Source organism: Nesoenas mayeri (assembly GCF_963082525.1).
Source record: "Nesoenas mayeri genome assembly, chromosome: Z".
NCBI lineage: Eukaryota > Metazoa > Chordata > Aves > Columbiformes > Columbidae > Nesoenas > Nesoenas mayeri.
This window is the reverse complement of record NC_137542.1, coordinates 74,682,074-74,824,353: the sequence shown is the minus strand read 5'-3', so window position 1 is coordinate 74,824,353 and position 142,280 is coordinate 74,682,074. Positions and strand designations below refer to the sequence as shown.

The 142,280-nt window shown below is 45.0% G+C and overlaps 5 protein-coding genes across 5 annotated transcripts in view; 3 read left to right on the top strand and 2 right to left on the bottom strand.

Annotated features, from left to right (window-relative positions):
* HAUS1 (HAUS augmin like complex subunit 1) overlaps positions 1-77 on the bottom strand; it is a gene marked incomplete at its 3' end in the record, with an annotated part of 10,946 nt that extends 10,869 nt beyond the window's left edge. The window contains exon 1 of the mRNA XM_080362564.1: positions 33-77. Coding sequence (XP_080218690.1) covers positions 33-53 — 21 coding nt within the window. The 5' untranslated portion in view covers positions 54-77. The remainder of the gene's footprint in view (positions 1-32) is intronic.
* A 4,162-nt stretch (positions 78-4,239) lies between these two features.
* On the top strand, positions 4,240-11,797 carry ATP5F1A (ATP synthase F1 subunit alpha). Its single transcript, XM_080362146.1, has 12 exons — positions 4,240-4,384; positions 5,533-5,611; positions 6,678-6,847; positions 7,663-7,836; positions 7,916-8,082; positions 8,227-8,375; positions 9,284-9,435; positions 9,567-9,791; positions 9,896-10,003; positions 10,504-10,648; positions 10,764-10,914; positions 11,591-11,797. Exons 1-12 carry the CDS (start codon positions 4,325-4,327, stop codon positions 11,670-11,672), a joined length of 1,662 nt encoding a protein of 553 aa, XP_080218272.1. The 5' UTR covers positions 4,240-4,324; the 3' UTR covers positions 11,673-11,797.
* Positions 11,798-14,428: 2,631 nt separating this feature from the next.
* On the top strand, positions 14,429-39,754 carry PSTPIP2 (proline-serine-threonine phosphatase interacting protein 2; the record flags this gene model as incomplete). Its single annotated transcript, XM_080362619.1, has 14 exons — positions 14,429-14,461; positions 24,650-24,750; positions 31,043-31,120; positions 32,041-32,075; positions 32,613-32,719; positions 33,401-33,463; positions 33,913-34,011; positions 34,612-34,657; positions 35,036-35,115; positions 36,888-36,986; positions 37,503-37,599; positions 37,892-37,973; positions 38,963-38,997; positions 39,705-39,754. 14 exons carry the CDS (start codon positions 14,429-14,431, stop codon positions 39,752-39,754), a joined length of 1,005 nt encoding a protein of 334 aa, XP_080218745.1.
* A 3,899-nt stretch (positions 39,755-43,653) lies between these two features.
* EPG5 (ectopic P-granules 5 autophagy tethering factor) lies at positions 43,654-103,210 on the top strand. The gene is made up of 44 exons (XM_080363177.1): positions 43,654-43,738; positions 48,409-49,350; positions 51,982-52,225; positions 53,187-53,323; positions 53,901-54,008; positions 54,780-54,853; positions 57,155-57,263; positions 57,763-57,877; positions 58,482-58,632; positions 59,573-59,728; positions 60,087-60,244; positions 63,578-63,732; positions 64,813-64,953; positions 65,175-65,339; positions 66,241-66,360; positions 67,900-68,159; positions 69,830-69,970; positions 70,706-70,850; positions 71,651-71,848; positions 72,375-72,485; positions 73,245-73,364; positions 73,536-73,702; positions 73,902-74,129; positions 76,826-76,949; positions 77,841-77,982; positions 78,875-79,046; positions 80,020-80,182; positions 80,749-80,891; positions 82,416-82,572; positions 83,538-83,732; positions 84,575-84,788; positions 85,518-85,678; positions 85,798-86,005; positions 86,674-86,749; positions 87,641-87,744; positions 88,653-88,828; positions 89,561-89,746; positions 92,527-92,736; positions 92,871-93,015; positions 95,641-95,883; positions 96,792-97,011; positions 98,470-98,685; positions 99,611-99,725; positions 101,351-103,210. The coding sequence occupies exons 1-44, from the start codon at positions 43,685-43,687 to the stop codon at positions 101,531-101,533; spliced, it is 7,752 nt and encodes a 2,583-aa protein (XP_080219303.1). The 5' UTR covers positions 43,654-43,684; the 3' UTR covers positions 101,534-103,210.
* Positions 103,211-111,515: 8,305 nt separating this feature from the next.
* On the bottom strand, positions 111,516-123,688 carry SIGLEC15 (sialic acid binding Ig like lectin 15; the record flags this gene model as incomplete). The annotated part of the gene is made up of 3 exons (XM_080362563.1): positions 111,516-111,901; positions 115,753-116,136; positions 123,625-123,688. 3 exons carry the CDS (start codon positions 123,686-123,688, stop codon positions 111,516-111,518), a joined length of 834 nt encoding a protein of 277 aa, XP_080218689.1.
* Positions 123,689-142,280: the final 18,592 nt, after the last annotated feature.

The following is a 142,280-nucleotide window of genomic DNA, read 5'->3' as shown; positions in this document are numbered from 1 at the left end:
ATCGTGAGACCCCGGCCCCGTCCCGCCGTTACCCGCTCCAGCTTCTCCTCCATGGCGGCCACCGCGGCTTCGACCCTCCCGCCTCCGTCCCGGCTGCCCCCGCGGCCGCGGGGCCTCATGGGACTCGTAGTTCCGGGCCCGGCATGTTCCTACGTTTAAATTCATTGAAACACAACGAAAAATACCAAAAATTCGCTTCACTAACCGCACTAAACACTTTTACTGAAATGGATTTAAACGCTCCAAATGTTTTGAAATTATTTACTTTTCCCTGACACCCAACACTTTCAATAAAACAGTATTCAGTGAGTAAAATAATTTGACTTTTTTGATGGAATTGTGTATTTAATGTACATCATAAGGCAACTTACAAATAAAGGCATATAAAGCCCTTCAACAAAAAGGCTTAAAACACATTTTTAAGCTAAAGGGTAAAAATCTAATGGCTGGTATATCACTGCTTACACAAATAAATATAAAAGCTGTAGTCCTTGTTAGAAAACGTGCCATAAAACCACATTTTCTGAGTCAAATCCTTTACATGGTTATCACATAAGCACTTTTCTTTAGCAATGCAGAGAAAGTGCAAATGTGTGAATATTATGGAAGGCTGGCGAGGAAAATTGTGAATATCCTCAAGTGACTGCAGCTGGAGTGCAGAAAAACACAAAACCACACAAATTGTAGTTTAACCTTGAGTGCCTGACAAGAGACTCTGTGTTTCGGTAACACAGGCCTGTGACAGACTTAGGGGCACCTTATGGAACATGTTTGAGGTTCCTACTGTGCTGTGGAGGAGATTAAAGCCTAGCAGAAAACTGCGCCTGTGTGAATCCTTGAAATAGGTGCAAAACCAGCAGTTTTGGTGATTCTCTGGCAAGGACAGAGCTCCTCAGTGCCTGTGTCTTCTCCCGTGTGCCTCTGCCCGAGTGCCTTTTTGGGGATCCCCCAGTTCACAAGGTAAGGAAACTAAATTTACTATTTAAATTTTATCCGTGGATTTGTGGTTGTTCCTGCGACATGTGTCATCTCGAACAATAACACTTAAATGGGTTATTTAAATCAATGTGGTTTTTGTTTGTTTGTTTGCTTGCTTTCGGGCAGTTTAACAGAATTTGAAGTGGTTACTGAAATAACCAGCAAGAGAAACACTGCAGAAGCATCACATTCCACACGTGCCAAAACAGTGGAGGATTTTTCACTCAAACTTCTCAATCTGGGAAGTGGGATCTTCACTATACGAACCTCTCTGGATTTCCAGCGGGACACGATCACACTCTGCCTGCCTGAGCTTTGGCACTTTCTCTCTGGCAGAATAAACCCCATATCTCACATACGGGACTTGTTGCCAAGTGTGTTGTCTTGACAGGATCAGACCTTGGTAGGTGGACCCGGACAAGGCTCTGGTGAGACCTTATTGCGGCCTTTTTGTAGTTAAAAGGGGCCGATAGGAAAGATGTGGACAGACTTTTGAGCAGAGCCTGTTGTGATAGGACAAGAGATGATGGTTTTAAACTAAAGGAGGGGACATTCAGGCTGGACATGAGGAAGGAATTGTTGTCCCTGAGGGTGGTGAGAGCCTGTCCCAGGTTGGGCAGAGAGGTGGTGGCTGAACCATCCCTGGAGACATCCCAGGCCAGGCTGGACGGGGCTCTGAGCAACCTGAGCTGGTGAAGATGTCCCTGCTCATGGCAGGGGGGGCACTGGGGCAGCTGGGAAGGTCTGTTCCAACCAAAACTATTCCATGAATCTATTATATGATTTTAAGAGAGAGACCCCTGTGCACCATAACTACGACCACCTCTGGCAGCGAGGTTCTCCTCAGCTCGTGATGCTGCTGTCCTGTCACCGTCACCTCTGACAGCTCCTGTGGGGTCAAGCTTTTGGGTTTCACACATTATCATCAGCCTATCAAATTCTCTGAAGCTCCTCTGTTGCAGCAGTAAGAAAACCAACAGGGTGCTGGATGCCACGTCCCTTTTACCCCCATTTCCAGAGCACAGGTGAGATGCCAGTACTTCTCTGCCATGTTTTTCTTCTGCCATCATCTGCTGGTACAAGACAAAGCAGCCAGGAACTACAGGCTGGTCAGTCTCACCCCTGTGCTCAGCAATGTCGCAGAGCAGATCCTCCTGGAAACTATGCTATGGCACATGGAAAATAAGGAGATGATTGATAACAACCATCACAGCTTCAGTAGGGGAAGGTCATGCCTTAAAAATTGTGTGGCCTTCTACAATGGGCTTGCAGCACTGGTGGATAAGGGAAGAGCAAGTGATGTCATCTACCTGGACTTGTGCAAAGTGTTTGGTACTGTCCCACACAACACCCTTGTCTCTAAACCGGAGAGATGTGGATCCAATGGATGGACCACCAGGTGGATAAAGAATTGGCTAGATGGTCACGCTCAAAGAGTCAACAGCTTGGTGGCCAAGAGGAAACCAGTGATGAGTGGAGTTCCTCAGGGCTGGTTTTTGGGACTGGCGCTCTTTTAATACCTTTGTCGGCAACATGGACTGTGGGACCAAGTGACTCTCGGCAAGTTTGCGGATGGTATGAAGCTGAGCACTGCGGTCAACACGCAGGAGGAATGGGATGCCAACCAGAGGAACCTTCACAGGCTGGAGAGGTGGGCCCTTGCGAACCTCATGAAGTTCAATAAGTCCAAGTGTAGTGTCCTGCACATGAGGCAGGACAATCCCAACCACAAATACAGGCTGGGTGGAGAAAGGACTGAGAGCAGCCCTGAGGAGAAGGACACGGGGGTGTTGGGTGATGACCCAGCAATGTGAACTTGCAGCCCAGAAAGCCAACAGTGTCCTGGGCTGCATCAAAAGAAGTGAGACCAGCAGCTTGAGGGAGGTGATTCTGCCGCGCTCTGGTGAGACCCCACCTGCAGTGCTAGTCCAGCTCTGGAGCCTTCAATGTAATAAGGAAATGGACTTGTTGGAGCAAGTCCACAGGAGGTCACCATGATGATCCCAGGGCTGGAACCGCTCTCCTGTAAGGACAGGCTGAGAGAGCTTTGGAGTTCAGCCTGGAGAAGGCTCCAGGGAGACCTTACAGCAGCCTTTCCATACCTAAAGGGAACCTACAAGAAAGCCAGAGAGGGACGTTTTACAAGGGCCTGTTGCAATAGGACAAGGGGTAATGGCTTCAAACTTGAAGATTTAGATTAGATATAAGGAAGACATTCTTCCCCATGAGGATGATGAGGTGCTGGAACAGGGTGCCCAGAGAAGCCGTGGATGTCCCGTCTCTGGAAGTGTTCAAGGTCAGGCTGGACGGGGCTCTGAGCAACCTGATCTGGGTGAAGATGTCCCTGCTCATGGCAGGAGTGGCACTGGATGTGTTTTAAGGTCCTTTCCCAACCCAAAACACTCTGAATCTACAAACACCCACAGCTCCCAAAAAAGAGGGGACACCCGCCGGCCACCCTGTCCCCACACCACACCCCATGTCACCCCAAATTGCTAGTGCTTTAATCTAGATTCTGTTTCAAAGATAAATATGCTTTCTTTTCACGGATTTTAAGTCTAATGGAAGTTTGTCACAATGAAGTAATGTTTATATTACTATATTTTGATAAATATAAATGCTGATGAGACTCAAAGCCAAATATAACTGCAGTCAATACAGACCTAGAGAAATTTTCAGGCTCAAGCCAAGAAATTGTGATTAATTTATTTGTTGGGGTGCAAGCTCATTTCTGAACATGTTCCCCATCAGCAATGTGAGCACCCAGTGCAGTCACAGGCACCATGTCCCCAATGTCCTCATGTTCCTTTGTCCCCATGTCCCCTATATCCCCCACGTTCCCCAAGCCCCCATGGTTCACGTCTCCCATGTTCCCATGTCTCCCATATCCCCATGTTCCCATGTCCCCATGTCCTTATGTCCCCCATGCTCCCATGTCCTTATGTCCCCCATGTCCCCATGTCCCCCTCACAGCCGAACCCCTCCCGGGCCCTGCCCACCTCAGGCCCCGCCGCCGCTCTCCGCCCCTTCCGCCCTCCCAAGGCCACTCAAGGACACCTGCCGCAACTGAGGATTTTTCTAAAAGCCCCATTTCTGGCTATTTTTTACATTATTTTACACGTATCTCTATACGTTCCCAGACGGTGGGGGTGGAGTTGAGGGGGGGCTGCTGGGGAACCACTTCCGGCCGCGCGCCCGCCCCGTGGGCGTGCCCTCGCCTCCAAAAGGGGCGGAGCGCGGCGCCGCCATTTTGTGGAGAGAAGGAGCGCGGGGCCGGCAGCGCCTCACGGTCGCTTCGCTCTGGTTCGGAGGAGCCGCCGCCACCATCACCACCACCACCACCACCATGCTCTCCGCCCGCCTGGCTGCCGCCCTCGCCCGCTCCCTGCCGCGGCAGGCCGGCCTGGTGAGCACGGCGACCTGAGGACAAGGGCGGGTGGGGGGGAATGGCGGGCGCCGCCATCTTGGCGCTGAGGTGACATTGAGGGGACGCGGCCTCCGGGCCTGGGGAGCCTGGGCTGTGTGTGTGGGGAGTCACCTCAGCGATGGGCACGACCCGCTGCTGAGGGGCTGGGGTGCCCTCGCCCAGGGGGATTTGGGGCTCTGGGGACGGTGTGTCCTTCCCCGGGGATGCGGGTTTGCCCATTGCTCAGGTTAATGTCTAAAAGCTGCAAGGACCCTGTAACGGGCAGGGGTTTGAGTCAGGGATTTGAGCTGCGAGCTCTTAAGAGGTGGTTTTTTTTTTCTCTTTTTTCCCTCCTCCATTATTTTAATAGTCCCCCATTTTTTCGTATTCCCCCAATTTTTGTATAGTCCCCGATTTTTAGCGAGATTGCAGAGATCTGTCAGGATCTGCTCCCGGCCGGTGTCCCCGGTGAAGGTGAATGGAAAGACCTGCCCAGGCTTTCAGAAAAAGAGCGTTAAATGGGACCGCACTGGCAGCTTTAGCATTATAACAACCATTTAATGCTTTAATATAATAGGCTTTTATTTTCATTTTTCTATCCTATATGTTCTAGCCATGCTGAAGTTACATCTTTCTGAAGAAGGCCAACCCTTAGAACACACGCTCTTCCAACCCATATTCTATGATTCTATGGGTTAGTGACAGGGTTGGGTTGACAGTTGGACTTGATGATCTTAAGAGTTTCTTCCAATCAAAATGATTCTGTGGTTTCTCTCTTGCGTGGTGCAGTAAAAGACATACTGTTTTATTTCTTTGTGCCCTAAGGCTGTGATGTTCAGAGCGAAGGAGGCAGGTGAGGGAGGGTGTTGCAGTGGGAGCTGCTGCAGTGCTGTGGCAGTGACATCAGTGTGGTGCAGAAAAGTGCAGCGAGTAATTCACAGCAATCTCCTTTACCATTTGTCCTTGCTTCGCAATATTTGGCTTGGTTCTGTAGCTACAACTTACAAATGGAGCGCTGTGGGGCTCAGCTCAAAATCAAGACACATTAAATATATAACATCACAATCAGAAATTTCAGTGTGTTATCTCTTAGTATTTTTTTTTTTTTAATCAAGGCAACCTCACTGTTATTGAAACAATTGTTTTAGGTTTCCAGAAACACCTTGGGTGCGGCATTTGTTGCTACAAGAAACCTCCATGCCTCCAAAACATGCTTTCAGAAAACTGGTGAGTCTGGGAAAGGTCTATTTATAAGAATTCGTTTTGTTAGATAAAAAGGGGTTTGAATATGGAGTGTGAGAGGTTTGTGTGTCAGTGGACAGGACACTCAAGGACACATGTACAGACAGCATTTGACAGTGAACATCCAGTGAACTTCACGTCTATAACCGTTTAAATTATGCCCAAACCAAAGGACAGTCGCATCAGCTGGCCTGCACAGCTTACCTGCTTCACAAGGATTTGATTCAGTCTTCAGCTCCTGCAGAATTATTTGAAAAAACACTTCAAAGCCCACTGTCCTGTCTTGTTTGTCACAGGATGAAGGGACAGATGACTTTCCCAGGGTTTGCCTTGTGCCTGGGTTTGACCTTGTGTCCTTGAGTGTAACTTTTGTTGCCAGCGTCTTGGTGTTTAGTGAAGGCAGTGGCACTGCATAGCTGTATTTTTGGTAGTGGTTCATGTGCAATTATTGAAGTGGTTTAGGATGATTAAAGTTATGATTAGGAAATAACATGTTCACCGTGTTACTGTTTCGTAGCTGAGGAAACAAAAAGTTGTTGGAGGTGCACTGCCAAACAAGCTAGAGGAAAATGGAGAATTCATTTTATAGCTTGTATCGAACACCTTCTTTATTAGATGTATAGAGTTTATTTAAATACATTTGGGTCACAAATCGGCTGACAGGGTGTTTTGATGCCTACAGTGCAAGTAAATGCTCTGCAGGCGGAGCAAGTGTGTCTGTTCTTTCTCAGCTAAGGCTGATTATTTAATCTAGTTGCTTTCTAAGGCAGAGATTGCAAATAGTGTGGGACATAATGACAGAAAGTGATTACCAAAGAGCCATCAAGGTTGTGACTGAAGCTGGCTGGTAATGATTAGTTGAAGCTGCTTTATTGACTCTGAACAGAAGCTGTCATTTATCTTACGCATCCTATATAAGGAAAAGTGTTGCTTGCTAGACCTTGCGGCATACCTGAGCAAGGGTACCTTGGCTTGTGAATTCAGGGCAAGCTTACTGAATTCATACTGTGCCTCTAACATGCTATATCTGGTTGGAAATGTCTCTTTCCAGGTACTGCCGAGGTCTCCTCTATTCTTGAGGAGAGAATTTTGGGAGCTGACACCTCTGCTGAACTTGAGGAGACTGGTCGTGTGCTCTCAATTGGTGATGGTATTGCCCGTGTGTACGGCCTGAGAAATGTCCAAGCAGAGGAAATGGTTGAATTCTCCTCTGGACTGAAGGTAAGCTTTCACTGAAGGAGTTTGTTTCGCCTAGAAATATAGAGATGACTTTTTTTAAGGGGTACGTGAGACACTGTTTCAAAGTACCTGTATGGACCTTTTACAGACTTCATTGCAACTTTAATAGGTAGTAACTAGTTGAAATGATACTACAAAAAGCAGATGTTCTTTGAATTTGTAACACTTTGCTTTCACTATTAGTATCTGCTTCTTGGGGAACATTTGAGCTTTGTTTTCATCTAGGAAATATAAGAACTAATTTGGAATTGGATTTTGTTTTCTTTGTTTTAGCCTGGCTTTTCTGTTTATTGCTGAGTAGTAGCCTCTCTGCTCCAATACAGCGTGTGGTTTGCTGATTTCTTGTAGTCCTAAGAGCAGAGTAGAGCTAAAAAGCTGTCTGAATGTTCTTAGAGTACTTTTATCATCTCTTCCAGTATTTTTAATGACCTAGTTTGCTGTAGGCAGAGAAAAAGCCAGTGCTTTTCTCTTGTCCAGTTAATAAGGAAGAGAAAAATGTTATAATTGAAACCTGTTTATCCTTTGTGTTCTTTTTATAGAGGTAAGTGACTTAATGCTATACCGCTGCAATTGTAATTAATTATGTGGTATGACAGCTTGGGCGGGCTCTTTCACCAGTGTGGAAGAGCATGCAGACATTATAATTAAAAGCTGAATATTGACTTTTGTTACAATTAAGATTGAGATAAGACAATGTTAGATATTCTACACTGTAGAATAATCATACTGCTATTAAACTGTCAAAATTTTGTAAATATTGTCTGAGTTTTTTCAGGATGATGTGGTCTTTGTCTTAGGGTATGTCCTTGAATTTGGAGCCCGACAATGTTGGTGTTGTCGTGTTTGGTAACGACAGACTGATCAAGGAAGGGGATGTTGTGAAGAGGACTGGTGCCATTGTGGACGTTCCAGTTGGGGAAGAGCTGCTGGGCCGCGTTGTAGATGCCCTGGGCAATCCAATTGATGGGAAGGTGAGTGTAACGATGTGCTTACCACCTCTACTGTATTTGCGTGATACAGACTGTGACAGGTTGTTTCCTCTCTTTTAAGGGTCCTATTACATCTAAGACACGTAGAAGAGTTGGCTTGAAGGCCCCTGGGATCATTCCCAGAATCTCCGTGCGTGAACCCATGCAAACCGGTATCAAGGCCGTGGACAGCTTGGTGCCAATTGGCCGTGGCCAGCGTGAGCTGATCATTGGTGACAGGCAGACCGGGTAAGTTAAATGGCCGAGCTAAAAATGTTTCCTTAAGCAGAGACTTGAGCACAGCGTGTGCTGATGTACGAAGTTGAACAAAGAACTCCGGAGAGGATGGGAGAACTGCAGGCAGCTTAACTTACCTAGCTCTTTTTTACACAGGAAAACTTCAATTGCAATTGACACAATCATCAACCAGAAACGATTTAATGATGGAACAGATGAGAAAAAGAAGCTGTACTGTATCTATGTTGCAATTGGTCAGAAGAGATCTACTGTTGCTCAGCTGGTGAAGAGGCTCACTGATGCAGGTACAGATTTTTAAGGATGCCTGAGTCTGGCAACTAGTGACATCCTATTGTCATTATACTGCTGAATGACCTCTCTTACCTGCCAGTACAGACAAAATTATTTTTTTATTAGATGAGTGAACTCATCTTTTCTGCAAAACAAATCTGGGGAAAAAAACCCTCTTTTGCTGCATAGCACTAGAAGACTTGTATGAGGCCCCAAAACTGTTCAGTTGCTTCATTACTTCTGGAAAAGTCACCTTCATGTGGTTTGTTGCTTTGTTTTTTTTTATTTATGGAGAGTTTAGAGAGCTTACTCTTGGCAGGCAAGCCTGATGACAAGTTATGTTCCACAAGTATTTATGGACTTGCCATTTGTTTTATGTGTATGCAAGTCAATGCATATAGCAGTTGCATGTTTAGTGGAGAGACTTTACTTCATTTTCAGAAACTTTGATCTTGTTGGCCAAGGCTGCATATGTAGTAGAGCTTGCAAGGATCAGGCACCTTATCTCTTGCATGGTGGTCAAGCAGGATCATACCTAGCAGTAGATCTCCCCAGCATTTTAATGATAATAATTTGGTTGGGACTGTGAAACGGTATACCATCTCCTTGCAGAAGATGGACTTTCAGACTGAATTACTTCTGAAGCCAAAGTGCATGTTAGTGAACATTTAAAGTTCGTTTTAAATGAGAAAGAAGTCAGGAAGTGTTAGACGTTAGCTGCCATGAACTTGCTCTTGAAACATCGGGAGTTAGTTGAGCTAACAGATGCGTTAACCTAGTGTGGTGTTCTTTCCTGTAGCAATGCAGTGATGCTGCTTTGACTTTTCTTCAGCAACTGGTACTGCACATGTATGTTGTATTTGCTGATTACAAGTGTGATGAAGTAATATACTCAGTGGTGTGTGTCTCCAATTCTTTCCAGATGCCATGAAGTACACTATTGTGGTATCTGCCACAGCATCCGATGCAGCACCCCTACAGTATCTGGCTCCCTATTCAGGCTGTTCCATGGGGGAATACTTCAGAGACAATGGAAAACATGCGTTGATCATCTATGATGACTTATCCAAACAGGTCAGGAAACATTGTTTATAAGCGTCATAGTCTAGCATTGCTGTTTGTGGCTGTAAGGTCACCTCAGGTTTAGAAATTCAGAATTTGAAACAAGCTGCTGAAATCTGAGAGCTTTTCTTTGTACCACACAGGCTGTTGCCTATCGTCAGATGTCTCTGCTGCTGCGTCGGCCACCTGGCCGTGAAGCCTACCCAGGTGATGTGTTCTACCTGCACTCCCGCCTGCTGGAGAGAGCAGCCAAAATGAACGATTCCTTTGGAGGTGGCTCTCTGACCGCCTTGCCTGTCATTGAAACACAGGCTGGTGATGTGTCTGCTTACATTCCAACCAATGTCATCTCCATCACTGATGGACAGGTGGGACTTCTTTGCATGCCAGTACTTCTGTGTAGCTTACTGGCAGGTCTCTGAGGAGGTTTCCAGGCTTCTGAGCAAGACACTAAAACAATTTTCTCCTACAGATCTTCTTGGAAACTGAGTTGTTCTACAAAGGTATCCGTCCGGCCATCAATGTGGGTCTCTCTGTGTCCCGTGTAGGTTCTGCTGCTCAGACCAGGGCTATGAAGCAGGTGAGCATGAAACTACTGCTCCTCTTGTCACTATAGATGAGTAGTGTGTAGGCTTTCCAACCCATTTCATTCTAAACAGCTGTGAATAGAGAGCAAATAAAGCGTTCCATTCCTTAGTGTTACAAAATCATAAAAGAACGAACTTCTCCCTTACTTGCTGAGAGAGGAGTGGAGAAAGGAAAATAGTATCTGCATAAAGATGGGGCTGTTGTATTTTCAGTTTATTGAACTGGGGTACTGATCTGACTAGAAATAGACAATGCTTTTAAGACCAAATAACGAATTTGAGAGATTTAACATCATCTCTCCCTGTTTTAGGTAGGAGTAGCGTGCTTATTTTAAAAGGCCAAGCAGATGGTTTGATATTTAGAAATGGGTGTTACCACCTGAGATTCACGTGACTGATATGCGTGGCAAAGCTGCCAGCCTAAGATGACTTACAGACGGCTCGGGATGTTTTGAAGGGGGTCAGACAGGCTGAGCTGTATTTTCTGTTATAGGTGGCAGGTACCATGAAGCTGGAATTGGCTCAGTATCGTGAAGTAGCTGCCTTTGCTCAGTTCGGGTCTGATCTGGATGCTGCCACACAACAGCTGCTGAACCGTGGTGTCCGTCTGACAGAGCTCCTCAAACAAGGACAGTATGGTGAGTCTCCTGGATATAACAAGTCCGTGTTTCCTATTAGTCTCTTGTGCTAACAAGGCTTGTTTTTGTGGCAGCATTAAGACATTCTGTGGATCGAATTCTTTGTTTTATGCAGTTCCCATGGCTATTGAGGAACAGGTTGCAGTCATCTATGCCGGTGTAAGAGGTCACTTGGACAAGTTGGAGCCCAGCAAAATCACTAAATTTGAGAGTGCTTTCCTTGCTCATGTACTGAGTCAGCACCAGGCCCTCCTCTCCACCATCAGGTATGTGATGATTTGTCTTACTTCATACCAAGGGTACTGACCTGACAGCTGGAGCGCAGGTCACGGTCTCTGAACTGTTAATTTACTGTATCATAGAACATCAGGCCTTAACCTGCTTGTACCAGACCTGGAGGTTCAGTCAGCCTTCCTACAGTCCTTGTCCTGCTCTCCAGAGCTCAGCTTCTTGTCCCCAGTCTTTACTTGGGAAATCAGTTGATGCTTAAAATGAATGTATTTGAATTCCCCTCCTGATCTGATACTGCAGTCATTTAATGCAGTCCCCATATTTTTGATAGCTTTAAGCTGTTCCTGTGGGTTGAGGGTTGCTCACTGCTTTCCCTGCTGCTGAGAGCATGGTTGGGGGTTTCCATAGTCCTGTAAACTGGTCCTGGCTTGTTGATTCATGAGTCACATGCCTTCCATCTCTGAGGCATAGCTCTGTGGAAGAGCTACCTACAGCTGTTTTGAAAGTGTTTGTTGGCAAACCTTTGTTCTTAAACAGGACTAACTTTAGGAGAAAGTATGTTATATTTATTTAAGTGGTATAGCTTCATGCACCAGACATAAATGTGTTAATTCATCTGCTCCTTTTGTTAGAAATCGGAAGGTTCATTTCTTGCCTTAGAGAGTGTATATATTTCCTGTGTCAGAAGTTTAACTAAACTCTTTTCAACAGGACCGAAGGGAAGATCTCTGACCAGACAGAAGCTAAGTTGAAGGAAATAGTCACGAATTTCCTGGCTACTTTTGAGGCATAAACTCTTTAGCTGTTCCCACAGACCAGGCTGTTGTTGTGCTCCTGTGCTCCAGCTCCATCAAAGACTTAAAAGTATGTGCGACTTGAATGTACAGATCTCGATAATAAAAGTTTCCATGTAAAAAGGCTTGTATGTTCCATTCTAAATTATTGCTACTTGAACAGCATCTGCTTTCAAAATGACAGCGTGTAGCTTCCTTGGACACATGCTTGCTAAAGGAACTCTGAAAAATCAGGGGGCATCTTAACTGTGGGGTGAATCAATCTCCCTGTACAAGAGCGAGCAGGGGGAGCAGTTGCCTTTGTGACAGAGCTGAGTGTCACTGCCAGTTTTTATCTTTTTCACTAGAAAACTTGTCTCGGGGAAAGGCACAGCTGGGGAAGGAGTTGGCGCTTTCTTGTCATGAGTGGTGACTAACTGGACCTCACGGTGTTCTGTAACAGTCTGATGCTGTGACAGAGTATATAATAGAACTGTGGAGTCAGAGAACAGTTTGGATTGGAAGGGACCTTCCAAGCTCCCCCAGTGCCCCCCCTGGCATGAGCAGGGACATCTTCACCAGCTCAGGGTGCTCAGAGCCCCGTCCAGCCTGGCCTGGGATGTCTCCAGGGATGGTTCAGCCACCACTTCTCTGGCCAACCTGGGACAGGCTCTCACCACCCTCAGGGACAACAATTCCTACCTCATGTCCAGCCTGGATCTCCCTCCTTTAGTTTAAAACCATCACCCCTTGTCCTGTCACAACAGGCCTTGCTCAAAAGTCTGTCCCCATCTTTCTCACAGACCCCTTTTAAGTCCAGAAAGGCCAGAATAAGGTCTTCCCCAGAGCCTCATCTGGGTGGAACACCATATTCTCTTAGAACTGTCTGTCGCATCCCGGTGCCTGGCTCTCAGGTGACTTCTCTCAGAACTGTCTGTCTTAGTGTCACCGGACAACTGCACGTTTGGCTGTTAAAACTGCTAGAGCCCTAAATGCCACCATCCTCTGTAGCTGGCTCCAGTTCGGTCCGTAAACGGCCTGCAATCACCACAGGTTTTTGGGGGAGGTTTTATACCAGCCCATCTCTTTCATTTCCTGACTCTGCATGGTACATCAGGTCCAAGATCCTACTGCTAAATCTGTGACCTGGGGGGTGGGAAAGTTCGGTTTAAAGTCGCTCTGCTTTGTGTGGTGTGTTCAGCTTTATCTGATACCCTAGAACTCGGTCCCTGATCCTCACTTGGCCCCTCCACCACAGTCCCCTGTCATCAGGGCTCCTGTTGTGGCTGCTCACTCTGTCCCAGTTAACTTACTCCATGAGAGCTTCCCACCTCCAAGTTCAAACCTGCAGCGCTGCAAGCAGAAAACTTTTCGTCCAAGCCTTTCACACAGTTCCAGGCTGACAAGCTTCTCTGTGAATGGCTTGAGTGCTTTGAGAGGAAAAAACATTTTTATCCCAGAAATATCTGACACATTGGAATGCTGCTGTAGGAGGTCTTCTGCAGAGCTCCCTGTGTCTTCCACAATCTTGTTTCTCCTACAGGCAGCTCCCAAAGGGGAACTGGGAGGCTTCGGGGTTGTGGGAATGCTGTGGTGGAGCGTTTTTGCTCTGGTTTGTCCTTACCAGGGCAGATTTTATAACTTGCTGCTCTCATTTCTTCCCCAAAGGGCTGTGGGGCATTGGAACAGGCTGCCCAGGGCAGTGCTGGAGTCACCAGCCCTGGAGGGGTTGAACAGACACAGATAGGAGGTTCTTGGAGACATGGGTTAGTGCCAGGGGTGGGGTAACGGTTGGACTTGATGATCTTGACGGTTTCTTCCAACCAGAAAGATTCTATGATTCTACCTGCTTTCATCTTTTTTTAAGAACTGTTCAGAGGTCGCTCACCCAGCGTCCCCCAATCTAAAGATAAGATAGAGAAAGTCTTCCCAAAATACTCCAAAAGCCTCTGGCTGAGCCTGATGGGGAGAGCACTGCAGGTGACAGAGGCTCGCCCCCTGCTCTGTGTTTCCTTCCTCAGACTGTGTGTTTGTCCCTCAAGGGTGGGTTTCTCCCCATCGCTCACATCCCCACCCACCACATCCATCTCCACTGAATCCCAGAATGTCAGGGGTTGAAGGGCCCTGGAAAGCTCATCCAGTGCAATCCCCCCATGGAGCAGGAACACCCAGATGAGGTTACACAGGAAGGTGTCCAGGCGGGTTGGAATGTCTGCACAGAAGGAGACTCCACAACCTCCCTGGGCAGTCTGTTCCAGTGTTCTGTCACCCTCACTGAGAAGTTTTTTCTCAAATTTAAATGGAACCTCATGTGTTCCAGTTTGCACCCATTGCCCCTTGTCCTACCATTGGTTGTCACCGAGAAGAGCCTGGCTCCATTCTCCTGACACTCACCCTTTATATATCTGTAACCATGAATGAGTCCCCCCTCAGTGTCCTCTTGTCCAGCTCCAGAGCCCCAGCTCCCTCAGCCTTTCCTCACACGGGAGATGCTCCACTCCCTCCAGCATCTTGGTGGCTGCGCTGGACTCTCTGCAGCAGTTCCCTGTCCTGCTGGAACTGAGGGGCCACAACTGGACACAAGATTCCAGATGCGGCCTCAGCAGCGTTTCCCGCAGGAGCGCACCGCGGGGCTCCACGCAGCGAGTGGACTGGATGGAGCCGTGTTTGGTGTTTCTTAGGAGAGGGGGCGGGTATGGACACGGCGCCGCGGGGTGGGACCAGCGGGACGGGGCGGACCCGAAGCGGCGGCGGCGGCGGCGGCGGCGGCAGCAACATGCGGGAGTCGCTGTTCAGGGACAACTTTTGGGTGAGCGGGGGGACGGCGGGACCCGGCTGGAGAAGGGGGGGGTCACAGGGATCACAGCTGGATGTGGGGGGGGTCACCATTCCCTGCTCAGAGCTGGCTCCATGGTCCTGCGGGGGCTTTGCTGAAGGCTCTGAGCATCCCCTTGGCTGGTGTCTTCCGTCCACTCGTGTCCCCACAGCTGTGGCTTTATAGCCTGCCCCGTGCAGCCAAAATGTGCCCCGCCGAGCTGCCGATGCCGCGCTGGAGGAATCGGTGATGGCCTGGGGGTTTGCTAATATTAATCGTCCACCAGTGAACTACTTGGAGGTGCCTTGTCCAAAAAAGCATCCTTGGATTTGAGTTAATACTGGACTAGGAGCGAGTGCCTGTGTGTGCTGCTGCCGAGCTGTGGAGGAAAAGCCCCGTTTCGGGGAAAGACACGGTTTATTATTTTGAGTCTGAACTGTGCTTTTGGGGAATGGAGAAGTGCTGAGTACCCACTTAACTGCTGCAGAGCATTGGCACTGCGGCTGCTTAGTTCCTCTTGGTGTGCATGTCTTCATTGCAGGTACTGGAAACCAGGAAACATTACAAAACTTTGGCTTTTGGGGCAGAAAGTCCCCGTTTGTGTATGGTGGCACTCAGGGTTTCACTTGCAGGACAGGGGGAAGGTGCATGGACCTCAGGAGGAGTGGGCATGGCATTTGGGGCTCCTGCATGTTGTGGAATGAGAGGGGGCAGGCGCAGAGCACAGGGTTCACCTGACACGTTAGCGTGTTATCCACCATAGTGTTGTCAAATACGTAAATCCCACATAGATATCGAACCTGGCTTGGAAAATAAAGCCAGCTTTGCATCTGGCAGCAGTTTCTCAGCTATTTGTCGTGCAGAAATTTCCACGGTGCTCCCTTTGCTTTGCAAACATGCATCAGGGGAGGGATGTGAGGGTGGTGTCAGCATCCCCCAAGCTGGGGGAGTAACTGTGATGCCAGGTGAGCTGGGCAGACACGGGTTGTCGGGCTTCATTGTATTGAAGAGGAGGTGCTCACCGCAGCGCTGGCTTTGGGTAGTGCTGCCCAGTTTGTTCCTCTCCTGCTGCGGTGTGATGCTTTTTGAAGGAGGAGGCTCAATGGGAGAAAATCTGGGGCAGGAGCAGCCCCAGTCTCCAATGGCAAGGATAACCCAGGGCATTGCATGGGGCGCTTGCTCCTGCCAGAGCCTCTATTGCAAACGTGTCTATTTACTGAATAATCCCCTGTCCTCACTGGGCCCAAACTACCAGTGCTGCCAGGGATTTTGCCTGGCTTTTTCCTTTCCAAAGCCTGTGTGCTTCACCTCGCACTGACCGAGGAACCACGCCGGGGGCAGGCAGCTGCGGTGGAGGTTGGGTGTGAGCATGATGGATGTGACTCAGTGGAGAGATCAGGCCCTGCTGCTGTGGTTTGGCCCATGGAAAAGGCAGCTACCACCCCAGGCAGCCTCCCTGCCACGTACCGGTGACTGTGCATCAGCTGCAAGGGCTGGGGAGGGGACAAGGGGACAAGAGATGAGCAGAAAAGCCCAAATCTGGACAAGGTGTGGAGTGGAGCTCATCCGGCTTTGGTTTGCTGTTAAGTGCAATGAAATAGTGCAAACTTCCTCCTGCAGTTTTTCCTCTTAGATAACTTTGCTCAAACCAGAAAGGGAAGGTGAACTCTTCTTTGGTAAAGCAAGTGATTTCGCAGTGATCAGGGCAGCCTGATGGGAAAAGGGAGATATTGTGGGGGCTCCAGGGGAGAGATCTTCTAACTGATGGGGCAGGGTGTGAAAAACAACCCAGCTCCCCAGAAGCTGAAACACTTTTGGTGTTGCAGCTTCCAGCATCTTTCTGATGAGGAGAGACTGAGAGAGCTGGGGCTGTTCAGCTGGAGAAGAGAAGCTGAATGGGATCTTATCAATGTGATAAATATCTCCAGGGTGGGTGTCAAGAGGATGGACCAGACTCTGTTCAGTGGTGCCCAATGACAGGATGAGGGGCAACGAGCACAGACTGAAGCACAGGAGGTTCCATCTTAATATGGGGAGAAACGTCTTTCCTTTGAGGTGGCAGAGCCTGGCCCAGGCTGCCCAGAGAGGGTGTGGAGTCTCCTTCTTTGAGACATTCAAACCCGCCTGGACACGATGCTGTGTGACCTGCTCTGGTGACCCTGCTTGAGCTGGTGGGTTGGACTGGATGATCTCCAGAGGTCCCTTCCAACCCCAACCAGCCTGTGATTCTGTGAAATGCAGCTGATCGTGAATGGTGACAGATGAATTTCCTCATGGGGATGAGCTGCAGCCTCCTGCTCTGCCAGGGTGGTGGGGCTGTGCCTCAGACATCACTGGGGACTCATTTAGCTTTAAACCCCGGCAGTTCTGGTTTCTCTGGTGAGGTGTGTGTGTCTCTTTTCCTGCGCTGGAACCTGCTCCTGGTGTAAAGTCCATGATGCACTGTGTTGGGAAAGCACACTGCGACTTCGCTCCTTGCATTCGAGTTTGCTCACGCTCTTAGGTCTCAGTATAAGCTGATAATGTTCTTAAATAAAGAGGTTTGCACTTTCATAGCTCCTGCTCACACAGAGGCCGAAGTCCAGAGATGCTCAAAGCTGCATGTGCATTGCCCTGAATGACCCCACTCGTGTGACGCTTCCTTTTACAAATCATCTTTGTTTCCTCTTGTCCTGCCTGTAGGGATTGCCATGAGTTGAGCAAGTGTGGGGTTTTGTTTTCACTCGCTTTTGCAACCTGCTATTCTTCTTTCACTATAGGAGGTCTCCTCTTTCACTTTAATAATTTTCTTGGTATGTGTCTGGTTCTCCCCAAGCCTGTTCTTGCAGAGTGTTTCGGGTAACCCGACAGCAAAGCTTTGGGTCTCATCAGCGTGCTTTGGTCCGGTGAAACTATGTGGGAAAAATAGGAATGATGATAATGCTAAAACATAACTTGATCTATTGGCTAACAGCTTGCACCGACCTTGGTCTGGTCAAGTCATTTTTGACAATCAGGCTGAGGTATCTAAATCTTGCAGGCACTATCAAATGTTTCTTTGTCACGCCAGGAAAAAGCGATGCTGCTAAAGCCATCCATAGCAAGTTTTCTGCAGTAAAAGCTGCACTGGCATATTTAATTTTCTGACAAAGCATGCAGAAAAGTGTCTGAAAGCACCTGTTTACCTCCCAACACGTAGGAAAGGAGTTGTTGCATCTCTTTTTGCAGATAAATGCTTTGCCCCTCACTGCAGAGCAAGGGAATGCTGGTGTCTGCAAATGCACCCGCTGCCAGGAGTTATGGATGTTATTTTGCCAGGGCTGCGACCAGCTGTATTTCTTTACTTTTAGCCTCACAAGGCTGTCCAGGGATAAACTCTTCCTAATTTTTGCTGCATCCCGGGGGAGCGGGCAGGGGTGCGGGTGGGCAGAGGGGGATCTGCCAGCTCAGGGTTCATGGCCCAGCTGATGGCTCGCGGTGTGACTCTGGTTGGGCTGTTTCACTTCCCCTCAGCTCCTGCTTCTCCTTCTCTAAACAACAGAGCTCACCGGCAGCGTGGTGGAGTCCTCAGGCCATCGTTTGGAAGCGACAAGGTGGGGTTTGTGGGCAGAAGAAATTGCACTGCGGCGGGGTGGCCCATGGCTTTCTGTGTCTTTAGGATGGGCTGGGTAGGCGTAGGTGCGTTGGTACAAAGTGGAGGAAACCACAAGTGGAAAATTATCAAGCAAAAAAGCTTTGTTTTTTTCAGGATGCTGTTCCCAGGTGGGTGAGTTTACAGTGGGTCCTTCTCCTCCCTGTGATGAGTTTTGTCTGTCCTGTCACACCCACCTGGTTATGGGATGGGGAAGAACTGTATCCTCTTGCAGCATCCTCTGCTCTCCTCACCCCGCTCCCTGTGGGCATCAGCACAACCATTTCCCCAGGTCTCACAGAATCACAGAATCGACTGGGCTGGAAAAGACGTCAGAGATCATCGAGTCCAACCCTTTGTCCAACTCTAGTCCGTTTATTAGATCATGGCACTAAGTGCCGTGTCCAATCTGAGTTTAAAAACCTCCAGGGCCGGCGAGTCCAGCACCTCCCTGGGCAGCCATTCCAATGCCTGACCACTCTCTCTGTAAAGAATTTCTTTCTAATATCCAGCCTAAATTTCCCCTGGCAGAGTTGAAGCCCATGGCCCCTTGTCCTATTGCTGACTGCCTGGGAGAAGAGCCCAAGCCCCACCTGGCTAGAACTGCCCTTCAGGTAGTTCTAGAGAGTGCTGAGCTCAGCTCTGAGCCTCCTCTTCTCCAGACTAAACAAGCCCAGCTCCCTCAGCCTCTCCCCATAGGGCTTGTGCTCAAGTCCCTTCACCAGTCGTGTTGCAACCTCTGCAGGACCCTGAGTGATATATGAGCAAGAATAACAGACACATTTATTGTTGCATGGTGTTTCTGACTACTAAAATAGACATCCAGCTTCTGCTGTGTTTCTCTGAGCAGATAAGGCTGAGGAGATATATGAAGAGCTCTGCTTAAATAAGGGATTTTTCAAGAGATGGTCTGTGAGCAGTGCAGTGCCCCAAAACTTTCAGTTTTGGGAAGGCTGGGATGGACTGCTGGAGGGCAGGAAGGATCTACAGAGGGATCTGGACCGGCTGGATCGATAGGCTGAGGCCAATTGTCTGAGATTCAACAAGGCCAAGTGCCGGGTCCTGCACTTGGGTCACAACAACCCCATGAATCCTACAGGGTCAGGGAAGAGCGGCTGAAAAAGGACCTGGGGGTGTTGGTGACAGCAGCTGAACATGAGCCAGTGTGTGCCCAGGTGGCCAAGAGGCCACCAGCATCCTGGCTGGTGCCAGCACTGGTGTGGCCAGCAGGCCCAGGGCAGTGACCGTCCCTGTGCTGGGACCTGGGGAGGCCAAACCGCGAATGCTGGGGGCAGTTTTGGTGCCTTCAGCTCAGGGCTCAAAATGGCGGCCCCAGGGGCAGCAAAATCACCTCAGAACACAAAATGACCGCCCCAGGGGCACCAAGATCTCCTCAGGGCTCAAAATGGCAGGATCACCTCACAAGAAAGGCCTTGAGGTGCTGGAGCGAGTTGAGAGAAGGAAATGGAGCTGAGGAAGGGGCTGGAGCACAAGTGTGATGGGAGCGGCTGAGGGACCTGGGGGGTTCAGCTGGAGAACAGGAGCTGAGGGGACACAGGGACACAAAGAAACGGCCTCAAGTTGCTCCAGGAGAGGTTGAGGTTGGATGTGGGGAACAATTTCTTCCCCAAAGGGCTGTGGGGCATTGGAACAGGCTGCCCAGGGCAGTGGTGGAGTCACCATCCCTGGAGGGTTGAAAATACACAGAGATGAGGTTCTCAGGGACATGGGTTAGAAGTGAACTTGGCAATGTGACATTAATGGTTGGACTGGATGATCTTAAAGTTCTTTTCCAACCTAAACGATTCTACGATTCTCTCATGTCATTGGCTACTTAGTGTGTGTGTCTGGAGGGGGTTTTCCATGTGAATTGGGGTCAAAGACAGAAATGTCAATCTCAGCAGCTTGCCTTTTAGCTGTGACTTACTCAAGGTTATAACATGACTTCAGATCCCCACTAGAGCATTTTAGCTCCTCTGTCATCTAAAAGTGCAAACAAACGCCCAAATCATCGCATCAAACACACAAATTCCTACTCCTCTGTCGGAAGGATGGTACAAACCCCAATGGCGGGTTGTGAGGGGTGGGGGGGCACATCTTGCTGAGCCTGAGAAACATCAGCTGCTGCTTTGTCACCTTGAAATAATCTGTTTGTAGTTTCCATGGGCTGCCTTCTAAATAGCACAGGGGCTCAGAGCTGTTCCCAGTGGGGAGGACCAGGACAGAGGGTGGGGGGAGAGATGCTGGTCCTCCTGCATCCCTCTGGTTGGTGCAACTCCTCATTCTCCATACCTGTCTTTGACTTAGTTTATTGTGTCTTTAAATCTTGTCTTCTGGGCGTATGGCTCTGTGCTCTTCATGTTGTTCTTCCTCTTTCATTGCTTCCCTCTAGCTCTGCCTTTGGGATGCCTCATGGGCAGTCACGCTGGTCCTTTTTATTCTTTCCATGCCAACATCTGCTCAGAAGGTTGCTGCAAAGGCTGGTTTCATGGCATACAACCCTGCCCAGCTCCTTCTGGGCCAGAAGCTCCTCCTGCCTGGAAGCATCACTTATGGAAACCTCCACTATCTCTCTTACCTCCCACATTTCACGTAAAACCTTGCACTGTGAGGCCTGGTCCAGCTTTGGATGCTTAGGAAATAGATATGTGCTGGGTCCTCAGCACAGGACCCACATGGACCTGCTGGAGAGGAGACAGAGGAGCCACAGGAATGATCTGAGGCTGGAACAGCTCTGCTGGGGGACAGGCTGAGAGAGCTGGGGTGTTCAGCTGGAGAAGAGAAGCTCCAGGGAGACATTATTGTGGCCTTTCTGTACTTCAAACGGGCCCATAAGAAAGATGGGACAGACTTTTGAGCAGACCCTGTTGTGACAGGACAAGGGATGATGGGTTTAAACTAAAGGAGGGAGATTCAGCTGGACATGAGGAAGGAATTGTTGTCCCTGAGGGTGGTGAGAGCCTGTCCCAGGTTGGGCAGAGAGGTGGTGGATGAACCATCCCTGGAGACATCCCAGGCCAGGCTGGACGGGGCTCTGAGCACCCTGAGCTGGTGAAGATGTCCCTGCTCATGGCAGGGGGGGCACTGGGGGAGCTGGGAAGTTCGCTTCCAACCCCAGCTATTCTATGATTGTATGAGTCTATGAATTAAATCCTACTGGAAGAGGAAGGCAGATAAAATAAAGAGCTTAGTGCACATTTTTAATGGATGTTCCCAGTTTCTCCTGGTGCACTTCTGGCTGGTGCAGCAAGCCCATGTGTCCCAGGCAGCACAGCAGATGCAGGAGCCCTCGGGTGCCCCCAACACGCAGTGACGTGAGTCTGACCAATCTCTCCTGCAGCCGCTGACAGTTCTTCTCTGACTCAATTTTATTTCCTTTGAAACTGGTTGTAGGAAGCCAAGTTCAGATGTTCCTGTGTTTTGCAACTGTCCTGAACACTGGCTTCTGCGCAAGTGTGTTTCATTTTCCACAGACACGATTAGCAAAGACGCGATGCAAACTGAGAACAGGTTGTGGGTTTATCAATAAAAAGTCGGTTTTGAAGGGATGTTTGCGCTTTGTAAAGCAACAGAAACTGGATTTGGTTTCTGCTTGGGTCCTTCTCACAGTTCCCCTCCTGCATGTCACGGATGGAGCAAAGCTGGTCTGGGATACCCGGGGATTTCCTGCAGGTCTCACTCCGCCCATTCTCCACTTCTTGCTTTCTGGCCACTGACATTCAAGTCCTTGACTTCTTAGGGAAATCCACATGATTAAATCCTTCTTTTATCACTAACAGCAGCCCTGTTCCTCTTCATTTATTGCACCAGGTACAAACACACAAGAAGTCCTCACTTCTGCTGCCCGCATTTTCACTCGAATTCTCTGCGTGCTCTCATGCTGGATTCGAACCATTTCCTGAATATCTCTGCCCTGCATTTATTCCTTTTTGAGCTTCTTAATAACGTTTGTGGCTTCTGCAAGAAGTCTGTGCTGCCATCCAGAGACCTGGACAGGCTGGAGAGCTGGGCGGGGAAAAATTTAATGAAATAGAACAAGGGTAAGTGTAGAGTCTTGATTCTGGGCAGGAACGGCCCCAGGTTCCAGTGTAAGTTGGGGAATGACCTGTTGGAGAGCAGCGTAGGGGAAAGGGACCTGGGGGTCCTGGGGACAGCAGGGTGACCATGAGCCAGCACTGGGCCCTTGTGGCCAGGAAGCCAATGGTACCTGGGGTGGGTTAGAAGGGGGTGGTCAGTAGGTCAGAGAGGTTCTCCTGCCCCTCTGCTCTGCCCTGGGGAGACCACACCTGGAATCTTGTGTCCAGTTGTGGCCCCTCAGCTCCAGCAGGACAGGGAACTGCTGCAGAGAGTCCAGCGCAGCCACCAAGATGCTGAAGGGAGTGGAGCATCTCCCGTGTGAGGAAAGGCTGAGGGAGCTGGGGCTCTGGAGCTGGACAAGAGGACACTGAGGGGGGACTCATTCATGTTTACAGATATATAAAGGGTGAGTGTCAGGAGGATGGAGCCAGGCTCTTCTCAGTGACAACCAGTGATAGGACAAGGGGTGATGGGTTCAAACTGGAAGACAGGAGGTTCCATTTAAATACGAGAAGAAACTTATTCTCAGTAAGGGTAACAGAACACTGGCCCAGGCTGCCCAGGGGGTTGTGGAGTCTCCTTCTGTGCAGACATTCCAACCCGCCTGGACACCTTCCTGTGTAACCTCATCTGGGTGTTCCTGCTCCATGGGGGGATTGCACTGGATGAGCTTTCCAGGGCCCTTCCAATCCCTGACATTCTGTGATTCTGCTTCCTGTCCCTGAGTTTCGTATCTGCAGCCTCTTTCCCAATAATTTTTGCTCCCGTACGTGCTGTTCCATGCAACACTGACTCGTCCTCTTTGCAGAAGACAACAGGCAACACTTTCTGCTCAGCTCCCTGCATCTGCTTCAGGCTTCTTGCAGAGAAGGAGACCTTATGGCCAGGGCATCTCTTTGTATTACCATAGCACTTAGGAGCCCTTCTTGGCCTATGTCTCCTGGGTGGTAAATCCTAAACGGTGTTAGGGCACAAATGCGTTTTTTGTCCTAAGGTGCTTCCAGGCACAGGGATGAAGAAAGAATAGGGTAGAGTTAGCCAGCCTTCATCCTAGCCCACCTACATCATTGCTGCGTGTATATTTCTTTCTTTTTTTAATAACCATTACAGTACAATATATGTTTTTAAGGACTAATTTGAAGAAAAGCAATGATCCTTCAGAAGTCTGTGGGGAGCTTCCCCCAAGTGTGAGTGACATGGTGGGGTTGAGAGCCCTGGGTTGGGAGATGGGACTTATCTCCACAGATGGTGAGGGCAGGACCTCTTTGTGGCTGTGGTGTTTTTTTTTGGGAGTGAAGAAGCTGTCCTTGTGTGATCTGTAGGAGGTCACAGAATCGTTTTGGTTGGAAAAGGCCGTCAAGATCAGCGAGTCCAACTGTCAACGTAACACTGTCACTAAACCATGTCTCTAGGAACCTTATCTAGGCATCTTTCAAACATCTGTAGCGATGGTGATTCAACCACTTCCCTGGGCACACAGCAGTGGTGGGGGGACCTGGTGCTTAGGGAAATGATCTTTGCAGTGGTGTTTTGAATTGATGTGTGAGAAAGGGTTGCTTACTGCAAGACCAAAGAGAAGGCTGTTGCAGAAGCAGTCCTTGGGTACATCCATACATTGCTGAGGGCAGTGAGGGAAGCCCATAACTCAGTGATCCCTTGCAGAAATGCCTGCTAAATTAATCTCCAGCTCAGATGCTGGTTCCTACACCAAGGCCAGACATGAGGGCGATGCCCAGAATAGTGCAAGTCAACACTAACCGAGATCCATCTCTGTGTCTGCAGAAACCGGTAGGAGCAGTAGCAAGATGGGTGACATTTAGAGACTTGGACGGTTTTTAGTGTTTTATTTCATTAAGTTAGAGCTGACAGCCAAGGAGATGCTGTGTGCTGTGGGGACAGCTGTGCTCAGGCCAGGAGGGACCAACAGGATGTGGAAGGACCGAGCTCTTCTGTCTTCTGAAAGTCATGCAAATGCTTTGTCCCAATTTGCCACCACTGATGTAACTTACAAATATGTAAAAGGTGAGCGTCAGGAGGATGGAGCCAGGCTCTTCTGGGCGACAACCAGTGATAGGACAAGGGGTTATGGGTTCAAAATGGAAGACAGGATGTTCCACTTAAATATGAGAAGGAACTTCTTCTCAGTGAGGGTGGCAGAGCCTGGCCCAGGCTGCCCAGGGAGGTTGTGGAGTCTCCTTCTCTGCAGACATTCCAACCCACCTGGACACCTTCCTGTGTAACCTCATCTGGGTGTTCCTGCTCCATGGGGGGATTGCACTGGATGAGCTTTCCAGGTCCCTTCCAACCCGTGACATTCTGGGACTCTGTGATTCTGGAGCCCCTCCCACCCCTAAAAGATCTTATTTCATATAATTTGTAGGCAAACCAGAATGAGGTACTTGCACACCTGCTCCCAGCTGAGCAAGCGCTGCTGGAGGTGGCAGTGGCCGTGGACAGCACTGACGGAGATGTGATCACTGTTCTTGTGTTTCCAGAGCTCGGATCTGACAAGCACGGTGGGCTACGACAGCATCATACAACATCTGAATGACGGCAGGAAGAACTGCAAAGAGTTTGAAGACTTTTTGAAGGAAAGGTACAGAGCCACCTCTGGAAATGGGTTGGGTTGAACCTGGGAAGAGAGGTGGTGGCATTACTTCTACTTGTATTCCCAGTTTAGTTTCTGTTGCGTTTAACTGTCCACTGTGTTAAAACACTTTTGATTTTCGACTGATGAGGAACTTGTTTTCTCCTGGAACAGCTGGTACCATGGTATGACGTGTGTGCCCAGGAATCCGCAGCTGTAAGGCAGGGCTTGATGCTTACATTTTGAAATCTCTGTGAAAAAGAAAGAGGAATCAGAAATTGTTTAGTCATTCAGCCTTACATGTTGCCAGTCATCCGTACTTATGTGTTTGCAGCTCTTGGTGGCCAGCTTAGGTGTGCGAGGTGATGCAGGCAGGTCTCAGGAACAACCACAAAACCACAGATGAAATGCAAAGAGTAAACTTATTTTTGTTACTTCATGAACCAGGGGATCCCCTAAAAAGCACCTGGGCCGAGGCACACAGGTGGGGACACAGGCACTGAGGAGCTCTGTCCTTGCCAGAAGATCACCAAACCTCCTGGTTTTGCATTTATTTCAAGGATTCACACAGGTGCAGTTTTCTGCTGGGCTTTGATCTTCTGCATAGGACCTCAAGATGTTCCATAAGGTGCCCCTAAGTCTGTCACAAGCCCGTGTTACTGAAACACAGATGTTCTACTTGTCAGACACACAAGGCTAAACAACAATTAGGGTGATATATCTATTTTTCTACGCCTTAGGTTCAGCTGCTTGAGCATATTTACAATTCTCCTCCTCGCCAATCTTCTGTTATATTCTCACATTCCACTCTTTCCTCAAGAGACACCTCCACTTGGGCTGGTGAAGCTGCAGACGTTAATTTGGACTTGCAGGGTGTAGCATAGAGCACTTTACAGAGGCGCACAATAAATATAGAGAAAGGAATAAATGTATCTCTACAACAATGCTTTGAATCAGGTGTCCCACTCATCTTGTCAGGGAATTCAATGACTCATTCAGCCAGGCATAATCAGTAGATGGTTTCATTTGATTCACTGAGTCCTGAGGATGTTAAATGTTGTCTTCCACGCTGGCTCATTCATCATTCACATTAAAGCAACGCATGCTTTCAAAATCGAAGCAGCATTTATGGTGTCGAAGGAGGAAACAGTCCACTGTCAATCAATTTTTTAATGTTCATTCGTGTACACCATTACGTACTCATAAAAAACAGCAATAAGAAATGCTAATACCAAAATCTCTTAGAATAGTATAATTCTGTAATACAGCTACCAGGGTTGCCATGCCAACAAAATATGTTGTTAAAAGATCTGTAGCTGCTAATTTTCCCTTAATACCAAAGGCAGATGAGTTAGTTACAGGAGAGGCTAATAAAATCTAAGTATTTACATGTTGATCTTGGGCATGTGCTCCTAGTACACGATTATAAAGCACAACAAGCTAGCCTGTGATAGAGGCAGAAAGCAGTGGTGTCACCACCTTCGAGCAATACATACATGTTGCTCCAGCTCCTTCAGCTAATATTACTCATAGTTTAATAACCTGGTGTGGGTTAATTACCAACACAGTTTGGAGAGCTCTGGCTCATGCTTTTTCAGATTGAACTTCAACTCAATGTTGGGTTTGTGACACCAATAATATGGTGTCTCCTCTAGATAAGGTATGGGTATTCATTGAAGATACCTGACGTACAAGAACTCGAGAATCTGATATCAACAAGGGATGTAAAATAAGAGCAGGAGTTAGGGCACAAAGCCATATAGTGTTCTTAGGAGTTATTATATGAACCTTCACATCCAGACCAACAGGTTGTGGTCCCGTCACACAATCCATCAGTGTAAACAATTTGGTTTCCCCCACGGTTACCATTTTGGGACAGATACCACCTGGAAGAACTTCAGTCCACATCACATTCTGGAGGTGGTGTACCTCCATCAGTAAACCAGGCATGGTTTTGTGCTTTCCTATTAACCTGTCACAAGGTGCGGGCCCTTCACAGGAGATGTAGGGATGAACGTTCTCCAGTGCCCTAAAAATCCCCAAAAAGGTCTGTAGCTGTTTTACTGTGGCTAATACAGAAAATCGCTGGACTGTTTGCTGTACTTATTTTAGTATTTCTCTAATTTGTCTATGCCAAACTCTTCCCAAAAACTCTTCCACACTCAGTAGTACTAGAGCCCTATGTTTTCTTTGGGTTAGTTGCCCAGCCTCAGTCCTGTAAATGGACTTTCAGAAATTTGGCAGCTGCTTCCATTTCTTGTTGTGATGCTGCCGTAATCAATACATCATCAATATAATTGCAAACAGTAGTGGTACCCGACCATAGTGCTACTTCAGCTGCTATCATTTAGTGGCATTTATGTTCATATCCCTAGGGCAATGCTTGGAAATTATATTGCTTTTGTGTCACGGAAATGGATTTGTAACAGTACTTTGATTTAGCAGGAATTTAGGATTTATTGAGGTAGATCACCAGTTTAGTATATGATTTCTAATAACTCTTAATCAACAGGTGATTAATAAAACAGTTGAAAAACAATTCAATGAAACTTGCTATAATCAATACAGTGACTTAATTAAAGATTTGATGATGGCAACATCACACTATACTTAGAAAAGAGATAAATCAAATGGTGTACATATAAAACCACACATAGCTACAGGAATAAACACATACATACAAGGTTATGAATCATACACACGCACTAAGTCACACACACTAATGTGCGTTAACCCATGGTTATCTGAATATATTCGCACCACTAATCTACAACTTTGTGCATATGTATGTGGAATATATGTGGAGATATACCTGTGGCTAAAATGTCCCTCTTGAGTTTAGCAAATTGCTCACTTCTAGTGCAGCATTCTCAATGAGCGCTTGTTGAATCTTGAGAAATCTGTCTTTGCTGTCAGAGTGTCCAGAGTTACATCTTTGGATCCTTGCAGAATCATCAGTAGATCGTTATTGAGTTTTCCTGAAGTCATCCCGAGCAGACATCTGGTCAGGACGAGATGCTGGTGACAACCCGCTGTGATACAGAAGAACTTAAAGGGTCTCGCTTTAGGGTCGCTGTTTATAGGGCAAAGAGATTGTTGATTCTAGTCAGTGAATTTCCGCTTTGGCCACTTTTAGGATGAAGTAATTTCTGGTGTTTTCTGCCATTTATCTATGTCCAGAGCTTTTCAGATCGTACAGTTCTGTACCATGCTGCCTGGCTTCTATCCAGGTATCAGGGAGACACGGGTGTATCAGGTTGTGAAGAATGACTGGTTGTTACTGCCCTTTTCAGGCATTTGATTCCTCATCACCTGTGCTGTAGCTCCTTTTGGTTTTGATGGCTTCCCTTTGTTGACCACCTGAATAGAGTGTCCTGAAATTACAGCACAAATTTCCCTCAAGGAATTTGCAAGGATGCCTACATTATATCCCAAGTAACAAGTGACAGGACAAGAGGAAATGGTCTCAAGTTGTGCCAGGGGAGGTTGGGGTTGGATCTTGGGAACAATTTCTTCCCCAAAGGGCTGTGGGGCATTGGAACAGGCTGCCCAGGGCAGTGCTGGAGTCACCATCTCTGGAGGGGTTGGAAATACACAGAGATGAAGTTCTCAGGGGCATGGTTTGGTGACAAGGTTGGGTGAACGGTTGGACTTGATCATCTTGAGGGTCTCTTCCAACCAAATGATTCTACGATTACCCATAGCATTTGTCACTGCTGGTATAACCAAGGGTTATAGTGAGGCAGATGCTCCTCTCAAAACTGCATTTTGACACTTTTCACTACTGCTACACCAAAAGCAACGCATGAGCCATCCCCATCTGCCGCACCGAATTAATACCTTTTTCCATTGTACACCAGTTTTGTATGAACAACAAGTCTGCATATGCTGTTAAAACTGCTGCACCCAACCATTGATATAATGGAGGTGCAATAATGTCTCACTCATCAGGACCTCTGATGTTTTACAGCTGAGCAAATCCACATTCTATCTGGTCACCATTGGCTATATGGCTCAATATATCTTTTTCACCTTCTAATAAATTGATAGATGCAGCTCCAGTATCCCAAGCTTGCAAAATCCATGTAGTATGCCTTCCCCACTCTTCTGCTGATAGATCTCTAAAAATTCCTTTAAATTTTTTGGTGATCGCACTTGTATTTCAAGGATTCACACAGGTGCAGTTTTCTGCTGGGCTTTGATCTTCTCCATAGCAGAGCAGGAACCTCAAACATGTTCCATAAGGTGCCTGCCCCTAAGTCTGTCACAGGCCTGTGTTACCGAAACACAGACGTTCTACTTGTCAGGCACTCAATGCTAAACAACATTTAGTGTGATATATCTATTTTTCTACAACCCAGCTGCAGTTGAGTGTATTTACAATTCTTCTCACCAGCTTTCATTTATATTCCCATAGCAGGCCACATGCTCTCCAATGAAGTTCACCTTGCAGATCAGCTTTAGAAGATCAGGTGAAGACCTGGACGTATGAGAGGCATGGTTTTGTCCTGAATTTGTCTTTATACATTATGGACATCCCACAGACTTTAAGTTAAAAAGAAGTAGTAACATTAGATAGTGTGTTTATTAATCAAAGAATATGACCTAAGTGGAGGTATTTGTCTTTATACATTATGGACATCCCACAGACTTTAAGTTAAAAAGAAGCAGTAACATTAGATAGTGTGTTTATTAATCAAAGAATATGACCTAAGTGAAGGTTCTGTGGCTACAGCAGCACAACTGAGGTACCCTGGCCATGTGTTTTGACTTCATGGTTCACCTGGTTAGCAATGTCAAAATGTGAAGCCAGGTGCAGAATAACCCTGAATTAATGTAAATTTGGTATGGAGAACTCGAGAAGACAAACCCATGGACAAAAGACTTGGTATAAAGCAGCCTGGGATGGGGATGAGGAACAGGAGAACCTGCAATTAAAAGCACCTGGTGCATTTGTCTACGCTGTAACCCCATGCTCCAGGAAAATCTGGGCTTTCTACCTGCCCCAGGAACCATCTGCTGCACCCTGAGAACTGTGTTCTTGACAATGGAGACTCCTCCACATGCTGTGCCCCATTCCTCTTGAAGGAGGTTTAGGTTTCCAGTGACGTGTTTTGCCAGGAGGAGATTACAGAAGTCCAGGCTGTCTCAGGCATGGTTTTATCCTGGATCTGGACTTGCTACTGGCTCCTGTCTCTGAACATGGACCAGTTCTCCATGTACAGCATGACTGTTACATGGTCCCAGCCACGGGAAAAACGCCTACTGGACTCGAAGCTTTGTCTCAAAAGGAAGTTCATGGGAATGCTGTTAGGCAGAGGAAAAAAAATAATTTATAATATTTATCTTTTCCATTCCTCTACAAAATACTGGAGTTTTTAAAGAGTTCAGTTAGGTGAGCCCCACAGACAAAGTCTAGGAAACAACAACATATGCGTCTACGTTAGAGATACAGGCATTTAGGAAGCTATTTATTTTATCCAGTAGACCTTCTAACGCAAGCCTCTAGCAGTACTTGTTTCTCTCCACTGACTGCAGACAGGTAGGGTGGCTCACCCAGGTAGAGCAAGCCCAGCCCTGGTTGCCTACACAGGTTTCAAAGCAAAAAGCTGGTTGTTCTTAGAATGTAACACGCAGGCTTTCTTTCCCCAATCTCTTTCTCCTGATAGGGGAGGACAATAAGATCTCTCAAGGTGTTATTTATGTTACCTCCACAAGATGTGGGCTCTTCTTCAGATGTTCTCCCTAAGAACCAGAGGTGGGCAGGAAAGAGTACCCTTGCTTCATTTTAAAAAGTTCTGAACAGCTGAAATGGCCTAGCTGCTCTCTGGGGTGTGTCTATGGTGCCTGAGTGGTCTTTGAGATGTCTACTCCCTTCTGTCACGTTGGGCCGAAGTCACCCAGGGGACATTAAAGTACTTTGTGTGGATGGACTGACAGACACTGATGGCCGAGATGTAGAAAACGTACCATCGCACAAGCCTTGTTGCTGCAGGAAACAGAGCCAAAAACTACCCAGGCGACTCACCTGGCTGCATGTGGCCACCAACTGCACTGTCTGCTTAGTCCTCCATCTCCTGCTGCGGTGGTCCTGGCACACATGGGCTGTGGGGAGATGTGGGGAGCTGAGAGGCCATCAGGTAATTGCGAACAAGAGCCTTCCTTCATCCAGCCATGCACTGTTGGTTTGCAGCAGGTCAGAAGATAGGAAGGGTGTTAAGAGTAGGTGTTGGCCTCTGCTGTAACCAAGTACCAGCATCTGAAATTAGAACTTCCTCTCATTTATCTCTTTCCTGCACAGGGCAATTATAGAAGAAAAATATGGCAAAGAGCTCATTAACTTGTCGAAGAAGAAGCCCTGCGGGCAGACGGAGCTGAAGTAAGTTCACAGTCCTGTGTGTGTTTTGCTTTCATGGGTATCCTTACTTGGATCAATGAAGGAGGACGAGGAGGAAAGAGGTTATGAGAGACAGAACAGCATTGAAATGTGATTACAACACTAACAGAAGGTGATCTGAAATCAAACTTGTGAATGAACAGTGCACAGTTGGGTTGCCCTTTGCCAATAAACATGTTGGACTCCACCAGGTTCCCACCAGCCGTAGACTAACCGAAGCATCAGATAGGTGAGATGTGGGCTGGTGGTTCAGCAGAGGGAGGAGAATCATGAGACCTTGAGTTTGGTCCTGGCTGTTTTTGTGGCCAGAGGGAAGTAAAGGTACTTTCTTGCCTCAAACCATGCAAATCTTTAAAGCCCAGCATGTTGCCCTGGTGCTGCAGTTGGTTCCGTGACTGGGTCTCCATTTCCCCAGTGACCCTTGGCACCTTCTGCTTCCTGTGCTTTATACATGCCTGGTCTGATATTCTCCTTGTCATTTATTTACAGCTTTATATTGAGATGTCACGTATAATGTTTCTGAAATCTTAACTGTACAATACTAACAGGGGGAAAAGTTCCCCATGTTTCCCAACACTGGCCAATGAACCATGTAGAGGGTGTTCATACCTCCCAAATGATACTCTTAGGAGGTTGCCTGAAACATTTTTCATGAAAGTCAGGATTTTTGACAGCATCCAATGTTCAGAAAGACAAAAAGTAGCTCCCAGACGAAGGGAGGTGTGTTATAGTCGCCAAGAGGGAAAAAGCCAGAGGTGTAGAAAGGGTAAATAAACCTGCTTGGGTAGGAGCTGCTTTGGCTTGTGTTGAGTGAAGGACTTGCCACCTGGTTTGGGAGAGATGCTGGTGCCTGCACCTGGCTGTGCTCTGCCACTCTTTCTAATGCTCTGCCTGTTTTTCAGCACGCTGAAGAGATCCCTCGACGTTTTCAAACAACGTGAGTAATTCTTCTTCTTCGTGTTTGTCAGGACACTTGGCAGCACCAAAGTCTGAAGGCAACAACTTGGGAAGAAAACAGCAGAGAAGCCTCCAAAGCTGTGTGAAGCTGGGGTCAGGCATAGGCTATCCTCCTGGGATTTATTTTTTTAGCATTATTTTCTCTGTGCCCCAAGCTGGTTGTCTGGGACAATGCTCCCTTCAGACATCTCCTTAAGGCCGTGGTGCATTGAAATGTGCCTGGATTCATCTGGATGAGGGGCAGATGTGACTCTGCTCCTTTGAATAACTTCTCCTGATAGGAGTTTTCTTAAACTAAAGGGCAGGCTCCAGCAGCAGGATGGATCCTGAAGAGATCCTTTTGTAGGCAAGCACTGCTTGGAGGCTTCTTCAAAAGCTCTGCTGCTTTTATGTGTTTCTGCAAGGGGATGTATGATGTGAGGGTCTCTGGGTCAGTTTGATATCAGCTGCAACAGCTGACTTGAGCAACAGAGTCATTTTAGGAATATATACATATATTTTTAATTTTTCTTTGCAGAGGTAGACAAAGAGGGGCAAGGTCACATCCAGCTGGCGCAAACCCTTCGGGAGGAAGCGAGGAAAATGGAGGACTTCAGGGAAAAGCAAAAACTGCATCGGAAAAAGGTCAAGCCTTGTGGGACCGCTGTCCTTGGCCGCAGGGGGTTGGTCCTGCCCCAGCGATGGGCTGTTCCTGGCCGTTATCTCCTGCTGTGCCCCAGCCCTCGCCGTGTCCTCGGTTCCTGTGGCTGCCGGGAAGTCCCGAGTTCCTTCCTACGTGTGGCAACCACGCTTGTGAAGTGTGCAGCAACCTCCAGCTTCCTTCTTCTCGCTGCTGTGTCTTCTCCTTTGGGTGGCTTTTGGGGTCAGTGATAGCAGAGGCTTAGCTCCAGGGGTGCCAGCCTCAACCAGGAAATGTTTTTAAAGCATGTATGTAGTGCTGTATGGTCTGCATAGGGTCTGCTAAACTTGGCTTGGTCTGGAGAATGAGGGAAAGCAGCTAGAACTAGGGGCTGGTTTGGACAAAGCAGAGGTGAGTGGGCTTCCCAGTTTTGCCAGACCCTATGGAGAAAATACCATACTATATCTTGCTAGGATTTCATTCCTTCGCATACACAAGTGGAGGCTTAGATAGATGCATAGAAGATTAATGTCTTAGATAGGTTTTGGGAAGATGCTTTGGGTAGACGAAGGTCCTTAAACCTGTCTCAATTTGGTCCAGGCTTTTTCCTTTTCCTAAGCCTCATAGCTCATCCTGGAGCTCCGACGGTCAGGAATGTGCTGACCCCATGTCTGTTGTCTTCACAGATAGAACTGATAATGGATGCGATTCACAAAAACAGGAATTTGCAGTACAAGAAGACCATGGAGGTAAAGCAAATGTGCTGCTGTTTCATGTCGTGTGGGTTAACGCTGCTCAGATGCATGGCCATGGGGCATTTAGATGTGAGGGTCTTTCTCCTCTGCTGCAAGTCGATATGTTGTGTCCGCATGAGTGGTGTGCAGGCTGTGCCCAGCACAGCTGAGAAGTACACAAGGCTGGTGGTGGCCTTGCAGGGCTGGAGATGGGTGTTTTAGATGCCATGGACTCGATTGCCACAAGCTTTTCATCTTGAGACAAGAGCAGCTTCGCTTGCGAGGTTGGTTTGGCCAAAGCAGTAGGACTCCTGAGACTCTGTGTGCCATCCCCTGCTCTACTGGCAGGCTGTGCCTGGCTCTTCACTCCTAGGCTGGGCTTTCCTCCAAAGCCTCCCGTGTGAGCTGTATTTGCACGTCCTTGCTTGCTGACACGTTCCTGCCCTGTTTGGTGGCTTTCCCAGGCCAAGCGGCTCTACGAGCAGCGCTGCAGGGACAAGGACGAGGCGGAACAGGCTGTGCACCGCAACGCAAACCTGGTGACACAGAAGCAGCAGGAGAAGGTATGGAGAGAGGGTTGGCCATGGGGAAGGGGGATAAAGGGATGTCTCTTCTCACAGCTCTCCTGCCCCACAGCTCTTCTCCCGGCTCTGGTAGTTGAGGTGAGATGATGGGGCTGGTGATTCATCAGAGTTCTCCTCTACCTTTCTTAGAATCATAGAATCACTTTGGGTGGAAGAGACCCTCAAGATCATAGAGTCCAACCGTTAACCACCCCTAGCACTGGCCCGTGTTCCTGGGAACCTCATCTCTGTGTATTTTCAACCCTCCAGGGATGGTGACTCCACCACTGCCCTGGGCAGCCTGTTCCAATGCCCCACAGCCCTTTGGGGAAGAAATTGTTCCCCACATCCAACCTCAACCTCCCCTGGTGCAACTTGAGGCCGTTTCTTTGTGTCCCTGTGTCCCCTCAGCTCCTGTTCTCCAGCTGAACCCCCCAGGTCCCTCAGCCGCTCCCATCACACTTGTGCTCCAGCCCCTTCCCCAGCTCTGTTCCCTTCTCTCCACTCGCTCCAGCACCTCTTTCTTGGTGTGAAGGACCCAAAACTGAACACGGTATTTGAGGTGTAGCCTCACCAGTGCTTCTCTCTCATTTTTGGCAGCTGTTCCTGAAGCTGGCTCAGACGAAATCGGCTCTGGAGGACTCTGGTGAGCATGGAAATGGCAACGTTTGTAGGGCGAGGGGTGCATTTCCCAGAGCAGGGTGTTGTGAAGCCATGGCATGGCTCTTGGGCAAGCACTAGTCTTGGGTCAGGCTCCTCAGAAACACATGCCCAAGATACCGGAGGTGGGCACGTGCCCTTGGGAAGCCTGCATGGCTCTATCAAGGTGGCTCCTGTAGCAGGACACTCCACCTTGCTGTGTGGTTCCACGTCCCCTTGCAGTGCCCACCCTCAGCTGAGGTCACACATTACTGCTGCTTTCTTCCTGATGTTCCAGCCATTTCAGGCTTCATGTATTACCTTTTAGAGAAAGGGTTTTTTTAAAAATAGTGTTAATCAGATGACAATGTGATTTCCCTCACAGACAGGAATTACCAGCAGAGCGTTACTACACTGGAGAAGATCCGAGAAGAATGGCAGAAAGAGCACATCAATGCTTGCGAGGTAAATGCCCCAAAACGCCTTCATGTAGCAATGTTATCCTCTGGATGTCCATCTCTTGCTGTGGGGGTGAGGGATGGTGCAGATTTTCTTTCTACTCTGTATTCCCCTGACAGTGAAGAAGCAGGATTCGTTGCAGCTAACCCTGTGGGTTTCTCATGTTTGGCTTCCAGTATAGTTTCCACTACTTTTTAATTTTTATTTTTGTCTTCCTCCGTCTTTTAAAATCAACAGACTCAGTGCACTGAATAGTGACCTTTTTTTGTCTGGACGTTCAGTGTGGCCATCTTGTTGAACAGTCATGGCTACAGTCACCTTTGCACATCTGGAAAATTGAGGCCAATATGTGCAGAAATGTTTTACAATGAGAGTGGTGAGGGCCTGTCCCAGGTTGGGCAGAGAGGTGGTGGATGAACCATCCCTGGAGACATCCCAGGCCAGGCTGGACGGGGCTCTGAGCACCCTGAGCTGGTGAAGATGTCCCTGCTCATGGCAGGGGGGGCACTGGGGGAGCTGGGAAGGTCCCTTCAACCCAAACTGTTCTGTGATTCTATGATTCTACAGGCACAACACGACCTAGCAGACTCCGTCTGAAACTCTGAAAGATTTTAAATGACTTTGCAGCAGAGGCTGGTGGTAGGCTGGGGATGCAGGCTGGGTGAAGCCATCTCCATGCAGTAGGAACCCTTCGCCTTCTGTCTCATGGACCACACAGCAGCACGGGAACCGCTCTGAGCGGCTGCATCAGCCTAAAGCGGACTGTCCCACTGCAAAGTGGTCTAGCAAGGATTTATAACACATGCTGGGGAAGTCCAGAGCTGGTGGTGAGAGGATCATGCAGCTGTTGTGCTGCTGACCTGTGTCTTGCAGCCGCCTGTGATCTGTGACTGAGGGATGGATGGGGACCACAGAGATCAGGGTTTTATCCAGGGTCTGCTGCAAGCTTGCCAACAGCCTTCCCACTTCCAGCTGTGCTGATCCCTTCCCAAACTACTTCTCATCAGGCCTCTATTTCACTTTTTCCTCTTGAAATGGAATTTGCAGTCTGTTCTGTTTGTCAGGTGTCAGCGTCTCAGTGCTGGTGTGCTTGTGGTGTCTGGGGTCTCCGAAAGCCCCTCTGAACGCGGACCATTGGAAGCAGTATTTTCGCTTCCACAGACAGATCACCTGGAGGTTTTCCCCTTGATGTGTTGCCAGGGTCATAACTGATAACAAGCGCATATGTACACTCGTGATTAAATGTTATCTTTTGCGGAAATTTGTAAAGGCCTGTGAAACTGAAGTACACCAGACAGCAGATTTCAAAAGATTTGGGTTTAAACCTGCTTGGAAAAGGGCTGAGCAGCAAAGAGGGAGAAGAGAAGCCAGTCAGTGCAACTCTGTTTTCATGTATCCCTGGTGCTTTTTTATTGCTCCATAGGTGTGGGAGGGAGATGACCTGGGATGGCATCACCTAAGGAACATTGATTTGGAAACTGGCTTGGTCTCCCAGAGGCAGTGGTGTGCCTGGTGACCCCTTCCACATCAGTTCTGCAGGCTTTCCTGAGCTTAACACTCATCTTTTAAATACCTGGCTTTGTAGAGGGATGATTTCTCCTCTGGACGAGCTGGAGGAGTTGTGGTTTCCATATCTGCTGCAGAAGACCATACTGACCTGCTCCTGGCTGAATACAGTCACCTTTGAAGTGGTACTTGGGGATGTGAAACGTTCAGGATAAGAAGAGGTCTGCTTTCATTTTAAAGACGCTGGGGCCATTTTGTCTGTGTCATTACAGTTCTTTGAGACTCAGGAGTGGGAGCGAATCAACTATTTCCGCAATGCTCTCTGGCTCCACGTCAACCAGCTCTCGCAGGACTGCGTCCAGAATGACGAGGTACGTCAAATGAACATCTCTCCTTACCTTCATTTTTCTGTTGGGAAAGCAGATCCCAGTTTGCTTTCCTGAGCTGTGTTATGGCCGAGTTTGGCTGTGGCCTTAGATCAGCCACGGGACACCAGCACGAGCGTGTAGGCAGAAGGGTTTGGCTGGAGCTCTTGCAGATGAGGTTTTCTCTGCGATTCAGACAGTTTTTTCAGGGTAGTGAGAGCCTGTCCCAGGTTGGGCAGAGAGGTGGTGGCTGAACCATCCCTGGAGACATCCCAGGCCAGGCTGGACGGGGCTCTGAGCAACCTGAGCTGGTGAAGATGTCCCTGCTCATGGCAGGGGGGCACTGGGGGAGCTGGGAAGGTCCTTTCAACTCAAACTATTCTATGATTCTGTTGTTCCCCTACCATTGAAGCTTGTGTCCTAGTTGAGCACTGGGCTTTCACTCCATGTCTGATCAATGATGGGAAAAAACTCTCTTTTTTGGCCTGATGCATAGAAACGCTTTTTATTTCCCTTTTGCAGAAATACGAGGAAATCCGCAAGAGTTTAGAAATGTGCAGCATTGAGAAGGATATTGATTTTTTTGTAAATTTACGCAAAACTGGAAGCTTGGCTCCAGGTAAGAGCTCAGTACAATCTCACACAGTAGTGCTGACTTCCTTGTGCTTCTCATGGAGCTGCTGCTCTGATCAGCATCAGTATGGATGCAAAAAACAATGAATTTGCAACACCCCTCATTTCATTCACTGGCATCCAGCACTAGTCTCTGCCATTTATCACCAGCTCCTGATGGTAATCTCCCCTTTCTGTAACTTCTAATTTTCTGATCAGACTTAGCAGCTGAATGTTGGTAGGACAAGTAGTTTATGGCTACAAAAGGTCTGTACTTTACTATGGTTAACTTTTCCCAGCTCCTGTTGTTTATGAAAACTACTATAATACGCAGAGAAATCCAACTCCTGTGAGAAGTCCAGTTCCTGTACCTATATCAAGGTAAGGGACATAACATGCACAATTGCATTTGCTATTGCAAATTATGCTCTGCCCTCCAAAAAATGTTATTTTATTGCTTTCAGTCTATTGGAGGCTTGACTTGGGAATATTAGAGGAAAATATTTCTAATGCTGTATAGTGCATCACTTTTCACAGCCAGAGTTATACCTACCGCAAGCTGTTCAAGGACCTCCTCAAGCCCAGTCAGAAGATTTTGTTCCCCCTTTTGGGGTCATTTCTCCCTTGTCATGGTTAGGAATCTTATTCTGAAAGTGCTTGTGGTGAGGGTCTGCTCGTTTTTTCTTGTATTCCAGAAGTCTTTTGCATGGAGGCAATGGGTTGTGATGCCTGGACAGCAGAAAAGCAAGGCAACCTGGGGAATAATGAATTCCATGTCTTGCTCTCTCTGGGAACTATCTGAGCTCCCTTTTATAGCAGTCTTTGGTACCAGAACGAAAGCTTCTGGGCTTCCCTGCATGGTTCCCCATGTGGTCTGTCTATCAGAGAGGAGATGGATCATTAAAAAACACGCGTGGGGCCGAATTCACTCCCCTAGGACAGAAGCTGGGCAGAGAGGTCAGCATGAAAGATGCTTTTGCTGGGGGAAAAATGAGGATTCAGGGCTAAAGACTGCTGCTAAAGATGAGTGTGTCACCTTGGCTGTCATACTGGGAGAGGAGTCATGTCCAATTACGCTTCCTGATGTCTCACTCTGTAAAAAGGCATGCCCTGAGGCTCGCTTGTGAATGTTTCCCCAAATCACTGCTTTTTAGTTACTTTTTCCTCTCGATCGGCTTCGATCCCGTGTTTGCCAAGCAGGCTTCTGGTGGTGAGCCCACCAGGACATGCCTTGGCAACAGGTCTCCATAAAGCCCAGGTTGGCCAAACCTGTTGCCCTCCCAACAGCTCTGGGAGGGTCCCTGAGGAACACAGAGCCAAGACAACCCATAGCCACGCAGATCCTCACCTCTGTGTTTCCTTCTCTGCAGGAGGGGACCTCTACCCACCCCGACCAGCGTGCCAGGTGAGTTACTTGCTTTGTGTGGTTTCTGGCCCCACAGAGGATATTTCTGCTCTTGTTCTTCCCTGTCAGACCAAGCTGCGCCAGGGGAGGTTGAAGCTGGATCTTGGGAACAATTCCTTCCCCAAAGGGCTGTGGGGCATTGGAACAGGCTGCCCAGGGCAGTGGTGGGGTCACCATCCCTGGAGGCGTTGGACAGATGCGAAGATGAGGTTCTCAGGGACATGGGGTAGTGCCAGAATTGGGTTGATGATTGGACTCCATCACTTTAAGAGTCTCTTCCAACCAAAATGATTCTATGACTCTATGTTTTAGCTCTCTAAAGGGCTTGCTTTAGGTGAAGCTCCTGTTGTAACTCTGGTGCCTGCTGAATGATGCGAGAAGTCAGGGTTTGACTTTGGAGGCAAGGTTTCACTCAGAAGTTGTGAAGTTCTGAAGCTTAAGGGTGTCTAAGCTTGGGATCCCACCGGTCTCTGCAGTTTGGGCCATTCTCTGCTTCAGCAGCATGAGTTGTATCATTCCCAGTGGTACTGCAGTGGGACGTGGTACAACCAGGTTCTGCTATGGCTCTTAGGCAAATCGAGTCATCTCTTTGAGTGTCATTTGCCCCTGCATCCCATCCTTTTAACATGGGTGCTCAGTGCATGATGATGTCTCGTAATGAGCACTCCTCATGAACAGACCCAATTTTTCTGTGCTCTGTGTTTCAGGTGATCCTGATTATGCCACAGTTAGTGACTACAGCTTGATAAGTCACTAACAGCCACAGTAAGTACTCAGATTTAGTGCAGAAAGGATTTAATAGGAGATGCTGGAGCGAGTGGAGAGAAGGGAACGGAGCTGGGGAAGGGGCTGGAGCACAAGTGTGATGGGAGCGGCTGAGGGACCTGGGGGGTTCAGCTGGAGAACAGGAGCTGAGGGGACACAGGGACACACAGAAACGGCCTCAAGTTGCTCCAGCGGAGGTTGAGGTTGGATGTGGGGAACAATTTCTTCCCCAAAGGGCTGTGGGGCATTGGAACAGGCTGCCCAGGGCAGTGCTGGAGTCACCATCCCTGGAGGGGTTGAACAGACGCAAAGACGAGGTTCTTGGAGACATGGGTTAGTGCCAGGGCTGGGGTAATGGTTGGACTTGATGATCTTGGGCGTCTCTTCCAACCAAAGTGATCCCATGATTCTATGCAGCTATGCACAGGAGGCAGAGTGGAGAAAGAAAGGCCACTGGTTAAGGGATGACAGTTTGAGGTGACCAGCTGGGAGTGATGGTCCTGTCAGCCCTCCCATCACTTGTCTGAGCTGGAGCTGTGGTCTAGACACTGTTGATCCTGTTCTGTATGTTCTCCAGGCAGAAGACACTGTTGGTCTGGGCAGCGTGGCAGAGGTGGTGTTTCCAGTTATTCCCAGCCACACAGAGCTGAAGTGCTTCTCCGTTTTAAGAAAGTATTTGAGGACTCTGATAATTATTCATATATTCAGAAAGTGCCTGCTAAAATCCTGTGCCTTTGATCAACAAACTCCTTGGACGGATATCCCATCTTCACACTCTGTGGAAGAAAAGGAACATAAGAGATGGACCCAGATACAGGCTGGAACCTCCCACTCTCCAGATAACTGAGAAGTCATGTGTGCCAAGGGGATTGCTACATGATGCTTTGGGCACACTGGCTTGTGTTCAGGGCATATGTATCCCACTCAGATCTCAGGTTGCACCTCTGCTTGTTTCTAAAGTTTTTCATTAACGGTGATTAAACTTGTAATTTAGGTTTAATTTCGGTCACATCTCTCAGGGAACTTACTTTGAGGAGCACCAACAATTATACCATGTGCCTGGAACAGGTTGCCCAGAGAGAATCACAGAATGGTTGGGGTTGGAAGGGACCTTGAATATCATCTAGTTTCAACACCCCTGGCGGTGGTGGATGAACCGTCCCTGGAGACATCCCATCCCAGACCAGGCTATGAGCACCCTGGGCTGGTGGAGATGTCCCTGCTGATGGCAGGGGTGGCACTGGATGAGCTTTGAAGGTCCCTTTGACCCAAACCATCCTGTGATTCTATGTGCTCCAGGCTTGCTGGAAGCTGATTTGCATCTTGCCTGGTGCAGCAGTCTGCAGCAGAGCTACCTCGCGAGAGGCTGTACCACCACAAACCTGCTGGGAAGTCCCACGGCCTTGCTGATGATCTGAAGGAAGTCAGTCAGCTCCTCCAGCTGCCTCTCTGATGAGGGGCTTGCATATTTTTTAGGTTCATGGTATAGCTTTTCCCTGGTGGGCTCTGGAGACCCCGATTTGATTAACTTCTGGGAATCCTTGAACTTCGACTCATTCTGGCTCTGTAGGACCAGAAGTAAACTTAGCTACTACTGTTATGCTGGAGCCAAGAAACTCATCTTCTGACCAGGTCTCCTCAAAGTTTGTGCCCTTTTTGTTATTGAATGTATGATTATGGCCTTGATTCAGAAGCTCACATGCCTCTGTGCTGCTGGTCTCTCTGAAGTCCCTGTGTGCAGTGTTGCTTAACAGCTCCTCAGTGTCTAACGGCACTGGACATGGGGACAGGGGATATGGGGACCAGCACACAAACCTGTTGCCCGCTGACTTTGGAGCAACAGGAGTTGCTAGCTGCGTGATTTTCTTCAAGATGAATCTCCATGACTTCAGCGTGTGCCTAAGCCCACTGGTTCCTGAGGCTTTTACTGCGTTTCCTTGTGTGGAGAAGACCTCGGTGAGCTTTAACATCTGTCCTGCTGCGTTGAAGTGCACGTGTCAAGGAACCACTTGTCCTATTTTATTTCCGAATGACCACGTGTACAAATATTCTTCTGAAGGAGCCTGCTGTAGTCTTAGTTCTTTGAATACATATCTTAAAAATAAGTTTGAGACTCGTGTGCTGGATATGGTTGTGTTCACTCTCTCTTGGGGCTGAGGTTGGTACACCTTCAAAGCACCCTAGGATGGTTGGGTGGTATGAGTTTCCTCTCCTGGAAGGAAACCTACAAGAGCATATCTTTGCTCAGCTTCCAGTTCAGTATTTGCTCAGAACCAAGACAGTTGTGGGAGAAAACACCCCAAGGAAGTTCTGGCATAAGAACAAGTGCCACAGACCACAGGGCTGTCTCATAGGGCTGTCTCCCCTGCAAGAGTTATCTACTCTGCAATACAATGCACGGTTTCTTTATCGGTATTTTTCAGCTGACTGAGCACAATCGATGGCGTCAGGCTTTTCTGGACGCAGAGGTCCCCAGTGAGGCTGAAACTTGGCTCACACGTTCACAAAATGCACATAAGTTACCCCAAAATAAGGGTGCTGGTTCTGAACACACCAACTGTTTGAACAGACCTAAAGCCAAGCGCACTCTGTCTTGGAAGAGGAGCATCCAGACATGGAGCTACTAGGAAGCAAGACTGTGTGCCCATGAGTGCTGAAGTGGCTTTTTATCTTCAGTTCCTTCCCTTGTCTGGTTGTTTTCCAAGGTGCAGAAGGCTCTTGGCCTCCTCCCAAACATCTCTAGGAGGATCTGGTCTCCTCTCACATCCCTATAGAAGTTCCTGGTGTTAGGGACACTGGGTGCCCTCCAGGGAGAGACGACAAATGTCTTAATAAGACAAGTGCTTAAATAAGACAGAATAAGAAGAGGAATATGGATATGGACACCTTGCCTTCAGGCAGAGTCACAGGCAGCTCTCCCTTTTTGTTCCTGCAAGCCAACACATAATTTATCACATGAAAACAGCTCTATTGATACTCTGTCACTAACCCATGTCCCTAAGAACCTCATGTCCTTTAGCAGTGACCTTTAGCACTGGTGGCTCCCTGTACCCAAGGCCAGTCTTGCTAATGTGTTGGTGTCCAGCTAATGCAGCTGTGACAGCTGAGTAGCTGAACTGACCTGCACTCACCCTGTTGTTGACTCACCAGGTGATGACCTTAAATGGTTGGTGTAGAGGACCTCTTCTGAAATAGGATATCCTTATATTTAATTTTTTTTAAAGGATTTTTCTTACACATGGGCAAAAATAGTGTTATTTCTTGCATATTAAAATGTGCTCACTATACAGGGCTGATAGCAGTTTACAGTGTTCATAATGTTGCTTGGAAAGTCATTTACTGAAAACAGCAAATTGGTGCAAGGCTTGGAGGATATCAGATTATCATAGAAACATTTAGAATCATAGAATCATTTTGGTTGGAAAAGACCCTCAAGATCGTTGAGTCCAACCGTTAAGCGAACCCTGGCACTAACCCATGCCCCTGAGAACCTCATCTGTGTGTATTTCCAACCCCTCCAGGGATGGTGACTCCAGCACTGCCCTGGGCAGCCTGTTCCAACGCCCCACAGCCCTTTGGGGAAGAAATTGTTCCCCACATCCAACCTCAACCTCCCCTGGAGCAACTTGAGGCCGTTTCTGTGTGTCCCTGTGTCCCCTCAGCTCCTGTTCTCCAGCTGAACCCCCCAGGTCCCTCAGCCGCTCCCATCACACTTGTGCTCCAGCCCCTTCCCCAGCTCCGTTCCCTTCTCTCCACTCGCTCCATCAAATCCTTCCCGCACCAAACAAGCGGACGCGCCGCGACTCGGTTTGTCCCTCCGTACCTCCCGTACCGGCCGCGCTGCTGATTGGCCGCGATGGCGCGGGGGGCGGTTCCGCCCGCTCTGCCACCGCCCCGCCGGGCCGGGCCCGCAGCAGCGGGAATGGCCGAGGCCGTGAGGGGCCCCCGCCGGGCCCGCGACAAGTCCAGACCCAAGGTAGGGGGAGCCGGGCCGGGGGGAGCGCCTCAGGGTGTCGTTCCGCCGTCCCGGGGCGGGGGAGAGCGCTCGGGTCTGTCAGCGGCACTGAGGGGGATCCGGTGCGGGTGGGGTGCGTGTGACACCCCGCGGGACCTGGGTGAAGCGATCTGGGGCCGCTCCTTTGTTTTTGTGTGTTTGTGGTTGCTCTGGGCGGTGTTTCTGCCCGTTGTGTTTCAGGATGGGGTGAGGAGGGTGTTTTCCTAAACTAACTGTGCTTTTGTGAAGCGCTGTAACGAGGTTTAGAGTCATCGGCTGCCAGGGGACGGGTCAAAGGGTGTAAACAAAACCTTTATTGCTGCAGCTCTTGGCCTTCCCGAATAGCGCTGCGCAGCGAGGCGGCTGGAGCTGCCCCTGGGGAGCCCGTGCAGCTTATAGACATTTAGAAGTGTTTTGTTATAGTGTGGGATGGCAGTCCTTTTACACTGGGCCCTTGTGGCCAGGAAGCCAATGGTACCTGGGGTGGGTTAGAAGGGGGTGGTCAGTAGGTCCGAGAGGTTCTCCTGCCCCTCTGCTCTGCCCTGGGGAGACCACACCTGGAATCTTGTGTCCAGTTGTGGCCCCTCAGTTCCAGCAGGACAGGGAACTGCTGGAGAGAGTCCAGCGCAGCCACCAAGATGCTGAAGGAGTGGAGCATCTCCCGTGTGAGGAAAGGCTGAGGGAGCTGGGGCTCTGGGGCTGGACAAGAGGACACTGAGGGTTGACCTCATTCATGGTTATCGATATGGAAAGGGTGAGTGTCAGGAGGATGGAGCCAGGCTCTTCTCGGTGACAACCAATGATAGGACAAGGGGCAATGGGTACAAACTGGAACACAAAAAGTTCCACTTAAATTTGAGAAGAAACTTGTTTGGGGTGAGGGTGGCAGAGCCTGGCCCAGGCTGCCCAGGGGGGTTGTGGAGTCTCCTTCTGTGCAGACATTCCAACCCGCCTGGACACCTTCCTGTGTAACCTCATCTGGGTGTTCCTGCTCCATGGGGACGTTGCACTGGATGAGCTTTTAAAGTCCCTTCCATTCCCGACACTCTGTGATTCTGTGATTCCATCTCACATGTATCGGTTTGTCTTTGAAATGCTGAAAACATGACACGGTGTATAGCAAGCAATGCTGTTTCTTATTCAGTAGCTGGTGTTTTAGTTGTTAATATCACTGTTCCTGAGTTTTAATCCTCTTGTGAGTGCGTTCATTGCTCATAATGTTACTACCTACAGCTTTATGAGGGCTTGGTTTTCCTTGCAGCTGTGCTATGCGGAATTTCAGTAGCTTGTGCAAATGATTTGAGCTTAAATATCTCGCCTCACAGTTCAGTCAAGAAGGAAATGTTTCCCTTAATTGCTTAGGCTTTTTCATGTTGTAAACTGCAAGGCTGTGTGGTCCCAGTCCAATTTCAGACTCAGGAAGGTTCAAAAATGATTCCAAGAGTGAGATTAAGGCACAAATGAGGTCAGAGGCCGCCAAACATCCTTCTTTTATTTTTATGCCTAAAGATAGAGTAAATCTGTTTCTTTTTCACACCTAAAGCTAGAGCAACAGAAAAAAAAGAGGAGGAGAAATTAGGAGTAAAGTTAAGCAAGCATGCAAGAAGATAAGCAAGAGACAAGCAAGAGACAGTCACCGCCAGGGATCCAAATGTCCTCTCCTGTCAGGCAGCTCTCAGGTTGAAGTTGTGGCTTTCAAAGCCCTCTGAAAAGAAATTGATGAATTAATTGACCGTTGTTCTGTAAAATAAGAGGTAGATCTAAATGTCAAAACTCAAGGCAAGTAAAGACTGTAGGGAAAAGCGATCCCAGAAGAGTGCGTCACTGTTTTTGTTTTGATTCAGCCCCATGGCATGCGCAGGACAGTCAGGTCCTAGGGCTGCTCCTTAAGAGGATCGGTGATGACTCATAGATGACACTGGTAGCTCTTCAACAACATGTGTATGGTGACTCCAACAGCTCCTGTCTTTGCCCATCCATTCCAGGTGTAATTCACCGTGAAACAATTCGCTGGCAATGTCACGTGTGAGAATCCAGAATCCTTCAGTGTTACACATGACCTCTTCCTGGTATTTTTGTTGCTGTTACTATGCTCAACTCTGTTAATAGGCGGGAGTGTTTGAGGATGCAGTTTGTGGTCCAGTCACACTGAGGACTTTACAATTCCTGTGCCTCGGGAACCGCTGTGATTTATGGTTTATTTATGATAATCCTTTGAAAAGCTGAAATTCTGGGGAGCTGGGAGAAGGGCTGGCTCAGCCATGGAGCTGCCAAGTAAAGGAATGGATCCCAGGTCTTTCTGAAAATAGGAGCCCCAAAGCTGAGCTTGTTCAGCACCCGTAACACCAGAGTGATTCAAACACAGCAAGGTGGCAAAAACAGTTATCATGGAACTGGTGAAGATGAGGGTGTATGTTTGTGTGCATCTCACTGGGTTGCACTCAGTTACTGCAGAGGTGTTTCCTGAAAAAATAGCAAGTGTCTTTAGAGGTTGAGCTGTTGTTTACCGATGTCCTTGGAGAGTGGTTAGGCATGGGACAAGGCTTAGGAGCAGGTGTCATCTTTGACTTAAAGGCCAAACCTCGTATTAATTCAGAACCTCATTTCTCTCATCCTTTCTCAGATGAAATATCTGTTTTTTTTCCTCAGAAACTGAGAACTGAAAGGCGCTTCATAAATTTTAAACCCAAATATTTTATCTAACAGCGGTGTTTGGGAAAAACACAGAATGCTGCTGAAAGATAAAGGTAGTTTCGTCTGTACAAGAGCTGCAAGAGGGAACTTTGAGACTGTAGAGGGGAAAGGGCCAGCATGTGTTTGTAAAGTACGAGGATCAGTACACAGTTAAAAAAAATGATCTAGTGGTACAGTGTCCTGTGGAAATTACTGACTTGGAGTTATTTGTCATAAGATGTTTATTATAACAACAAGTCCTAGTTTAAAAAAGTGTGCTGATCTATTTTTAACCTGTCACCTGTAGCTTTAGTTAGGCTTGGAGTGTGCCAGAGCTGCTTTGTGATTACAAGTTTTAATATACTGGAAAACACAGCCTGAAAGCAAAGCCAGAGTATTGCCATTTTGTAAAGAAGCTGTGAACATATTTGAAGTAAAATTAGGCTTGAGATCAAGGTTAGCTTGGGCCTTGATTTGAGCTGTTTTCATATATGCCTTCTCAGAAGGCAAAGTCATGTCAGCTGCTTAGTGAAAGTGTGTGTGATACTGTCAGCATGTTTCCAAAACTATCATCTTTTCCCCAGTCCTGGATGAATATTGAGGTCTTTTCCTAATTTCAGATGTGTTCTTTATTATATTAATTTGAGTCATCCAAAACTGGAGCACTGTAACATAACTCTTCTCCGTTCTGCTCCTAATAAACTGGTAGGTATACACAATCTACAAATTGGCAAAACACATGGCCAATTTTTTGCTTTATAAATTGGCAAATGATTTACAAATTGACAAAATCTTTGTTGGTTTCCCACGCAGCATTATCTCCCACACTGTGCCTTGGGAGGGAGGCAAATTTACATCTTAGATGAGGTTTATGGGAGCTCTTTACCCCCAAACTGATCTCAGTTTAAAAATGGGCAATTGACTTACTACTTTGATGTCACCACTAAGTTTTTCTACATGTCTAGTGTGTAATGCCTAATGAAAATAGCTATTTCAGTAATTGTAAAGATGTTGTGATGGTTTGAAAATGTAATTATGGGGTGCATTCCAGACTGTTCTGCTCTGACTTTTTTTTTAATTATTCCATTCACTAAAGTATTTCTGTGTAAGTTAAGACAAATCACAAGATAACTTTTTTGTTTTTTGGTAATAGGGTGGAATCCATTGACTCTTTCTGGAAGTCATGATCCTGTTATTTTTTATTATTTAATACACTAATGAAACATTCTCTCCTGTACTATTTATAGCTTTTTACGTAGAAATGTTGAAACGTTGTTCAAGAACTAAGAAAATATACACTGATAGACAATCTTTAAAGGGCAGCTAAAGATCAAGGATCTGTTTGGTACCTTAGGTTTTTGCCTTAAATATTATGAAAATTACACAGAATCCCAGAATGTGAGGGATTGGAAGGGCCCTGTAAAGCTCATCCGGTGCAATCCCCCCATGGAGCAGGAACACCCAGATGAGGTTACACAGGAAGGTGTCCAGGCGGGTTGGAATGTCTGCACAGAAGGAGACTCCACAACCCCCCTGGGCAGCCTGGGCCAGGCTCTGACACCCTCACCAGGAAGAAGTTTCTTCTCAAATTTAAGTGGAACCCCTTGTGTTCCAGTTTGAACCCATTACCCCTTGTCCTATCACTGGCTGTCACCGAGAAGAGCCTGGCTCCATCCTCCTGACACTCACCCTTTATATAACTGTAAACATTAATGAGGTCACCCCTCAGTCTCCTCTTCTCCAAGCTCCAGAGCCCCAGCTCCCTCAGTCTTTCTTCATAAGGGAGATGCTCCACTCCCTTAATCATCTTTGTTGCCCTGTGCTGGACTCTCTCCGGCAGTTCACTGTCCTTTGTTAAGAGTGGTTTTTGGAGTCGTGTTGTTGACAAATACTAGTTTTGGTGGCGGTGGGAATTGGGATGTGAGAGGGAGAGACTCACTTGGTAGTGACATTCTGTTATTATTTTTTTTTTCCCTTAGGAAAAAAAGAAAAAAAGTAGGGAGGAGTCCCGAGTACAAGAGCCTGATGATGTCTTCCTCCCTCCCGTGCCAGAAGTGTCTTCTCAAGCCAGTAAAGCACAGGTGGAGCATCCTGGAGAATTTACAGAAATTTGTCTCAGTGATGAAGTAGAGGATGGAAAAACTGTAAACGATGTGTGCGACGTCCCCCAGAGTGGTTTACCTTCAGCAAATCAAGGATCTTCAACAGTAACTCTAGAGCCCACCACAGATACAAAAGAGCTCAAAGCTGATCCTTCCCATGAGGAATGTGGGAAAGATATTGAGAAGAGTGCGAGAAGTAAGTTGGACGAACTTCACGGACCTGTGGAGGTGGTTGCAAGCGGATCAGGAAACTCAGATTTGCTGAGTAGCACGTTTCATTCCAGTGCTGCTGGCTCCCAGACAGTGGTGGGCTTTGTACGGGACAAAGGAACTGAAAACATACAAGATGTTAAAAATCCTCTTGTTCGTTCTTCCGAGAGGCTTCCTTTTAGTATCTCACAGCTCTCTTTGGAGAAATCCAAAACATGTATTCAGCATTCTGGTTTGAAACCAGTTTATCCAGACTTGTCGGCTGAATTGTCCCGTGAGAGACCAACCGTAATAGCAGTTAAACCGCTGTCGCACAATGAAAGGCTTTATCCAGAGCTCCCAACCGAACCAGAACTGGTGCCATTTACCAGAGAGCAGCTGAAAATTTTTGAGCCGTGTTCATGGTTGGAGAATGTTGACTCCTATGCAGAAGAATTCGCAAGCATTGCTCATCAGGACAGGCATGAATTTTACGAACTGCTCCTCAACTACCTGCGCTGCAGGAAGCAGCTGTTGCTGGCTGAGGCAGAGCTGCAGGCTATGACAGCTGACTGTCAAAACTTTAAGGGAAGATTGTGGACATTTAAAGAAGAACAGAAAACTGTGCAGGTGCTGTTGCAGACTCTAATTTTGAACCCAAACTATTTGGATGTCATTCCACACATTAATTTTACTTGCTGTTGAGTTTACTGTATTTAATATGTTTTGTTTTTGTTTTTTTTCTAAAAAAGATGCTTGCCTTTGCTTTCTGTCTCTCCGCTGACCCCTGGTACTTCAGGCAATCATTCCATTGAGATCTAAGACATTTTGTTGTTTGATTTTTGAACTCTGATGAGTGTAGGGTAACGGGATCTCTGTTAGTGATCTCGTGAAATTAAGAATGAGCTGCGTACAGCTGGTTCTGCCTGTAGGGCTGGTGAAGTTTGTGCCGCTTCACTTCAGGTAGATGCAGGGGATGTGCGGTGGAGTAGGACTTCAGAATGATGATAGCGGTGATGTCCCATCTGGCCTGCTGCCCGTAGTGACAGTTTTTGGTGACATCATTCCTGCTGTCACAGGTGGCAGCTGCAGAGGAGCTAGAGTCACGCTCGTGGGTGACCCTGCTGCTCAAAGCACAGGGAGTGCAAGGTCCATAAATTTTGGACTCCGGACATTTTGTAGCTCTGTGGTTATAGCTGCTTCCAGGGTGGTCATGGTACTCTGCAGCATTTATGTCTGCAAACCAGAAGTGACTGGGGAGCTCTTTGGTTCACACATCACAAAAATTTTGCCTCAAAATCATTATGTGTAACTGATTTTTGGAGCTGGACATTACAGTGGGAGTGAATGAAATTGTACTGGTGCTCTGATTTGTTTATACCCAACACATCATCAAAACTGTCCAGGAGTGATCAGTATAATACCTGTGTATGTGGTGGCTTTTCATGTTGTTTCTGTAAGTGCAGTGCCTCTCCTCAGAATCACAGAATCACAGAATCGACTGGGTTGGAAAAGACCTCAGAGATCATCGAGTCCAGCCCTTGCTCCAACTCCAGTCTGTTTACTAGATCATGGCACTAAGTGCCATGTCCAACCTCACTTTAAAAACCTCCAGGGACGGTGAGTCCAGCACCTCCCTGGGCAGCCGTTCCAATGCCTGACCGCTCTCTCGGTAAAGAATTTCTTTCTAATATCCAGCCTAAATTTCCCCTGGCAGAGTTGAAGCCCATGCCCCCTTGTCCTATTGCTGATGCCTGGGAGAAGAGACCAATCTCCACCTGGCTAGAACTGCCCTTCAGGTAGTTCTAGAGAGTGCTGAGCTCACCTCCGAGCCTCCTCTTCTCCAGACTAACCAAGCCCAGCTCCCTCAGCCTCTCCACATAGGGCTTGTGCTCAAGTCCCTTCCCCAGTCTTGTTGCTCTTCTCTGGACCCGCTCCAGCACTTCAATCTCGTTCCTGAGCTGAGGGGCCTAGAACTGAACACAATACTCCAGGTGTGGCCTCCTCAATGCAGAGCACAGGGGAAGGATCACTGCCCTTGTCCTGCTGACTACGCTATTTTTGATACAGGACAGGATCCCATTGGCCTTCTTGGCCACCTGGGCACACTGTTGGCTCCTGTTGAGCTTCCTGTCAATTAGTCCCCCAGGTCCCTTTCTGCCTGGCTGCTCTCTAGCCACTCTGTGCCCAGCCTGGAGCGCTGCAGGGGTTGTTGTGGCCAAAGGGCAGGACCCGCCACTTGGCCTTATTGAACTTCATCCCATTGGAATCAGCCCATTTTTCCAGTCCTGCAGAGTTCCTTGGAGTTGAGATGCTAGAGACATCCACTGAACAGATTTGAATCTTTTCCTTTTTACTAGGGAATAACACTGAACCTCACTGGACTCTCATTTTTGTGTTGATCGCTTTCTACACTGAAAGTGATTTTGTTTTCACTTTCTTATCCCCACTGGGCCTCATACAGTTGGCTAAGTTTGCTGCTTGTTTTTTTCCATTCCAATTCACTATGTATTTATTCTATGTCCGGAATAGTTGTTAGCTTTATACCAATTTAAAATTCTCATGCCAATTTAAAATTCTTACACTACTCATTTAGGAAATACAGGGTTACTTTAAAGCTAAGCTTCCAAAGTGCTGGCTCTGAAGCATGTTTTCTGGTTGCATAAAAGAATTAACAGAAATGTTATGTATTGTGCTTTTCTTGTGCTGAAGAATTAGAGATAGGACAGACAAAGACTGACGTCAGCTTTTAATTCCATTTTAGGAGAAAGTTAGAGTGCAGTTCATTTCTGAAAATTTTAAATGTACAGTGGAGAATTGTTAAAAATACTCAGTTCTGGGAGTTTAGAAGAATATTTATCTTGTTTTGGTACGTCTTAGCTTTAAAATAGCAGACCCAAATATTTATCAAGTCTATAAACTGAGAAGCAGTTGCACTGGCTGGGAGTAGGGAGATCTGATTTTGTTATGTCTGTCAGTGATATAAACAAGTCAGTCATACCTATTTCTATGTCAGAGTTATTGAGGTTTTACAGAGTAATTTTTTTCAGAAGTCAGGGATATGATTCTTCAGTAATCAGCAGTTTTAAGAAGTATGGAAGATGTTCTGTCATGTTTGTCTTTTCCACGTGTGAAGGGACCCCTTTTATGAAAGCTTTGAAATCTGTTGATGGGATGGTTATGTCAAGGTTAATTTCTATAAGCATCCTTGACCCAGCAAAATGACAAACCACTTAAATAAGATAATTGCTTTCTTTTCAGGGTGTCTGTGCCGATCAGTGCAAAGTGACAGGTCACCATCGCTACCAGACAGTGGAGCTGAATGAAGGTGTGTTAGGGGAACTCAAAAAGCTGTTTGAAGCCAAAGCGGAGCACGTCCATCAGACACTGGCGCTGCACTCGTACACTTCGGTGCTGTCCCGGTTGCAGGTGGAGTCGTATGTCTACAGGTTGCTCAGCAGCTCGTCCCTGCTGAGATCGGTGGCTCTTCAGCAGCAAGAACAAGGTGTGTTGATGGTCTAGACCGCTCACCAGGATGTTTAGGGTGCCCAGCACCCTGTTTACCTGCAGTTTTGGAGGCTTGTGGTGGAATTTGTATACTGGAATATTTGTCTTCTGGTACTAAAACCTGATGGTCTTATGTGGGGATCAGTGAAACTTGTTTCTTGCAAGGAAAGTCTCCAACTCTCTTAACTTGTTCACCCAGAGTGGAAGCTGAATGCAGGGGTACCTTCTTCTGTCTAAGCCTCATAGTGTCACAGAATCACAGAATGTTAGGGATTGAAAGGGACCTCGAAAGACCATCTAGTCCAGTCCCCCTGCTGGAGCAGGAACACCCAGATGAGGTTACACAGGAGTGTCACTGATTACTGTAGAGGAACACTGGGTGGGAAGGGACACCTGGACTGCAACCCATTGTTGTCAAGGCAATGTATACTACAGTTCCTTTTCCAAATTGGTTATGCACAATTCTATAACCAGTGGGATATTTTTCCTGTTTTACTTCCTCTCATAAGGCCGTTTGAAATCTCACAGCTTTAAAACTTAGAAATCTTTTTTTTGTTTTCATGCTAAGTGTGTTACTTATTTGGATTTGGGCCAATATGATATTTAGCTGAAGTGTTCCCCCCACTCTGGATATTTGCCCTTTCTGGTCCTCCTCCTTTTACCCCCCCAACTTCCAGGTAGTTTGTATGGATAGTAAATGATGGTTCTTAAAAGGTCTTCCTTCAACATAAACTTTTTATGAGAGTACCAATAGTTTGTTGTTCTTGTAATTAAGACCCAGTGCTTAATTATAAGATTAAATAAAGAAGTGTTCTTTGTCCCATTTAGCAAGCAACTGTGTTGAAATATCTCAGTATCTGCAGAAACAGAGAGCAAGCTTTCTATATATCCCCGAAACCACTACTTGTCACTCTGAGAACTGCTCGTCAAAGCTCCTTAATTCTGTTTTTAATTTACAGTTTCAAAGCAGTCAGAAAATCTTTCTTCAGACTTGGGCCAGCTGAAGGAATGTATCAGCGTCCTTTTCAGTTTCACTCGCAGAGTTATCGAAGATCCTCAGTTTAAGAGTGACCTTCTCCTGTGGCTGCAGAAACTGGTGAGGAGGGAGTAAGCATGGATATATGGGTTTCATCTGACATATGAGATGAATTCGGGACTGATTTCTGAAACCGTTACTGTTCCTGTTGCTGTCCCACATGCAGTGTTGGTTATTTTTTTTTATTTTGTTCTGCTTGAGGAATAGAATCTGCTAGTGACTCTTTAGAATGAATGCCCTTGTCTAATGAAGTCAATGGAGGTCAGCAGCATTAATGAGGACTGGCACCTGAGCAGCCAACAATGCTCCAAGTGGACTTAACACTCAATATTCATTATGTTTTTACTTACTTTGAAAGCAAAGCTGTGCAGACTTCTCATTTTTGAAAAACTTCTTGCTGATATCTAAATAAATTGCTTTGTAATGCAATCGTAAGGTAATTAATTTTTCTACACCAAAGAAAACAGCTTTTGGCTCATAAGTCACGCAAGCTGACTTTTAAGTATTGTTCTCCTATAACTTGCTCTGAAAGGCAAGTTTGAGGTTTGCTAGAAAGCATGGGAAGAGAAATGAAAGAACGGTATTACGCTAGTCAGCAAGACTATTGCTTACACGTTTCCAATATACTTTGCTTTAGGTGTCTGTGTTGCAAAGAATTGGCTGTCCAGGTGACCATCTTTTCATCTTCAACCACATCCTTCGGTGTCCAGCTGGGATCAGTGAGTGGGCTTGTCCGTTTGTTCAGGTGTGAATGTTTGGTTTTTTATTGTCAGAAAGTGGAAGTGGGGGTGGAATGGGTAGGAGAATGTCTTGTGCCTCGTCAGTCCCTCCTGACTGACACCGTGTTTCCAGGTGTGTGGAATCGTGGTACCAGGGAGAGGTTTTAGTCAAGGGATATATTTACCCGTCTTAACCCAACCATTTTTATTTCCTGCATGTTGAAGTGTGGCCTGTTTACATGGAAAGTTCATTAATTAGCTAATTTCATGGGCAAGGGAAAGGGTTTCTACTTTGCATAGGTCAAAGGGAGAGCAGATATCCAAAAGCACCAGGGTGTTCTTGCAAAGAATATTTTTGCTCCTCCAAGAGGGGAAGATGTTTCAAATCTAGCTGTAGGAAAAGGATTGCCATTACACCAACTGGGGAAGGCAAATAATGAAATAAAAGGATAGAACAGAACCACAGTATCATTTAAGTTGAAAAAGACCCTTGAGACCATCAAATCCAACCATTAACCTAAAGTGGCAGCATCCTGACTTCCCCTGTGCTGTGTGCGGAGTGCATTTTTTTCCTCCTTTAATTTCTCTAAGTACTTATTTTTTTTTGAAAACTCCCAATATTTTACCATATCAATATGTTTGCTAGGGTGTGGGTACTGTTTTTTATGGCTACTTTTTAGTGTGAACAAAAAACTAGTGAAAAATGTGAAACTCAGAATTTTAATTTCTCTGATAAAACGACTTTATTCTCTCTTTTACTTATTTAGATTTACCTAGATTATTGCATTTAATTTCAGATCAAAGTCTTGGATAACCCATCAGGTGTCTTTCATTTCATGCAATCTCTTGCCTTGCTTATGTCTCCTGTCAAGTAAGTATGGGTATAACTTTAAAAATCTATTATGATTATTTAAGAGTAGAAAACATGACACCAGATCTACTTGTAAAAGCCTGAAAGTTCATTTCAGGAAAAGTCATAAAAACAGAGACAAACAAGTGATTCACAGTTTAAATTCAGACTCTTTTTACTCATTCATCTTTAGATACAACCTTGGCAGTATGTTCTTCTACTGTGCTTGCCTTCAGCTGTCAAATAGCTTGTGACAACTGAGATACCCATGTTTTGTTGCTGTGAATTCTGAGAGTTTTTGCCTTTTGGGGTGGTCTGTTTGTTCCACTGTCTCTGCAACAGAAGCCCTTGAGTAAAGGGTTTGCTAAGTTGATGTATACGCTGGTTGTGCTTTATTTTTTTCATCCTTTTTTATCTAGAAGGAATACGTGGTGCTTAGAGAAGCTAGTTAATATAATCAATCGTGATTCAAAACTGTTATGTACTTCAGTTAAAATATACAGCTTGGCTCCCTCACTGTCCAGATTTTAATGTCAGACAATCAAACTGCTGATATTTAGGGCTGTCACTGTGATCTTTATCAATAGTCTGACCCCGAGTTAAGTGTGAGTCCTATTTATTGGACTATATTATTTGAAAGGATTTTGTTTTTACATTTCCTGTGCACAGCTGCTTGGGGAACCAAGTGTATCCTGAGGGTTTGCCTACTGCCAGTGCATTTTGGTGCTTGTGTTTGGGACAAGGAATAATTCACATTGTAGGGAGTGGCACTCTCAGTTGATAGAACACCCATGGTAGCTGTACTTTCTGTTAAAAGAGCTGGTGCTTCTCTGTTACAGCCGCTGCGTGTCATGAACAAGTCAGAATTCTGAATTTGGTTTGTGAAATCAGTATCTTAAAACTTGGATTTCACTTGCACTATATTTGTGTTATCAGAGTATAAATTCAAGTTGATCAGGAGGGTGATACTGTGCTGGAATTTTCTGGCACTGTGTGCAGAGTTCTACCAGAACATTTCTGGTTAGAAGGAAGTTGCATGTTATGATTTCAACTTTTTATACAACCTCTCTGTATATTCGTTTAACTTGCTAGTATAGGTCTGAACAACTAAGGATTTGTACGATACAGAGTCTGAAAACTAGTGTCTCAGACTCAAGGTGGCCTAATACATTGAACTGGAGCTGGCTTGATTTGAGGCAACCCTTTCCTGCAAGGCCTTTAGCACTGACCTTTAGCACTGGTGGCTCCCTGTACCCAAGGCCAGTCTGGCTAATGTGTTGGTGTCCAGCTAATGCAGCTGTGACAGCTGAGTAGCTGAACTGACCTGCACTCACCCTGTTGTTGACTCACCAGGTGATGACCTTAAATGGTTGGTGTAGAGGACCTCTTCTGAAATATGACATCCTTATTTTGATTTTTTTTTTTTTTTAAGGATTTTTCATGCACATGGGCAAGAATAGTGTTGTTTCTTGCATATATAAATGTGCTCACTATACAGGGCTGATAGCAGTTTACGTTGTTCATAATGTTGCTTGGAAGATCATTTACTGAAAACAGCAAATTGGTGCAAGGCTTGGAGGATATCAGATAATCATAGAAACATCTAGAATCATAGAATCATTTTGGTTGGAAGAGACCCTCAAGATCGTTGAGTCCAACCGTTAAGCAAACCCTGGCACTAACCCATGTCTCCAAGAACCTCGTCTTCATGTCTGTTCAACCCCTCCAGGGATGGTGACTCCAGCACTGCCCTGGGCAGCCTGTTCCAATGCCCCACAGCCCTTTGGGGAAGAAATTGTTCCCAGATCCAACCTCAACCTCCCCTGGCACAACTTGAGGCCGTTTCTTTGTGTCCCTGTGTCCCCTCAGCTCCTGTTCTCCAGCTGAACCCCCCAGGTCCCTCAGCCGCTCCCATCACACTTGTGCTCCAGCCCCTTCCCCAGCTCCGTTCCCTTCTCTCCACTCTCTCCAGCATCTCAAGGCCTTTCTTGGTGTGAGGGGCCCAAAACTACCTCCAGCATTCGCGGTTTGGCCTCCCCGGTGCCCAGCACAGGGATGGTCACTGCCCTGGGCCTGCTGGCCACACCAGTGCTGGTACCAGCCAGGATGCTGGTGGCCTCTGGGCCACCTGGGCACATGCTGGCTCATGTTCAGCCATTGTCACCAACCCCTCCAGGTCCTTTTCTGCCAGGCAACTTTCTGACATGCTTGTTAATTTCTTGTCCTTGCATTTGATTTTTATATATCTTAACTATAAGATGACAATTCGGAGTTTTTAATTTTCTGATTTTTTGTAAACTTGATAATTTCTCTTTAAATCAGAAATCGGGTTGACTTCATGTGCCATATGAAACCAAGTGAAAGGAAAAGTTCCTCTTCATCTGGGAAAGAATCTGGAAACTGGACCCTGGTGGATGAAGGGGGAGAAGAGGTACAGCAAAGGGCTTATTTTTTCTTTTTTCCCTTTATACTTTTTGCTCAAGGTTATTGTATTGTTTTTGTGAAATGGAAAAAAACAACCCTGTTGTTCAGTTAAAATGCATAATATGAAACTCACTTCTATTTTACTTTTCTTCTATCTCTGTGATACAACTGTAGATAGTGGAGCTTCCAAGGGTGAGTATTAGCAAGTGGAATTTAAACATTTCAACTGTTGCGTGCAAAAGGTACATGGAAATAGTTATATGTTTGAATAGGTGCTTCCCTTCAGAAACTGGTTGGACTAACCTAGTCCTGTTTCCTGCTGCTGAGGGCTTTTGTGTAGAAACACAGACAGAATTGGAATTCAGGAGGTTGTGTGTGTGAAAGTGAGTTCATTTGTACTTACTTTGTTTTCATCTTACAAGCAAACTGTAATTACTATAATAGTGAAGCCCTTCTATCACATGTTTTATTGTAAAGCTGCTGAAAGCAACTGTATCTGTCTATAGGACGAGGATCCTGAAACAAGCTGGATTCTGCTTTCGGAAGATGACTTGATTTCCCTGTTGTCGCAGTTTCCATTTCATGAACTCTTTCAGCAGTTCCTTGGTTTTACGACTGGAGGTAAATCAGCTGCTAAAGACTAATTCTTCACTTCACTTACAATAATTGTATTAATGACTAAAACTGTTAAGAATGCTACTGCATTATAAGAATCTCTGAGTGAAATAATGATGAACCTGTGCAACAGCTCACAGACTAAACAGATGAGGAGTGGGATGAGATGGAAATGTATGCCATGTGTTTAGGATAGCTTAAGAACTTAACAGCAGTACTATCACGCAAAACATTAGAATCCTTTCCCTTAGTTTTGATCTGCTTGATAGTTATACTCACAGATGTGCTTTCAGAACGAATTTTTCGTCTTTCCATCTTAACTGTAACGTTATAGTGTTTTTTCTCAATTATTTACTCATTCTTTGTTTATTAAATCTCTGGACAAGTGCATGAAGATAATTTCTTGCTAGAGGTTTTACAACCTGCATAGACTATTTGTACTTTTATGCTTAACAGGTATTTATCGTTCGTTTCATTAAAAAAAATAGGTTAACTAGCAATGAGCTGTTTGCCAGCTATATGATGGATTGTGCTGAGTCTGTGTTAAGTTACTTAAAAAAATCCATATTCACATGGTTTTTTGAAACTTATTTTTCTGTCTTGGTCTTAGGTGCTTATTTTCCTGAAAAAACAACCGCCCAGGAGATGATGAAGATTTTTGCTTTTGCAAACTCCTTAGTGGAACTTCTCTCTGTGGGGCTAGAAACATTTAACAGAGCACGGTACCGACAATTTGTGAAGCGAATTGGTCAGCTGATCAAGTAAGAGAATATCTTCTCTGTGATATAATTAAATCCTTTTCATACAGTCTGATTTAAAGTTTAGAGCTGCTACAGAAAACCCCAACAAGCTACTAAACAAATAAAACCAAACCCCACCAACTAAAATAACCACAGCAAAAAACCCCAAGCACTTCTTGGGTTGATTTTGCTCTGAGAGTTAGTTTAGGATTAATTGCTTTGGGAAGCTGCAATCTGAGTCCTTAGCTCTAAAACTGCCTGTGAAGTGGGGAATTGAGTCTGAACTAAACGCTGTGGGTACAAAGGAGCTGGTGAGCTGTGGGACACCAGACTGATTCCATCAGTGATGTGCTTATCTTGTTATGGAAGGTCACAGACACCCAACAGTTTCTTGAATTACCCCTTTTTATAGCTCATGTAACTGCCTTTTTTCTATTGTTATCCAGAATTGTTTTTGTGTTTTTAATTTGCTCCTTGATATCCACATGTTTTGCAGTAGGCAGATGTGATTGGGACATAAAATGTGCTCTTTATTTTTACATCTCTATCAGTCATTTTATATGGCTTCTATGAGTGTGTTTTCAAGGGTGATACAGTTAAACCAGAAACAAAATCCATGTTTTTCCTTTGTGTTCTGCATGAACTTTTTGCATGTACTGCCATTTCATCATATAGGATTACCTTAAGGCTCCAAAGTTCAGACACAAACTAGGTTAGTGTAGCAGAGTATTGTGCATTGTTTGCTTGCAAAGCCAAAGGAGGATAACATGGGAAATTCAGACTAGCCCTGTCTGAAGAGGGGAGAGAAATGCTATTTATATGGGAATCTTTGGGAATCAGAGGACAAAGTGTTGAACATGTCTCATGTGACTAGACTCTGATCTGGTTGCACTTGTCTGTTTTTATATGGTGGTGACACCACTTAATGATCCTTCTTTGACGTGTTTGTTCTGCTGTGCAGGATGACCCTTTGCAACGTGAGTGACCACTGGGCCCAGTATGTTAGCAACAGTACGCCATATGGAACAGTAGCGCATCCCTACTCGGTGGAAAAATTGCAACTGGAGTTCGATGAGCTGTTTTTTAGAGCTGTTCTACATGTTCTGAAGGCAAAAAGGTGGGTTGTCCCATGTGCTTGATACTGGCTTCGTCTTGGAGGAGTTAGATGTTTCAAACTGGCAATTGCAGTGGCTTTAAATACTTCATGCTTTAGACAAGGCTGCAATATGCAGGGTTTTTCATTGCACTGGTAGTATCAAGAATGGCAGAAATCATGCCTTGAATTCTAGGATCTGGCAGAAGTTCTGGGGACTTTTTCAGTTCAGAATGAAGTTAAACTCAGAATTTGAGATGCTAAGACGCATCTTCACATTCCTAATTCTGTTATATGGCAGAGATGTGGGCATATCTCTCCTTTCTTTAAATGTTGAGATTTACCAGGTTGAAATTGTTTCTATTTTCTTCAAATCCAACAGGTTGGGAGTCTGGTTGTTCATGTCTGAGATGCCTTATAGAACCTTATCCAGCGACATGCTTTGGAGGCTCTTCTTTGTCATGCACTGTGCAGACAGCGAGCACCTGGAAGAGCTCTGCTCTAAGTTGCAAGCTGCTGACTGCAAACGAAGACTCAAAGGTTGGATTCCTTCACTCAGAACTGGTTCTAAGCTACTTCTGCGTTAGCCTTGGGTTTAATTCTTTGGAGATTTCGTTGTGCTGTGTTAGCAGAAGCACAACTTGTCCTGTGGCCTCAGAAATGTTTTGGGCTTCCAGTACTTTGACCAAACTCCAATTTTAACAGAAATTGTCGTATGTACAGTCTTTTTAGTTTTTTCTCTGACAGTGACTGCTCCTGGCTGCTTTGGAGAGCTGTGAAAGTGTCATGCAGTAGGTACATCTTGTGTATTCTTGTATCAGGTCCCATCTTGACCTTTCATAGCATTTTAAGAGTGAGATTTAAATCCTGATATATGGAATTTTGTGTCTTTTAGGGTTTTTTGTGAGCTGTTGACTGTTTCCACCATGCCCCCCTACCCCACTTGCTAGTTTTGGCTTCAGTAACATGTCGTGGGAGATGTGCTTATCTTCCACACCTACAGGTGTTTCCTGTATCCCAAGCCTTCTTTTCATGCTTTTCTTGTCCTGTATGCCACCTTTTCTTTCTATTTCCTCTTGACTTCTGTCCTGTGTTCTTCTCCACGGTGATTGTGGTGGCTTCAGCTCTAGCAGAGTTATTTAGAAGCCAGCTGGAACGCTACTTTCCCTCTGCTGCCTTCTTCATGGAAAGTATGGACACGTTCCAAGTACGCCTGGACACGTTCCTGTGCAGCCTCATCTAGGTGTTCATGCTCCGGCAGGGGGATTGGACTAGATGATCTTTCGAGGTCCCTTCCAGTCCCTATGATTCTATGATTCTATGATTCTATTTCAGGACGTGATTAAAAGGGAGACAGGTAAACAAAACAGTGACTCCCTACGTCACAGCTTCTTTAATGTCTTCCAGGAGAGCAAATCTCACTCCATCAGTTCTACTTTTCTGCTAGCTGGCAACTCAGATAGCTGTTACCACATCAGCCAAGTCGTTTGATGGAGAAGCAGAAGAACATGGCAATCTTGAGAAGTTACTGAGTGTCTTGACTCTGTGCAAGCTCACCTAACATTTAAGGCAATTTATGCAGAGTGGGAGAGGGTTATCAAGCCTGTAGCTGGGTACAGTGCATGAAGTGCTGGTCTGGTTAGCACTTGCCTGCTAAAACAGTTGCAGTTACGCTGTTTCAGTAGGACTTTTTTTTTCACAATAAATTTTTACCGCATCTCAAGCAAAGAGGATGTAATATGATGTGGTGGGTTGCAGCTCTGACAGTAACAAACCCTTTTTTTGTTTGTTTTGTTCAGGCTTCTGTTTGCTTCTAGCTAACTTTTGTGTTTTAAAGTCCCTGGTATGCTGATGCAGGGTTTTTTTATCCTCTTCATTCTCCTGGATGGATTATGTGACCACAATACTATTTTTCACAAATGTCTAGACAGGGAATATCAACACTTCTTTCAGTGGAAGCTGTGTAATGTTCCTAAATAGCTTATTTTGATTGACGCCGATATAATGCTGACTGAATTTCCTGTAATTCATACTCTAAAAGATCACGGCATGAACATTATTTTGGGAGAGAACCTTTTTTCATTCCCTTCACAGATTAAGTTTAAGAAGTGTTAAGAGTGGTGATTCTGCAGGTGTTATCAAGCCTTGGTATTTGATGGGAGAGTTAGGCTGGCATGCATAGAGGTGGGAGCACAGTTGCTTTTAAAGGAGCGGTAGAAATAACATTGTAAAACGAAGTCCAGTGATGGTGCTGCACTTACTAGGACACTGTCTGGACCATGAGAGGTACTGGTTATAAAATGACTTTCTGGGGAAATATGAGAAGTCCAGTTACTTTGGGTATTCTAGAGTGGACCAAATGTTATTAAATTTACTGTGGAACACACATTTTCACTGACAAGCAATGCCTTTATATATAGTAATGATATAGTCTTTTTTTCCTTCTGCATTACCTTAAAAACCCCAAACAACAACAAAACACACAGTGCTTTGTAACTTGTGATATAAGGCTAAAAGGAGCATTAGGAAAGGGAGATGAATGGATGGAACATCCTCTGTGTGTTTGTTGTATCTATCAGAGTGTGGGTTATCTTCTGTATGGAAAAACTCTTCACTGAAATTGCACAGTCCTCTAGCACACTGTTCATGAGATGTTTTGGCTGTACTAGTCTGACCTTCTCAGGTTGAAGAACAGTTGCAAAGTTCTTGAAAGCCCTTAAAATAGAACGTAACCTAAGTGGAAGTGTTTCATCACAAGCAAGCTGAGCTCGTGCCTCTGCAGATTGCGTAGTTGAGTACCACCATGAGAGCTGCTTTTGGATATTCAACTGCTATGATAAGATCTCTGCAAACAGTGTTTACTGGCATGATAGACTTCAGAGAAAGCAGACCACTCTCCAAACCATTTTGTAGCTCAAATGCAGCTTTCAGTGCTTGTTTCGCAGCACAGACTCTATTCAAAGTCATTTGGAGGAGATAAAAATCCTTTTGAAGTCCTGTTGTTCTTTGGTTTTACCTTCCCTTCCTGTTGTCCCTCACCCCGAGGGCTGAAATGTTTATTTCATTTGGCAACCTGTCACTTGGGTTTGAAGAGGAAACCTGCCTTGAATTCAAGTGAAAGCATCTTAGCCTTCCTGTCCTGTGCAACTTGAGTTCTCTGTTTTCAGAAACATTTTCCAAGCAAAGGTGTTCAGTAGTTTTCTTGTATTGAGTTTGAGAAACTGAAACCAACTTTTCCTTGTAACTCTTGAAAATAATCTAGGCCCAGGGCTGGATGCTTGAAGAACTTTTGTTTGTAATTGATGTAGAATGATCTCCACAGTTAAATTGCCGCTTGACATCATGGAATGGACAGAGTCAACTTGATCAAAACCTCTCTGCTGTGCTTGGATGGGCTTAGTTTTAATCTTCTCTTGACTGTGTGCTGATTAAAACTAGAATCCTTTCATATAATTTGGATTTAATCTGTGGAACTAATTGCTCCAATATGTGTGGAAACCAAAACCATTAGAACATTTTTAAAAAGCAGCAAGACTGAAGCAGTTCTGCCTGTGTGTGGTGGACTTTGCATGGTTAAAATAATGTTAAAAGTTGATTTCCAGCTGTTCTTGAAGCTGTTTTAGCTTTCGTTATGAATTGTTAGTGTATTTACTAAAACGTGGGCTCACTACATACTATGGTGGTTTTTGCATCTTATTTTAAAGCAGCTGATACCAGCCACTTATGAAGAGAGGACACTAACCCAGTGATGATAATTCCTCTGTCCCTGATTCTCTTTCTGGGAATGGACTGTCAACAAATGTATAGGTATTAATGACGCGTATCCTGTAATGCTTCTTTTGTCATGTTTCTTTTGTCTGACTTTTTTTCTAGACCCAGAGCACCTTGAAAATTTTGAAAAGTATCTCAAATCAATTAACTGCTCAGAAGAAATTTGTCTGCTCACCACATTTGCTCAGATGGCACAAGCCAAACGGGCTGATGTTGACGAGGATTTTATTAGAATTGTAGTTTTGGAAATATATGAGGTGAGTAATTTTACTGGTCCATTCATGAAAAGGATGAATGTGCTCTCTTCCTTTCTAGCGGTGAAAGGCGTGAAACGTGTGGCTTCTGTATTTTGTTCTACCATGGAACCAAGAAAGTGCTACTTCTGAAGTTTATAATCTAGTACTGAATTAAAATATTCCAAAGTACATGTTTTTGTGGGAGAAAGAACAGCTTTTCGGTAAACCCATCCAGAGTGAAACAAATGAAAAAAAAATAAATTTATTTTGCTTTATTTTTCTCATGCAGGTCCAACTTATAGCTCTGAAATTCGTTGTGTGCTGGTTAAGGAAGTTTTCCTGATGTACAGACTCAGACACGAATTCCAGAAGTTATTCTTATATAGTTTATTCACAAGGTACAGTGTAGAGCAGCATGAGCTGGGGGCCTCCTGAAAAGAGACCCTCAGGGAAAAGAAACTTGGACAATTATACCCCAACAGCTTAAGCCCCCGCCCTCAATACACCACTCAAAGTTCTGACTTTCAGTTGTCATTTTGCACCTTGGACTGGAGAAAATAAGTTATTGACAATAACCAAAACATGATTTTGTTTTATCTAGTTTTAGGTGGCATTCTGCTTCTCTACTTATCTCCAGGGACGCAGCTCCTTTCCTCTTCTAGCTTGAAGACTCTCAAGTTTATGTTTAACAAGGGAGAAAGTTCAAAAGTTCGCAGCCTGCTAAGCAAATTTAGTTATGCTAAGTGAATTCTCTGTGAACAGTTTCTACACAGTTTCTATAAGAGCAGTATGTCTGATAACTCAATAATCTAGGGCAGCCTATTCCCTAACATAGTGCTTTTTTTGTTGTGGTATGTAGGTTTGTTTTTGTGTGTGTGACGTTGTTGTGCCTGCGTTTAGTTTTGTACTTTGTTTTTGGCACTGTGACATGATAATTTCTTATCTTCTAGGACAATCAGTTTCAGTTTTAATATCGGCATTTATCAACTTTGTCCAGAATCACCAAGAGCAATTTGGTTCTGTGTTTTCCAAAGGACGTTCTATCACGGTGTTAGCGAAGGTCAGCTACAACCAGTAACTCCTCTCTGCTCACCTTCTCAGGTGTCTTATGTCAGTCTTTCCACAAGAGAGACGTTTTCAAAAGTCGGTCGAGAACTCTTGGGAGCGATCGCCAGCATCCATGAACAGATTATTTCTGTACTGCTGGATCGAGTTAGAGACACCATTGAGAAAGTCGGGATGGTAAGTGGATGGATTAACATCCATCACTTAAAACTAGAGGCCACACAAACTGTTTTAAGGTACAGCTTTGTATCAATGGACCATGTCAAAGACTTGCCCATGTTTTGGTTTGTTTGTTTTATTTTTTTTTTATTGTATTACTCTTAAGATAGAAGCACATAATGCTGGTTATTGTTCCATACTGAGTACTGATTAGACCTTTTTCTTTTCTGCCCTCAAAGGTGTCTTTATATCTGTTTAAAGAACTGCCATTGTACCTGTGGAAGCCTTCTTCATCTGAGTTAGCACTGATTGGCGACTGGTTATTAAATTACAATCTAACGACAGTGGAGAATAAACTAGCCTGCATTATCTTGGAAGGTCTGAACTGGGGATTCAGTGAGCATGTATGTATTAAAAACAGGAGGCACGAACCTGGTCACTTTTACAGAATAAGAGTGTTACTCAACCGGAGACTATAATTTAATTCAAAGAGTGTTTTTCACAGTGCAAGAAAACTAATGATTAAAATTAGAGATTTTGAGGCCCTGAGCATTATGTAAATAATTGGAAAATATTCCACGGAATGGGTTACTTTTGGAGCTCCATCAGTTCAGTAACTAATAGAGGGTGAATGTTTTATCAGCTTGAAACAAATGAAGGGGATAATTCTGTCACCTGTGTTCAGTGATCCGTTGTAGTCTGTAACATTTGATCGTACTGAACTCTTCCCTCTGCCGATACTTGTACATCAAGATTGCCTTACCTTTTCTCCTTGTTTCTTGATGACACATGAAAACAAATGAATGGCAGGAGAAAGGAACTGTGAGGTCTTCACTATGCAGTAACAGTGTCATATCTGTACATTTTGATATGGGGAAAAATAGTTCTTTAATGTGGCTGTTGATAAGACAATTTCTATGCTTTGATACAAAAAAAACATGATCCCTTTTTTTTAGTCTTGTTTTGCCTTTAAAGGCAAGATTTCAAGTGTCTGTACTATGCAATTTAAAATGTCATGTACGGATCTTTAGATCAGTTGCTATAAATCCACAAAATACATGTGAGAAGTGATTATTGTCACTTTTTTCTGGAAATAATCTAGCTGTTGAGCTTTGTGTTACCTTATTTATTCTTCAATGTTGAGCCAAAATTTTTCTGGCTGGCCAAGATTTTGCCTCAGTATTACAATCCTTAATATCTTTCTGTCTGTTCAAATTAAGATTTATTTCTTTGTAGTGCAACTGAATTATACTGTTGTAAAGACCTTTTAAATGAGGTTTTGTTATATGACTCTGTTTTTAGCAGGATACTCTTCATCTAGATCCATCTGTTCATTCTGAAGTTGCATTAATGGTCCTGGAAGCATATCAGAAATATCTCTCTCAGAAACCGTATGCTGGGCTGATTTCTGAAAGCATAAACCAGGTATTTCATCTTCAGAATTACAGGGAATAGCTTAGTGATAGACAGGAAAAACTACAGACTAAGACCTTGTTTGCTTCTTGTCTTTTTGAAGCTATGCTATCTTGATACTGCTAAATCATGATAATACACCAACTCTCAGTATTTCTGTATCCACAGACCTATTTGAAGATACTGTTAGATTTAGGTTGAACATCTACGTGAGAAGTAGCAACTGTAAATTTCTTCCCCTTTTCATTATTATCCAGCCTGTGTTGGATAGTTGCAAACTATTCTTGCAGATGATCATTTACTCATGTGGAGTTGGACAGTACTTGCTTAATATAATGCTACTTACTACTACTGGTGAACGTAAGAGACATCCTTCCTGTGTCTCCAGCTCGTAGTCTTACCTTATTTAAAGACTTTTTTAGGAGCTTTTCAGTAGTGTTACCTGAAAACCCTACAAACATTTATTACATTGATTTTACAGCACGCTGGTGACGGAGGAAGGTATGGCTCCAAGTTACAGAAGGGGAATGGAAGGATAGGAAGATCAAGGTTAAAAATCCCTTTTTTTTGGTTATTCAGTCTGAGATGCTTCTATTTATTTATTCAGAGCTTTTAATATTGTGTTGTGCTTTGTCTTCTCAGTATTTCTTGTACAGTGCCTTCTCTTCCCTGGTGCTTTTTTCCCCTGTTTTTTCTTTCCACACTTTGAATGTTCCTTATTGTATCTGCTCTTTTCTGACTTGCTTCTCTGCACTCCTTAATCATGATTTATTGTCTCGTGCCACCTAGATGAGTTATCTTTTTAAGCCTTTTTCTGCCTTGATTGCCACTTATATTGGTGAATCTGTCCTAACTCGCATGAGCTTGTAACTGGAACTTAAGAGAAAATAACACTTAGGTTCTTGTACCTCTAGTCAGAGGGGATGAAATATCTGCACTGACTCCCAGCTCTGCAATTTAAACTGGTTTGTCAGAGCATGTACAGTATTTTTTCCAAAAGATTTATAATTCTTTTGATCTAGACAGGGTCTTAATGATAATGGACACATGTACATGACACAGAGAGTCTGCCTGTGTACATTCCAGGCTTCTTTCTGGGGGGAGGCTGTTATGTTTTAGGCTCTTTGCTGACAAATGTTGCTTTTGTATTTATATTTTTTGCTTTCCTTTCACTAGCAGTCTTAAACATTACTGAAGTTTGTGTGTGGGTGTGTGGGGGGTTTTTTTTAAATAATAAAAATAAAATTGAATCCAAGACCAATATCTAGTTTGGAAAACTTTAGCCAAACCTTATAGGTTGGTATGCTTTACCAAAAGGGCGGGTGGGGAAAGAAGGGAAGTGGAAATCAAGGCCACAGAAACAGAGTGTTCACATAACCTTAACTGATGGTGCTATGAGGTATGTCTGAAAAATAACTGCTGTTGCTCTGATCTAGTGTCATGGTGTTGGGATAGAGGAGGAAACTCATCCAAGCTGACCCAAGTCTTGACTCTTCACGCTGGAATACGGCTGCGATTCCTCTCATTCCCTTTCCTGCTGCTTTGTTCCAGGTCTCCTATTTAGCCAGCATTGTTCGTTATGGAGAAACACCAGAGACCTCGTTTAACCAGTGGGCTTGGGGTTTGATTTTGAGGTTGAAGCTCCACAGGAAAGACCGTGGCGTGCGGCAAGGCTGGCCGGCTGTCCCTGCCTCGGACAGCGCACCCGACATGACGGAGTCGGTCGCGCTTCACCCCCTCCTGAAGGCTGTTAAAGGCAACATCCCGTTCGGCTGTTACCTGGCACTGGCAATGACCACGTTAGGTCACAGGTACGTGTGATTTTTCATGTTTGCCTTGTGTGGGTGGCCCCAGTGACCGAGCATCTTACCTGCTGATGAGCTGAGGTCTGTTAACATCTTTATGGACAAAGGACTTCTGGTGCAAGGGGCTGAGCAGTCTTTCAGAGACTGTAGTTTCAAACAGTGTGCTGTTTTCTTTATTTTGCTGATGTTGTTTTTTGCCTTTGTGTGTTAGAGTCAAAATAGTCCTTAGAAATAATACTGAAACCTAGGGATTAGCATGATTGCCGTGGACAGGAATAACCTTTAAACACACTTGCTGAAAAGAGTTGTTCTACAGGTGATTTTTTTCTAGCAGGGCTGCAGCAAAGCATTCGGAAAATAGTGAGGAGAAAAAAGCCACTCATGCCAGTAATGATAAATAGAGAGCTTTATAACCTTGAAACTGAACGTCCTAGCCCTCTCTGTGTTCCAACACTGTCTTTCCCAGTGTTTTCAGTTGGTTTGTAGATAAAGCTCTTGGACATACTCCAGTGTACTAGCTGATTAAAGTACAGAGCCAGGCATAGATTAATCAGTCTCTCCCAGGTCTGTTTTCCCTGAATCTGTCATCTCTTTAATTATCCCTTACTCATATTCAAAATATTGACTAATTGTTTTCTTACTTTACTCTTTTAAAGAGAAGTTTTTTTGGCTTTCTTTTCCTTCCCCCGACTCTTGCTTGGTGCTAAGGTTGTGCCATAGATACATACATCCTTCTTCAAAGCACTGGAGTAATTTGAAACTGTTACGAAGGTATTCTGGTTTGAGAGTGGAAGTTTTTACCTGACTTTGAGCATGGAATGGAAAACAAGGAATCTCTTCCGAGTGTGTGGTGTTTTGTTTTGTTTTATTTATTTTCTTTTTCTCCAAACACTGTGTCCTTGCAAACAACCATTTAATATCTCGCTCCTATCTAAGCCATAACACTGATCTTCATCATGTGCAAAAGTTCAAGGCCAGTTATGTTAACAAGCAGAAGAAACAAAGCGCTGTACTGTATGGTAGCGACAATGCAATATTTCATTTTCATGACCTCGGGTTAAACATATGATTAATGTTTTACATCTTTCCCTAATGTGCAGCTCTTCTCAGTTAGCAACTTGATGCAGAGCAATATACCGAGTAAGTTGCCGCTAATGAGTTTTCTGGTCAGGAGGAGCAGGATTAGTCTCTGATGACTGCAACCATCAAAGTTCCTACTGTAAAGAAACCCTCCGAGCTCCATCTATAGGTAGTGAAGAAGGATGTCCAGAACATTGTCCATCCTGAGGCAATGTCAAAGTAGCTAAAATCGAACTCCCTCTCTATGATTCTTTCTTTACCTGGAGAGGGAGGCAAGTTGGCTAGGTTAGCCCAGAATCCTGAGATTCATATTGATTGAAACTTGATGGATGAAGGCCCCCCGTCTCCAGTGATCTTTGGAAGACAGGACACAAACCCCCGCAACATCAGGAAATACTTTGGAAATCTGTCAGCAATCAAATGACTACAGCTGAACTAAAAACTATGTGGATTTAGCTGTTGAGTATTTCAGAGATTATGTGTAAAAATAGGAGTGTCTCTACTTCTCAGTTCACAAAAAAGAAGACAACACCCTTGTCTCTTTCTGCTGATGGTCATTTTATTTTTCCTTGTCTATTATGTTTTTGTTTTGGCAGCATTGAGAAGTTCTGTGCTGAAGGGATCCCTCTTTTGGGTGTACTCGTCCAGTCAAGACATCTGAGAACAATAGTCCATGTGCTGGATAAAATTTTACCTTTGTTTTATTCTTGCCAGTATTATCTCCTGAAGAATGAACAGTAAGCATTATTTATTCCTAATACATTTATTGATAAAGAAGAATGAAAGTTAGTCTTGACTGTTAAATTTATCAGGCTTCATCCTGGGGTTTGCATCCGGTGAGAATGTGACTCAGATGATGGGGAAATACGTCTGGTTTATTGGCCAAGTAACTTTCTGGTATTGACTGCGGTTGAGGAAATAGTTGTAGAAATATCTCCTACTGACATCACAAGTACAGTTGTCACCAGTGCTGCTGCTGTGCCACAGCAGTGGTCTTCAAACAGCTGTATTGACGAGTAGCTGTTGTGTTGAGATGAGTGAGGAAGACAAGCAGGTGATACTGGCTTAACTGTGTTCTTACTGGTAAGGTGAGCAGCTGGGAGTGTTCTCAAGTGCTGGACCTCACTGTCTGTCCTGGTTAATTAGTAAAGTGGTCCTTGGGGTGTTTTTGGCTTGTAACACCTGTCAGCTTCCCAAGCAATGGTAGATTTGGGTGTGGATGTGGATCAAGACCTGTATTCAGTCCTAATGGTCTGCCTGGAATTATGGTCTGCCATGAATTGCTCATGCTGTGCCTATGACATATATAAAACAGAGCAATTAAATCCGTGGCATGGTCATGAATCAAAAGCCTCGTATATGGGTGCCAACCAGTACTGTTGACCTGGCTTTAAATTCTCTAGAAGCAGATTTTCTGTGTATGAAGCTGTATGAGAAATTTTAGAACTAATTTAATTTGTTGGCATCCCTAGGTTTTTATCTTGCATCCAGCTGTTCCTTCATCTGGATAGTGGAGTCCCGCAAGGTGTGACCCAGCAGGTTACGCATAAAGTAACACAGCACTTGACAGGAGTCAACTATGGCGAAAATGTTAAGCTGCTCAGTGGTATGATACAGGTAAGAAGATTGTGAATGCAGTGGAGAGTTTTTTTTTTAAAAACAAGTATTTTTTTTAAACTGAGTTAGTGCTTGAGTTTAGATAGGATACTGAATCTGTCAGTTCTTCAGCCACAAAGTACCCTGCATCAAGTATGAATAGTTGGGTGTGTTCTCTGGAAACACTGATGCTTGAACTTGCCTAAGTCTGTTGGTGCACGTGACACTGGACATAACAACGGTACGTGTGTTTCAGACTTCTTGGAAAACACATTTTCTGATACCAGGTCAAAAGTGCCTAAAAAGGGAATGTAATATGCACACAGAATCACAGAATGTCAGGGATTGGAAGGGACCTGGAAAGCTCATCCAGTGCAGTCCCCCCATGGAGCAGGAACACCCAGATGAGGTTACACAGGAAGGTGTCCAGAGGAATGCAGCAAAAAAGCTTTGCTTTTGACCATTAATTTATAGTTATGGTATGAAAACAAGTTAATATATTGGAGAATAGTAGTATTTTTTTCTAAATGTGCAGAGAGGTCAAGAACCAAGGCCTGCTAACAGTAGAGACTGGTAAAGAGAGAGACTGATGGCCTTTGTGTCTGTTTTTGCTGATGGCACAAGACGCTCACTCTCCAGGCTGCAGAATTTCTTCTAGAGGTTGGACATGACAGAGCTGTTTTTACATAGGCATAGAGAGCATCGTAAATATTAGAAGCATAGGCCCACAGCCTTATGCAAGTTAAACAGCTCATCAATAAATTTTTAAGCTTTAATAGAAGCCGGAATCCCTTCAATAATTTTGCTATTTAATTTGGCAGACGCACATTTTTCTGAGTGACCATCCAAATGGAGTGGGGCCAGCTGCAGTGCTGGAGTTCTGGGTTCAGCTCCTCACCAGCCAGCAGCTGTGGCACAGGGACCGGGCAACACTCTTCTTGCTGGATGACTTGTGTAAAGCTGCTTTTCAGTACGGTCAAGAGGACTGTGTGCAAAAGTTGCTTTACCAACAACATAAGGTAAATGGGTGTGCTGTAATGGTGTGGCTGTTGAGTAAATGGTCAGTTCACGCGTTGCTTGTTCTAATTTTGATGTGAATGTATTTTCCTGATATGCAACAGGAACAGTCATGATGATGAGCCATAATGGAATTATGTTACCTGATTTCTTTCTGAGTAGCTCAAGTGAAATATCTGATAAGTGAGTAATAATAAGAATTAAAGCCTATTTGGAACACTTTTCTCATTCATGAGTTCTATCATAGTATTTTAGTTTGTGGTCTTTGCATTTCAAATGCTTGGTTGTGTATTTATAATAAAAATAGAGCATCCTCTCCTGAAAAAAACAGATGCTGTCACTATAACAGAATCTTTTCACTGAAAAAGTAATAAATTACACAGAGGTGGCTGCTTGAACTAAGGTTGGGAAGTACCAGCATGAGGCAAGCAGGGAACCTGGACGAAGGCACAGTGACATACCTGTAGCATGTAAGTCATCTCTTAGGCTGCTTACAAAAAAACCCCGATGTTTTATGTTTCTACACAGAATGCTTTGGGCTATCATTGTGACAAAGGTCTGCTGTCTTCGCTTGTTAGCTGGATCGTAGCAGGCAACGTGACACCTTCCTTTGTTGAGGGTGATGCCAATTCCTCTCAGGTAAGTGGGACAATGGTTTTGTATGAACAATCCTGTGATAAGCAATGTGTTAAGGTTTTTTTTACTACTTTTGCAAGTTTTTGTAGATTTTTCTCTTCCCTCTTCCTGCCCTTGTGTTCGTCGGTTTTCTTGTAATAAAATCCTAATTTAGCCTAAGAGAATGCTGTGGGATTTTTACGCTAAAGGGAACATGGAATGTTTTGTACAGAGAAACTTTGATCTGTGTCCAAGAATTAATATAATAGGATTTATTAGTAAATTTTTATTTTAATCTTCAGTTGCTCCCAGTGTATTTAGTGGGAGAAAATACGTAAAGCCTGACTATTCTATTAGGTCAGTCATTTTCTGATGGATGCTTTGAACACTAATTGATTTCTTTCTGCTTAATCGAGTTCCTCATTCAATCAAAAAGGAACAAAACCTATAGTACCTCAACTGGAGATGTGCAGTACAGGTGGGAGAGAGAAGGTATTATTTTACAGGGTTTGAGTAGGTTGTTCCTCCAGAACTTTCTGGATAATTGCCACTTTTCCCTGGTTTCCTCATTCTTTCCCACGACTGTACAGAATACAAAGAGGATGTTTGAATGTAGATAAGGAGGAAACTGGCTCTCAGTTTTCTTTTTGAGATATGATACTGATTCTGGAACTCTGCAGTGAGAATCTGGCAAAGACATAAAACCAGCATGAAAACAGCAATCTTCCTGATCCTAGCCCTGCCATTTTGTTATCAATTTTTCTATTATTGCTGTTTATACAGGTGTGGTTTTCATGGATGGTGCTGAATATGGAGTCAATATTTGAAGAAGATTCACAGCTTCGCAGAGTTGTGGAGGGGGAGTTGGTTATTAATGCTTTGACTCCTGATCAAGCTTTGAAGGTGAGAGAACCGTTCATCTGCTTTTATCAGGCAGTACTACTGGAGAAAAGTGTTCCCTTGTATTGCTTAGGTTTTGTTTTCACCCTGTGTTAATAATCTGCTGAGTTAAACTGTGAGAGCTTGTTACAAGGGACGACAGAACACCTGAAGCTGAAAATGTTCTTTTTGCAGAAAGCACAGGCCCTGCTGAAGCTGCCCATCGTTCCTTCCCTTCAGAGGCTCATGATCTACCGCTGGGCTCACCAGGCCCTCGCTACCCCTGCTGATCACCCTCTCCTGCCACTAATCTGGCAGAAATTCTTCCTCCTTTACCTTCACCGACCAGGACCACAATACGGGTGAGTCTGATCATAGGGGCTCTGGCAGAACAGCAAGCGCTAAGAAGTTTGCGCAGCAAGTGAGATTAATAAGTGCCTCACAGTAAGACTCTATCTGAAAGCAGCATCTCTCTACACAGTCAATTTATTAACATTTGCAAAGGTGCCGATTTGACACTTGCAACAAGACTTTGTTATGCTGTTTTTTGTTCGTTTTTAGCTTACCTGTGGATGGCTGTATTGGAAGACGTTTTTTCCAGAGCGCAGCTCATGTTAACTTACTGAATGAAATGAAGCAGCGCTTAATAGAGGTAGCAGACTTCCACCATGCTGCCAGTAAAGCCCTAAGAGTGCAGAGTCCCGCCGAGGGCAGCGACAGGTCACCAGAGAAGGCGAGCTCCTCACCAGATTACCTGACTTCACCAGAACTGCATAAGGAACTTGTCAGGTAAAGGAAAACTGCTCAGTTCGACCTCACTCAATGCAACCACCTGAGCAGCTACTAGAGCATGGTCTTAGCTATGGGAGATGTGAAGGGATGTGAGCCTTGGCTGACCTCAGTGCACCACAGGCACTTGTTCTATGTGTAATTCTGGTCGAATCTGTTCCTCTGCTGATACGACTTGTTTTATTTGAGGTGGGGCTGATTTTCCTGCTAAAACCAATGATAAAGTTGTTGCTTTCCTTATGGGAGAGCTTTGCTTTTTAATTAATGGTATCCCCATACTGGTGAAATGTTTGTTGTTTAGACACATGTGCTACCATTATGTACATCACTAGCAGTAAATGTAACATGCTACTTTGTGTGTATACGTCTGTTTGTCACAGACTAGGGCCTAAATTTATGTCTGAATAAGATCACTTCATCAGGGAATTTACGGGGACTGTGACACATGATTCAGTTAGTGCAGTTTACCCAACTGAGCTGTGACAAGTGTGTTCTGTGCCAGCTGGAAAGCGATATGTCTGCTTAACCAAAACCTTAGTGCAAGACCATTATTAATATTTTGTCAGTCCTTCATTTCTAAGGAGGTCCTCACCCCAACTTAAAATCAGACTGCTCTATGTACAGATAAACCTTACAATCTGGAAGTTTAATGATCACTTAGATAGGAGGGAAGATATTGGTAGAGTTGAAGAGCTGAGGCTTGGAACTAGAATACTTCAATTTTTTCACAGTGATACAGAAAATAGGAGTTTGCTAATGATATTTAATACCACACTGCAAAGATGTAGTGGTATTCTAGTTCTCCTTTGTAATTATACAGGAAAACTTGTTTTGGAGCAGGCTGAGGAGATCACAAAATCCCAGAATGTCAGGGGTTGGAAGGGACCTGGAAAGCTCATCCAGTGCAATCCCCCCATGGAGCAGGAACACCCAGATGAGGTTACACAGGAAGGTGTCCAGGCGGGTTGGAATGTCTGCAGAGAAGGTGACTCCACAACCTCCCTGGGCAGCCTGTTCCAGTGTTTGAGAAGTCTAAAGTATTTGCAGTATTACAGTGTCTGGATTTTCCTGGAAACTATATTTGAAGAGATTGTGTGAGGGGAATCCCTCGTTCAGGGGATGTCAGGGAAGTTTCTTTTCCCTAGGTTTCCTGTAGCAGATCCTCGGGCATGGATTCCAGAAATTCTTGTAAAATGAATAGTTTATTCACAAGGTACAGCGTAGAGCAGCTCAAGCTGGGTGCCTCCTGAAAACGTGCTCTCAGCAGAAAAAAGCTTGGACGGTTATACCCCAACAATCCAAGCCCCCACCCTCAACATGTCACTATGGAACAAGTGCAAAATTAGAGTCTGGAGTCTCCCTGTTCTTCAGTGCATCTCTGCATTTTCATCAGGCAGAGCTGTCAGTTGAAGTTCTGACCTTTGGTTGTTATTTTTCACCTGCAGCGGACGGTTGACAGTAACCTGCAGTTGACAGTAGCCACAACATTCTTGTGTGTAGTTTAAGATGCTGTTCTGTTCCTTTACTTACCTCCAGGGTCATAGCTCCCCTTCTCTTCTAGCTTGAAGACTCTGAGGCCTTTTTTACTTAACGAAGCTGGAAGTTTTGAAGGTTCGCAGCTTGCAGAAGTTATGCTAAGCAGATTTAGTTATGCTAAGTGAATTCTAAATATGCAGTTTCTAACTGAGTTCTACAAGAAGCAGTGTACTCAATAATTCAATAAGTTAAGGCATTCTGTTCCCTAACAGGGTTTTTTTGCTTCCGGGGTCTTTTGTTTCCCCCGCAATAATCAATAGGTACTGACAAACAAACAAGGAAGATCATAAATCCTGCTCTATCGTATGTGAAAAATAATCTAGAAGTGCTTACTGGGTAGAACTTTATTAATATTTTGTCAGTCCTTCATTTCTAAGGAGGTCCTCACTCCAACTTAAAATCAGACTCCTCTACATCCAAATAAACCTTACACTCTGGAAGTTTAATGATCACCTAGATAGGAGGGAAGATATTGGTAGAGTTCAAGAGCTGAGGCTTGGAACTAGAATACTTCAATCTTTTCACAGTGGTACAGAAAACAGGAGTTTGCTAATGATATTTAATACCACACTGCAAAGATGTAGTGGTATTCTAGTTCTCCTTTGTAATTATACAGGAAAACTTGGATGGTATGATTATAAAAAGGGTACCCCTCAGAAGGGTGACTACAGCTGAAGAAAGAAGTACATTTATGTTAAAGTGCAGAGTTAACGGAGAAGGAAATAGGAATAAAATAGCCATGAATCTGAGTCAGACAAGACTTTAAGTCTGACAAGACTTAAAAGGTGTAACTCAGGTATGAGCTTTTTAGAGCAGCCAGACTTGCTCAGACATAGTCTTTGTTTTCTTCATTGCTCATTCGAATGGTATTGTTGATGTGATTTCCTGGCATAAGAAACACTTCTGGCTCAGGGTCATGTTTGCTGATATGCGTAAATGTTTTCCTTTTCAAAATTTGTCCTGTTATTTTTGGTTACTGTCTGTCATATTTTTCCTCTTTCCACTGGTCTGAAACATCTGTGTTTTGATCTGTGTCACCTGTTAGCATGATTTTTCCCTTAACTGTAAACCCCAGAATGAGACTGCTGTGTAACACGTGCTACACATACGATTAAAGTTCACGTTGATTTAGTTTTTCTTTTTTTTTCTTTTTTCCTCAGGCTTTGTAATGTTTTTGTTTTGTGGTTGGAAGAAGAGAGTTTCCAGAAAGGAGACGTATACATTCCCTCTTTACCGAAGCAATATGATACACATAGACTTGCTAAAGTCATGCAGAATCAACAGGTGAAGTGCCAATCACACCGGCAATCTGGGATCCAGAATTCACTTTACTTATTAACATTGGTCCTGTAAAGTAGTGAGAGACTTGGGTTTACTGGTCTTTAACATGCGTACAGAATGTATAGTAACTTTAAAACTCTTTTTTTCCTAAGAATCCTGTGCTAATCTAGACAGTCTTCCTCTATATTTGAGTGAGGACTCATGAGTGGATTTCTTTCATATCTTAATGAGAACACAGTCCTCATTCTGTACTGTTCTGAAGTTCTTTCCATGTTCTAAGATAACTTCAGAGAGTTATTGAAGTTGGTACTTGAAATGAGAAAAGACTGGAAGCTGAAATCTGCTCATTTGGTAGTCTGTAACATGTCAGGTTCTGATGTACGTTAGTGGCTGGGCGGGCTATGTTATTCTGTCTAGTAAGCCTAAAGAGTTAGTAGAACTAAAAGAAATGGTGAGAGGGGAGATTTTGGAAAGGCATTTTCTCATGCCTGCTTTGTTTTTATTCTTCCAGTGTATGTGACAACTGGAAATGCAAGCGTGCTTTATGCTCACTACTGTTAATCCCCCATGATGTTTTAGACCGTCTTTAGGAACAGAGTTTTAATAATCTGTACATTTTCTCTCTTATTTGTTAAAAATATACTGTGTATGCTCATCAGAGCTGTAAGTGCCATGAATGCTTTTTAGTGGCTTATCTGTACATGTGATAAAAATTCTGTAGCTTTTTTTTTCTGTATAGATTTTCTTTTTTTCCCTAGTAATAATTTTCCTATTACTTAAAACAACAGAGTCTAGTTTTATATACTTATTGTAGTTCCCGAGCTACTGGGTTGGATGCACAGTATATGGTGCTGACCAAAATGGGAATGGTAGTTTAATTCTTTTGTCCTGTAGGATTTGTGGATGGAGTACGTCAACGTTGAGCTCATACACCATGAGTTTCAAGAAGCTCTAAACCTTTGGCTGCAGGTACAGCTTGAATCACATACAACCTGTGCTTCTGCACGGCAAGCAGATTTCACCAACCCTTCATCAGGTAAGAGATAAGAATATTGTTAGTGAAACGGGTCCAGAAAGAATTATTAGCATGTTGAAGCCCTGGTTTCTTTAGGAACATAATGCTATTTGTGAATAAAGACATGAATACCATTTGTTTTAACGGGTACGGTATTTTACATGAAGTTTTTATGCTGTTCTCACTAAGATACCATATGAGAAGTTAACATCCATGTTTTTGGTTTAAATTTTCCTGAAGTTTAGATAGAGACAGCTGAAAGCAAACACAAAAAAACCACTGTAGCTGAAAACAGAAAGATTTTATCTTTTTTTATTTATTGTTGTTGTTCCCAGTGTCTTTCCTTGCTGTTTTGCTGGAATTGTGGCATGGGGAAAGGGTTTTTGTAGCACAGAAGGGGGTAATAGTCATGGTGTATTAAGGATATGATGACATTGGAATTTGGAGGGGCTGATTAAAAAAGATGAGGGAGGGAATAGAAAGAAACTGGAATGGTGAGTTGGCACGCCATGGGGAGGAATCAGAGCTGACAGAACTCGAGTTGAAGTTGAATTGTGGGGAAAAGATGATGAATTTGGTTCAGCAGTCTCAGTTTTGGAGCCTCTGTCAGATGAGGGAAATAAATGGGGCTATAAGAGGAAAACTGGAAGAGTGGGGGGAAACAAGGAAAGCAACGAGGCCTTGGATCTTAATGTTGTATGGTGGAGCTGGTCATGAAAATTGGCTGTGTGAAGTAAACTTTGTCCACAGAAACAACTGGATTAGTTGAGCGATTTTCTTGTTTATAAAAAGGGAGGAATCCTGAGAAATACTTGTCTGCTGCTAAAAATGTTTCATGCAAAAAATAATGGTTTAGTTCGGTTTCTCCTAATCTATTCTTACCGACAAAACTTGCCTTTGCTTTCTTTTCTAGCCAAAAAGAGGATAATGAATAATTTGAAGAAGTTTGATACTCCCAAGCCCCTTCTTCCGCTCCAGACCATGAAAGCTCCCGTGCCAGTCATTTCCTCTGCCAGTCTAGTAAGTCAGAAAGAAGCAATTCAGCTTATGCGCATGGACCTTAACGTCTTGCAGCAACATGCCAAGTGAGTTACAGCTGTTTTCCTCCTGCCTGTCCAACAGTGTCTTCAGGTGCCCTTTACAGCAGCCTCATTTGTGGTATTGGCACAAGACTATCAGTACTTGACGACTTCTACAGAGTTTTAATATCTTTTTCTTGGCTATCATGTTATTATTCCACTCCTTTAAGATAAGACTACACAAGTCTTATCTGATGACTGAGATTACATCAGGTGGCATATACCTTCTATGGTTTATTTTCTCATTTGCATCCTTCTGAAGATAAAACCTCCTGTTAGCCTGGATTTGTTGACAGTAAGTTAATTAACCCTTCTGCACTAATGTAGCAGGTACAGTGTGAGGCGCTGGAACCCCCAGGAGAGAAATCTGATTTCTAGGACTGTTAGCTTTGCGTGTCAAAGAGAAGAGACTTTTTGTTTCTTAATATTCCTACTAAGAGAGTCCAGCTGAAGTATTTTCAAGTACAGCTGGCGAATCTGTAGCTGTTCTTGTGGAGTGTAGTCATTTAATATCTATATTATGATAAAAAAATAACCTAAACAGAAAAAAAAAACCCAAACCTTGCTACACCCAAGACAGGACGTGTCTAAACAATTCCTGCAGCCGTTCTGGATGGGCTTTATTTTGTTGACTGAATCATCCCATTGTCCAGCCTTTTATTTGTCTGATGGAAAATTACATTTCCTACAGAGGGTCGTCTCTTTAATTTCCTTCTAGGTTGTCATGTAGAATAGTTAAAAAGAGCTCATGCAGACTTGAGTAGTTGCTCTTCATATGAACCTGTTTCTTTATTATTTGAAGCGCTATTACTTTGCAGTTTTAACTCAGTTTCATTTAACAACCTTTTATGTTTTCAAGGAAAGCATCATGAGTCTTTGTATAGCACATTAAATTGAAATCTCATCTCTCGCTTATAAATTCTTAGCATTACTGTTTTCAGAAAAGGTTTTGGTAATTTTATTAATAAATGCTTTTCAGAACTGCAGCTCTCTGGGAATCACAGCATGTTGCTCTCAATAGTGAAATACTTGATGCTCTACCTAAGATCTACGTCAATCGGGAGGAGCAGATCACCCTCCATGTGGAGTGCCGGGGAACTTCAAATAAAGGCTGCCAGGGAGCAGCTCTTCTAACAATCCAGGTTAGAAACGTGGCATCACTTCTGTTTTGGGGCTGTTGGACATGGGTAATGGAAGTGAAATGACCAAATGGTTACAAGAATAGTAGCAGTTGACCAAATAATTCTATGGAGACATAATACTTTAATATGTAATGCTCAAAAGGAGATGCAGTTCAACAGCTGAAGAATAAATTCTTGCGTAAAATTTGTTTCACTCGTGATGTCCACTCTGAACTGCTTCCCAATGTGTGAATATGCTCACATAGGAGTAGAAGCATGAAAATGTTTATACACATATTCCCCTGTTGCTTGCTATATGAATTTCTTGATCCCACAGTCCATGTGGATTAAAAGTCTTACATAAAATACATGAATTATATTGGTGTGTGATAATTAAATAGGAATATGGCCAAGCATGTGTGCTTGAGCATGATGTATTAAATCTGATCAAAACTCTCAGGGGAAAACCATCTGTGTTCAGAGTTCTCATACTGGACTCTGCTTCATTTTTACACATAGGTGCAACATCAAAGAATCTTAGCAAAACATATCATTCTGAAGTCAATATGTGTCTTTTTGTCATTTAGTTTGAAGGGAAACATAAAAATGAAGCAGTGAGCCAGCAGCTCCATGCTTTGCGTGCAGAAGTGAGACAACTGCAGGCAGCAGCCACGAAGCCACCTTCTCTGGGTGTTGTGGGAGCAGCAGTACATGTGGAAAATTTTATAACGTAGGTTGTACAGACACTGCTTTAGGTGTTGATGTTTTATATTTATTTTTCTGTATATTAGAGTTAAAATGTGGAATCTGTTTGTGTGGTTTTTTTGTAATGCTTATCAGCTTTGGGTCGACAATAGAGCTGGAATCCTGAGACTTGTATGTTTGCGACACAGACCTCTAAAGGAATATTATCAGAAGAGCTAACTGCTCATCATTCAGCGCCTAAAGGGCACACAGTGTTGTTTTCTACTTCCGTTTATTGTATTCTGCATTAGAATATTCCTTATAACCCTGCAAAAACACATAGAGTGACGACAGGGATGCTGTATTACACTTGAGGAAATGGCAAACTTGTAGCACAGCTGTCCCAGTTATAGCATAAACTATATGTTTTCAATATATCTCTTTTTAGGCTTTTCCCTTTTATAGTGCAGGATGTAATTCTTTAATAGGGAGTTATGCCTTGAAGTAGCTTTTCAATCCATGAAACAAAATTGTGCATTGGAAGAGGACTATATAATATCACTTTTTTTTGGGAGGTGAATAAATGGATTAATCCATGGCCGCCTTGCTCTTGAAGGCCTTTTAGAGTTCATCCCCGAGGTCCAGTTTTTGCAACACCCTCCTTCTCAATCTCCTATGTTTCTGCTGGGATTCTTTTAGTGCAATTGGTTTCCTACAGACCGTATTCACTGTACAAGTAAAAAATATCTGATTACTATTTCTACATGTTCTTGATCAATAATCTGAAAAATTCAGAGGATAGGTTAGTTCTTGGGACTCAGATCTGTAGAACCACTTGTTTTTCAGGTGTTTTAATTCAGACTCAGAGAAGATAGGGGTTTGAGCTCAATAAAATACTTACATGCCAATGCCCAAGAAAAGACTGATTCTGTTTTAATTGTTTTATTGCTGAGCCTGTGAAGTAGAATGAGGGAAATTTTCTTGCAGTACAGATGTAGTTGGAATGGCCTAAGAACGTGATTTGAGGGATGAATAATCTATTGGAACTATGCTGTGAAAAATGTTTTGATGATCACTTTCTGACTTATTTTGGAGGTACCCATTTCAGGCAGCAAAATTACTTGAGCTAAACCTGGGACTGTTAAACCTGGAAATGAAAAGTCTCAGGAGGTTCTCACCAATGTATAGAAATACCTGAAGGGACGAGCATGCAGAAGAGATTGAGTAAGGCTCTTTTCAGGGTGCCCAGGAGCAGGACCAGAAACAACAGGCATAGACTAAGACACAGGAGGTTCCCTCTGAACATCAGGAAACACTTTTTTACTGTGAGGGGTGACACAGGCTGCCCAGGGAGGGTGTAGAGTCTCCATGCTTGGAGACACTCAAAAGTTGTGTGGACATAGTCCTGGGCAAATAGCTGTGGGTGGCCCTGCTTGGTCAAGGGTTGGTCCAGATGTGCTCCAGATGTCCCTCCCAACCTCAGCTGTGCAAGAAACCTTTCTTTATTGTCACAGAATATTTTCTGTACGTAAATTTTAATCTGCCTTTTATTTTTTTCTTTTTTTTGCAGAGCCTTAATAAATATCTACAAGGTGCAGCCTTTGCCTGCAATTAAGAAAGTTGGAATTAGTTTGTTTTTTACGTTAGTGGAATACGTCTGTGATGAAACTCAACGCAATCCTCCCACAAGGCAGTTCTTCACATCCTGCATCGAGATTCTAGGCCAAGTGAGTTTATTCTCTGATTTTTGGATACCTAGCGCTTATCCCAATTGGCTGCTATTATTGGGGGTCTAAAACATCCAGAAGCCTGAAAATTAACTACTAAGTTTCCATCCCATTTCCTTTTAATTAGTTGTATTATGTACACAGTCTTTAGGAGAGTTTAAGCTTGCTTATAAGCAAAAGAAAAACTTGCTCTGAGATGCCTGCTTACTGCTATTAAATGTTCACAGTATTAGTTAAACACTAAGGTAGTTTTGGACAGGTAATTAAAGTTTGGGTACTTCCAGTGCATAAAAGAGTGTTTGAACATATATTTTGCTGTTATTGATCATTTTCTAGCTGACATATGTCTTGTCAGCTTCTGTGTTTAGACGCTTCTCTGCAGCCTTGCAATACATATTCTTTCTGTTGAGAGTTAGCCAGAAGTTAGAACATGTAAGTGCTTGGGTTTTTTGGTAGTATTTGCCATGAGGATCACATTATGTAGGTGCTCTAAGAAAAAACAATAGTCTCTGCTTTGAGTCCAGGTATTTATTTTCATCTCTTAGATACAGTTTGTTTCCATGTGCAGCTGTCCTTAAGCGTTTCTAACCACTGAAGTGCTGAAAAGCTCTCCGTACCCATAGTTCTGTTTAAGTTTTTCTAAATACCAGGCAGTGCTGCTGAAATAGGTGTTTGTTTTGTTTTTCTATCCCGCCAGAAAAATTGTATTTGTACATATTTTTATACAACATGTGTGGTCACAAGTGCTGTTCCTATAGCTTTATGCTACAGGAACATTTATGTTACATTTTGTGGAACAGCAGTATTTAGTTGAAACTGATCTCATACAGTCTGTCATTTTGAGGAAACTTTTTAATTAAAAGATCCAGAATTGTCCAAAAAACTGTCAGAGGTGTTTTTTTATTTTTCTTTTCCCAATAGATTAATTCTAGCTCATTTTTCTCTCCCGTTCCTGATTTCCTCAGGTGTTCATCAGTGGGACCAAGTCGGAGTGCAAACGCCTCCTCCAGACGATCCTGTGGAATCGGAGGCTCTGTACCCTCCTCTCTCCTTACTTCACTCCTGCTGCCTCTCCCAGCGAGTTCGTGGCTTTATATGAAAAAGTCGTGGCCTTTCTGAGCGAGGATAACAGCGACGTCGTCTTCATGTTGCTGACAAAGGTAAAATACTGGTGAATACTGCGTCTGGTTTGTGGATTGCTTGTGTGGATGTTCTTTCACTAAAAACCATGACTTCAGGCTAAGGAAAAAAGAGGTGAAAATCTGCTGCCTTGAAGCAGCGTTGACAGCTACTGTAGATCTACGTTGCTCATCTTGAATGGCATTTGTTTTATTTAAGCTCAAGAGGGGCTGGAGGCAAAAGCAAATAATAAGCTTAAACTACCCTTTCCTAGCTCATATAATAAATATCAGTGTGTGCTTCCTAGGGCTTGTTCTTGAGTGCACTTTTTCTCTTGAAATTAAAGCAGGCTTGTGATGGCTTCTTCTGCCTGGTATCTCTGTGGAGGCATTGGTCAAAATAGCCAGAGAATCCCAGGTATCTTAAAAATAAATACAACAAAAGAAATTGGGTCAATGTCTGAATCTTCCATCTCTGGCACTCATGTGCTTCCTGTCTGTCTTAAAACATACAGAGCTTGGTAAGAGCAAGTGACTTGTACATCTCGTGTTTCAAGGCTGCATGATGCTGCCTATCTGTATTGTCGGTGGAGAAATTACTGTTAGGCTTTGATATCACTCTGATTCTCTTCGTTGGTTACACAGAGATGGGGTTCAACAGCCGTGAATAGCAGGCAGGCTGTTCTGAGCACAACCCTGAGCTGTCATTATTGGCAAAGATCAGCTTTGTCCCTGTTCCATATATTTAGAAACTTCTGTAATATTCCAAATTGCAACCTTCAGAGAGTGTTCTATTTTTTTCCCCCGAGAATTTCTCCCTTCTCCTGGAGGTGTTGTGTCTGTCGAAGCTTTTACTCACTAATGCTTCCTGTCTCCTGTTCTAGTTTGACCTTACGCAGTGGTTAAGCGTTGCTAAGCCACCTCTGTCCGAACGTATCAAGCTTCTGGAGTCTGTTCACTTGGCTCTCAATGCATGTGGCCTTGAACCTGAAGAAGATATTTTGATGCCATTTAATATCTTCTGCAAGCATTGGACTAACCTTCTCCAGTATCAGTTCCCTGATCACTATAGTGATTTCCTAAGATTGTTCGTGCAAAGTGAGTATCTGAGTCAATGCATACTGAGCCTGTTTTATGGAACTATTCTGGCTTAAAGATGTGAACTGAGTGCAGTAGAGTTACATAGCAACAAATATAGAGTGACTAAAAACTTTTAAAAAGTTTTTATAGGCACATTTATGTGCATGCTATGTGATACATTTTTATTAGATGTATTTTAGCTCTACTACAAAGAAAAACTTGTCTGTCGATCGAAGTGTAGACACTGGTGCCAACAGATTTTCAGCCCATATTGTAGTAGGAGATCAGAGGAGAGGTTTCTATTAATGTAAGCACTTATTAATTGATAATTACACCACTATCTGTAATGCAGCATCGTTGTTCCTGAGCACCCCTCAGTGTCACACTGACAACTGGAATTATGGAGACCTGGGACTGATACTGAAATCTGCTGAAAATGTCCTGGTTGGCATTAGATGCTGCCTGTGATCTGCTGTGCCTCTAAAATGAGAACAGCAGTACTTCATTTCTGTCACATCACATGGGCTGAGGCAGCAAGTGTCTCTTTATGTAAACGCGGGTGTACTAAGTGCCTGGGAAACTGAGCAGAGAACATGTAGATGCCAAAAGGGAGTGTTAAATTTCTTATATTTGGGAGAGATATCTCTTGCTCATAAGCTTGGGGCTTTCAAATAAACTGTTGTTGAGAAAGAGAATAATGTCCTTCACTTGATTTTCACAAATCCATTCCCCTCTCCTTCTCCTAAGGCTCTTCAGAGCAGCTCTTAAGCCCTGACTGTTGGAAGGCATCACTTAAAGCTTTGGGATGTGGTCCGTCGGTGGCTGAACAGGGAAGCTGCAAGAAAAGTGATGCTACTGAAAGTGCCGTATTGCAGGACACTGCAAAAGTTCTCCTGTCTGCAGAACAGGTGGGTGCCTCTCTGGTTGATTTATTATGTTTCTCAGGCAAAACAGGTGCCCACCAGTGACAAGTAACACTGCTGTGCAGTCTTTCTGTTGCTGATTAATAGTTTCTTTCTTTTTACAGGTTAGAGAGACAATAGAGTGGCTTTCCACGTCTTTCTGCAAACTCCGCCTGGCTTCGGTGGACTTCAGGACCTTTGGCCTGTTTTCAAAATGGAGTCCTTACGTGGCTGAAGTGAATAAATTCCTAGAGTATCTTATCAAACGACTTATTGATACCGAAGTTGACAATTTAGCCCAAGAGCCTGTTGGCAGTAACAGAATTCTAGCGGGTAATGTCTCTTAAGAGCAAATTTCTGAAGAACAGGCAGTCAGTTTCTCTAATTTCCTCTGTTAAAGACCATTTAAATATACAGTAGAATCCTCTTGCTCTGCATTGGTACAGTGATGAGAACATTAAAATACAGATGAGATATGTTCATGCTGCTTACCAGCCATGTGGAACTTCATGCTTTACACTTGTTGGGGGAAGCTTGTTTACATTTGAGCTTGCTTTGAAATGATTTTATGAGGAGATCATACTTCCTTCGAAGAAAAACATGATCTTTTGTACTGAGCAGAGGTTTGGGAACGAGGGACTGCTGAATTTCTTCATTATGTAATTTTGAGTTGCAGAAAATCATCCAAAACATTCTTTATTTTAGCATATGCAGCTTTGAAGTGCGAATCATCATTACCTCCACAATCTCATGTGTTAAAGTGATACTAGCAAAACATCTAAGCAATGCAAAATGCTTATGATTGTTCTTAAAATGATCTTATTGTTAACCAGAATTACGAATGAGCATATTGTATTTTAAGTTTTTATTTGACCAGGAAGAACTGATTTAATGTTGAAGTAAGCCAAGGATATTTTATTCAAGTTTGGAAATCTATAATATGTTGACTATTGCTAATTTGAGGACAGAAGAACCCAACTTCTATGTTTATTTTCTTCTAGCATTGCAGTCCTTGTATTCAGTCATTGCTGGACTCTTTAAACCATGGATACTAGTCTTGGATAAGGAAGATGCAAGGTATATATTGCATTTCAAAATTAAGTGAATTTTTGCTAAAGTAAGGACTTAACCCTAAAAGAATGGCTTTCATTGTCTGATTTTTTTATAATTCATGACTGTGTTATGACCTTTTATTAAATAGCTGTGACTTGTCATGTTCTTAACAACTATGGAACTAATTAATGAGTTTGTTAAGTCAAATTTTCCAAGATTTGTATTGAGTGATTGTTTTAGATACAAGAAATATAACCAAGCTCTGGCCAGGAAGCAGAAATGAGAAAAATACGGCTTGCTCTTAGTTCTAGAAACACTCAAAGTTAATTTTTGGATTTTTTTCCTTTTCTTAGGTTCTGCAATATTGATAACTCCTTAGTTCAAAATAAAACAAAAAAAACAAATAGAACCCTAAATGCCAGTGGTTACTAAAGAAACCATTGACTAAATGAATCCTATGATGATCTACTGTCATGTGTACCTCTGTCTTCACATGGAGAGTTATTTGTAATGTTACACACTTACATTTTATTTTCTTCCAAAGCCAAAAGCTTTTTGATCTGTGAGCACATCTCCAGCATTTAATTAGAAGATTGACTACAGGAGGCATGTGCTGTCATTCAGAAATTCCTGTGTTTCGGTACTTAATTCAGTTATGAAGTATTAAACAACCAATCTCCGCTTAATGGTGTCTGGATCTCCAGTGTGGTGTTACAATACGTGTAACACTTCCTCTTCTGAGGAAGAAACAGGCAGTCCTATCGAGCTGAGTTTGAGTTAAACTGCTGTATTGATTTACTGTGTACTACCTACAATATTGATTTACTGTGCTGTAGAATGTTTAAGTGTTTATGATCAGGTTATGGTCTGGTAACTTGGCACTGAAATCTGTGTTGCTTTGCTGCTTCTTTTAAGTAACCAGCCCTGCTACCCATGGTTGGAGAGTGACACTGCTGTGGCATCCACCGTGGTCTGCTCGTTTACGGATTGCATCAAGCTTTTGCACGAGAGCTTTAAAGGTGGGTGAAGTCCACGCTATTCTAATGCAGTGGCACCTTCTGCTCTATCAGACCCAAACTGATTTTTTTGGTTGAGTTGTGGCACATGAGGGGATTTTGTTTGTTATGAACTTGTAGCCAAGATGATCACTGCAGTGGCACCAGGAGCATTTCTTTATTTAATCCTTGAAAGGCAGCTTTTTTCCTTGGCAAGGTAGATGACATGCTTGATAAATGTGTATCTGTCAGATTAACCAAGTAAATGTGAAGGAAAGCAAGAGAAAATGAGTTGTGATGAGACAGGTGTGACTTCATTCCAGGTCTGTATGTTGTTCCCATACAACAAATGCAGTAACTTGTCACTATCACCGATACAGGTCTCCACAGCTAGTCTCAAGGGTAATTTATTCTCCAGGATTTTGAGCTCCTATTTAGCATCACTTATTGTGCCTAATGTTTAGTTAGATATAAGAATGGAAAAAAATAATTTCACAATTCCTCTCAACAGCTTTTAGGGATGAACTAGATTCAAACTTATTCTGTAAAAAAGAAAAGAAGTATTTTATATGTACTTTATGTAGTATATGTGTTTTATAAAATTTAAGAAACATCTTTTTAAAAAAACACAAACAGCCCAACATAAAAGCACTGGAGTTCTACATGGAAGGAGTATGCTGTAACTCCAGATTATTGTACAGCAGCTCTTCAAAAGATCAAGGAAGGTCATGAAATCATAAGCTTCCCCACTGACTGATTTGGAGAAAAAAGTCTAAAAGCTTCATCTGCTTCATCTTTTTTTCTTTCTTTGACGAATGTATTTTAGTTTAACTTTCATTTATGGTTTTTCATCTTCAAACGTGGACTTTTCTGTAATCAAACGTTCCCTGAAGTTTTTCTGTTGTTAATTCAGCTATTTTCTTTGAATCTAGATAAGCTGTTTCCAAGCCACCACGGGGCTCTCTGGCTACATCTCATGTATTACTGTGAATGTTGCACAGCCCCCAAAATGCCAGAGTTTATTCTCTATACTTTCCATACTGAGTTCAGAAGGCTTCCATGGAAGGAAATGCATCCAGACCAGATGCTTATGGAAGAGTTCTTTAAAGTGAGTAAACAAGATCTGTTGGATTAAGCTCATAGTCACTGTTGCCCTTGAAAATAATTGGCGAGCTGGAGACAGTTCTTTTTAGCAAGTAAGCTTTTAATGTTTGTAGCATTCACAGCTGCTCATTTTGTGATTGATTTTTTTCTAAATGAGTGCTATTGAGTCTTTGATAAAGTTGTGCGGAACTCTAAAGCTGTCAGTCTTTGTAATCTGTCTTTATCTGATTGTTTGGTTCATTACGTGTGTATTTAATATGCATTTATTTAGAGCCAATATGTTTTACTGTTGCCATGTTGTCCTCACTTCCAAGTTGTCTGAGCCAATTTAAAGCTGCAGGTAGGTGTGGAAATACTCCAGGACTTAGTGCTTATCTATTCAGGATGAGTTCTTCGTGCAGTTCTAAACAGGCTCAGAATTCCTTACTTTCTCTTAGAGTGAAGAGAAATAGTTACAGTAATGCAGCTAAGGGTTTGTAATAGATTATTTTCTTTACAGTTTGCAGTAGCTTGATATTCTGTGCTGGTTGTTTGAGAGGCTTAGGAAGTTATATGTGCAGCTCTTCTGGTGGGAAGCAATATGATTGAGAAGCAGTGTCTGTGTGCTCCTCTGCTGACCTCAAGTGCTGCCGCAGATTCATGGTTGGCTAAGGAGTTGAAAAGTATTGAATGTATTGATATCTTACATTGTTTTATGTACCTGCCTTTGTTTTTTTTTTTCCTTTCTCCTTACTAGATTGAAAGAGGCAGCCCCAAGAGTTGTTTCTTATTCCTGGGTTATGTTTTGTGTGAAATAAACTGGGTCAGTGTCCTCTCTGATGCCTGGAATCCCAACCCTCATCCTCAGACTCACAACATGATTGTCTGCTTGCTGTATATGATGGTCCTGCTGGGAAAGGAGGAACAACTTATAGGCAAAGAGGTAATTTTTGAGACGGTTCATACCTGCCTGTCTTAGAAGAAGAATAATCCTTTGTTAGCAAGGACACAGTCTGTGACGACTCTCTGACTTGCAGAATGCTTATCTCAGAAGTTCCCAGGTAAAATACCCCAAATGGTGTTCTAGAGATGGGCAAGACTAAATCCTTATGCAAGGCATATTGTATAACTTATGTGAGCTGCTGTTTGTTCTAAGAAGCTTCTGTAGGTCCTGTGGTACAGTAGTGTTGTAAAGAGTAGGCAAATAAACACAGGCAGTCTCCTGGAGTTACAAAATGACTCTCTGTGTTTTGGAAAGAACAAATATTTGTGTTAGTTTAGTCAGTGTTTAAAAAAAATAATGTGTAAAGCTACCGTGCTGTTGTTTTCATAGTTAAGTATGGGATGTTGCATAGAGTATCTTTCCTGTCTCTTAGGCTAGCTCTTAATTAAAATATCTGTTTCCTTTTCCTTGGTTTTGGAGAAGCCTTATTATAAGCACATACAAAGTAGAGGTAGTATTAGCAAGAATTTACATATACACCTGTAATACATCTGTGTGTGTATAAATATATATATACATGTGCAATATTATGTATTGTGTGCAATACTATGTATTATGTATGTGCAATATTATGTATAACTTAAGGTGAAGCTTATTCTGACAGCCTGAGTGAAAAGGCTGTCGAGTATCAGCCCATTTTGATCCAGGCACAGGAACATCACTGTGGGCACAGGAACATCACTGAGTGTGGTGTTCGTGCTTATAGCATCTGTGGTGCCTTGAGAAGAATCAAGAGGCTCATCAAGTCACATTTATTCTGTCTCAGCCAGTCACGTAAATCTCCGCTGTGCCTCGCTTCTTTTTCTGAGTGGCACATATGAGCGTGCGAAGGGATGGTGTGGGATCACTTGTTTGCAAAGAGCTTAAGCCTGGCTCTGCGCCTTACTGCGCATGTTCATGATGTTTTCCAACCTGATCTTCAGTGCTGGTCGTGCTTCAAACTGGTTGTGTTGAACCCAGCAAAGGAATTAGTCCCTGTGGGGTTAGGAGCAGCGCTTGATCCCAGTGCAGCTTGTTTCGTAGCTGTCTGAAAGGAAAATATTTATTTGTCTGCTTTAACATGTTTTCGTGGGAGTTATAAATCTCAGAACTGCTTTTGCAAACGTGCATTTCTTACCATAAAACACTCCCCTTGTAACACTATGTGATGTGATGACAAGTCACAATGATGTAACAACATCTCGAAGCCCAGATACATCCTTAAGAAGCATGTCACTGTCTGCTTCTGATTAATTACTGGGGACAGATTACTTCATCTGCTGAATCTTAGGTTGTGTTTTCTTGTCCTTTTGCTCTGAAGGGGGATTTCATCATCTGTGATTTCTCAACGGTTTTCCCATTGATGGCTGCATTCCAGTGTTTTTGAATTGCCAGTGTAGGAAAGAGAAGCATCAGGTGTGAGGATGAACTTTCCAAACCCTGCTTTTACTAAGAGCTCTGTGTGGGTAAATCTAGCACAGTGTGATTAAGTCCTTTGCTTCTGGAGGGCTCATCCAGAGGAGCTGGGTAATTTTCAAGAAGTCCCATCTCACATCTGCAAGCTTTCTTCTATTTGCAGCATCTTCTGTTTTCTCTTTCCTCTGATGCATTATCAGGTGCTCTGTCAAGATGTCATCAGCAGCATTTGATCTACGCTGTATTCCACTTTAGGAAAATTACCGTAATTCATATGCTTTTGACCTGAATGTGTAATATTTGCTTATCAGAAGCTTCTCAAGCTTCAAAAGATACCTGTTTGCACATTGTGTGAGTCAGCCTCAGGAATTCCCTCCTGGCCTCCAGCAGTGTGTTAAACTCTCACACTGTCCCTGCTCTTTTACCTCCCAGAAACTCCTGTGACACCTTGACCTGAATCTCAAACGTTCTCAGCCCTGCGGTCCAGTCCATGAGCAACTTGAGAAGTACTTGATGTACCAGTGCTGCAGTCTTGATGTAAAATCATAGAATCATGTAGTCTAATTTGGGCTAGTTCTGGATCCTTAAAGTCTACTTAGGTTGTATTGGCTGCCAACACAATTCTAGTATTTGTTCTTTCTATAACGTCCAGGAATTTGGTGCTTCTTAGTGTCAGGGGTGGCTTTTGTTTTGCAGATGTAAACGAACGTGTGAGAAGAGGATAGAGGTACCTGAGGCTTGACTTTGGTGCTTATTGACAGGGGATTTTCCATCTCACCCTGCCTGTGTGAGATGTGGACACCATAGGCTGCTGTGCTGTTCAGGGTGGTATTTATGAGGATAACCACTTGAAGAGACCCCCAGTTTGGTAGATGATTCACCAAATGGAAAACTGAGGGACCTGGCTCCTGTCATTGGTCCTACTGTGAACTTAGATGAATTTTTCAGTTATTTTTAATGCCGTTTTATAAACCTCTGCAGAAATGACTTTACCATGTAGGGTCTCCATTTCTTTGTAGTGACCTTTACAGTGTACATGTCAAATTTTGACATCTCTCACATATTTTTGTGCTTGGTTAGCACTGCTGCAGCAGTCCCGAGCACTGTTCTGTGGATGCTGGAGATGACATACATGTGTTGCCGTGCTGCTTGAATGAAGAGTTGCTTTTCAGTCAGACTCCCAGTGGTCATCTATTTCTGTCGGGTTTCTGCTCCAACCCCTTCAAATTTTGGAGTCTAGGCTTTTTTCCAATATTGAGTACTGTGAATATGAATTTAAAACAACAAAGAAGGCAGAACTTAAACCGATGTATTTAAATCTTCAGGAATCGCCACTCATAAATCTTCTTGGACAGACCAGCTCCCTTCCTTGGCAGCTTGTGGGCATTTCATCTTACCAAAGCATCATCAGCTACTGCAACAGTCACTACCCTCCCTCTGTTGTCCTCGCTAAGGATGCTGCAGCTGAACTGATAGTGAAGCTCCTGAAGGTCTCAGCAGGCTTCGGCACATCTTCGGATAGTCATGTCCACCTTGTAAGCTGAACTGCTTTTGCAGCGTCTCAGAGACGTTCTTGTTCTTTGCGCTGTTCTGCTTTTGTCTGTTATCGAGTGTGGAAAGAGCTCTAGGCATCATTTATTTTCTAATTTACTTTAATTTTGATTAACAGGATGCAACTCTGAAGTGCCAAGCGTACATTCGCCAGGTAGTTCAGTTTCTCAGCACCTTAGAACAAAGCGGGAAGATCACTCTTGCAGTTCTGGAACAAGAGATGTCCAAGTTGCTGGATGATATAGTCATCTTTAATCCTCCAGGTTTGTGTTAAAGAAGTAGCAAATCACTTTAGAGGTGACAATATCCTTTATTCTACTGTGCGGATTGTTGAACACCTGTGACTGTGTAATTATTTGCATTACTACAATGTCTCCCTTATGGGCAGCAGGGCATGTTACTTTGATGGTGTATCTGTAGGTGGTAGATGAGCACAAAACAAAATGTTACCCTGTAGAGCTGTCAAGAGTGGGAGAAACAACAGAAAAAAACAGGGGTTATGTTGTGAGTAAAACTGACTGATACACAGGAGCTGGAGGCATTCTTTTCTTTGTTGTCTAGGTTTCTCATCTTTTTATATTTTATTTGGTATTTGCATCTTTTAAAAGGAAGAATGACGCAAAGGGATTGGGTTCTGAGAAAGGATTCTACATTGTTGTGTGTTTGGGAAAACCGACTATATTGAAGTAGGGGACATACACTGGTGGTATGGTGTGTCCACAGCATTTATGTTGATGGCAGTTTTAGTACTAGTACCATCCCAGCCTTCCTCTGTCAAACCTCAGATGAAATGAGTTGTCTCGCTGTACAGCACAGAAATACTTGTCACAAGTCTCATCTGTTACGTCCATGACCCACACAGGTGTGCTAGCAAGACTGAGCAGAAAGTGTCTGAAAATCTGAGAAGGTGACAACTGTCTGTCAGTATCATAGAATCCCAGAATTTCAGGGATTGGAAGGGCCCTGGAAAGCTCATCCAGTGCAATCCCCCCACGGAGCAGGAACACCCAGATGAGGTTACACAGGAAGGTGTCCAGGCGGGTTGGAATGTCTGCACAGAAGGAGACTCCACAACCTCCCTGGGCAGCCTGGGCCAGGCTCTGCCACCCTCACTGAGAAGACGTTTCTTCTCATATTTAAATGGAACCTCCTGAGTTCCAGTTTATACCCATTGCCCCTTGTCCTACCATTGGCTGTCACCAAGAAGAGCCTGGCTCCATCCTCCTGACACTCACCCTTTAGATATCTGTAACCATTAATGAGGTCACCCCTCAGTGTCCTCTTGTCCAGCTCCAGAGTCCCAGCTCCCTCAGCCTTTCCTCACACGGGAGATGCTCCACTCCCTTCAGCATCTTGCTGGCTGCGCTGGACTCTCTCCAGCAGTTCCCTGTCCTGCTGGAACTGAGGGGCCAGCACTGGACACGGTACTTGTACTGCTGCTTGAGGAAGCTCTGTAGGACAGCACCGTAGTCAGTACAACTCTTTGTGGCTTGAACAGAAGTGAAGACTTGCCTGTTGCTTCTCAGTCTTTGGTAGCTGAGAAGCTTTGGAGAACACAGGAGCTCCAGCAGAAGAGAAGCATCTGTTTCGTGAACCCTTGTGCACACTCTGTGTCGAAAGGCTGAAAGAGAGAATACTGTGGAGTGCGGGAGGTATTTGATTTAGCTTCTCTGTGAGGTTTGGAGGGGGCTGGTGAAGGGTTTTGGAAGAAGCTCTGAGGCAGCAGCTTCTGTTGACAACAGCTGGAGAGGAGAACACTGGATTTCTGGCATGGGCACCATGCCAGGGCTTGTCCTAGGGATCTGGTGGCCCTGGTGTCTTGTGTTGGTCCCACTCGGTGGCTGTAAAACTGGTTGTGACCTTAGGTGAGTCAGTTGACTTCCCAACATCTCTTTTGTCCTTCAGTCTATGATAAGACTGGAGAGCTGTGCCACGGCAGATGACTTTTGGGGCTTTTTTTCCCTTTTTTCTTAGTAGGAGATGATACAAACAAAACAGTTTCGTTTGGAAGGGACCTCTGGAGGGCTGTAGTCCAACCTCCTCCTCAAACCAGGGCTAGCTTCAAAGTTAAAACAGGTCATTCAGGGACTTGTCCAGTGAGCTTCCAAATATCTGCAAGTGCAGCAGTCTCAGCCTTTTTGGATGATGTTTTTCCAGTGATTAGTCCCTCTTTGTGCACAACTTTTTTTCATAACCAGCTGAAATTTTTCCCTCTACAACACCTAATATTGCTTGAAAATTTTCTTTTATAACAACAATGGCTTTTTTTCATCAATATGTGCAAACATCTACTCTGTAGTTAGACTTCTAAGACCGAAGTGCAGGAAATGTTTGTGCTTCGAGGGTACTGTTACAGGTGGCCCATGATAACATGTTTGGACAATGCCAAGAGACTGTTGCATAAACTATTCTGGGGCTGCACACTAAGATTAGCAGGAAATCTAGAATCCTGGAAATGTGTGAGTGGATTGTGACATTTCAGGGCTTACCTTGATCGTGTTTCAAATTGAATAACTGGAAATCTTGGTTGTTTCACTCTAAGATGTGCTTTAAGCTGTGTTTTAATACCCAGGTTTTCTTGGAGACTGTAGATGTGGGTTATAATTCAATTGATTTGTTTTGTAGTCATGGTAAAAGATACTAGGTGAAAGATGGGCTCCAGTGTACAGTCTTATCAGCTGTCTCTCTGTTTAATAAATGATGAACTGTCTTGTCAAGGGAAGAGACTGTTAGGAAAGGGTGTCTGACTGCAGTTCCATAAGTACAGACAAGGAATTGGGGTGTGTAATGGGCAAGAGGCTTTTCCCACTAGCTGCAGAGAGTGTTCAGTGTTGAAGCTGACTTTGAGTTCCATTTACTGAAATGTTTCTCTTGTCTCCGATTGCCAGATATGGATCTGCAAACACGCCACATGGCCCTCAGCAGCCTCTTCACAGAGACGCTGATGATGATGAACAACTCCAGCATCGCCACAGCCGAATCTCTGCGGGGCAGCTTGCGAAAGTGGATCGACAGCAAAGTTCGGGGTTTGCTGGCAATGCCCCTGCTCACAGCAGCGTGCCAGAGCCTGGCATCCGTGCGGCACATGGCGGAGACCACAGAAGCCTGTATCACCGCCTACTTCAACGAAGGTAGCGACCTGTCTTCTCTTGCTCGTCTCAAAGGCTTCGATCAATGTGTGATGCCCATTAAGCTAAATATTGTCTGAAATCCTTATGCTGCCCAGTACTGGAACTGGGTTTTAATCTGGTTTCCATAATCACAGAATCCCAGAATGTCAGGGGTTGAAGGGCCCTGGAAAGCTCATCCAGTGCAATCCCCCCATGGAGCAGGAACACCCAGATGAGGTTACACAGGAAGGTGTCCAGGCGGGTTGGAATGTCTGCACAGAAGGAGATTCCACAACCCCCTGGGCAGCCTGGGCCAGGCTCTGACACCCTCACCATGAACAAGTTTCTTCTCAAATTTAAGTGGAACCTCCTGTGTTCCAGTTTGTACCCATTGCTCCTTGTCCTATCACTGGTTGTCACCCAGAAGAGCCTGGCTCCATCCTCCTGCCACTCACCCTTTATATATCTGTAAACATGAATGAGTCACCCCTCAGTGTCCTCTTGTCCAGCTCCAGAGCCCCAGCTCCCTCAGCCTTTCCTCACACGGGAGATGCTCCACTCCCTTCAGCATCTTGGTGGCTGCGCTGGACTCTCTCCAGCAGTTCCCTGTCCTGCTGGAACTTAAATTAGAGCTCCTTTATTTGTATCTGTTGGCTCCAAATTGTCACACATGTATCTGCTGTACCAACTAGATGTAGAAAAGTAAGACCATAGTGGTCTGGGATTTTGAACTGCTCTAATTGTGTATTTTCTTAAAAACGTTATCTGTCTCTGTGAATTCTGATTCAGTCTCTATAAGGGTTGCCATTTTTCCAGCTAAACAACAGGACTTTTTTAAAAAAACCAATCATCTCATGAGAACAAAACAGGTTTTACCAAGTGCTGCTTACTCACATGCTCTTTGTTCTGTCCTTGTGTTCTGTTTATAGATTATCCTCACCACCAGGATTTAGGCTGGGGCCCCATACTCGTCTCCCTCCAAGTTCCTGAGCTTACCATGGAAGAATTCCTGCGGGAGTGTCTGTCTCTGGGAAGCTACTTGACCCTGTACATCTACCTGCTGCAATGCCTGAACGCTGACCAAACTCTTACCAATGAAATGAAAATCCTGCTGACCATCAGCAAATGGCTGGAGCAGGTGTACCCAAGGTACAAAACTCAAAGCTGCTGATTATGCTTTGGCTTTTAAATAAGCCTCTAGTTATGTATAATAAGGTGGCCAGGTTAATTTCACCAGGCTGCTGGACAAAATGACTAATCCTTCTGTATCCACTATAACAGAGTCTGCCCAACCACAGTGCCAACATTTCAGTTTAACCACAACAGTATTAGGGGGAATTCTATTTGCTTGAACCCTTCTGATGTGGTTTTGATCTGTTTTCAGCCAGAGAAGCTTGATTTCCATGGCAGCCTGTATTTGTGCTCAGTTAAAATTACTTTAAGCAAATCTTATGTCCTTATGGGTTCCAATTTCCAGAATGTCCACTAGGTGGGGCGAGTTATGTGCTAAATATTCAGTGTAATAATGAGAAACCTGGTGTTCAGACCTCAGTGGAGTCTGTTCAGCAACTCTGAACCAAATCTGAACCCAGAGGATATGTGGAGTGCCCAGAGTTAGGGGTCTGTAAAACAGCTTATTAGGTGACAGGGTTATGGTGGGAAAGAATAGATAGCTTTGGGGTTAAAATGATAGTACTTTGTGCTTAAAATATGTGACAACTGTATTTACACTTGCTGCTGGAATTGCCAGAATTTAGCAGACATGGTGAATATTTTTCCATATTAATGTTGGTAATGTTGCTATGTGCAGTGAAAGAACACTGGGGAAAATGCACATTCCCACTGTTTTTTGAAATTCAAAGAATACTGTTGTAGGTACCATAGTAATTTGATTGCGGAAGTGTAAATGAGATAGCAAAGCCAGCATAAACAGCAAATTAAACCTTGCTCTAAACATCAAAGCTGGTGGGAAATGACTGGGCAGAGTGATGTGAGGATAGTCTGCAGGAAACTCGTGTCCATGCTTTATGTGGAAAATCTGAGCTTGTTAACTTAAACAGCAAACTGTTTGGGGAAAAGGTTAAAAATATCGTAGGGGGAACTTCACTTTGTGCTTCGCTCAACAAAAACTTCAATGTTTCCTTTTCTAGAGGATCATATTAAAAGTCTAAATAGTTGTGGAAGTAACAGCTATTGCTTTCTAAAGTGTTTTATTGGTAAGTAAAGACAAAAAAAAAGAGCAGAGATACAGCTTCATTTGTTTTATACCAAGTCTTAGGCACGTTTAAATCCATTTATGGCTGCAATAGAATTTTTTCTTGGTTGTAAAGCTTAAAAGGAAGCATTGTTCTCCCACAGGCCCTTAAAACCTGCTGGCTGATGTCTGCATCGAATCCGTAACAATAGCAGTTACAGTGGTATAACAGGTGGGATAGTAGATTTATACTGTTCTCATATAGTAAAATTAGCTGTCATTAATTAACAGTCTGAATTCATCATCAGCCCAATAGGCAGAGATATGAACTCTTTAACTCCTTAACCTGGGCATCTGACTCTTTTTATTAATTTATATTTTGTTTTATTTTGTTCTTTAAATCTTACCTAAAGCTCAGCAAGGGAAGAGGCAAAACTGTTTCTCTGGTGGCACAAAGCCATGCAGTTGTCCTTGATTCAGATGGAGCAAGATGACACCGTTCTGATCGAATCTGTCGTTCGCACTCTGCTGTCGATCCAGGGCAGGCAGAGCCAGCTGGCCGAGGAGAGACTGACTTCTGGAATCCTTGGTGCTATCGGGCTGGGCAGGAGGTCTCCGTTGTCACCCAGGTGAGGGCTGAAGTGACAGTGGATTAGTTGATTTAATATGAATCATCATGTTAAAAAAGCTGCAGCCTGAATCCAGACTGCAGTGTCAAAAGATGCTCTGAATCCGGGCTGTCCCCAAATCTATAAATGTGTTTTAATCTGGTTAAGAAGTGAATATGAACTTCTGCAAATTTGTGGTGGAAAAGGAAAGAAAATGAAGTTGAGATTCTGGCTTCATGTCCGCCTCCAGCAAAGTTTATAGGGTGGCTGTTTGTTAGAGGAAAATGCTTTCACTTGGTCTGTAGAACACTTTTCCAGTTGACCTTACAAGAGGTTTGTATGATCGCATGCACGCTGCCTTTTCCATCTTAACCTTGAGGTGTTGGAAAACCTAAGAGAAGCTCAAAGAGCTTGTTATTCACTTTACCTTCTAAAGAGAGACACCAAATTTGGCTTTTAAGTATTAAAATCCAGTTTGTTGTGGGAAGAATGCCAAGAAAAAGATATGTAAATGTTTGTGGAACACCAATTCAACACAGTGCCTCAGCATCACTGTGTGTTTATAAAGACCACCTGGGATGCAGTCCCGTTAAAATTGTTCTGAAATCTTAGTCTGTTCAGCTTGTCTTTTGATTTGGCTGATGTGGCTGTTTCAAATGCTGTGGAATGGAGGAGTATATCATATGTGGTCTTAAGGCGGTAGCTGAGCTTGGAACAGGTGTAACATCTCATATGTATGGTATTATCCTCTAGTGTGTATTATATAGTATTATGGATATATTAAAGTGAATTATTTTTTTCTGATGCATTGAAAAAGTTCGTGTAAAGCCTTTACTGTGTCCCTCATGCAAGAGAGATCTCGTGGGACAGAACTGCCAGTTTATCTGCTGTTGAGGACTCGCAGATTTGATGCCACCTTCTCTCTCTGTGCTTCTCCCCGTGCCAGGTTTCGGGTGGTTGCCCGCAGTTTGTCCACCTTCCTCTTGGTGCAGATTCCTGCGGAGGGTCAGGTCCGCCTGAGAGCGGGGTCGGAGCCAAAGCTGTCGCAGAAGGCCCAGCAGGTAACGTGTGCTGGGTTCTTGACGGGACCTCTTTGCGTGCGTGCTCGTTTTGTGGGCTGAAGCTCACGGGCATCACTGCAAGTGTTACTTCAAGCTAAATTCAAGCTAAGTTCTGGGCCCCTCAGTTCCAGAAGGACAGCGAACTGGTGGAAAGGGTCCAGCGTAGGGCAACAAAGATGATTAAGGGAGTGGAGCACCTCCCTTATGAGGAAAGGCTGAGGGAGCTGGTTCTCTTTAGTTTGGAGAAGAGGAGACTGAGGGGTGACCTTATTAATGTTTATAAATATATAAAGGGTGAGTGCCATGAGGATGGAGCCAGGCTCTTCTCGGTGGCAAACAATGAGAGGACAAGGGGTAATGGGATCAAGCTGGAACACAAGAGGTTCCACTTAAATTTGAGAAGAAACTTCTTCTCAGTGAGGGTGACAGAGCACTGGAACAGGCTGCCCAGGGGGTTGTGGAGTCTCCTTCTCTGGAGACATTCAAAACCCGCCTGGACATGTTCCTGTGCGACCTCACCTGGGTGTTCCTGCTCCAGCAGGGGGATTGGACTGGATGATCTTTTGAGGTCCCTTCCAATCCCAAACATTCTGTGATACTGTGGTAAATCCAGCCTCAGTGCATTGGTTTTATTCAATGTGTAGTGCAGGCCAGGTGATGATGTCAATGTGTTGAGCTCCAGTAGCAAGACTGTGTGTCTCAGCCCTAACCTAAAATGATCCTTGGTTGAATGCAAGTAAAACTGTTTATATGACATTCTGTATTAATACAAAGGCACTGGCTTCTGGTCTAAAACACTGAAGAGCTGGAGATGAACTTATCTCTGTTAACCATAGGTTCAGAAACCTTGGAATGTAACAGGTAGAAAGAGTTCAAAACAAACAGGAAAAAATGCTGGTGCTGTGGTTGTCCTGCTTTTCATGACAATGCAGGACTAGGTTCACACTAAATTTGTGAGATCAGGACCTAAAAGCTCTATGGCAGATAAACATTCCTCTTCAACACTTGCACTGACAGTGTGATTGTTTCAGTAAGGGGGTGAGAGGAGGAAGGAGAAGTTGATTAGAAACCAAAGCAAAGTAACTTGTTATAGCGTGTTTCTCCTCTCTAAGAAATTAATGAAACTTGTTCAGACGTATTTCCAGAATTTGCCATGGGTGGTACTGCCAGCGTAGTTTCTTTTACATATGATTTCTAACTTGACAATGTCTCTTTAGTGTTACTATTGGTAGCAAAATAATACTTTCATGAAAGTCAAACATGCTCATAAGAAAAACCTGAGGTGAGTAGCTAAGTGTGTTGCAGTTTGTAGTTCGGTGTAATTTCCTTGAAACCATGTCCTGAGCTCATGAAATAAATATTTGACAATATTTGAGTTGCAGAATCCTAGCAAGCCTTGGTAGAACAGTTGCTGTGTTGATCTCAGTGAAGGAACAGCTTGAAAAATATCAGATGTCTTGAAACACTATTAAGTGATTGTATTTTACAAATGTTTTGTTCCAAATACTCCAGGATGTCTAGTAAATAACAGTCTTCTAGTGGAATTATGAATATGGTGGCTCATGAACTGTTTTGTTGCAGACCGAAGCACAAACAGCTAACAGAATTTTCCCTTGTATCTATAGGCACTGAATGCTCTTGAATCTATGGCATTGAACAAACAATATATGGATTACCAAGAGCAAATCTCCCAGGCTTCTCAGTTCATCAAGCATCCAGAACATTGTCTTCGAGACGGCAATAACCTCTTGTCTCTCCTTATTAACACGCTGTACCCAGAAGTGCATTATTTGGACAGCATACGATAGCAGCACTGAGCTCGCAGGATCGTCACGCAAGTGTTGATTACACTGGTTTACGTATAATGTTGTTATTGCACAAGTAATTTTTACCTTCAGAGTTCCACTGTGTGAATGGGAACTGCACACTGGCGAGTTTTTCCTCCTCTTTAAGGTTTTCTTTTTGTTATTTGTAGGCCTGCGGATTTGCTTAGCGTTTTTTGGCTGAAAACACTTGAATATCTTCCTGTGCGTAGTGCACATCTGAGAGGAGGATACCTGGGGATAGATTTATACATCACTAGACAGCAAAACTCATCCTGTAGCACCTTAAGTTTTTGCTTTGTGCCTTTTTATTTTCCAATGTGTCGTCACTCAGGCCAGTTCTAAGTGAGTTGGGGATTGTGTATAAAAGAGGCTTTGACTTTCTTAACCAGGCTACGTGTGAATCTTATGTACTTGTGAAATCCCTGTGTTTGGGTAGATAATATTCTAAATTTTGACCTCTTTTGCTATCCCACACAAATCTGTAGTTGAAAGGCATGCCTAACATCTTCTTCCACTTCTGTAAATACAGACTAAAATTTGAACTGGAGAACTTCGGTTTTTCCCATTTTCTAAGTATTAGTGAGTCTGCATCTATATTGCTTGATTAAATATAAATAACATCTAGCCAAGTTTGTTTTAAGCCAGATGATTTAAATCCAGAGACCTATTTTTCTGGCTGCCCAGTGTCTGGAAGGGGAACAGTCAGTTATGTTCATGTTCATATATTCCTTAGTTCTAGAAGTCGGGTTGTTTAGGACATACTGATGTAACAAGTGGACACTCACCCCTTAATTTTATTATTTTCTGCCCAGCTGGGCATGATGTGACAGGGTGACGCTATGGGAAGATATTTTTCTTGTGTTTAAATTGAGTGATCACTTGTTAAAATTCTGTTGCCAAAGCATGAACCATGAGACTGTAAATCTGTTGTTCCTGCTTAAAAATCACTGTTTCTGTTGCCTTGTCTGATAAGGTGCATAAGATGCACCTTTTGTTGGGGAGTTTCCCCAGTTGCTTGTCTAATGTCCCCTTGATCTATTCGAGGTGGCCCAAGATCCTGCAGTCCCAGTCTATGAAAGAACAATGGTCACTTCTTCTCTTCCTCCATTAATTGTGCCTTTATGTTTATAACATGGTTACACGTTAGAACATGACTTCAGGTCACCAGGGGATGGAAATGTGCTACCATCTGGTCAATAGTGCTTTGAAGTGTCGCTCTTGACTTTGCTTCCAGTGCTGGAGAAAGAAAATCACCATTATCTTCTTGATTCTGCTAACTATGCCAGCTGGGTCATTGGATCACCTTCATCTTAATGTGGTCTTAAGAGTTCCTTGCTCTATCTGCGAGCCTATAAATATATATACATATATATACATATGTATGCCCCTCTGTATATTAAACAGATATCGACGCAGCATGGTTTTTAACAGACTCTTTTGGAAAATTAATGTCTGGAAGAACACACTCTGCTGCTTTTTTCCCCTCAAAGACTTAAAAGCACTGGGTTTATTAGATTCAATGTTATTGATCAGTTGCCTAAAAAATGTGAAAAAGTCAGAAGTATACGTGTTTGACATGCACTTTTAAAATAAGGTATTGTTTCAGCTGTTGAGTTTTTATAGATGTTGTATTTATAAAATGCTATGTCTGCAAAAGTCCATGCAAAATAAAGATGAAAAATCAAGCAATTTGAGACAAAAATCATGATATTTTCAACTTGCTGGAAGAATCCACATCAGGTAATGCATAATCGTTCTTAGAGGAGAAAGTATGATGGGGGGAATGCCACAGCATTGCTCAGTTGATGGAGATTTGGAGACTCTTCTCTTTGACATTCTGTATTTAACATGTATGGGTACAACAGCCTGTTTTAATTCCAGAACCCGGGAGAAAGCTCATCTGTGTAATGGCAGAAATGATGTTTTTCTGTCCTGGCAAAATCCTGTGATAATGTGACTGGTTCAGGTCCTTCAGCACTCACAACTGACCCAGGCTGGTATTTATCCCAAATGAGGGGAAAGCTGGTGGCGTGGAGGGCAGCAGGGGACAACATGTTTCATGATGCTCTGAAAAATACCATGATAGGTCCTAAGGAACAGGGTGAATTCACAGTTTTTTATGGATGTGTTACCCACAAACTGATCTCCTGCCTTCTTGGAGGGTGGTAGAAGTCTGGACTTGTTCTTTCCTCAAATACTGGGAGCACTTTTATGAGCTAACAGATCCACTGGCAGTCCTCTTATTCCCCAAATGATGCCCAGTTTGATTTTTTGTTCTTTCTAGTTTTACTGGAAAGACTTTCACGTTCTCAGCGTCTCCCGCTCTCCCTCCTACCCCAAACTCTTCTTGTTTGCATCATGAATTGAACCAGGTAATTGCAGGAGAAAAACCCTGTGTTTTGTGTTGTTTTTAGCACTGGAGATTGCAGTGGAAAGACGAAACTGGGATGTCAGCTGCTGAACAACAAGTGTGCCTTTTGGCTAATTTGTGCAGAACTGCTATCTCTGGCTTTTCGAACGCTTGACTCGCACAGCAGCTGTTGCATTGGGATGAATTGTTGCCTGTGCATTGCAGCTTAAATATTTGTTAAGAAAATAAGGCCGAACAGGGACATGGACGAGGCAGCCGAGTGTGGCTTTGATTTAAGTCGATGGAATGTAAAACCAGAAAGCTGAATAGCAGGATGCATGAAAGGTGAAGACAGAGCTCACTGTGCACACTGATCCCACATCGTCGTGTGGGGTCCGGGAGTTGGTGTCGTTACTCTGGGAGCTGAAGTGTTTAACGGAGCAAGGGGCTGGAGCTCAAGTGTGATGGGAGCGGCTGAGGGACCTGGGGGGTTCAGCTGGAGAACAGGAGCTGAGGGGACACAGGGAAACGGCCTCAAGTTGTGCCAGGGGAGGTTGAGGTTGGATGTGGGGAACAATTTCTTCCCCTAAGGGCTGTGGGGCATTGGAACAGGCTGCCCAGGGCAGTGCTGGAGTCACCATCCCTGGAGGGGTTGGAAATACACAGAGGTGAGGTTCTCAGGGACATGGGGTAGTGCCAGGGGTGGGTTAGCAGTTGGACTCAATGATCTTGAGGGTCTTTTTCAACCAAAATGATTCTGTGATTCTATGTGCCCTGTTGTGTTTTGTCCAGTAGACACTGGTTTTAGTGGGTGGTTTGAGGACCAGGACCTGCCAACAAGAGGCTTCTTCCACCTGTCTGAAGGTGACCTCATCTACTTCTGGGCAGACAGTCTGTAGCAAACACCCACCACACCACCTCCTCTGTTTGTTGTCCTGCTAATCCTCAGCTATAAGCACTCAGCTGGCTCATCATCTGGCCCTGGTCAGTGCCCTGAGCATTCCCGCTGTGCTCCGACATCTCCCTGTCCTCGCCATCCCATCCTGGAGCCTGTATCCATCTGTCACATCACCCTGGTGCCTATGAGCTGTCCTGCAGCTTCTCCATCACCCCACTGAGATTGTAGCCCTGCAGCTGGATCTCTTAATTCCTCCTGCTTGCTCCCCTACTTGAGAGGCACCTGCTTGTGCTGATTTCTCAGAAAAAATAAGAGCGCTTTCCCTGCAACGCAGTCCTGTAGGCACTTCTTTATTGCCCACTGTCCTGTAGGCACTTCTTTATTGCCCACTGTCCTGGTTTGGTTGAAATACAACTTTCTCTTTTATTGAATTTGCCTGTCAGCTAAAACTTTCAGATTAGCTGCATTTTTCTGGAAAACCAGATACATGTTTTGGTAAATATAGCAATGGAGTGCGAAGTTATTGATAACGATGCACATCTCACGAGAGGGACAATGAGAAACAGGTGACCAAGGAACTGACCAACGGAATTGGTCCATTCACGTGAATACTTCATATAAAAGTGGGAGATCACGAGGATCTCGTCCCTTTTGCTTATGGCCGACATTAGGAGAGGACCTTGCTAGTCGTCCCTGCGAACTGAGACCTAGTGACAGACTGAATCCAGCTCCGGTTGGCTGCAGAGTCCAGTCCAGGACTTTAGGTGCTGGCTCTGCAGTTGCTGAGACTTTCAAGATTGGGTTTGTATATTTTGTATTATTTTCTCTATTCTTATTAGTAGCATTAGTAAACTTTCTGTCCTTCTTTCCCTCCCGATCGCCTGTCCTTAGTGGGAAGGTGGGAGAGGAAGGAGCTGAAGGAGGAAGAGGAGGGAGCGGGGGTTAACAATACATCTGCCCACGGTTTTATTGTCAGTCCGCAATCAAAACCCTCGACACCCACATAGAGCAAAATGGGCTCCTTCCACTCCGTTTTGTTGATCACAAGGTGTCTCCTCTGCACATCGCCCCACACCTCCTGCTTTCCAAAGGATGAAGCAGCAAGTAGCGAGAGGTGAATGCTGAGAACGGGCTCTTCTCGCTCAAGACCGACCTAATGGTTAAAGAGGTTGGGGAAGAGGAGCAGGATTCAGGTGAACTCATTCCTGTGTCTCTCCCAGTGCCCAGGGCTGTGGTGGGGTCCTGTACCTGGACGTCCTTGTTCTCCCATAACTGCACTAACCTGGGTTGTGCTCTGGAAGCCAAATAAGCAGAAGTCAGGTAGTGCTGATCCATGGGTTCTTGCTGCAGCAATCTTGCCACGTGTGTTTGCCAGCACTGCTCAAATTCGGGGTGCTGACAACATGCAGCAGAGCACACCTGGTGCATCTCAGGTGGTTTTCGGGCACAAGGTCCAATGCCTCTGCTGGAACCCTAATTGCTTGATTTAAATGATTGGTTTTCAAGAGAAAGATCCTATAAACCAAGCCTCAATCCCATACACAGGTAGAAATATATTCTCGTTAATCACAGAATCACAGAATCGACTGGGCTGGAAAAGACCTCAGAGATCATCGAGTCCAACCCTTGGTCCAACTCTAGTGCATTTATTAGATCATGGCACTAAGCGCCATGTCCAATCTGAGTTTAAAAACCTCCAGGGACGGCGAGTCCAGCACCTCCCTGGGCAGCCGTTCCAATGCCTGACCACTCTCTCTGCAAAGAATTTCTTTCTAATCTCCAGCCTAAATTTCCCCTGGCAGAGTTGAAGCCCATGGCCCCTTGTCCTATTGCTGATGCCTGGGAGAAGAGACCAATCCCCACCTGGCTAGAACTGCCCTTCAGGTAGTTCTAGAGAGTGCTGAGCTCAGCTCTGAGCCTCCTCTTCTCCAGACTAAACAACCCCAGCTCCCTCAGCCTCTCTCCCATAGGGCTTGTGTTCAAGTCCCTTCACTAGTCTTATTGCTCTTCTCTGGACCCGCTCCAGCACTTTAATCTCTTTCCTGAACTGAGGGGCCAAGAACATGTCTATAAATCATAAGGGCTGATAAATTCAGTTTGTCCGGTTAATATCTCTGTGGTCTGTTTCTTCCCGTCAAGCTGAGCTGACTGATCCATGACTACGCTGTCTGCTGTCACTTCCTCTTTGTATCTTTCCCTGTTTTTATTAAACCTGGTTTTGCCACTGCTGGGATTTCAATCTGGGATTTAAGAGATCAAGGTTCAAATATTTCCTTGCTTTTTTCCTTTATTATCCTGGCCAAGTCAGATGTCATGAAGATGTGAACTTCAAAATAATATCTCCCAGGCTGCTGGTGAGCTTGCAAGCAGGACCACCAGCTTGATGGTGGTCCCGGCCAGCAGTGGTTTGTTAGGAGAAGAAGATTTTTGGAGCCGCGACACTGGAATAGTTGCACAACGCATCATATCCAGCTATACAAACCTGAAAGTATGTTCTTGTCACTCCTTCTTTTATCATTCTTTCTCCTCCTCCTCAATGTCAACCCATTGCTCTTCACAGCCCTCCCCTGGGCCTTTGTCTACCTGACCAGGTTCACTTGTGTCTTCCTACACCTTAAGTTGGGTCTTTTCACCTGGTTCACAGGTGGAGCGTATTCACAGTTGGGTTGGAAACTTGTCCGTGGGTGACCAATGACTTTGTAGACGTGTCTTCACCTCACAAGAATTTAAGAGATGAGCATCCAGGCCAGAAGAGTTTAAGACATGAGTTGTGAGGCCTTAAAGTAACTTTTTCATGTAACACATAGATGGACAGAGTTTAGAAAGAATTATTTTTTAATAAAAAAAGCCGTTTTGATTTATTTGAACATTTTCACAGCATATCTATCACAGAGCTCTGAGATTCTGCCTCTGCGAACATTTGAAAAGTGAAAATACCTCACTTAGGAAGCTGCATGTGTTTTGGCAAGTACAGTGGTGAAAAACGCTTTTTGAAGTAACATTTGAAAAAGGAGCATGTGAGGAAATGGTAGACTGTTACCTGCTTGCTAAACAGTATTTGGTATGGGCTAAAAACACACAGGTTGGTTAGAACTTATGTCTTACGTAGATCCCCTTCCACTCTTGCAGGTCCAACCCTCTTTGTTTTACCTTTTCATTCTTCTGTCTTCGCTTCCAAGGCTTTAGCATCAGGGATGGAAAACGTGCACCTGCAAGGCCTGTTTGACCACCTGTACATCACTCAACGTCAGTCCTATGTTCACGGGGACAAAGGGGCCTCGTGCGGAACCCAAACCGTGCCAGCCCAGGTCCTCAGCTGCGTCTCGATGCTCTTCTTTCCGTCGGCAAAGTCTGGTCCCCACCATGTCTGCGGTCACAGTTCTCGTAGGTGGAGTCTTGCAGCTGTGGCCTGGCAGTAGAAGAAGTGAAGAAGGTGAGGACGTGTTTCTGGCTGCTCCAGGCTTCGTAAGTGGCTTCAGCTAATAGCCAAGGGGTGTCTGCAATACTGACATGGGTCCTCCCCCCTGCAGCAGGTGTTTTTTTCAAGTGTTGGACTGGCATCTAATGTTTTAGCATCCAGAAGGACCTCCTACACCATTGGCATTAACTACTACTGCTGTTCTGCTGCTCAGAGCCTCAGGAGATGGTGCAAACCTCTCCTGAGAAGAGCCTTCTCAGGTGGAGCATGGAGGATCTAGTTTTTTAGGTTTTATCTACGTGTGTATCTCTACAAATACAATCGAGGGTGCAGTATGGTTTGGACACTGTTAAATAGCAAAGCTATGCTTTTTGCAAATAACTATTACAAATTTGACTGTAGGACTAAGTTCCCTGCTAAGCCTGGCTTTGTGCTGATGCTGTACATCTGACTGTCCCACTGAAACATCCATCTTTCCTAAGGCGGGCGAAGGAGACATCACCTGGGGATAGCTCAGGTTGGAAGGAAGCAAACCCAAGAAGGTGTAATTGTATTGACCTCATATATAGCTGCTTCAGGTTTAGCTTAAGGTTTTTAGTTTGGGGTTGTGTTGTGGGTTTTTTTTTCCTATCTCTTCCTATCTTGGCCACCACAGCTGTCAGGAGTGCCAAAGAACAGTGTTGTGCTGGGTGACAGGAAACACCAAGGGTGCTGTGGGAGCAGGATATGGACGCCAGCCAAAGAGTTGGGCCCTGCCACACCTGACCTGGCTCTGAGAGGGGCTGTTTTGTGTCTCCATACCTCTTCCACACATGACAGAACTCATCAGCTTTGGTGTGGGCCCTTTTCCTGCCCCATTAGAGACTGGAATACAAAGGGAGTTCCCCTCTCTTGTTTATCAATCCTCAGCCTGGCACATACACCATCCCAGCCTGTTCCCCTCACTTGTCCCTCAGGTCCTTTTGCTGGTTTAATGTGGCTTCCTACCATGCTCTGGGCCTGTTCATCACCGAAACTTCTGCTAGCCCTTTGCTTCTGCTGCGTCCATGTGCCATGTTCTCTCTAACCTGCGTCCCCAGGCCCATGTCCTCATGTCAGTGGGGTCTGTTCTCAGCAGTACCCAAGACAGATCCTCAGTCCCTCACACCAGCCATGAGCCCAACCCTGTCCTTGTCCCAGGAGCCAGAAGGTTGTTGCCAAGACCAAGGGCACATTGCTTTTCTCTCTTTAGCCATCTCCACCCTCCAGCTGGATAACAGGAGCAGAATGCAGGACGTCCTTACCGGGCCAGGCTGGCTGGATCAGAGGAGGGACCTGTGAAGCAGGAAGGAAAACATGGGTTAGAAACATGGTCAGAGTGAGCTGTGGAGCCAAGACTGACCTAGAGCTGTTGGGAAGTTGCACTGAAAGGTGTTGGTGACACCTTAGTGAATGGGGAGAAGACCTTTTGTCAGGCATGCTGTCCCCTTCACAAGGGTGGGAATACGGCATTGAAATATAAGGAGCGAAACATTTCTGATTTGTTTCAACAGCTTCTACAGCTTGAGGCGAATGGTGGTTTCTGCAGGGCGTTGATATCAGACCGTCTGCAGATGAGTCACGATGATGTGACATCTTGTCCAGGCTGAGAAGTGGAGCCAAGAGCCCCTCCTGGTCTCCTCCTTCCCATCCCATTGTACAGCAGGGTGATGGGCTGGGGACCAGCAGCCTCTGGACTTCTTGGGAGGTCTCATCCCTCAGTCCATGAGCTGATTCTCATCTCTTACAAGCTGGGCTTTCCCTGCTCTCATGGCCTTGGTGTAGCTGGGAGGTGGAATTTCACTAATAGTATCACAGATTCATAGGCTTGTTTTGGTTGGAAAAGACTTTTAAGATCATCGAGTCCAACCGTTAAGCCAACATGGCCAAGTCCACATCTAAACCCTGAGAACTTCGTCTATGTGATGACCACTGAGAGGGGTGGTCTGTGAAACAGTGGCACTCACTCAGGAGATTAAACTGTTGACTGGGGTGCAGCAAAGGTAAATCTAAAAGATGATAATTAAAAAAAAAAAATCCATTTGCATGGGCAGTGTGTTCTCTGCTAACTGCCCGTCTGTTATTTTATTAACCTTTCTCACTGGGCACGGGGGGAGTCCTGCTCTGTATTTTCAAAGTTTCCTTTCTGAATGAGACTCCCATCTGCAGGCTGTGACCGGCCAGGCAGGAGATCCTTCTTACTTGTTATTAGATCACAGAATCACAGAGTGTCAGGGGTTGGAAGGACCTGGAAAGCTCATCCAGTGCAATCCCCCCATGGAGCAGGAACACCCAGATGAGGTTACACAGGAAGGTGTCCAGGCGGGTTGGAATGTCTGCACAGAAGGAGACTCCACAACCCCCTGGGCAGCCTGGGCCAGGCTCTGACACCCTCACTGGGAAGAAGTTTCTTCTCGTATTTAAGTGGAACCTTTCGTGTTTCAGTTTGAACCCATTGCCCCTTGTCCTATCATTGGTTGTCACCCAGAAGAGCCTGGATCCATCCTCCTGACACTCACCCTTTACATATTGATAACCATGTATGAGTCCCCCCTCAGTGTCCTCTTGTCCAGCTCCAGAGCCCCAGCTCCCTCAGCCTTTCCTCACACGGGAGATGCTCCACTCCTTGCAGCATCTTGGTGGCTGCGCTGGACTCTCTCCAGCAGTTCCCTGTCCTGCTGGAACTGAGGGGCCACAACTGGACACAAGATTCCAGGTGTGGTCTCCCCAGGGCAGAGCAGAGGGGCAGGAGAACCTCTCGGACCTACTGACCACCCCCTTCTAACCCACCCCAGGTCCCATTGGCTTCCTGGCCACAAGGGCCCAGTGCTGGCTCATGGTCACCCTGCTGTCCCCAGGACCCCCAGGTCCCTTTCCCCTACGCTGCTCTCTAATAGCTCATTCCCCAACTTACACTGAACCTGGGGTTGTTCCTGCCCAGATTCAAGACTCTACACTTGCCCTTGTTCTATTTCATTCCATTTTCCCGCCCAGCTCTCCAGCCTGTCCAGGTCTCTGATGGCAGCACAGCCTCTGGTGTGCCAGCCACTCCTCCCAGCTTGGTGTCATCAGCAAACTTGCTGATAGATTCTCCATTATGTCTCTCTCCTAGGGTGGAAAATCATATCATCATTAAAAAACAAAACAAAACCAAACCCCAAAAAAAGATCAGAAAAAACCCCAAACCAAAACTAACTGAAAAAACCAAACACAACCAACAGCTCCTTCCTGACTTTATCTGCTGTACCCTATCTCTGGTTACCATTGTGATGGAGGAAGACTACGGAGGGAAGCAGCGATACATACCTCCTCTTGAGCAAATGGTGAAGCCCAGTATCACCAACAAAACAAGCACCTTCGTTCCCAGCAGCACGAAGATCAGGATCAGGAAGAAGGAGCTGTTGGATGCTCTGAATTTATAGAAGTACACAGCCCCCTCTGCTCTCCCGTGGCTGTTCACAGCCGTACAGGTGTATTTCCCATCGTGGGTCAGGTACTGGAGCTCCTTAGTGACGCGGTGGTTCGTGCTGGTGGTGGAGGTGATGTTGGTGTAGGGTGGTCCGGTCCAGGTCAGGGTGGGTGCTGGCTCCCCCTCTGCTGTGCAGCTTGCCTGGAAGGTGCTGTCCCCATTGGAACTGATGGTGATGTTAATGATCCTGGGGGAAGCTGCAGAAATCGCAGCGGGGAAGGGAAGATGTGTCAGGCTGCAAAGGTGGGTCTAACACAGAACACCTGGAATGAGCACTTGGTTTCGGTGGAGCTTTAGGTTGTTGTGCCAGGGTAACTTTGGGATCAAACCTCCCATTCCTCATTTTTCTGGGCACTTTCTTTCCCTAGGTTACAATCATAGAACTATGGAATAGTTTGGATTGGAGGGACCTCCAAAGTTCCCCCAGTTCCCCCCTGCCATGAGCAGGGACATCTTCACCAGCTCAGGTTGCTCAGAGCCCCGTCCAGCCTGGCCTGGGATGTCTCCAGGGATGGTTCAGCCACCACCTCTCTGCCCAACCTGGGACAGGCTCTCACCACCCTCACATCCTCACATCCTATTACAACAGGCCCTGCTCAAGTCTGTCTTATCTTTCTTGCAGGCCCATTTTAAGTCCAGAAAGGTGCAATAAAGTCTCCCCAGAGCCTTCTCTTCTCCAGGCTGAACACCCCAACTATCTCAGCTTGCTTGTGTTGTACAGAGGAGCAAAGGGCTTCACCCAGCAAAGCCTGGACACAAAGATGTGTACCCAATTTGTGTTTTATCCTTGTGATGCCTTACCCTCTCTCAGCTTCTCCTGTTGTGACCTTCCTTGGTGGCAGAAGGCAGAGCAGTGTGCTGTAGCATCCATTAAGATGGGTTGCCTTGTGCAGCTGCACCATGAATTGCAGCTGATGGCTTGTTCGGACTGGCTGCATCTGCACCTGGTCCAGGACAAGGCAATCATGGTGCTCTCCTGTAGGCATCTCCTGGCTGTTCCCTTGGTCTTGGACCTCCAGAGCACACATGGAGGGATCTGTTTGTGTGAGCCCTTTGCTCAGTGCCTGAAACTCGCCAGATTTGGTGAACAATTGACCCGGAACATTTCCACTCTCTGCTACAACCTATTTTTGTTGTTTTCTTCCAGCTCTGTTGTGACCACTCAGTAGCTGGTGTAGGTGTGTGGTGGCTTTAGGGTAGCATGCCAATACCGAGATAGGGCCACTAACTTCTAGCATGTGGGATTGTGTGACTGAATGAACAGTGGAGAAGGTCATTTGGGGCATGCAAAATGTTAAGAGGCACTGTTGACCATGTCATCCTTGCTCTAGTCTGCTAAGGAGACATAGCTGATATGACCAAGATCGTCTTAACCATTCGTCCTCTTCTCTTGGAATTGCATGCATTTGTTTCCTAAAGGCACTGTGAAAACCCAAAAAAACGAAATATGTGTCCTCAGAGAGGAAAAGCAGGAGTTCAATATTTATCCCATTTTTTGTCAGACTGGACAGCGAATGCATCACTTGCAACCACCTGCAGCACATCTGCCTCCTTGTCTATATAATATAGGAGGCGTTTGAGGCTGGAGAACTTTCTGTAAGAAAGCTATCTGTGATACTCATCATGTGTCTGTGTGTTTTGGTGTTTAAATTCACCTTTTAACCACTATTTAACACCTCCCATTGACACTGTCTCCCACATCTGCTAGTGTCATCATTCCTCTGAGGTTAAAATCCAGGGAGCTCCTGGTCATGCTGCGTGTGGGTGTTTGGGGGCTGCTCTGGGTGACTCAAGAAGTAACTGAGCTCATGCTTGGGTCCCATCTGGATGCCCACCATGCACAGTAGGCACAGGCAAGAGAGAGGACGAGAGGAAATGGCCTCAAGTTGCGCCAGGGGAGGTTGAGGTTGGATCTGGGGAACAATTTCTTCCCCAAAGGGCTGTGGGGCATTGGAACAGGCTGCCCAGGGCAGTGCTGGAGTCACCATCCCTGGAGGGGTTGAAAATACACACAGATGAGGTTCTCAGGGACATGGGTTAGTGCTAGGGTTGGGTTAATGGTTGGACTCAATGATCTTGAAGTTCTTTTCCAACCAGAATGATTCCATGATTCACTTCACAGGCAAAATCATCCAACTTGTGGCACGGCTGCACTCAGGGGGAAGGTCTGAGTCTGTTCCCAAGGCCACCTGGGTCTCCTAGAGCTCCTTCAATCCATGAGCACACCTGGGGAGGTGGCATTAGTGCTTTCCTGAATCAGGTCTCCTTATAAGCGAGTGCTGGGTCTGAACAATGCAGGTCACAGCCCGGGTATGTGTTTCATGGGCATGGAGAGGTATGGCTGTGTAGTTTGTGCTGGAGACTCAACCCTGCTTGCTCTGCTGTGTCTCTGCCCTGCTTGCTCTGAAATAAGGTGTTTTTCAGCCATATTATTCATCTAACAGAGCAAACGAGACCTGCTGCAGCAGGGGGGCTCTTGCATTGGGTTTCTGTGCTATGAGCCTCGCATAGGTTTAGTGGGAGCTGTTGGGCAGCATGTGACTTAGAGACTCAGATTTTGGCTGCTGTGGGATTCAGCTAGAACCACAGAATCACAGAATGTCCTGAGTTAGAAGGACCCACAGGACCATGGAGTCCAACTCCTGTCCCTGCACAGGACACCCCACAGTTCACACCGTGTGTCTGAGGACGTTGTCCAGTCTCTTCTTGAACACTATTGGTCTTGGGGCTGTGACACCTCCCTGGGGAGCCTGTTCAGTGTCCAGCACCTCTGGGTGAAGAACCTTTTCCTAATGTCCAACTGACCCTCCCCTGGCACATCTTCCTGCCATTCCCTGGGGTGTTACCTCTGTGTTTCTCTACTTCCCATCATCTAATTACACTACAGGCTCCACAGGAAGGACCAACACCCTGTGTACGTCTGTCCAACAGCTATTGCAAAGGGCCCTGAGCTCATCTGGGGATTCAATGTCACTTCCATGCTGAAGTCCACCCCATGGATGGGCTCCTCACCTTGTGTGACTGTTGTCTTGTGTCACCTCAAGGATGCTTTGCCTGGTCCCTGTTTCACCTGTGTTTTCAAAGTGATCCCTTGGCAAAGCTGGAGGGAGCTTGGGCCTGTGTGCTCTCCAAAAGGACAGGGTTGGGTGTCTTAGCTAAGTGTGACCATGGCAGCTGGAGATGCTGCTTCCAAGCCAGATATGGGTATGAGCTCAGTTGTTTGCTTGTTTGTTTGTTTGTTTGTTTTTCTTCAGGTTTCAAAACAGTGTTTCACCCCAAGTTGGAGATAGTAAGAACCTTCAAGAGGATGTGAAGCTCCTCCTTGTGTCCTCTGATCTGTGTGTATCTCAATGGTGAGGTGAGCCCAAGGAGCTTTAGGGATTAACAGAGACTGCCAGCTCCTCACGTTTGACATTTGTTGATGAGAGCTCGTTATCAGTCTATCTGTACTTAACATTTCCTCCCTCCAGAGGAGTTCAGACCTAGGGCATGTGGGAGCTGGGTATCTTGTATTCCCAGGCCCATGTTGCCATCCACACCTGGTTGTGCTTACGTTTACTAATGTGTACTCAGCAACCAGGGTCTCCAGTTTAAATCCTGATAGAAGGACATCTCTGAACCCAGCTCGCCTCTCTGCCACCCACACAGGTCTTGTGCTGCAGGGACAAGGTGGGATCACAGTGTCTCAGAATGGTTCATGTTGGAAGGGACCTTTAAAGGTCATCTAGTCTAACTGCCCTGGCATGAGCACAGATGCTAAGGACTCGGCTGGTTCCTACCCCAGCAGGCAGAGCCTGGCTATTTCATTACCAGTTTTGTTCCTATTCCCGCTCTGCATTGTGCACATCACCTCATGGTGGAAGGCTGCAGAAGGCAATGAGTATTTCCTGCCTAATGCTATAAACTATCCCCAGAACTGGAAAAGCCACCTCTTTGGAAGACCATCACAGGTCATTTTCTGTTACCCTCACATCACTTCCCACGTCTCACGGCATTCTCTCTTCCCTATGGGGTGGCTTTGCCTCCTTTGGCTCTCCTGCCCTCTTACCAATCAAATGCAGCTTAATCCCATTCCTGCTTTCATACTTGTCGTGGATGTCTCCGGACAACTCCACCCGGCAGAAGTATCTCTCACTGTCGCTCCAGGTCAGGTTATCAATCCTGATGGACAGGTCCTTGTGCCGGGGGTTGCCAAGCAGTTTGTATTTGTTTTTGTAGCTGATGGCAGTCTTGCAGAGCTCGCTGGTGCTCTGACTAACGCACTTGAAAACTACAGTGCCATTGTAAGGTTCCTTGATCCTCCAAATGGCAGTGAGGGTCCGGTCAAAGGTTTTGTAGGGGTGTGTGAAAGTACAGGGCAGGACAACCATTTTCCCAAGTTCACCAGTGACATCAGATGGGACATGAACGGACCAGCTGTTGGACTGCACACCTAGAAGCGGAAAGAGACCATGATGAAATCATGAGAAGAGACCTGATGAAATTTAACAAGGGAAAGTGTAGAGTCCTGCATCTGGGCAGGAACAACCCCAGGTTCCAGTATAGGTTGGGAAATTACATATTAGAGAGCAGTGTAGGGGAAAGGGACCTGGGGGTCCTGGTGGACAACAGGATGATCATGAGCCAGCACTGTGCCCTTGTGGCCAAGAAGGCCAATGGTATCCTGGGGTGTATTACAAGAGGGATGGTCAGTAGATCGAGAGAGGTTCTCCTTCCCCTCTACTCCACCCTGGTGAGACCACACCTGGAATCTTGTGTCCAGTTCTGGGCCCCTCAGTTCCAGCAGGACAGGGAACTGCTGGAGAGGGTCCAGCGTAGGGCCGTAGGGCAACAAAGATGATTAAGGGAGTGGAGCACCTTCCTTATGAGGAAAGGCTGAGGGAGCTGGGACTCTTCAGTTTGGAGAAGAGGAGACTGAGGGGTGACCTTATTAATGTTTATAAATATATAAAGGGTGAGTGCCACGAGGATGGAGCCAGGCTCTTCTGGGTGGTAAACAATGATAGGACAAGGGGTAATGAGATCAAGCTGGAACACAAGAGGTTCCACTTAAATTTGAGAAGAAACTTCTTCTCAGTGAGGGTGGCAGAGCCTGGAACAGGCTGCCCAGGGGGGTTGTGGAGTCTCCTTCTCTGGAGACATTCAAAACCCGCCTGGACATGTTCCTGTGCGACCTCACCCAGTCGTTCCTGCTCCAGCAGGGGGATTGGACTAGATGATCTTTTGAGGTCCCTTCCAATCCCAAACATACTGTGACTGTGATAAATAGTTTGAGTTGAAGGGACCTTCAAAGCTCATCCAGTCCAACCCTGTCATGAGCAGGGACATCTACACCCAGATCAAGTTGCTCAGAGCCCCATCCAGCCAGATCCAGATGATCAAGGCTGATTTATCTGGAGTGTTTAAGAGGGAAACTGGCCTTGCCTCCTGGATCTCCTGTGGTGGGCTCTGTGCTGCTTGGTGTTCTTGCTGAGGATGTGCAGATGGTTGCACAGCCCAGTTGCTGCGGCTGCACTGGGTACCAGTCCCGAGCGGAGCTAAGGGGACTGACCAGCTCATGTTGGAAGTGACCTGATTCTTAAGCAGGGTGCTTGCTTGTGAACAATGGTGTCTAAAGTTGTTCAACACCGTCTTTTGCAGTTAACAGACCATTTATGTACTTGGAGGAACAGTTTGGTTTTTTTGTTTTGCCTGTATTCGGTGATATTGGGGCTTTAGGCTTGTGCGCACACACACACACACACACACATACTCCACATTACAGTATTTGTTACACTAATCAGTGGTTGCACTAACCCTGGGGAAGGCAGCTGACATTTCTAACAGTCAGTGCTGCTATCATCATGAAGTAGCATCTTATTCCTAAGAGGCAACAGGGTCGGAATAAAGACTTGGAAATACTCATCTTACAAGGGCTGGTGAGAATGGCCAAGTTGTCTGTGTCAGCTCCTTTTGCAGGAAGGAGGATGCACTTATGATGGAGAAAGTGTCTCCCTCTTAGCAGAGCAGGTTATCACTGCGTGGACTCCACCTGCCAGTGTCTTCCCAGACAGGCGCCGTCTGCTGCTGGACCTGGTCTGATTGTTTCTGTCTGGTGAGACCACACCTGGAATCTTGTGTCCAGTTGTGGCCCCTCAGTTCCAGCAGGACAGGGAACTGCTGGAGAGAGTCCAGCGCAGCCACCAAGATGCTGCAGGGAGTGGAGCATCTCCCGTGTGAGGAAAGGCTGAGGGAGCTGGGGCTCTGGAGCTGGACAACAGGACACTGAGGGTTGACCTCATTAATGGTTATTGACATGGAAAGGGTGAGTGTCAGGAGGATGGAGCCAGGCTCTTCTGGGTGACAACCCAGGAGGACAAGGGGCAATGGGTACTAACTCAAACACAGGAGGTTGCACTTAAATTTGAGAAGAAACTTGTTCCCGGTGAGGGTGTCAGAGCCTGGCCCAGGCTGCCCAGGGAGGTTGTGGAGTCTCCTTCTGTGCAGACATTCCAACCCGCCTGGACACCTTCCTGTGTAACCTCATCTGGGTGTTCCTGCTCCATGGGGGGATTGCACTGCATGAGCTTTCCAGGGCCCTTCCAACCCCTGACACTCTGTCATTCTGTGATTCTGTGATGAAAACAGCCTTCACCCGACTGGATGTTCCTCACCTTTGAAGTATACAGAGAAAACTCAACATCTCATCTGTTTCCCTTCCCCGGAAACCAACAGCATCAACATCCAGCACCTGTAAGCAGCGCTTTCCATATAGATATGTGCATCTATCCACTGTCTTAATAATCGCAACAGCTGTAGCAGCAGATTGTGGCTTGAGGAACATCTGTGGCTACGTTCCTGTCTTATAAAACTCACTGAATGGCTTCATTAAACCAGGAGCTTTCCCCTCAGTAGCTGAGAATAACTGCAGAAAATCTAAAGGTGTCCTGTACATAGTTGCCACCGTTCCCTGGTCTATCTGATGTCACTGTGGTCTGTGGGTGTTCAGCTGCCGAGTTACTCATGTAAAGTCCAAGATAAATTTTTTTTCCCTGTTCATGTATCTTATCTCCATAATATTTGACAAATACCTTAGTGGTGGTGCAGCCTGCAATTATCTGTTGTGTGCTGAACAATGGACAAAGGCCAACACAGGACTGATTCTCTACCGTTAAGTTATTTATCTGGAACCAGGGCCAAGCTGGTATTTTGATTACTGAGATCTGGAGTCGGGCTGCCTTGTTATTCACCGTAATGATATGAGCACATTCTGCAGCCTCAGTAGTCTAATATACAAGGTTACATGGCCACAGAAGATCCAGGAAGCTCACGGACTTTGACCTGTCAGTGAAAACAGAAAAAGCTGTTGCTTTCTAGTTTATTTCATGTTATTTTGCTTGTTTGTTTGTAACCCCTTACTTTTGGAGAGCTGCAGAGCATGTGCTTTTGGGTACATGGTTTGCTTTTTCTTTGCCACCCTTTTGATTTGCATTTTTTTTTGAATCTTAAGTGAAGAACATTATTTTTAGCACATAAACATCTCCTTGCCTTCCACATGAGAAACAGTGTTAAAAATAAGTGCTTCTAATGTTACCAGCTCCACCCATTTCTATGGAAACACAGTTTGCTTAGGTTATGAGTGGAGGGAGGTGTCAGCATCTTCTGTATAATTTAACCTTAAAGCATCACCATGGTAGGTTTTCCATGGCTTCCTCTTGATAATATCCATTTATTCCTGGGATTGAAGGTCTCACAAGAAACAGGGTAGGTTGTAGGCAAACAGCCTACACAACTTCCACAAGGTAACTCCCGAAAGGAGTTGTCATATGAGTGTATCTGCTAGTTGCCAGTGGAAAAGTCATGAAGACAACAAGAAGACCTAGAGCTGGAGAACACCACAGACACTAGGCTTGCTCTAGCAAATGCTGACAGTATATCTAAGCAAATCCCGTTGACTCTAATGGAACTTAAGTGCATACTTAAAGAGGAGATTTGTTGCTCTTTTGAACTGGAGCAAATCGTGTCCATTGCATGATAACTCCTAGGAACACAAAACAGCACTTCTGGGTGGTGATGGATATGTGACGCACAACAAACAATAGAATCATAGAGTGGCTTCGGTTGGAAGAGACCCTCAGGATCATCGAGTCCAACCATAACCCAACTCCAGCACTAAACCATGTCCCTAAGAACCTCGTCTAGATGCCTTTAAAACCCCTCCAGAGATGGTGATTCCACCACTGTCCTGGGCAGCCTGTTCCAATGCCCGACAGCCCTTTCCATGAATAATTTTTTCCTAATATCCAATCTAAACCTCCTCTGGCACAACTTGAGGCCATTTCCTCTTGTCCTATCCCTTGCTACTTGGGAGAAGAGTCCAACACCCTCCGTGCTACAACCTCCTTTCAGGTAGTTGTAGACAGTGAGAAGTCGCCCCCTCAACTCCTGTTCTCCAGCTGAACCCCCCAGGTCCCTCAGCTGCCCCCATCACACTTGTGCTCCAGCCCCTTACCAGCTTTGTCACCTCCTCTGCACTCTCTCTAATATTTCTGTGTCCTTATGATGAGGGGCTGTGGGGAAAAGGTAAATTAAGAAGGACTCTGCACAGGTTAGGAAAGCAAAAAATGCAAAAAAAAAAAAACCCGTGAAAGACTTCTGACAGTTACAGAGTCAAGCCTTTGGGTTTTTTCTGGTATCCTCACATGCATCTGGAATTCCATGATGCTTTTAAGCAATGTGGTGGGTGGTGCAATTCTTGGAGAGTTTGTTGTACCAGGCAATGCCCCTGGCACTTTGACAAAAGCAAGAAGAAAAGCCCTGATGGCACAGGGGTGCACACCAAGCTCAGAACTCACCCTTCCTGGAGATGCGAAGGAGGCACAGGAGAAACAAACCAAACTCTCTCATGCTGTTTGATGTCCTCTGCTGAGCTGTATCGGCAAACCAGAACCGTCTCTACTGCGTCTGAGCTGCTCGTCTTGCAGTCACAAAAGGTTTTTCCAGGGATGTAAGAAGTTGTGGTTTTCCTCTCCCAGGAGGGAATGAGCTGTCTAGCTGAACCAGCTCTGGGCTCAGATATTAATAGTTTTGTGGTCAGTCATGTGAAAAATCCAACAGAGGGAATCAGGCTGTTACCGTTTTCCATCTAAAGGAAGGGGGCTGCAGGTTGGGGCTACAAACACCCACTCTGTGCATGGGGTGGTGCAAGAGGGGATGGCTTTCAAGTCCTGTCAGCTCATCAGTCTGGAGGAAACACTTGCCGTCTGCCTAGAGAGGTGGCAAGTGAGACCCTGGCTTGAGGCAGTTCATCTGCGTCCAGTTGTGGCCCCTCAGTTCCAGCAGGACAGGGAACTGCTGGAGAGAGTCCAGCGCAGGGCAACAAAGATGCTGAAGGGAGTGGAGCATCTCCCGTGTGAGGAAAGGCTGAGGGAGCTGGGGCTCTGGAGCTGGACAACAGGACACTGAGGGGTGACCTCATTAATGTTTACAGATATATAAAGGGTGAGTGTCAGGAGGATGGAGCCAGGCTCTTCTGGGTGATAACCAATGATAGGACAAGGGGCAATGGGTACCAACTGGAACACAGGAGGTTGCACTTAAATTTGAGAAGAAACTTCTTCTCAGTGAGGGTGTCAGAGCCTGGCCCAGGCTGCCCAGGGGGGTTGTGGAGTCTCCTTCTGTGCAGACATTCCAACCCGCCTGGACACCTTCCTGTGTAACCTCATCTGGGCGTTCCTGCTCCATGGGGGGATTGCACTGGATGAGCTTCCCAGGGCCCTTCAACCCCTCACATTCTGGGATTCTGTGATTCTATGTCTGACTCTCTCTGTTCATCTCGACAGCTGCTCCACTGTTGGGTTCTTCTGCCTCTGTCCTATTTGGGGACAGGGACAGCAACACCTCATGGTTCCTATCACAGGCAGCGATGGTTGCACAGCCACTGGAGGGCTCCCAGAGACAATATAAGATGTTGCTGCTGTTCCTTCTCAACTTGCTGAGCAAAAGTTTCCAGAGGAGGGACAGGGAGACTTTGTAGCATTAAGTGTCTTTGCTGCTTTCTAAGCCCTTGATTTGTTCCAGTCTCAGTTAGAATGTCTGTGAAAGGAGGGATTTCTGTTTTCACAAACTTTTTGGAGGAGGCTCTGAGAGTACCTAGTTATTATTTACGTGTCTTGGACTTGTCAGCACTCAGCAGAGGGTGGTATTGTTTCAGCTACTGACTTACAGCCCTATGCATGTCCTGGAGAAGGAGGATCAGGACTCAATGCTCTAACTGTTTTGCAAACCATCCTTAGTAGCTGTAAAAAGTAATACATGACATTGTCAGCACAGAAACCAGAGGGTATGGGTAGTGGAAACAATGAATAAGAGTCCTGTATCCTTATTCCATCTGTGTTATGTGTCTTTTCTGTGTGCCTTCCCCATTTTCTCCATACACTGTTCGATTTTATCTATTTGCAGTATAAACTTTTCCATGTTGTGATTATCTCTAAACATTTCACCCATCTTGGCCCTGTGGGTCTCGGTGGATTGAAGTAAAAGATTAAAGTGAAATCTATGCTTAAAACCTTATTATGATGAATCATAAATGGTCAATGTAAAGAATAGCTGCAGTTAGTAAGTATGAACATCTCCCTCTAATGTTTTACTCCAGCCTCTCCCAGGCAAATATCTGATAAATCACGAATCCTTCAGGTTTTATCTCTAAACAGTTATTATTTTCAGACCATGAGATAGCTGTTTGCAAAGAAGTATTTTAATGTTTGAAAATGCAGACTTGAAAATATATAGCTGAGAATGTTTGCAAATTCTTTGAATGAGCCAAAAAATTTTGTAAGCAAAAGCATCCATGGCTACATGATTCACAGACTCTGTTACCTGTGATCTCTTTCTTCCAGGTCCTTGCTTAAATAGTATCTAAGATTTCTGTAAGGAGGGCCGCTTCTGGTCCAACACTAAAACCAGGATGCCTTCTCCATTCATCAAATCTTGTTTTTCTTCCTGGTAAATCTTTTTTAAGGGCTGTAGGTAATGACAGAAATTGTTAGGCTGCTTTACTAATATCTTCCCTCAGTGCTTGTACAGAAGCAACCAGAGACACCACAATTTCTGGTGCTTCCTTGTGCAACAAAAATACACGGAATCTGTAAAAAGAGAATAAACTAGAAATTGGTGCATTTTCCTGCTCGGAAAATGGATTGACCCATTTTAATAAAAAGAATCTGTAAATAAAAACTGGAGAAACCTGTAAATACAAGCAAGTAGCAATCAAATGTAGGCCAGGGGCAAATTTTCAGCCAAGGATATGGAGAAATTTGCCCATCCTAGCAATGGTACAGCAAGTTCACGGCGTGCTCTTTGATAGCCGAAAGGGTGCATCTTATGTCCCCATCTCCATCAATGGCTGTGTCTCATCCCGTGAACAGCAGCCCTGGGGTTTTGAAGGCCAACATCAGCATTTTCACCCTGGACTTCGCCTATTCTCTCTGCCCTGGGTCCAGGTGATGGCCCCACGAGGCACTTGGAAATGTGGGAGGTGTGTGGGTGTTGCTTTGGCTGCAGTAACCACGTGTCCGTGGCTCTGTAAGGAATTGTACGCCATACCACATGTGTTGCAGTTTAAAAAGCGCGATCTGATGGAGAAAGCACAGAAGGAATGATGTTGAAATAAACTGCTTGAGGCGGTCAGTAGCTGTATCTTGCCAACGTAAATGTTTTACTGGAGCCGCAGTGTTTCCCAGCTGCTTTCAGCCTCTCCTGTTTGGCTGACAGCTTGCAGAGATTAGCCTCTCGCAGAGTGTTCACCTCTCCTAACTCCCTGAGAAATTCCCGCAGCGTTTCCTGGTGATGGATGGTTGACAAAATCTGCAGAGCGACCCAGAAGCGTGCCAGGGTGATTTCTTAGCAGATGTGCCCTCCCATTCAGCGATACCCCTCGCACCGCATGCGTTGGCAGACAGCAGCTTGTTATCTGAGCCCTTTGGACCTGTCAGAAGCTGCTCCATGCCACCTCTCCGCTGACCGCCGTGCTAAACTGCTGTGATCTGAGCACCTGTCTGGTCCTGGGGGGCTGGAGATGGGCACAGCAGAGCTCACACCTCCTGGTCCCACGTTTGTCGCTGAGGACATCCACAACAAGCTTTTCCGTGTGGCTGTACCCGTGCTGATAAAGCAGCTGCTTATTGAAGGACCAGAGTGGGACTGTTTTTTCCCCCTCCCTCCCTTTGGGTCTTAATTCCAGCTCTGAGGTTTTCTACTTAAATTACTTCAGCAGCATGTGTAAGTCCTGCCCCTTGTCAAGTATACCAACCTGCACACATCCAATGCAAAAGCCTTATGTTCTATCGGATCTGGCACTCTTTCCTGAAGGGATTGGGTCTGTGAAGTTGATGGGAGGTGAAGCTGGGAGATCAGAGGAATTTGTCCTGGGCAGGACAAAGCTGAGCTGTGCTGAGCTTCCTGGGGAGACACTGTGAGCTGGTGATCTACCCAGTGTGACCATCCTCAGCGAGGTGGAGGGGAAAACATAAAAATCAACAAGTATACCTGCAGTGCAAATAAAGTAGAAGGGGTGGGAGGGATGGAGGGTGTCAAAGCCATTCCTGTAGGTGACACCAATCCTGCTTCCTGGTACAGAGTGACACAGGAGAGCATAGTCACCACTGCGCCAAGCTCCTGCTGATCCAGTTGGAACATCTACAGGTTTGGTCACCCACCTGTGGTGTTTGCTTAGCCCCTTACAAATGGTGCTGACCTGGGAAACTCTCCTGCTTGCCACATCATTTCTGCAAGGTCTCGGGCTGCTCCATCACCAAAGCTGCAGCAGCAAATTGATGGAGTGGCGCTGAGGGTTGATGAGCCCTTGTTGCCCCAGGTGAACGTCAGCTAAAGAAATTTAGATGCATATTTGGGTATGTTTAGTCCAGCAGGCAACCACTGTGTGAAAAATATAGCTTACATCTTATTATGGGCAGAGTATCAGGGACAGAAATAGAAACAGGAAGCATCTTTGTAGTAACTTGTTGTCTATTGACTTTGGTGGTCACATCCACATATGAAGATGAAGAAGAGGACTGATCTCCCAGACCTGTGACTTTCTGTCCCCACTGCTGCTTGTGTAAAGCCTCTGCTATGACTAGCGAACAACTGGGTCTGGGATACATGCAGGTAGGCAGGGACGTGGTATGCTCAACTTTTCCTTTACCAAAGTAGGTCAAAACCATCTAGAAAATGAGCCTGGGGCCATGATAACACTAGTGACTTTTAAAGGCAGCACTAAACCTCAGGGTAAGGCAACTGATATTATAGGCTTGCAGAGTTTAGGGTAGGGTTGTCTCACCTCATTGCTGGGTTTGGTCCCAAGCTTAACCAACATTGTAGATGCACCTTATTTCATGACTGCTTTGTCCTGAAATGCCTTATGGGGTTATTTGGAATGGTAGCCCTAAGAGACCTTTGAATCATGAAGGGTATGTGTATAATTGCTTACTGATAGCAACAGGAAGTTTTACGACAAACCAATGCTCCTCGGACCTAAGTTTGCTTATCAACCACTGACTGTCCTCCCCTGGCCAGGTCATCCTGTCATCCAAATAAGCACTGAAGGTCTGGTGTGACGCTGGGATTAGCCTGAGCAAGGGGGTGAGCCAGGTGGCAAAGCAGAGACTAATCCTGCCCTTCAGCCTAATCCAAGTGACGTGTCTGATTAAAGGTGCTTGAAATGCCACCAGAAAAGAAATCCCTGACCACCATTCCTACTAAAAGTGAGCCTGTGAAGATTTATGTGCTCCGTCTTTCCCTGCTGAATGAGCATGGCTGGTGATTTAGAAAATGTATGCTCCTTTACCTGTGGGTTTCATAGCCTTTCTCTGGGATGAGAGATGTCCTCTTCCCTCACGCTGCAGCTTGGGAAGGAGCTGGGCTGGTTCTGCTGGTCTGAAGCAGGACCTGAACCTTTCCTTGACACAACGCTCTTGGCTGGTGAAGTGATGGGGCTGGTGCACGGCCTGAGCTCTGGCCACCACCACCACCTCTCTGCTGTCTCACTTCGCAGACTCAAAGCCAATTCAAAAGCACTTGGGCTTAGATCTGTGGCAACGAACAGAAACACGCTTCGCTAGGATGTGCCTCTGGAGAATACCTCTCTGGTTTTGTTCATGCTCTGCCTTGCCTGAGATCCTGCACCCAGCGTCACTAGAGTGAAGCTTATTCTACCGTCTTCTCTGAGAAAAATACCGTTTGATTGTCCTTTGTCCTTCCTAATGTCCGATACCCTATCGGCTTTCATTGATCCAAATGCAAAATGTAACATTGATGTTGTTGTTACTGGTTTGCTTGTTGTTTGCTTGGTTTTTTGTAGCCTTAGTGCCCCAAGCTGTCATGTGTCTGAGTTGTGATTAAGGCCTGGACTGTTCAGCTGTTTCCCCTTGCTCACTGGCAAACCTTAGTTGAATTTTTTATCTTGGCATTATCTGCAGCTGTGCAGCTCCAGAAGTGTTTTGACTGTTCCTCAACTCGCTCGTGCCAACCACAGGTTCTCTATCCTGCATGGGTATCTTGTCATTGTGCTTGCTCTTAAATATAATACAATATTTATTTGAAAGTGAGGGCTTCCAGGTGTGGGTTGAATGGCCAGAAGAAACCACCGCACCATCTAGTCTGACCTGGTATATAACTTCTAGTATAACATAGATTGTTTTCATCTATTTGCTCCTGATCTGAGTTCCAAAACCTATCACACAAGGTACGGAGTTACCATGTGTGATAGGAAGGAGTGAGGGAAGGCACAGTGTCCACAGCCCCTGACCAGCCACAGCAGGCAAGTGTGGGAGGAAAGGTGAGCTGTAGACACAAAGCCTAGCTGTTGAGGTAATAAACGAGGCAAGGCTGAGTGATCACACTTACCAACGAGCGATGTGTAGAGGCAATATTCTTTGACAGCCTTGACCTGATTGTCCCAGGATTGTCTACACCACAGTTAAATCTGCAGCCGAGTCATAATCAGAGACACGTGTGTTTTAAGGGCGTTGTAGCCACTTCTGCCATTAAGGGGACCACTGCCAGTAATTTTTGTAGGTAGCTCATGACCCGTATGAAGGTCAGGCAGTGCAGGTACTATTGGAAGAGGAGACCTTAATCTGAATTCTTGGCAGAGCTTGTCAGTGCAAGACCATCTCCTTTCTAACAAAGACAGGCGTTAGGTGAGATTAAGGCAGCAAATTTCCTTGCCCTGATGGACTTGCCTGCCCCTGGAAGAAGCATGACAAGGAATCATTTTTGCTATCTATGGTAGCAGTTCCCCAGAGAGACAGGTTGAAGATGGGCTTGTATTGCTGTTTTATCTTATTTGGAGTTGTTTTTCTAGAGTTCATCTCGCTCAATGGGTGTGATACTTTGATGGATGTAGGCAACAGAGATAAATAGGACTTGCTACATTGCTGCCTGTGAGACTGTTCTTTACCCTCACCCCAGGAAACTTTTCTGGTATTAAAGGGAACATTTAGTGGCAATAAATGGCAAACTGTTTTGAGCACATCTCTAGCATGCTCAATCCTGCCTTCAAACCACAACACTTACCTGTCTCTCTGTTGGTAGGTGCCCAAATCTGGCAGTTTCTCTTTCTGTGTTGTTGGTACTGGGATCTGCTGGATCAGAAGGTCTCAGCAATGGAAGTGCCAGAAAGAAACATGTGAGTTGTAATACATAAAGGCATTTAATTTTGCTTCCCCTGGTCTCTGATAACATAGAAGTCCTCCCAAAGAGCTGGTGCTGACACTTTCAGGCCAATGTAACCTTTACTTAATTGCACTATTGCCATAACCTCATACAGCCCTTTAGATACCAAGTGAGATAACGCCCCTGCCTAGGGGAGCTCACACTCATTAAGCGTGATGGATTATGACATTGACTCCTGGGACTGAGATCAGAGGTTGATAATGTGGAGGAGAAGTGTTATGGGCAGTGCATTGTTCTTATCAGTTCTCACCACACACGGGGTTGAAGTAAACAATAGATCAATTTATATCACTCTATACACCCTGCTCACAACCATCTGTGCAGGTGGCTGTTGACTCACTGGCAGGACCCTGTTGAAAGCTGTGTTTCTGTGTTTCTGTGTGGGCAAGATTGCACCAGAATCTGCTTTAAGCAGAAGTGGCAAGGTGAGGAAAGCTGAGGAAGCATGGTGCGACAGTGAGGTGAAGAATAGATGCAGCTTGGGTTTGGGCAAAGATGATGCTACAGTGTTGGAAAACAGCAGGTCATGGGAGATGACTAGAGGTGTTTAAAAGGTGTTTAGATAAGGTTCTTAGGGACATGGTTTAGTGCTAGAGTTAGGTTAGGTTATGCTTGGACTCCATGATCCTGAGGGTCTCTTCCATATGAAACGATTCTAGGACTGATTCTATGATTCTATGAGCAAGGATGGCCCTTCCATGAGGTGAACATTTCCATACAGTCATTTCTGCCCTCTCCAACCTTGAACTCTCTTTATGGTTTGTGACCTCTGGTCATGGGCCCTTTTGCAAAGAGATCTCCTGCTTTAAGGTAGGATGGAGCCAGGGCTTCAGTGAGGTGAAATTTGGTCATGCTGCAGGGTAAATAAAATACTGGCAGTCTAAAGCTGGGAATCAGGTAAAGCAGGTGGGGAGGGGAATGTGCTGGTTAGGAGTGAACGTGATGAATGGAAGGAGCAGTTACAGCAATTCTTGGCAGGCAGGTTACTCACAAATCTCTGCTTCTCATGTGATATCTTCAGAGACCTTCGCCAAATTAACTGGAGAGTCTTTGCCGTCCCCGATGGCAAACTCTTCCTGGGGTTTCCGTAACCCGTTGGGTTGGGTTTGAACTTGTCTTGGTGTGTTTTAAAATCACCGTGCCTTGTTGCAGCATGTCCTTAAGCACCGAAAGAGTTAAAAATATGTGTCCCTAGACTGCCCACATTTTAGTTTCCATCAGTAAGAGGGGAAAGGAGGTTTCTCCTTCTGTTAGGAAGCTGGGTGACTAAAGTCAGCCATAGGTGGGCTTTCAAGGAGTAGACTGCAACTGATGGTCATGTAAAGGGATTTTGATCTAGCCCATGCTGATGAAACAGAGCCAAGTCCTTGTAGGCAAAGGGCATTACTTTATCACAGATAACCATACTGTAGAAAGATTAGTTCATGATTTAGTAAGGAAAAGAAGAACAGACATGTGCGTCCTCTGAGGTGCAATCACTCATTTGCCTGTCAGGCTTGATTATTTTCAATAACCAAGCCTTTGGCCCTTTTTTTCTCTGAGTGTATAACTGTTTCTCAGTTATCCTTTGAATGCTTTTGGATGTGTTCCCAGAAGAACTTAAAACCTGAATGGCTTCCTGAGGTCTCTGAAAGCAGCTGTCTTCTCCAGCCCTGGTATGTGGTTACTTCTCCCGTGATCAGGAGAAATCTGGCTATGCGTATTCTATTGAAGGAGCACATGAGCAACCCCACATGTGTGAAGTCAGAGCTGTTTGGGTGCATTTCTATCATTGCTCGCTCACGGCTTCATCTAAAAAGCACAGGTTTCTGCAAGTCTCACAAATAGCTGTCATTCTTTGAAAGGACAATGGAACAAACTAACATGCAAAGCTCGCGGCACCATTATCAGTCACATCGCAAATGGGGCCTCTGTTACCTGCTTAGCTTTATTACGTAAATCTGCAGCTCACAGGTTAGCAGCCTGCTACGGGAGAAGGATTGTTGTGAGGACAATGTGCCTTTTCTGCACGGCATTCTTGCTGACATTCCTCCTCTGCTATCGTAGGCTTCAGCAGTCCTTGGCCTGCCCAGTGCTGGACCTTGAAGGGTGGCATTGGTTCTACCGGGCTGGTCTACACGAGTCTTGTGGAATCCTGCTTGTTTGCGGAGTTGCCACCCTGGGAGGCAACAAAATGCGTACAGCTGTGGTTTTCGGGCTATACTGGAGAGGTGCTGATGGGTGGTTTGACTTGCGAGGAAGGTCCATTCCACAAGGTCCCAGCAGAGTCAGGATGAAACGGTGAACACCGCATTCCTCTTGTGTAATTTCTTCTTTGTCACCTGCTGCTTGTTTGTGTTGAAGATGAGAGACAATGTCAGCTTTCCAAGGGGTAGTACCAGTCAGGGGAAAGATTTTCTTTAATTTTCATTGCAGGCAAAATAGAAAACATTTCTATACTAAAGAAAAAAAAAGGTTTTGGTGTTCAGTGGAGAAAATCTGGGTATCTCAATCCAACAAAACCTGTTTCTCAAGCACATTTGGTGTACCTTATTTCTGTGACCCCCCTCTGCTTCTTTTCAGCTCATCTGCAAACATCCAAAGGATGGATAAGGGCAGATGTCCTTTTTTGCTCTGTTCCTGCTATTCCACTCTCATCCCGAGAACAACTCTCAGTTCACAACATAGATCATTTGCTATGTTAGGGGGCATTTGCCCTTTTAAAACTAATCTAGTTCTTCTCTCTCTGCTCTGTACCAACTTTTGGCTTTGCCTTAGTAAAGTTAAAAATTAACATATGTCAAATTCATCCCAAAGCTATATCACTTATGTTTTGGCTAAAAGTAATCTCACCCTCCCTTATGTAAAATCCCTGCTATGTTTTGGGTGGGCTGGTCTGTCTGCTACACTGCTGTGTGGAACCTCTCCTTCCCAAATGCTTTTTATTTTTTGTCTTTTCCAGTTAAACTAGTGTAATCAAATAGTGTTTCTGTATCATGTGGATGAAGGAAGTCTCCAGTGCTGTGGACTCTCTTGCCAGGTCACGTATCTTTCATCATTCTCCACCCCACAGAGATTAAATCCTTTGCCTTTAGGTACTTCAGGAGAGAAATGAACGGTATGTACTTTCCAGTGACCTGGAGAGGGCAGCAAGGGTTGAGTGAACTCCAGTGAGGATCCTGCTCATGGACAGCTATGGATGGACACTGCTGTTGTAGGAATGCGAGTGCAGAGGGAGCCCCAGAGAAAGCAACTGGAGGGCATTGTGGCTGAGGATATTAAAGGATTAGTGAAGTCAAAGTGGTTGGTGGTGCTGGAGAAGCTAGAACACTTCCCTAAAGGGGCTGGTGATGACGTCCATCACCAACAACACACGAGTCTTGTGGAGTCCTGCTTGTTTGCAGCTCTGCAAACCAGAAACGAGGAAATAGAAAAGGGAATGGGGACTCTAAGAGCCGTCCATGGTGGGATGGCCTAAATGGGAAGGTGTTTCCTCAGGTGAAGGGCAGAGGTTCGATATCTCCTTAGGAGAATTCTTTTGGCCTTGCAGTTCTTCCAAATTGTTGGTGTGTTCCTTATCTCTTGGATAAAGTTTGGATTTAATATACATACTAGTTGCTCACAGTGCCTGGCAGAGAAGTTACAGACAGAGATACATCTTGTTGCTAATCCACCACCTCACAACACTCACTGTTAAATGGAATTTCTCTCTCCAGTGAGGGGGAGTTTGTATTTTGAACATATTCCATGTGTAGTTAGGGTTGAGTCACCTACGCAGTTTCGATAAGAGTACATTGAAGATAAGTGGTGTGCTGGATCAGAGAGATGTGTCAAGGAGGTTGTCATTCCAGATCTTCCTATTCAGGACAAAGCTGCTGCTTTGTATGGATGGAGTGCATCAGAGTTGTCTCTTCTTCCGGCTGAGAGTACACACAGGACATTGCAGGTGACAGGAGGTAACTGAGGATCCTACATTTGCTACCAGAAGCTGCTGCTTGCTGTAGGTGTTCTCTGTTGTGTGAGTAGAGTAAAACAGCAGAGAGCAAAGGGAAGGTGCGTGTGAGGTGTGAGCTAGGAACGTGTGATGAAAAACACAAAACAATTCTAGATACAGGAGGTTTTCTTGTTTTCTTGTGTTGCAGATGGGAGAAGTTTCAGGTCAAGGGAGACAGACATAACAGGAGCTACTTCTCATGTGGCCTGTTTGTCATCACTAGCAAAGCCTCCTCTACCTTTTTGTACACACAAAAGGCTGGGTAACGAGATGAGTGACTGGTTCACTAGCATTGGAAGATGAGGTGACAACATTTCCCTACAGTAACAGTGAAAAGGCCCCAGGCAGATGCTCCTTGACTGTTTGCTGAGAGTCCTATTTGTGTTTTAGCATCTCAACACAAACACATCAGTGTTGTAGTTGCTTCTCCCCCAAAAAATTAAACCCCAGAAAATGTAATATTTTGAGTGTGTAATTCCATTCTGGTTTCTTTTTTTTGTTTTTGTTTTTGTTTTTTTTTTTTTTTTTGTTTTTGTTTTGGTGTTTTGTTTTTTTTTTTTTTTTTGGAAGAGTAATAAAGATCCACTCCAAGTTCTGTTTAGACAATAGGATTTTTCCACTTACAAATGGTGGTGTTGCTTTCTCCCAAGTAACATGACTTTCCACCTCCCTCTCTGTTTCCTTGTGTGAGAAACCAGGGTTCAGAATCTCAACTTAAAACAAAACTATCTGGATCCTGCTGTCCTCCATAGGAACTAAACCCCTAGATTGTGATGCTTATTTACCATATGAAAGCTCAGTTCTCAGAAGGGCAGAAATGCTGGAATCCTCACTAGTCCACCTCTTAGCCTTCAAGTGCTTTGCTTGTTATTCATCAGCATGACAAGGGAACCAGGAGAGCATCATGGTGGGCAGGGAGTTTCCTGGGCTTCCCAGCAGGAAGGCTTTGAAGAAGACGTGGCATAAGTCTCTTAGAGCCTTTGCCCATTCTTTGAGCTACCATCTAGTATTTGAGCACTAAGTTCGGTAGACTTCCACTACTCATGACACAGTGGAGACTTCAGTCTTTGTTAAAAGGAACACATAATGTGAGATAGTTAGAACATACAGCAGGGTAGGTAAGAGCAGTATTTGTCTATGTGGTATGGTGCTGAATGCAGCTGCCAGTTCAGGACAGAGAAATGAACAACTCTTCTTTCTTCTCTTGTGTGTGCAGGTCTGTGAGCATGCTCTGAGGTGTTCACCCTTCCTGGTGGATTAGACCTTTCAGACAAGTGAGGTGGAAGGAGAACTTCATTTCAAAGGGTTACTGGCCAAGCATGAGTGGCTGAGGATGCAGATGGTTCTGGACATGTCCAACAGGAAGGAGCTGTGCATGTGGGTGGGGTCATCACCCAAGATGATAAACCTACTTCTTGATATACACACAGGAGCAATAATCCAGGCTTTTGTTAGGATGAGTATAGTTCTAGTCAATGTTGTCTATGGAGTCTAGAGAGCGATTCAGCACATGCTAAAACTGACCTACACATTTGGACAGCTGAATTACGGTCTGGAATCCATGGATTGTATTGATTTGATCTCCAGTGACTAGAGTAGGACTTTGACACTCAATACGCATATATATGCCAACATGGAGACACCCTAAATTTAGTTTTCTTAATACGTGGTCTTCTGGATACTTTATGGGTAAAGCAGAGTTAGGTAGGGGCTTTGAGAATCTAATCTTGACTTTAAGCTTGACTGCTAACCAGAGTCATGTGGTATCTCTTGTGAGCTGTTGCATTGTGGACATAAAACATTTGATGATCTACACGTAAGGCCCAGATTTGTCCCACCTAAACTGACTGTCATTAAAGTGAGTGTCTAGTTGTCCTCAGCCCCTTCTGTGGTCAAGAGAAGAAGATAAGCTGCTCTTACTTGGCAAACTATTTCAGAAAGGATTGTATTATTTTACCAAAGTGCTTCTCTCTCTGCCTTGAGTCTCTCTTTCTCCGTGCATAAAGTGTTTGTAGCTACCAGACTACTGAGTCTGGCATTTCAACAAGAGTCTGTGAAGTCAAATGAGGTGTATCTAGAACTTAGTCGGGCATTGTGTGATGAGAACCAGGCACTACAATTACAGAGAGCACAGCAAGGGACAAGTGTTGCCTGACCACAGAGAGATCTAAAGAGTAAAGACAAGTGGAAAAAGAGTTTGATACATTTTCCTTTTAGAGATGGGAAAGAAAAATGCAGAGGTTTTGCCCAGTATGTTTGTACTCAAAGGCACATATGTTGCATCTTTATGCTGGATGTTCAGCACAAAGTCATGTTCCCATACTGATATTTTTCAGTACAAGTCCTAGAGGTTCATGTGCAGATCCCTAATGACAGTCAGGATTTGTAATTTGTAGCTCACTAGCACTCTGAACATCTTTTTCTTTTTTTTTTTGATAAAATCTAGGGATGTAGCTGGTCTTCCTTTTATTTATTTATTTTTAAATTATTTTTTTCTAGATATGTGTAATTATCTTGCCCTGCATATTTGACTGGCATGCGTAGGGCCTCACATAGACATTGCAACTGCTGCAATACACGTACAGAATGTAAACTGCCAGAACGTCCCACCCCGTGCCTGAGACTGAATTCCAGCACAACTTGCAATGACAGTGCAGGGAGGCTGCTTCCATTCACGGCAGTTTGTAATTTCCCTCTCTGTTTCTTAGAAGCTCTATTCAAGTTTTGTTATCTCTTTAAGCAGCCTGTTCTTTCTGTGGCTTATAAGCAGTGAATGTGGAAAGCGAAGGTAGCATCAGATTATTAGAATGACCTCTTTAGTAGAAAAGAAAGGCCAAAGATAGAGATGTGACTCTTATTTACCTTAGTTTAATTTAATTTAATATAATTTTTTTTTTTTTTTAAGCTATTGTTAGGAGAGCATCAAAATGTTTTCTGTAAAGTTGAAAACTACACTACTGGGTTGTCTTACACTTTGATGTCTCTGTGTGGTATGAGCAGAGTGAGTACAGTACGTTCTGAGAGTAGTGCTTTCACCTGTCACAAAATCGCAGAATTCCAGAATGTCAGGGGTTGGAAGGGACCTGGAAAGCTCATCCAGTGCAATCCCCCCATGGAGCAGGAACACCCAGATGAGGTTACACAGGAAGGTGTCCAGGCGGGTTGGAACGTCTGCAGAGAAGGAGACTCCACAACCTCCCTGGGCAGCCTGGGCCAGGCTCTGCCACCCTCACTATGAAGAAGTTTTTTCTCAAATTTAAATGGAACCTTTTGTGTTCCAGTTTGAACCCATCACCCCTTGTCCTGTCACTGGTTGTCACCCAGAAGAGCCTGGCTCCATTCTTCTGACACTCATCCTTTATATATTTGTGAACATGAATGAGGTCATCCCTCAGTGTCCTCTTGTCCAGCTCCAGAGCCCCAGCTCCCTCAGCCTTTCCTCACCCGGGAGATGCTCCACTCCTTCAGCATCTTGGTGGCTGCGCTGGACTCTCTCCAGCAGTTCCCTGTCCTGCTGGAACTGAGGGGCCACAGCTGGACACAAGATTCCAGGTGTGGTCTCCCCAGGGCAGAGCAGAGGGGCAGGAGAACCTCTCGGACCTACTGACCACCCCCTTCTAACCCACCCCAGGTCCCATTGGCTTCCTGGCCACAAGGGTCCAGTGCTGGCTCATGGTCACCCTGCTGTCCCCGGGACCCCCAGGTCCCTTTCCCCTACACTGCTCTCTAACAGGTTGTTCCCCAACTTGTACTGGAACCTGAGGCTGTTTCTGCCCAGATACAAGACTCTACAGTTGCCCTTGTTATATTTCATTATATTTTTCCCTGCCCAACTCTCCAGCCTGTCCAGGTCTCACTCAATGGCGACACAGCCTTCTGTGCAGCAATGAAGATCATAGTGGCTTATTTTCTTAGAGTGTCACATCCAAAACTATACACTACAATGTCTTTCATAGCTCCTTTATGGCTGAGGCATCAAGGACTGTTTGCTGGAAAATTCCACTTGAAAAAACTCCTTCTTTTCCCCTCCAGTGTACTATTCTATGGGCATGCTCTTCCTAGTATTATTTCTTTAATTATACTAATTATCAAATCTGATCCTTAACCTCCCACTGATCTCAGCTTTATCCAATTAAGCTAATGACTGATCCAAAAATATTTAGTCTGAAAGGCGGGGATTTGTAGTCTGTCAATTTTCCAAGCCCGTGGTTCCCCTCCATTTTCCAATCTATATATTTTTATAGGAGGCAAAAGAAATGAAAATACAGATTTTCCTATAAAGTGTTTGCATTTAACTCCTAATTTTGCAATCACATGTACATAAGATTTTATTTACTCACAAAAATAATTTCATTGACTTCTCTGGGCCTAAAAGTGGAAGCAATTGCTCTGAGTTTGCAAGTGCAACTGAGATGTATTTTCTCACACAGGTAGAATCATAGAATCTTAGAACCATAGAACAATTTGGGTTGGAAGAATCCTCCAAAGCACCCCCAGTGCCCCCCCTGCCATGAGCAGGGACATCTTCACCAGCTCAGGGTGCTCAGAGCCCCGTCCAGCCTGGCCTGGGATGTCTCCAGAGATGGTTCAGCCACCACCTCTCTGCCCAACCTGGGACAGGCTCTCACCACCCTCAGGGACAACAATTTCTTCCTCATGTCCAGACTGAGTCTCCCTCCTTTAGTTTAAAACCATCACCCCTTGTCCTATCGCAACAGACCCTGCTCAAAAGTCAGTCCCATCTTTTTCACAGGCCCCTTTTAAGTCTGGAAAGTTGCAATAAGGTCTCCCCGGAGCTTCTCTTCTCCAGCTGAATACCCCAGCTCTCTCAGCCTGTCCCCCAGCAGAGCTGTTCCAGCCTCGCATCATTCCTGTGGCTCCTCTGGCCCCTCTTCAGCAGGTCCATGTGTGTCCTGTGCTGAGGGCCCAAATCTGGACCAGCACTGCAGGGGGGTCTCACCAGAGCAGAGTGGTACTTCTGTTTGATTGCAGAACTGATTTGGTGCTCTCTTCAAAGCATTTGAATTCATTGCGAGAAATCCTTCCCTTGGCAGCTGGCTATCCTTCACGTTTAGGGCCAACTTTCAAGATGCATCACTCTCTAGGGCAGTTTGAAATATCGGTTTCGTGGGCAGGTTTTCATCTGGTCTCAGATTGGATCTCTTTGAGCCAGTCTCTGAGGGTCTTGCCGTAGCACATGAAGCAACATGAGCTCCCGTGTCACATGTTTGCCCTTTCAGCCTCCCTGTCACTGGTTCTTGGTGGCATCCTTCTTCAGAGACACCCTTGGGTGACGCCCACAACCAGCAGAACGTGGAGTTACTCATGTTCCCCTCTCTCTTTATTTTTGTTCCTCTCTCTAACCCATAGGTGTGTGTGTCTGTGTCAGGTAAAGAGCAGGCATTCAGTGTCTCCTGTGGTCTGCCCCTCATGTATGCCAAGGGCATCTTTTGCCCCAGGGATGGAGGCAGGGTGATCAGCAACCCCACAGTGCAGGACCAGGAGGCTGCGCTTGTAAACCATCTGGCACGAAAGGGTTCTTGCTGATAAAAAGTGCAGGAATGCTATGAAGCCAAGTTATTTTACTTCACATTAAAATGTGGTTGCAAGTCAGGAGGGGTCACCCTCAAAGTTGGTAACTTAACCTTCAGGGCCCCTTTGCAAGTGAAATGTCTTTACATACTATCTGGTTTAGGAAAGTGCTGAGGAGACAAAAGAGGTCCAGGCTGCTTGCTGGGTTGTGTCCAGTCACTGTTTGGGGCATGAGGTCAGGGCAGCCCCCAGTATCAACACAGGCTGGTGGATGAAGGAATGGAGAGCAGCCATGTGGAGAAGGACTTGGGAGTGCTGTTGAGTGAAAGATTAGACATGAGCCGACAATGTGTGTTTGCAACCCAGAAGGTCTATCGTGTTTTGGGCTGTATCACCATGAGCAGGGACAGCAGGTGGAGGAAGGTGACGCTACCCCTCTGCTCTTCTCTGGTGAGACCCCCTGCAGTGCTTTTTAGATTGCAGACTTTTGAGCAGGGCCTGTTGCGACAGGACAAGGGGTGATGGCTTATAGCTAAAGGAGGGAGATTCAGGTCAGGCATGAGGAAGAAATTGTTGTCCCTGAGGGTGGTGAGAGCCTGTCCCAGGTTGGGCAGAGAGGTGGTGGCTGAACCATCCCTGGAGACATCCCAGGCCAGGCTGGACGGGGCTCTGAGCAACCTGAGCTGGTGAAGATGTCCCTGCTCGTGGCACGGGTGGCACTGGGTGATCTTTGGAGGTCACTTCCAACCAAAACTGTTCTATGATTCTATGCTGGTTGACAAAGGCTGGGACTGTACCAGGACATCTGTGCTCCATGAAGCAGGATGGCTGTCTGTGTGCCAGCAGCTGATCCTTTTTGTTTACCAGCATGGGTGTAGTCTTTGGGGACCTAAACCCCAGTTTTCTGCCCCAGTTCTATGAAATATTAGGGCTTTCAGCTCCTGCTTATACACTTCCCATTTCTACACATGGGAAATTAGTTACAAATTACCTTCATCTATCTGTGCCTTTGAGAATAAGCAGAATGAGGATCAGAAGTCATTGGATTGGCTTTGCTTTGGGAGTGTTACCATTTTCCCACCTCATTCTATACCTCAGGTAAGCTGAATTCCTGGCAACAGGAAAAGGTGTTGTTACCTGAAGACACATTTACATGGCAAGACAAAGAGAAAACATCAGGGGGATGTTCATTTTTGTCTAACAATTCGCTTGCCATAGTAGCCTTTGCAATGTTTATACTCTGAGGGAGGGGGAAATAATCTAGTTTTTCTTTTCAATCAAAAGCCTTTCCTTCCTCATGGCTAGTGTCTTTCTTAGTGGGTGAATTATTCCTAACTATGGCCAAATTCTGTGTCGGTGCTACACTTTATACTAAACGTGAAGTTTCAAAAGATGAGATAATTTCCAACACAAGCATTCTTCATACTGCTTATATTTCATGTACAACATGGTAAAACAAAAAAAACACCCACAATGGTCCTGAAGGGTCAAATAAAGGAGATTTTATTGTTGCATATCCACATGTTTGAACATCTGAAATGCTGTTGTGCTGCACTCACACCTCCTGGTTTTGGTCCTGCTTCTGCAACTGACTCGGATCTGGTTACCAAGGGACCTGGGCTGAATATTTCCTCCTGCCAGTTCTGCATCACCAAGGCAGTAGCACATTTGCTGCATGGATAAATATTGGCCTTTTCTGCATTTGCCCAGACACTGGTTTGCTGGGAGAGGGGGAAATGAGGGCTGTAGCCCACTTCTTGGTAGCACTGATGGTGCCACCAGAATGCCCTGGGCTCTATGAGGGAGCAGCACTGCTCTGTGAGGGCAGAAGAGAGGGCTCTGCTGACAAAAATCTGCGGACCCTTGCTCAGCATCCTGCAATTTCCTGTCTTAAGTTGTCATTCGTGCTTTCCCTCCTCTTACCTCCAACAACAAACCCCATGCAAGACTACAAGGTGTGGAATGACCTATTAGAGAGCAATGTAGGGGAAAGGGACCTGGGGGTCCTGGGGACAGCAGGGTGACCATGAGCCAGCACTGGGCCCTTGTGGCCAGGAAGCCAATGGTACATGGGGTGGGTTAGAAGGGGGTGGTCAGTAGGTCAGAGAGGTTCTCCTGCCCCTCTACTCTGCCCTGGGGAGACCACACCTGGAATCTTGTGTCCAGTTGTGGCCCCTCAGTTCCAGCAGGACAGGGAACTGCTGCAGAGAGTCCAGCGCAGCCACCAAGATGCTGCAGGGAGTGGAGCATCTCCCGTGTGAGGAAAGGCTGAGGGAGCTGGGGCTCTGAAGCTGGACAAGAGGATACTGAGGGGTGACTCATTCATGGTTACAGATATATAAAGGATGAGTGCCATGAGGATGGAGCCAGGCTCTTCTCGGTGACAATCAATGACATGACAAGGGGCAATGGGTTCAAACTGGAACACAGGAGGTTCCACTTAAATTTGAGAAGAAACTTCTTCCCAGTGAGGGTGGCAGAGCCTGGCCTAGGCTGCCCAGGGGGGTTGTGGAGTCTCCTTCTGTGCAGACATTCCAACCCGCCTGGACACCTTCCTGTGTAACCTCATCTGGGTGTTCCTGCTCCATGGGGGGATTGCACTGGATGAGCTTTCCAGGTCCCTTCCAATCCCTGACATTCTGGGATTCTGTGTGGCTGCAGCCAGGGCTACTGAGCAGCTGAAGCCCAGGAGAACTGGGAGGCAGGAGACACACCAGTGTCCAGTGGTGGAGACCGGGGCAGTTGCTTGACATGGAACTGGGACTCTTGGAGAGAATTATGTGCATCATGGAACAATTTTATTTGGAAGATGTCTTTAAGATCATAGAGCTCAACTGTTAACCTAACACCGTCACATCCACCTCCAAACCATGTCCTTAAGAACCACAGAAGCAATGAGAGTAGCTTCGGAATTGGTAGTGAGGCAGTTCATTTGAGTTAGACTTTTAGATAAAATCTAATTCCAAACAGATGTTTTCATTTTTTTTTTTTTTTAATATTAAATGCAGTGACACCTCTTTTGCTGTATTATGCTGACACTAGGAGGGAAGTAGTCCAGGAAAGTGCCCCAAAGCTCCTGCCCACCATAAATGTTTCTTATGAGTCATGCATCACCTGTGTGTCAGAAACAAGAATGCAAAGAGTACTTGAAAAAAATAATAATGTGGCTTAAATAGCATTTATTTGATATAAAGGAAAAAAAAAAGAGCAGTTTCAATAATAAGATAAATTAGTTCTGTTAGCAAAGACTGTGTTATGAATAATAATGGGGAAAAGCACGATATGCATGTTCTGACTGATATACACGTCAATTTACAAAATAACTGTTATTTTGCATGGGGTGATGGAAAGAATGAATTCTCTGGGTAGCATAAAATGAAGAATTTATTCAGAATGATGTGCAAAATCTTTATAATGGCTGAGACATGTCCTTCATCTTTTGTTGTTTTTCTGTGCTGTGCATATTCTTTCTTTACGGTGCTTCCCAAATGTCGCTGTTGCTCAGCAACTGCAAGCTGAAACAGCACCAGTCAGAGGAAACCTGCTGATTTGCACTGCTCATAAAGTGTCTGCTCTTATCCGAGTGCAGATTTTGACATAAAGATTGAAAGCTAGCCTTTGTAGGTTCGACTCTCTGGGGCACTCGTGGTGCTGGGTGGGGAGATGTCAGTTCAAACACCATCCTTTTCCATCACAGTTTGACAAGTGGAGAAGTGCATCCTCCGGACAGAATATGATCCTGTCTAACCTCAGTCTGTGGGTCCTGCCAGCATCTCCCATAGGAACAAGACCTCATCTGGTCTCAAGGAGCTTTCCAGCCCCAACTGTAGTTCTGCACAAGACTCGGTCTTCAGCTGATCATGCCTCCTGTACAGAAGCTAAAATTTCCTAAATATCCCCCATACACTATTTGCATAATTGTCTTTTCCAATGTCTTCTAGACCACTTATTTAAGAGGTATCCTGTGTTTGGAAGAGCTTAGTGGTGATAACATCTGAAAACTTTCACCAAACTCAAAGAAGTATCAATATTTGCTTTAAAAATTATCCCCACACAGTATTATGTAGATATTTACCAAGTAAAACACAGCAAGTGGCACATCTTTTACAAGTTATATCTGGAGTGTCAGTCATACAGAAATACTGTCAAACACCTGAAAATCTAATGCTTCAGCAGAAAATACTGCCAGCAGTTAATCCAAAATATTTTTTCACTCATATCTTTTTGATGTTCATAAAAAGACATTTTTTTTTCCTCCACAATCTCAAAAATCATCAGTATCACTACTCACAGGCCACTTTTTATTTCCTCTGCCACAAGAGGAACAGGTTTTGATCTACTTTCCCAGGAGCAACAACCTGGTCTAATAGAAGATGCTTATGGCAGGGGCAATGGACAAGATGACCTTTAAAGGTCTCTTCCAGTCCAAACCATTCTACGATTCTATGACATTACTGCATGTAGGCTAGTGCCAACTGGAGGACCTGGCCATACGGACTATTTGTGGTGAAGATGTCAGTTGCAACATGAGATGAAGTATCTCAGTGAGCCACCATGGGGTGGAAAGAGATGGCATAGAAGCGACTTGGTAACAGATGGGGACCGCACCATTTTGCTACTTGATATCTGTGGGCCAAGGGGGGTGGTGTATGTCAAGAAGATCAACTCAAACTTGTTCTACTTGTGTACAGGCTGAACAGAGACGTTTTATTGTATAGAAAAATGGACAACAGTGACTTTGCTACTGTTCTCTGCTAGCCCACAGCCAAGTTCAAGTATTAAGAAAAATTTCAAGATTCACATAAAATTGTGTAACTTCTTACATTTTCTTTTTGCTGAAAAAGATTATTTTCACTGGCAGTTGCCTTCTTGGCCTTGAGCCTACAGATTTTTCTCTGCAGCTGGGTAGGCCTGAAACTTTTTTTAGTGAAATAATATCAGAGCCTGATGCAAATCGAAACATCAAAAAGCTAGGGCTTACAGACACCTGCTTCCTTCCATTATTGTGATTTTTATACAAGTCCTGCACGTGTTAGCAATGCTGCCTGCAATTTATCTGTGCCCATCTTGCGTGTGATGATTGCTAACAGAAATCTCTCTCCACCGGGCCTGAGAGATTCTTCAGGCAGAATTCTTCAACCACTTATTTTCTACTTAGCAAAGGATACTCTTTATCTCACTTCTCTGTTACTATGAAGCTCTCTAAGACACATTCTATTGCTTTCATAAGCTGGTTTTAGCTGTTAATTAGAAGTCCCATCAAATGGTGAGAGGTGCTCTGCTCTTTATTGTTTTATGTCCGATTGCTGTGACCTGGATTTAACAAATTTCACAGATTTTTTTCCTTTTTTTTTTTT

What these genes read in the sequence shown, in the direction of transcription:
- ATP5F1A (XM_080362146.1), top strand. Translation starts at nt 4,325, where the DNA reads ATGCTCTCCGCCCGCCTGGCTGCCGCCCTCGCCCGCTCCCTGCCGCGG. An exon ending in GAAGAGGCTCACTGATGCAG is followed by an intron (nt 8,376 to 9,283) that starts GTACAGATTTTT and finishes AATTCTTTCCAG; the next exon opens with ATGCCATGAAGTACACTATT. An exon ending in CCTCAAACAAGGACAGTATG is followed by an intron (nt 10,649 to 10,763) that starts GTGAGTCTCCTG and finishes TGTTTTATGCAG; the next exon opens with TTCCCATGGCTATTGAGGAA.
- EPG5 (XM_080363177.1), top strand. Translation starts at nt 43,685, where the DNA reads ATGGCCGAGGCCGTGAGGGGCCCCCGCCGGGCCCGCGACAAGTCCAGA. An exon ending in CCATTGAGAAAGTCGGGATG is followed by an intron (nt 64,954 to 65,174) that starts GTAAGTGGATGG and finishes CTGCCCTCAAAG; the next exon opens with GTGTCTTTATATCTGTTTAA. An exon ending in ACTGGGGATTCAGTGAGCAT is followed by an intron (nt 65,340 to 66,240) that starts GTATGTATTAAA and finishes TGTTTTTAGCAG; the next exon opens with GATACTCTTCATCTAGATCC.